Source organism: Taudactylus pleione, unplaced genomic scaffold, assembly GCF_031769625.1.
Source record: "Taudactylus pleione unplaced genomic scaffold, aTauple2 ptg000490l, whole genome shotgun sequence".
Lineage (NCBI taxonomy): Eukaryota > Metazoa > Chordata > Amphibia > Anura > Myobatrachidae > Taudactylus > Taudactylus pleione.
The window spans coordinates 283,957-428,135 of record NW_028284892.1 but is presented as its reverse complement, the minus strand read 5'-3'; the positions used below and the strand labels follow the sequence as shown (position 1 = coordinate 428,135).

The window sequence follows — 144,179 nt, the reverse complement described above, 5'->3', positions numbered from 1 at the left end:
CACTAACAAACCCCCATCCACTACTCCCAGCATCACTAACAACTCCCATCCACTACTCACAGCATCACTAACAACCCCCCCACCTCTCTAAGCATCAATAACAATCCCCCCTCCACTACTCCCAGCACCACTAACCCCCCCACACTACTCCCAGCACCACTAACCCCCCCCCACTACTCCCAGCACCACTAACAACCCCCCTCCACTACTCCTTGCATCACATACAAACCCCCAACTAGTCCCAGCAATATTAACAACCCCCCTCCACTACTCCCAGCACCACTAACAACCCCCCTCCACTACTCCTTGCATCACATACAAACCCCCAACTAGTACCAGCATTACTAACAACCCCCCTCCACTACTCCTTGCATCACATACATCCCGACTGTCTAATCCCGGCAAGTGGTGTCTAATGACCGGCATCGAAATCCCAACGCCTGCCATTAGACTTACACTGGGAGCCCGACACCCGATTTACCAATCGAAGGTAAGCCGGGCGCAGACACAGGGTGGGGGGGGGAGGGTTAGGGGCTCCCAGGGGGGACTTAGGGTTAGGCACACCCCCTGGAGGTTAGGCTAGGGGAAGGGAGGGTTAGAGTTAGGCACCCCCCCGGGAGACTTCAGGTTAGGCTGCGGGGAAGGGGGGGTTAGGTTTAGGCACTTAGAGTGGGGTTAGGCACTTGGGGGGGAGGTTAGGGTTAGGCAGCCATAAGTGAGGGTTAGGGTTAGGGGGGAGGTTAGGTTAGTAAATAGAAAAAATACTCACCTCTCGGGATCTTCACTGCCAGGCTACCGCTGTCGGGATTTAAACCATGCGGCCGGCGGTAAATCATACTGATTCCCCCTCCACTGCTCCCTGCATCACTATTAAGCCCCCCCACTATTCCCAGCACCACTAACAACCCCCCTCCACTACTTCCAGCATCACTAACAAACCCCCATATTGCTACCTGCATCACTAACAACCCCCTCTATACCCCCAGCATCACTAACAAACCCCCATCCACTACTCCCAGCATCACTAACAACTCCCATCCACTACTCCCAGCATCACTAACAACCCCCCCACCACTCCAAGCATCAATAACAACCCCCCATCCACTACTCCCAGCATCACTAACAACCCCCCACCACTCCAAGCATCAATAACAACCCCCCATCCACTACTCCCAGCATCACTAACAACCCCCCCCCACTACTCCCAGCCTCGCTAACAAACCTCCCACCCCCCACTACTCCCAGCATTACTATTAAGCCCCCCCACTATTCCCAGCACCACTAACAACCCCCCTCCACTACTCCCAGCATCACTAACAAACCCCCATATTGCTACCTGCATCACTAACAACCCCCTCTCTACCCCCAGCATCACTAACAAACCCCCAGCCACTACTCCCAGCATCACTAACAACCCCCATCCACTACTCCCAGCATCACTAACAACCCCCCCACCACTCCAAGCATCACTAACAATCCCCCATCCACTACTCCCAGCATCACTAACAACCCCCCACCACTCCAAGCATCAATAACAACCCCCCACCCACTACTCCCAGCATCACTAACAACCCCCCCACTACTCCCAGCCTCGCTAACAAACCTCCCACCCCCACTACTCCCAGCATTACTATTAAGCCCCCCCACTATTCCCAGCACCACTAACAACCCCTCCTCCACTACTCCCAGCATCACTAACAAACCCCCATATTGCTACCTGCATCACTAACAACCCCCTCTCTACCCCCAGCATCACTAACAAACCCCCATCCACTACTCCCAGCATCACTAACAAACCCCCATCCACTACTCCCAGCATCACTAACAACCCCCCATCCACTACTCCCAGCATCACTAACAAACCCCCATCCACTACTCCCAGAATCACTAACAACCCCCCCACCACACTCCAAGCATCAATAACAACCCCCATTCCACTACTCCCAGCATCACTAACAATCCCCCCCCACTACTCCCAGCATCACTAACAAACCCCCATATTGCTATCTGCATCACTAACAACCCCCTCTCTACCCCCACCATCACTAACAAACCCCCAGCCACTACTCCCAGCATCACTAACAACCCCCCATCCACTACTCCCAGCATCACTAACAACTCCCATCCACTACTCCCAGCATCACTAACAACCCCCCCACCACTCCAAGCATCAATAACAACCCCCCACCCACTACTCCCAGCCTCGCCAACAAACCTCCCCCCCCACTACTCCCAGCATTACTAAGCAGCCTCCGTTGCTGTCGCTCTATGTTTCTTTGAGGAGGAGGCAGGAGCCGAGAAGAGCCGGTGATAAATCCAGAAAGGGACGTCAGAAGTGCACACAGACTAAGCCCCCAGGCTCCTCTTTGAGCCAGTCGTGGGAGCGTGATGTGATGTCATGACGCCACCTTCACCTTCCTAGAAGCCCTGGAACAGCAGGAGCAGAAGCGCTGTCATACTACCGAGCACCATGGTCTTGCTCAACAGAGCAGTCTGGCAGCAATGGCTGCTAATGGCGGCTACAAAGTGAGCAGGTGGTATGGCGTATCGGCGGCCAAATTCTTAACACGAGCTTGGGACTTTTAAATATAAATATATCAAATATTATTGATACTGATGGCACTTTTTACCCCTTAACCCATCAGACAGTGCAAATGGACTCGTCACAATAGTAGAGTCCTTGAATCGCCAGAGGAGAGCCACCATCTACCCTACCAGGAGAGGAGAATCTCCTGGCAGATATTTTATCTCAGGGAAAGGGGTCTGGACACGGAGGTGTTCTGCATGATTCAGGAGAGGTGGAGAGCGGCAGAAACGAGCTGCATGGATACAGGGTCCAATGTGAAGACGCTGACATTCTGTCCCAGGCCTGCAGATTGGTCGCCTCTTCGATGGTCACTTTCTACAGTTAGCAGAAAGTCAGCTGTTTTTTTAACCTCAGGCTTTTATACCAAAGGGGAAAATCGGAGATCAAAAAAACACATCAACAAAACCTTGGTTTCCCCAGAATGTCCTGTTCAGGCTCCCTCAACTTTCCCATCTTAAAGGCACTGGTCCAGCATTCCACCACCATCCATCCAGACAAGCTGTAATGGCTTGGATCATGGACAATGTTGTTATAGGTCATTCTATGATAATTGGAAACACACTTATGACACCACATAAATCGTCTATGTCGGATGCCTATGTAGGAAAAGTGTTAGCTTGGGCATAGTCCTTCAACCCATGATATTGCTAACCATTTTCTCAATCCTATGCAGTGTCCTCCGATAGGCCTGGAAAAAGGGAATGAGCCCCAGCGTTATGAGCATGCAGATTTCTGCTTTGTCCCCTCTGCCTAAGCACACATGGGCAAAGGACCCACTGGTTATCTGGTTTCTACAGGTGCTGGAAAGGCAGAAGCCACCAGTGGCAGATAGTATGCCCCCTTGGCATCTTACCCAGGTTCTACAGTCTCTGTGAACACAGCATTTTAGACCTATATAATACATACTTAACGTAGAATACTGCATTGTTAATGGCTCTCTCTTCAGTCAGTGGGATTCGGGCACTGAGCCTTACATAATATTCTCTCCGAATAAGGTTACTCCCAGGTCCTATCAAATATTCCTGGTCTAATTAATATCCATTTTCATGCATCATACATTAATTACAGAAATTATATCACATTTTTTGAGTGGAAAAACAGGAAGACTAGTTACTTGGGGGCCGTAGTCTGCCTCCTGGACTTTCACAGCTAATACTGGGTATACAATGCAAGATATATAGATATATAATGCACATCTGCCTGTGTGTACGGGCGATAGACCCATACATTCTGGCCGCAGGAACCGGTGACCATGACATCACAACTAGGCAGGCAAATTTAAATGCCCGCCCAGTTGTGATGCCTGACTAGGTATATCGAGTGGCCGATTGGTAAGTGTATACATTTACCAAACTGGTTGCTTGGACGGTGGCACAATCGGCCAGCCGCTGCATCAGTCAGGTGTGTACCCCGCATAAGCTGTCTCTAGTTGCAGTAGTTTCCCTTTAACTTTTTTTTTTTAAATATTGCCTGTGGCCGGGGCCCTGGCTCATGTGGCCAAGATGGTGAGGTTAATCCCTTGTTCTGTGGCATGGACTATCAGCGCTAGGCGCCATGTAAATGTATATTTAATAATGTGGCTTTTATTTTTGTTCAAGTGTGCGCCAAGACAACAAACTAAGGGCCCGATTCAGCTTTGGGAATAGAGTAAGGGCCTGGCCACACATCAAAAGATTATCTGTCCAACCAGCCAACTAGTTGATTGGTTGGAATGAAAAGAGGTGTGTCCAAACTAGAATCTAAATTGCAGTGTAAAAATAAAGCTGTGCATCTTTTGTGGGCTACATGCAAAAGCAGCCAGTATTTATCCCACATGAAAAAATAAATGTATGTATTTGCACCCCTTGCATTGCAATATGGTTTGTCCAGGTTCACAATTACTTGCTATATCTTAACTCTATTCCCAAAGCTGAATCAGGCCCTAAATCCGGCAGCTGTGACTCATCTGGGGAATGTAAATGTATTAGCTGGGGGCAAGGTGCGTCACAACTGCTTAGTCCTAGGTTGCGGTGTAAGACTGTCCATTGGGGCACAGCATAGGCAATTCTGGGAGCTGGGGTAGTGTATTTAAAAGATGAAGGATTGTGTGTGTATATGTATTACACTATAAACCGATGCGTTTAAGTTCATGTGCAGCTCTGCAGCCAAGACTGCAGGGCTCTTTGGACCTCATTCAGAGCCGGACGCTATTTGCGCTCGCTCGTTCAGAAAAAAGGGGTGGCTATTCAAATGAACCGTTCGCTCTTTGCGGTCTGTTCACGCCTCTAGGTCTGAACGAGCGAACAAAACTTGCGGGCGTTTTTTGGAAAACTACGCCCCCTGGCTGCTTGCATCCTACGTCATGTCCGCTATTTATTAGATTAATCGAGTACATCGACCAGCGTATGAACTGCTCGCTATTCTTGTGGTTGGTTTTTCCTACCGCAATCTTGCGAGCAGTTCTGACTATAAAATAACCCAGTGACGTGGTCAATGACGCTGCTGTATTAATTATGCATACCCATAAAACGCCCATATTGACCTTTAAGCACACCTGCGTTCGGATCTCCACTCCCCGTTTTCAAGCACCCTCCCCTGTTACCACCCACATACGCCTCCTCCTGTCACTCAAAATAGCAGGCATTCGCTATTTAGCGAACAAACGATTTTCGGCCGCACTGACTGGTTCGCGCATGCGTATTACGATCCGTACGCATGCGCAGTTGTGCAAACATCGCTCAGAAAGAACGAGAGGCCGCTTACGAGCGGCTCTGAATCAGGCCCTTTGTTCGCAAAGTCCAGCAGATTGCAAATTAAAATGTTGTAATGTATTATATTTGATGTACTGTATGAAGTTATAGAATTGTAGGGAGGTATGTTAGTTTAAAGCACTTACCTTGAAATGTACACTGGGGGGAGGGGTGGTCTCCTGTGTGTTTCTGTGTAACATTTACAGCAGGTAATTTGGGGAAAAGCAGTTTACAGGGTTTTTTTTAAAATATTTCCTGTATATTTGAGGAAGACGTATGCTAATTCTATTACTGTTGAAACCACACAGATAAAATATTTCTGTGTGGCAAACAGATCATAAGAAATGAGTTGACCAGTTCCTGTGAGTTATATTTAACTTTGTGAGGCAGTTTCCTGATTTGTGTACTAATCTTATGGTGCATACACACGGTACGATCTGTACCACCAACGACATGAAAGATATCGTTCAGTGAAGTCATCCTGCCACATCTCTGAACAGGCAAAGTGACAATATCGTCCAAGTTGACCTCCATGCATGGACGATGGGATATCTTTATCGTCCATGCTAGAACGTGCATCGTTGGTCGTTGACAGGTTGGTAAGTACATAAAAATTAACGATATGAAAGATATCATTATTGTTCAGTTTTATCGCTCCGTATGTACACAAGTTTAGAGGTATATAGGCAATACCATAACCTGCTGTATTGTGTTCTCTTACTATGTAAAAGGGCTGACGTGGCTCTGTAAGTAGATATCCTCTATGGGGGGGAATTCAATTCAACGCGATGTTGAATAGACACGGGAGGGAGCTCCTGCAGCTATTCAATACACTGCGCTGTTTGGGCGCGCTAAGGATTTCTTCTCGCACCCCCCCTGGGGATGCGAGGAGAAATCTGACCAAAGTACCGGGCGTGCAGCTGTTTTTCGCATGCCCGGCACTTTGGTGAGAGAATGCCGGTTAATGCGCCTTAACACCCTTGTTAAGGCGAGATGACCGGCATTCTCCGACCACACAGCGCACTTAATTGAATAGCTCCAGGAGCTTGCTTCCGGCGCTATTCAATTCGCGTTGAATTGAATCGCCCCCTATGTTTGCTGTGGAATAACTATCTTTGTAAAGACATATCCTTCGAGTAATAAACACCCACTTACTTTCAGACATTTGCTTGTATCCTGTGACCACAACGCTACCCCGTTCTCCGGCTGTTCTGCGTTAAGCCCAGGGTATCCCAGCTCAAGCCCTCTGTTAGCTACCCCGTGCAGGTTGGAACGTGGTTCTTGCTGCAGGTGATAGAGCGAGTGAAACAAGCGGTAACAGGTGCCGGCGTAGGATCCTGGTGGTGGCAGCGAGTTACCCGGCAGGATCCTACACTGGCCCATGACACAGTGGGAGGAGTCAGCATCGGGTGGTAAGTGATGGTAGGAGGGAATTGCTACCAGTGGTGAAGTAAGCCCTATCAGGGTGCCTAATAAGGAGTAACCTCGTCTATCTGCAATGAAAATCTGTGACCGCCTGGAGGAGCAAGGTCATTCAGTCAAATGACCAATTTAACCAATGTTCCTCCAATGGGGCCAGATTCAATTAGTGGCGGAAAGCCGCGATCGTCGAAAAACATTCGCCGATGCGAGGATTTTGCCAAATACCCAAGTATCGCCCTATTCAATTCTAGGACGTTTTTAGCATGTGCAAAAACTCCATAGGCAAAAACAGGTGAAAAAGTTTCACCACCCAAAGGCAGGAGAAATGTTGTGTAAAATCCCTATTTTTGGCTAAAAATGTGAGGACTTGGGTCAGAACCCTTTGGACAATTCCCCCTCCCCCATCTAATGACTAATTAGGCAAAAAAAATGTAAACAATTATCTTAATTCACCCTAAAAAATACATAATTATTTGGGTGAAAATGTAAAAAGTGTTTGAAAATGGGTATAAAGTACTGGGACTGGTATTTTGGGGTGCTGTATGGATGGGACAGGTGTTTTTAGGATTGCAGGAGGCTGCAGCAGGTGTTTTTAGGATTGCAGGAGGCTGCAGCAGGTGCTTTTTGGATTGCAGGAGGCTGCAGCAGGTGTTTTTAGGATTGCAGGTGGCTGCAGCAGGTGGTTTTAGGATTGCAGGAGGCTGCAGCAGGTGTTTTTAGGATTGCAGGAGGCTGCAGCAGGTGTTTTTAGGATTGCAGGAGGCTGCAGCAGGTGTTTTTAGGATTGCAGGAGGCTGCAGCAGGTGCTTTTTGGATTGCAGGAGGCTGCAGCAGGTGTTTTTAGGATTGCAGGAGGCTGCAGCAGGTGGTTTTAGGATTGCAGGAGGCTGCAGCAGGTGGTTTTAGGATTGCAGGAGGCTGCAGCAGGTGTTTTTAGGATTGCAGGAGGCTGCAGCAGGTGTTTTTAGGATTGCAGGAGGCTGCAGCAGGTGTTTTTAGGATTGCAGGAGGCTGCAGCAGGTGCTTTTTGGATTGCAGGTGGCTGCAGCAGGTGCTTTTTGGATTGCAGGTGGCTGCAGCAGGTGCTTTTTGGATTGCAGGTGGCTGCAGCAGGTGGTTTTTTAACGTTTTTTATAATGCACTTTACAGACAAAAAAATAAACCAGTACCCATTTAAATTACCCCCCAATTTAACTACAGCAATTATTTTTCCCAAAAGAAATAGCTTTTTATCATTTTACCACACTTATGCAAAACTGCCACTAACAGCCCTTATAACCCAATTTTAGAACCTAAATGACTTTTATTAATACCCTTCTCTATTGATTTCCAGGGCTAGTTAGACTTTTTATGGGGTAGACTGATTTCCCCGAAATATGCTGTCCTTTTAGCTAGTTTCACAATTCGCAGCATTCACACATCTGCGTTTTCGCCTGTTTTGCAATTGAATAAGACGAAAAGCGGGAACGCGCATTGTGGAAGCACGCGATAACTTTGCGTACAAACAGGCGAAAGATTTCAATGGCGAATGCATTTTGCTGGCCGCAACTTTTTGCCTCTAATTAAATCCACCCCTAAGACAGAAAATCCTCCTTACAGTATGTAAACCCTTAGTCACAGTGTTACAGCGGCATTCCTTGTCTGTCCCTCCTTCCTATTCACAGCTTTGGATGCTCCCATTGTGACCACTCCCATGTACTGGCCCCGATGTTAGGATAACCTCTGACTCAGAGGTATCCGCAGCCGATTTTCCGTACGGCTGCATCATCCCACTTACTACCTTATGCCAATGAGAGCATCCTTCCTGTTTCTATTCAGCAATGATGTGTCATACACATATAAAATTGCTCTTGCATTAGTATACATATATTATACAATTATATAGTTTATATATATATATATATATATATATATATATATATATACACATATACATATAGTAGAAACTCCTAGAAAAAAGCGTATCCTACGCGTTTCGTGTATAAATCAGACTCCATCAAGGGATTCCCTTGATGAAGTCTGAGCTGTAGACGAAACGCGTAGGTCAGTGCTTCATACCTGACGCTATGTCATTGGACAGATAAGCCTTTTTATACTTCGTACATTTATCTGTGCATTTTAATATGTGTTGTAGTAATATACTACTTTAACACACTGGTAGACACTTGCTGATAATGGTGTCTTTAGTAATCTCTGCATTTTAAGATACTGGTTTTAAAAAATTTGCACAATGTTAATTTTATTTTTGTCTCCTGGTTTACATCAAACAATTATGGACCTAAGAATGGCCTGAAGACAAAGCAATTAAGATACTGTAAGCTATTCCATTAGTTGTTTTTATTGGTTTGTCTGTTTTTATTGTACCCTTTATGCATTTATCACTTTAAAAGCACTTTGTAGGCGCTGGTCACTTTCAATTCTTAATTATTTGTTTTTATGTTTATCTCACCATTACACTTATTAGTACCAAGCTGCCCCCCTTTTTGTATTTGGGGGAGTGCATATATGAACTAGAGCACATTATCACAATCAACACTTGAATAGGTATCTAGGTTGTGTATATTCAGGCGCCAGGTATACCTTCAATTTCTCAGGGTGTATGTATGTGTATATATATTATATACCCTATGTGCTGAGAATTATAGAAAACAATTTTCTTCTACGTTTGTCTGTATAATGCTTCAGCACTATAAATATATTTACTTTGCCTCAATACCTAAAGAAAGCCCCATCTGCCCCAGACAGCAATGTACTATTCATTAGTGTGCGCATGTTCAAGTAAAACTGGAGCTGATTGGTTGGTACTTTCTCTCTCCAAAGCTCAGTACATCTACTCCTTAAGCTGGGTACACATTTAACGATGTGTACCCAGCTGACCTATTGTGCAACAGGCCTTGGTGGGGGTCCTGGCCGATGTCAGGAACGACGGCGGCCCCCGTGCTGCATTCGGGGGTGGGCATCGACAGTGACATTGAAAGTACACACTAGAGTAGGGTTGGGCAAATTAGTGCCCCCCCCAGCCGTTGTAGAACTACACATCCCAGCATGCCCTGCTACAGTTTTACTATTTGGCCGTGCTAAAATTGTTGCAAGGCATGCTGGGATGTGTAGTTCAACAACAGCTGGAGGGCCGCTTACTGTCCACCCCCTAACTAGACAATGTTGCCAACATATCTGGCCGGATCAGGCGAAATATCGTCTAGTGTGTCCCCGGCTTTAGACTCATGCACTGTCATAAGAACATTGGCCAACTGCATAAAGATTAGCATAGCATACATCCAGGGCCGGCCCTAGCCCAAATTTTTTGGTAAGCGAGTATTTTTTTGCCCCCCCCCCCCTATGCATGCCCTTTTTACAGCACCCTCAGTAGTGGTCCCCCCAGTGCAGTGCCCCTTGTGCCCCCAGTAGTAAGCCCCTTATATAGTGCCCCAGTAGTACTCCCCCCCATGCAGTGCCCCCAGTAGTGGTACCCCCCTATGCAGTGCCCATATAGTTCCCCTAGTAATAGTCCCCCCTCTTGTAGTGCCCCCAGTAGTATTCCCCCTTGTAGTGGCCCCAGTATTATTCCCCCCCTTGTAGTGCCCCCAGTAGTATTCCCCCCCAGTAGTATTCCCCCCCTTGTAGTGCCCCCAGTAGTATTCCCCCCCTTGTAGTGCCCCCAGTAGTAGTCCCCCCCCTTGTAGTGCCCCCAGTAGTCCCCCCTTGTAGTGCCCCCAGTAGTATTCCCCCCCTTGTAGTGCCCCCAGTAGTGCTCCCAGTAGTTGCCCCATGTAGTGCTCCCAGTAGTCCCCCCCCTTGTAGTGCCCCCAGTAGTCCCCCCTTGTAGTGCCCCCAGTAGTATTCCCCCCCTTGTAGTGCTCCCAGTAGTTGCCCCATGTAGTGCTCCCAGTAGTCCCCCCCTTGTAGTGCCCCCAGTAGTATTCCCCCCTGTAGTGCTCCCAGTAGTCCCCCCCCTTGTAGTGCCCCCAGTAGTATTCCCCCCTTGTAGTGCCCCCAGTAGTATTCCCCCCTGTAGTGCTCCCAGTAGTCCCCCCCTTGTAGTGCCCCCAGTAGTATTCCCCCCCTGTAGTGTCCCCAGTAGTCCCCCCCTTGTAGTGCCCCAGTAGTATTCCCCCCTGTAGTGCTCCCAGTAGTCCCCCCCTTGTAGTGCCCCCAGTAGTATTCCCTCCTTGTAGTGCCCCCAGTAGTATACCCCCTGTAGTGCTCCCAGTAGTCCCCCCCTTGTAGTGCCCCCAGTAGTATTCCCCCCTGTAGTGCTCCCAGTAGTCCCCCCTTGTAGTGCCCCCAGTAGTCCCCCCCTTGTAGTGCCCCCAGTAGTATTCCCCCCCTTGTAGTGCCCCCAGTAGTATTCCCCCCTGTAGTGCTCCCAGTAGTCCCCCCCTTGTAGTGCCCCCAGTAGTATTCCCCCCCTGTAGTGTCCCCAGTAGTCCCCCCCTTGTAGTGCCCCAGTAGTATTCCCCCCTGTAGTGCTCCCAGTAGTCCCCCCCTTGTAGTGCCCCCAGTAGTCCCCCCCTTGTAGTGCCCCCAGTAGTATTCCCTCCTTGTAGTGCCCCCAGTAGTATTCCCCCCCTGTAGTGCTCCCAGTAGTCCCCCCCTTGTAGTGCCCCCAGTAGTATTCCCCCTGTAGTGCTCCCAGTAGTCCCCCCCCTTGTAGTGCCCCCAGTAGTATTCCCCCCTGTAGTGCTCCCAGTAGTCCCCCCCTTGTAGTGCCCCCAGTAGTATTCCCCCCTGTAGTGCTCCCAGTAGTCCCCCCCCTTGTAGTGCCCCCAGTAGTATTCCCCCCTGTAGTGCTCCCAGTAGTCCCCCCCTTGTAGTGCCCCCAGTAGTATTCCCCCCTGTAGTGCTCCCAGTAGTCCCCCCCCTTGTAGTGCCCCCAGTAGTATTCCCCCCCTTGTAGTGCCCTCAGTAGTAGTCCCCCCCCTTGTAGTGCCCCCAGTAGTCCCCCCTTGTAGTGCCCCCAGTAGTCCCCCCCCTTGTAGTGCCCCCAGTAGTAATCAACCTCCCCCCGCAGTAGAGACATAATACAAAAAAAAAACACTTACCTGACACCCGCTCCTGCTCCCGCCGCCGAGATCAGCTCCTCCGTCCGCCGCTTTGCATTATGGGAGTGACGTGTAATGGGAGTGACGCGTCACTCCCATTACCCACTGCAAATGGTATTTTATTCAGGAACAAATGCAAAACTAATATAATTTATTGTGGCTGTTTCAGGGGCAATCACTGTGTACGTTATGTATAAACGTATGACGATCAGAAGCAGCAGCATGGAAAGCAGCCATCATGTAGCCCAGAAGATCCTGCTGCTGTGCGGATGGCTGTCATGCGTAGGGACGATGATCCTTGCTCTAGTTCCGGTTTGTAAACATGTGAAATATCCTATACAGACTCCACAACGGCATCATACAATAAGAAACTCCCTGGCTGATTACTTCATACCTAACCTACTGGTTAAGGAGCCTTAAAATAGTATTTTTTATTGTTCTCACCACTAAATTCTTTTCCCCAATTCCATGGGGAACGCGGGAACAATGGGGTATTGCAGGCGGCACAAGGAACCTGGGCACTTCCGCATAAAACTGCTGCAGCTTAGGCTCCTCCCCCTCTATACCCCAATTGGCCAAAGCTAAACACATCTGTTAACTAACCAGTCCCAGAGTAAGAGTATAAGAAAGAGGAGGATCCACTGTCACACAACCAAACTAATGGAGCATACACACGGTCAGATTTGTCAGATGAACGATTGAACGATTTGACCAACGATTTGAACTATGAACGATTTTTGACGCATTAAAATGATTGGAATCGTCCAAATCTGACTGCAAACACATCAGATATCATTATCTGACCATCGGGAACGCGCATCGTTCATCGTTTAGACATGTCAGATTTTCCTTCAGATATGAACGATTGAACGATTTTTTAAATCGTTATCGTTCAGATCTGAAGAAAAATCTGACCGTGTGTATGCTCCATAAGAGATCAAAAACAAGAAGGCGTGGTCTGAACCAAGGTAACAGCAAATGCTGCGGCATTCTTACTGTACCTATGCTCCTGGAAGGTGCGGGAGACCCACGATTTTTTAGGCAGTCCTCCACACCCCCTGGAACAGTGGGTGGATCTCCCCATTTTAACCCCGCCTCCTCTCCACGGACCCGCAAATCGCAGTCGTCTGACATTGGCCCACAGAGTGGTCAGCTGCATCTCCTCTCCGGGATTCTCCCGGGGGAGGAGGGGGGGGTGGAGCACTTCAAAGTTAGCAAGAATGGACTGCGGTGGCTCGGATATAGGGGGCAGCTACCTGTGACGGTAGTGGCTGGGTCCCCCGGAGATGCTCGGTAACTGTGGTGACCGGAGACGCTGAGCAACTCCTAAGTCTGCCCAATATGTAACCCTAACCTGGAAACGGAAAAACGCGTCACAGATAAAAATAATAAGAGAAAAAATGGATAAGAAAAGTTACGAAAAGTAATAAAACTGATGGCACTGCAGTCCCACAAATTATCGCCCAGCTCTAATGGGCACTTACACACAACGGAGATTAGCTTTGGACAATCGGAAGTGCCCAGGCTACTCGCCCCGCCTGCAATGCCCCAGTGTTCCGGTATCCCCCATAGGAAGTAGGAGAAAACGTGTTTAATAAATGGACCACTGACAGTAGGTGCAGCAATGCGGCTATAGGTAGACTGAATGACAAGATGTAGTAATCAGGTAATATAGCCGCAGGGTTGAGTACATATGGAGGAAACGGAACTGAATTCATCACACGAGTTGCAGTATTTATCAGTTTTCCTGCCAGTTTCCCCACCAGCCGAAATATTGGCTGTCACAAGGGGACCGTCAATGTGCTGATAGGCCCGTGCATGCAATGTACATACGGTCATGGTTTTCTGGCTGGAAAGCTGTACTGTGGAGCTTCACTTCATAAACTGATCTGACGATGCTGTCCCCATAGCAGACTATGGGGACGGCTTTAAACAGTGAACAATAGGTAACAGTGCAGCTATCATTAATTTATCTTCACTGTTTATCTGTTAGTAATCAGGAGGAGCAGTAACAATCCATTTCTCCAGCCAAAAGGCAGGAGAAAGGGATTATTGGGGGTGGGGTGTACTACACATCGCATTATGGATGTGCTGCATCCTACCAATTATCACGTGCATAGCGGCATTAATAACGCCAGTATGCACGTAGAATTGTGATTAAAATTGCAAAGGACAGCTCTTCCGAAGAGAGCTGACCTTTGTGATGACAAGGACATCTGGGTCTATGACCCGGGGGTCCTATCTGCGCATGAGCGGCCGAAGCACAGGACACCTGGAGGGATCCGATTGGATCACTTTCGCAGAATGCAGAAAGAAGCACATAGACTTCTATTAGACAACGCCATCTATAGATAGCTTTGCCTAACGGGTTCAAGCTCCGGAAAGTATCACATTCCGGAGCTTGGTACATATGGGAAACGCAGCCAACACTCAGAAAACTGCAGATTTCGCACATTTTACAGCATTTTAGCCTTAGTGCATCTCGCCCTATGACTGCTTGGTAAATAGACCCCTGATAAGGTACAGAATATGTTACATATTAATAACTGTAGAAAATACCTGTACTGTAGCAGAACATAGGAATCTTTTTATTTTTATAGTTTTAAGTTAAATTGAAGATCACTATATCTTATGATGACCTAACGCTTTTCAGGATAATCCTATACAATCTTATACAATGGCTAGAGTACATTATAAGCTCACTTATATGGCATCTTTTTTTTCTGTCGAGAGTCCACAGAGGGTGGCATATGGGAGGTGCAGTAATAGTGATTGGTCTCGGCTCGATGTATAACATCTTCCAGGCCATCTGCCTCTACAACATCTCCAAGGGCAGCAAACATGTCAGTCGCCTTAGAGCAACGCTGTGTGTGGTGTCCTTATTAATGTTTCTTACATGTATCCTTTTCATGTGATAAGACTAAAGTGACACAATAAGGGTTCATCTAATGGAGCATACACACGGTCAGATTTGTCAGATCTGTCAGATGAACGATTGAACGATTTTTACCAAAGATTTGAATGATTTGAACGATTGATCGATTTTTGACTGCATTAAAATGAATGGAATCGTCCAAGTCTGACTGCAAACACATCAGATGTCAGATATCGTTATCTGACCATCGGGAACGCGCATCGTTCAAATCGTTCATCTGACAGATCTGTCAGATTTTCCTTCAGATATGAACGACTGAATGATTTTTAAATCGTTATCGTTCAGATCTGAAGGAAAAATCTGACCCTGTGTATGCACCATAATGTGTGATCAGAGTGTACCAGACATCTCCTACCTCCTCCTGGTGGGTAAAGAACAACTCTACGGAAAATGTTTCCATGGCCCCAATTAGTAATATCACAGGCTTGGGAGATATCTGCTGCTCTCCCCTCCATGTTACATATAACAAACTCAGCACAGAATTGATAATGTGCCATTCCCTGTCTACAGCTCCTGCAGCCCCTCTTAGGATTGGTGAGCAGCTCTCTGAGGGGTGTATTTACTATAGTGTGGGTTTTTAATATTGGAGATGTTGCCCATAGCATCCAATAAGCTTCTACTTATCATTTATCTAGTACTTTCTAATAGCTAGAATCTGATTCGTTGCTATGGGCAACATTTCCACTGCTAAAGACCCTGCACTTTAGTAAATATACCCCTGAGTCTCACCTCCTGCCCTTCGTGCTGACATGTCTGTATTAGATAGGGTCATTCATTAAAGGTTATATCCATTCAGAATCAATATTTCCACTTCCTCCCACACAAGCAAAGGATGAGATTACCTAATACATTGTTCAGAGGTTTTTCCACTACTTTTTAAATACTACTAGCAGCGATTTGTTACTGCAGATTGTGTGGTTATAACCATCTGCTGGGCATGATCTCATTTATACTGACAGGACATAGACAGGGACCAGCTCAATCTGGGTTCCCTGAACTAGAGGACGAGAGGTCTCTCGGTTCTTCACCATGAGGAAATACTTCCAACAGCATCATGGGAGCTATAGATGTTACTGCTCCAGCACACATTACTCAGATATGACACACTGAGCAGCTCAGATGGGGCCTAATTATCACACATAGGGGCCTAATTATCAAGAAAAATTTGCAGGATATTCTCCAAAAATAGTCAAAAATAGTTGTTTTCGGGAGGGGGGTACCCGCAAATATTAAGGATCCCCCCAGATGTACCTTGAAGGTATTGCAGCAAATATCTTGGATTTTCATCTGCAAGTGCAGTCCCCATAAGTTTTTATAGGGGGCGCTGTGCAACTGGTTTTCCCAAGCTCCGGAATGCTTCTTGGCCCAGATAGGATAAACGCCATCTCCAGATGGAGTTATCTTAAAGTATCCTATGGGCAACTATTTGGAGTTTTTTCTTACGGCGTGCGCGCCAAGCATCTGAACCAGGAAGCAGTGTGATAGCTTTACAATCATATAAAATACAGAACCAGGCAAATTTTGTATTTAACACAATTTCCCCTTAAAATTCAGTATCAGATCACGCGGTGGCTTTTAAAAGCGTCACATAGAATATTTACTCATAAAACTGTCAGGGGAGAACTACAGGGCTTGGGGAAAATTATACATCTATTAACCAAAAATTAAATATCTAACACTATGTAGCTTATTGCTTCTCACCTGTAATTGGCTTGGCGGGGCTTCTTTGTTTATCGTGACAAAGCATTTTAAATGTATAATAATGTTTTCCTTAATACATAAACCTCCCAGTGGTTACATGTAGGATTGTGTTTCTATATATAGGTGTAATGGACGCCACTGTAAAATGGTAGGTTTAATTCACTATTAATCCTTGAGAGATATTGCGGTGTACATGTATGTAACCAATGTGTACCAATTCCACATGTACAATGTAACACATTTCTGCCTGTACATTTACACTGACCTGTGCAGACTTTCTCCTAAGTGAAGGGGCATTTACATCCACTCAGTATGACCGCACAAGGTTCCAGACACATAGGCAAGTACCTGGTTCCTGCTCCTCTCCTCACTCCCTGCTCACAGACATACAGAAGCCTGCCTGCAGGCTGTGGCCCGGATTCAGGGATGGTTGGTAATGCAGCCGCGGTCACTGTAACTCTTGCAATAGCAGTTGCGGGAATATGCAAATGCTAATCTCAGCTGGAGTGCGCTAGTGGCAAGACGGCCGCTCAGCACACCAACGCAACATCAGTTGCATCATTGACATTTGCGGTAGCCTAGGGTCTACTCTACCTGTCCTAATCTAATCCGACTAAACATGGCCTCTGAAGCAGTGCACTTTCCTAGCACACCTATGAATCGGCTCCTTATTCGCGACCACAGTAGGTAATCTCTCAGTCTCCACCTGTAAACGCCTAGGGATCACATACCCTCCTTCTGTTACCGAATCGGTATGCAATTGCGAATGTCATTGCACACATTGGCTCGCGCGTGCGCAATAGAAAAACATTGCTCAACTGCGTCCGTCTCTGAATCAGAGACGCGGCACCATGTGACTGTATTGTCCATGCCCCTCCCCGTGTTCTGCGTGTGCACTGGGAAGTAGCCAGGGGAGGGGCACTGCCAACCCCTTTGCATGTGTGACCCAGCTGAGTGTAACTAGTATGCAGGAGACCTGTATCAGTGCATCTGGACATCCTGGCAAATTTAGTATCAGAGGTGAATAAAACTCAGTATTTAGTAACAGAATGAATAGAAGGTAATTTCTGACATGTTCTTCAATTTCTTTTAAGGCCAACATTATCTTTCCAGTAGGAGAGTGGATAATGACAACTACACTCATGCTCACCTTTCTAACGTATATACCAGATTGTCAGGTATGAAATCTTACATAGTTAATGTGATTTTGTTTTGTAATTATTTACACTTACAATGTTAGACAGGTGTAATAATAACTACTACGGTTATAAAGGCTGCAGGGTGCAATCCTTCTACTGTATTCTCCAGATGTTTTAAAATACCTTAGGTTTTTACTGACTTTTCCTTATTGAAGCCCGAGTGCAGTGACAAAACTGTGCTGGGGGCTTGGGTATTTAGACCGTCTCCAAAAGGACAAGGGCCCCGCTTCTCCCCTTGGCACCTCGAGCCAAAGGGCTCCTTGTTAATAAAGGAATCTTCAGTTTTGCAGAAGGTAGGGGGGGTCCTTGACATACCGACCCCCAGAGCCAAAGGGCCCCTTGGGAGGTAAGGGTCTTCAAGCTTCCCGCCGCCGCAAGGCTCAGTGATGTTGCCCTTTTCCCCCCAGGGTTCCCCAAAGATTCCCCTTCAGGAACGGATTCTCAGCGCTCTCCAGGAGAGTAAGGACCTCATTCAGAGTCGGTCGAAGCGGCCGCAGGGTCGTACGGGGCCGGATATGCAAATGATTCCCTCGCAAATTACGTCCCTACGTTCGGATCGGTAGCTGGCCGACCAAGGGGAGGAAGCAGCCGGAATTCAAAAAAATACGTCCCCTTCTCGTACGCATTGCACGTCATCTCCGGGCATATAAGGATTAATCGAGACCATCGGGAACCATCGGAACTGGTCGTAGAGCTTAAGGTTGACCATACCCTCTCTTAAGCTCTACGATCATGTCAGTGTAAAAACCTCCCATGTCACATGTGCCATGACGCTACTTTGTTAATTATGCACTCCCATAAACTGTATGCACTCCCATAAAACACCGTTCGCATAATTAGGCACGCCTGCGTTCGGATCTCCACTCCCCCGTTTTCAAGCACCTTCCCCTGTTACCACCCACAAACGCCTCAATCTGTCACTCAAACTACCGACCTGGCTGTGTTCAAGGAGAGAGAAATTTCTGATAGTAGCGGCTAGTTTGCGCAGCGCATTGCGAACTTTACGCATGCGCAGTATAGCGAACATCAGTGGTGTACGACCGTGTGGCCGCTTCGACCGACTCTGAATGAGGTCCTAAGTCTCAAAATGTGAAACACACAAATAAAATATAAAAAGTGTTGTGAAGGTGCAAAAAAGTAAATAGTGACATTAAGCCCTTTACTTATGGTGATATGGAGCCCACAAACGATTAGTTACGCCCCTGCCTTTCAGTCCGGAATATAAAAACTATCCATGCTCTGCCATGAGGCTATGGTCAAGGAAAAATGGTGATACCTGAGAAATAAAGTGCTCAGGGCCTGATTCAGCAGGGATCGCTGATGAGATCACGTACGCAGATGGCCGATTGTTACGTGCGTGAATGCCCCACTGTGGTCGGGACTGCGATCGCAGTGACTACACAGACCCATTGCAGAGTGATTGACAAGAAGTACCGTTTGGGGGTGGTGTTGGGGAGGGTGATCGGAGAAACGCAGACGTGCCAGTGCGTTTGACCGCTGTTGCAGGGATTCTCATTGCTTGTGTGCTCACTGCGTACCGGAAAGTTAGCAATTTACAACTGACGTCTGACCTGCTGTAAATGTGCGAGCGGCTCCGATGTACTTCGATGTTACCGATGTTCTGGCTGGATTGCAAGGTTTTAGGGATGTGCGAGAGGGGAAGTGGGCGTCTGCATGTTGTCAGTGCGAGTGCTTTGCGTTTGCACATATTAGCGTATTTTCCCAGCAGACCTACGTATGCGATTGCAGCCGCAAACACATCAACGAACATTGCTGAATCGGGCCCCAAGTGCGAAGGTGGGACTCCAGTTTTTGATGTACTTTAATCGCAATGTGTTCTTTTTCTCTCTCCTACTATAACAGCAGCATTTATGTATAAAACGTCCTAGCAAATTTTCTCAGGACTGTATACGCAAGAGAGAAATGGTACATGCTGGGCCGGAATGTCCATGACCTATCAGAGGTAACAAGCACTACACTAATAATGTATCTAGGTTGGTGATAATGGGATAGCTCATTTGCAGGACTATTTTTGGTGTTTGGGTTGGTTTTCTATGTCCACTTATAGTAGTTATAAAAAAAACCTCCTATTGTCCATGATTTAATAAGAAGATATCGCTGTGGCACCAGAGTGGTACTGAGTTGCCTGGCGATACTGACTGGCAGCTGTTGATTTAACACTTCACCAATCCGGACTTCAAGGTTATGTGCATGCTGTCGAAGCTGGTTAATTGGCTGAGACAAGATCAGTTTAAAATTGAATCGCGACGACGCCATCTTGCGACTGGCCGCAAGACGCCATCTTGGAAATGAAATCGCAAGACGCCATTTTGCAAATGGCCGCCCCAGCGCCATTTTAGATAAAATCACAATTAAGTATATATGGCGAGATTACTATTAGCACCATGCGGTTGCATCTTTCATCATTTCTCATATACACAGTAATATGCACAATTGCGCTGTTAACTAGTCGCATATTAGCGAATGCATAAGATTCTATATGAAAACACCGTTTAGTAGCTAAATGCGCACGCATCTGTCCCCAGTTAACTAGCGTCTTTATATCAAACCCCGCATACTCACACATTACATATTCACATACAAGGTTTTATAAGCTTTAAGGTATAAAATTTAAGTTTGTTCATTTAGTATAAATGCTATGAAATAAAGATTGTTTGGTAACTAAGGTTTTATACATGATAAGTAAGCCGTGTTTGGTTTTGTACTGATGCGTACTCTTTCCACAGTATTCCGGTATTATCGGTGGGGAGATCGCATCATGCATTCTCAACTTATGGACCGCAGAGACTTCAAGCAACAAAATGTATATGATATGAATAACTGTTAGGATGTTGCATGTGGTGGGAATCTAGGGACCCTCAGTTGTTGGAGGCTGGGTTGTGTCTATTTGAATCAGCCTGTTAAATGCTCTGTAACAGATGTATTCCCCCTGGGAACCAATAGCATCAGCAACAAACTTCCCTATTGTGTTGTCTATTCCTGGGGGGTATAAATATGTGTGCTCCAACACTGGGTTTTTAGTCTTCGTGCTGACTGCTGATAGACGAGGGGTTTCTTGCTGATGCCTAACATCTGGTCCGGAAGCGCTGCGTATGTATACTGTACTTGGGTCTGTATAATTCCTTTGCACCGAATTGTGTCTGGTCAATAGCGTGTAACTGACTGTACTTTTACTTGAATAATACTTGTGCTTTGGAACCACAGATTCCAGGTCTTAAGTCTTTATTTACTGTATGACTGCATATGCAAATTAGCGTCATCCTTAGAAGGTATAGGCAGGATATTAGAAGGTATAGGAAGGAGTGTATAGAGGTTCTGATCCAGTATAGTTAATGCATTACCAGAGCTGCTGGCTCACGCATGTGCAATGGAACTGGAAACCTTGACGTAGGCTTTGAAATCCACCTTTAAAAAAAATTGATCTTAACTAAAATATAATAATAATACTAATAATGATAGAAAAATTTAATCAGTTACACACATGGCTTAGCACAGGCTTTTATCAAAACTCAAGTTTATGTTGGAATCATCGTTATTCAGACTTTCACAAAAATTGTCCAGTTCTTCTTTAGTCCCATTCCAGGAGAACACAATATCATCTATAAAACGTTACCACTGTGACAGTCTGATCAATGATTCCAACATTAAACAGAGTTTTGATACAAGTAAAGGAAATGTGAACTTTCTGGATTTGGAAATCTAGGTGGAAAATTAACAACTGAAAACTAAATGTTACACCAAACCAGCTGATGGTAGAAATTACATTGCTACCACGAATGAACATCATAGGAACTAGTTAAACAGTGTACCTAAATCCAGGTACACACTGGAGCAATGTCGGGCCGATATGCCGTTTCGTAATTACATATCGCCTACATCGCTCCGTGTGTATGCTCCTGTGGTCGCTAGCAACGTTCGGCAGGTTTCATGTGCTGCACTTCAATCCTAGCAATACCGCTAGCGGCCAGTGCATTGTTATTGAATGATGTAACTGTGATCGTTACGTCGTTCATTAAAGTTGTCCAGTGTGGACGCACAATCACTGTTGACGGGCATTCTTTCCGATGTCGGAAAGAATGCCCGTCGCTCCTAGTTTAGGAGCCAATTCCTCAAATTGCAGCAAAATTGTAGTAAAGATGAAATATATAACATCAAATGAAACTCATGGAACAAAGATTTATTGAAAAGGGATACAACTCGGATAAACTGATGAGGACCAAAGAAGAAATTTTGGAAATGGACAAAAACACCCTACAAAACAAAGAAAGAAGCAACCAAATAAAATCAAATAAAGACCACCAGTTCTCCTCCATCACGGCATACATTGCAAAAAAGTTGAGTCGATCAATAAACAACACTGGCATTACTAAAAGGATCCAGTACTAAGAAACACAGAAAAGCCAACATTTATATACAGGAGAGCACCAAATCTAAAATTAAATTGACGAGGAGCGCACTCCCTGTAAATACATCTCATCTGGGGAGAACGAAGGGTTTCCACCGGTACGGATGTTGCCAAGTGTGTAAAGAAATCAGAGTATCCACCACAAAATATGCAGACCTTACAGTGAACGGCAAAACACACAAATTACATCAATTTACCACTTGCCATACACTAGATGTGATTATATCTTATAGAGTGAAGCTATAATTTATGTTGGAATGACAAGTAGAAGCCTTGAAAACACGTTTGAGTGAACATCTGCGGAACATTAAGAAGGGACTGACTCGCTCTCAAATCATTTTAAAATAAAATATAGTTCTTCCACAAAGGGAATAATAAAATTAATGGCAATACAAAATATAAAATACAGTTGGAGAGTTAGGAATGTTATGTAGAAGCTAATTTAGCAAAAGCCAAGATGCATTGGATCCATAAACTTAAATCCTTAGTTCCTAAAGGACTCAATCAAGATTTTTAATTAAAATGGTTTATGTAAATATCACCCCACATTCCTTCCAAGGAGTATAAAGTCCTCCTTGTCACCTACATATATTTACATAGTGTGATATAGAGAAATCTTTTTAAACTACTTTAAATTTATTTAACATTTTTTTTAAATGGTTCTTATTAGTGGTATTGATATTTTTTTACTAATTGTCATCATTTGCAGTGAACACTTTCTGAATATCCTCCAGCTGAGTTCCAAAAACAGCATGTGCGCATGAAGTTGATTTTCCGTATGGACACAATGGAATTAGAACACATAAAGCTCTATTGGTATAAGTACGGGTGAAACAACCAGCCACTGGGATGGAGAGAAGGAATGGACGTCACATCCAGTCCCATAGTCCTATGTGGTTGACCAGTGTTCTACCATCCAGACGCCACCAATCCGGTTTAATGCAGTTCACCTGTGTTCCACTGCCCGGATGTGGCCAATCTGGGGCTTTGTCAGGATAAAAGACTAAAGGAAAATAAAGTGGATGGTATTTTAGACCAACAACGGACCTTAAACATCTGCCTAGTTATATATAGGAGGGACGGCAGATCTAATACGGAAAGGTTGACAAGAAGATAATGGCTGACACTTCCGGTTTCGGAAAGTAGTATGTTATATTAATTTTATACTTCGTGAATTGAATTGATTGTTTTATAGCAGTGTTTCCCAAACTCATTCCTCGGGAGCAATAACTGCATGTTTTCCAGGTCGCCTCACACAATCACAAGTGTTATCTCCACCTGTGGACCTTATAAAATGTGTCAGCCAGTAATGAATACACCTGTGCACCACCTAGGAAAAATGGAAACCGTGCACTGTTAGTGCTCCCTGAGGAATGACTTTGGGAAACACTGTTTTATAGTAAAGTACAGTTAGATATATATTGATAGCTCAAATAGGAGAATAAGTGATGTATTAAGATTGGGTCGCTGTTTGACCCGGGAATAATAGGTCTCCATAGTTTATAATAGACCGCCAGTAAACTCCTGATCATACTGTATTGACAAAGAGTGTATACTCAAAACACATCGGTGGCTGATGTCAGGATCAATCGTTGTACTTACCAGCGGAGCCTGATCCAGATCTTTGTTGCATTGGAAGCCGGGATAAGAGGTTTTCTGAGCCTCCATCTTTGTTTACCTACATGCTTCACTGCCACAAACATCTGGTAAAGTCTCCATTTGTTATATTTGTGATGGAAATGATAGGTCATATTTGGGATACAGTCAAAATGCCGATGGCCTAGAGGCCGTCTGTCTAAATTCCAGCGTCGAAATACCGACATGGGATTAAAGACAGGTGCCGAAATCCCAGCGCCAAAATCTAGATGGATGGCTTCCCGAACGAAGGTAAGCCGAGCAGTGTTAGGTTTAGGGACCCCCAGGGGACTTGGGATAAGGCACCACCCCGGGAGGGTTAGGTTTAGGGTGCAGGGAGGGGGGCTAGGTTTAGGCAGGCCTGGGGGGAGGTTAGGGTTAGGCAAAACCAAGGAAGGGTTAGGTTTAGGGTGCGGGGAGGTTAAGTTTAGGCACCCCTGGGAGGTTAGGGTTAGGCACCAGTAAAGGAGGGTTAGGGTTAGAGGGGGGAGAGGGTAGGGTTAGGGTACTTACCAGCTCCAGTCGGGATTTTGAGCGTTCAGACTTGCAGCGTCGGGATTTATTCAGACGGCTTTTCGGGCGTCAGCATTTCATACCCAACCCGTCATATTCATATGATTTTATCTTGTATGGTGTTGTTTTAAGATTTCATTGTGAAACGTATTACAACATTGGGGAATCAATGTTTTCTATTTTTTTATATGTACATTAAGGATCATTTCTGATTTACCTCAAATGTGAAGCATTATGGAACATGGAATGATAACTACGATCGGGTGTTGAAGGGATGTGATCTTGTACTTGGTTTGTGTTTGTACCATCACTCACTTAACTAAAATCTATTCCCACCCACATGTTTAATGATTGTACCCAATCTAGTTCTGAACTCGTCCAGCACACACTTAGTATTTGCAGATCCAAATAGTAAGTAATTGGCTGCAGAGGCGTAAATAGTAAGTAATTGGCTGTGTTTTGTAGGTTTGTCACAAGAACTGACACTCCATGCCTTGCGGATGGTCACTCCGTACACTGTCCTGTTTATCAGTCTGCCTTAGCTCGCAACACAGGTAAGTCGCCACTTCACTAGATCATCCCTTGCCCCTCTTATGGGGCAGCACACAGGTTGTTGGTAATAGTATTACACTCAGGTTCTCTCATTTCTGACACAGTCTAACTCACTGAACAAGAGGACTCAACACAGCGTTGGGCTAGGTGCACTATTGATCCCAGCATATCTGCAAATGTAACTGACGCCTCTGCAGCTCTGCACAGCTCTCACACTCATAACTGTGCACTGCTGCTCTCTCTGTCTCTGTTAGTGCTCACTTCTTTGGTTGGGTACTGGGTAAATGCAGGTTAGTGGAAGGCCCAGAACAGGCTCCCTGGGTCCAAGGCACCTTTGGTTGGCAACTGGCTAAATGCAGGTTAGTGGAAGGCCCAGAACAGGGTCCCTGGGTCTCAGGCACCTTTGCTTGGCTACTGGGTAAATGCAAGGCAATGTGGAAGGATTTGAACTTTGGCCAAGCCCAATAGCTGCACATGCATCTAATGGCTTTAGAATACCAGTCACCGTATCAACTGAGCTGGTCTCCTAGGGATGAGACACCGGAGGAATACTCAGATGGTTGATGTTCACGTGAGTGATCTGATGGTTGTGTTCTGGGACGCAGTAGTGGGTCACATAAGCCGGTAGGAGGTGTCTATTTACACAAGACACCTCCTGCAAATGTTGCATATTGTAGCACAGGTGCTGCATACAAAGACACAAAGGCTGTGCTGCAGCGTACATCTCTGTATCAGGCCCATAGATCTGTATACTGAGGTATTTCTCTTGTCTTCTCTCCAAGATAGATTCCATTAGCAATGTGGCCTGAGGAAATGCTTATGATGTGGCGAGCCCTAAACGACAGACTACAAGACATAAAAAGAAAGGCCAGGTTTCCATTCCTTGGCTTGAAGTGAAGGAAAATAATTAGATTTTATCTATTTGTTTTTATTCTTATTTTTGACTATTTTTATTATTATTCCACCTCTCTATTCATTGTATAAATAACCACTGTTAGGTGCAAATTATATATTATTAATTCTACAACTGCTATAGGTCATTATTTGACAACCTTTCTATGATCTTATATATAAAAGTCATTGGTCTGTTTGTTTGTCTGTCCAGTTATGCATTTGGACACCACTGCACTAATTGGGATGAAACCAACGCAAGGTGGCACAGTTGGATACTGGCCAGGTTTTAGGGGGGTTAGGGTCCCTGTCGGATCTCCCGTTGATGTATGCTGGGCATAACTTTCACCTGTGGATGACTGGCAGAACTTTGACCCAGGGAGCCTGTTCTGGTCCTTCCACTGTATAGATTTGGATGAAAACTGCATAGAGGGGTGGAAATTGGTCTGGGATGCCTCATGGAGTGGTTGGTGTCTCGGTTGGACCTCACGGCGGAGTGCGCCGAGCAGACCCAGGGAGCCTGTTCTTTGCCACCCACTGGAAGGATTTGGATAACATCACATAATTTGGATGAAAACTTCACAGAGTGGTAACATTGTATCCCAGAAGACATACGAGGGGGTCCCGGTCAGACCTCCGTTGGTGTACTCTGGGCAGACCTTTGACCCGGGGAGCCTGTTCTGGGCCTTCCGCTGGAGGGATTTGGACGACATCACATAATAAAAAATTTTAACTTAATAACTTGAAGATTTAAACCTGGGCAATGGCAGGTACTTCAGCTAGTTAACCATAACACCATGTGCCATGAGCAATTTATATAGTAGGGAGCATTTTTGACACTTAGTCATTTTGACATTCCTATTGGACATAACAGGTAATATTCTCAAATCATCTTGACATCGGGATATTATACAAGTGTCCAGGGCTTGTTGTGAGCTGCTAGGAGGCGAGTGCTCCCACCAGTTTATACCATGTGATCTCCATATATGCTGATATCAGGTTCCACTGTATTGAACCTTTTCCATTTTTGGGAGCAACTACTGATCATTAGAAGACTCAGCAGGCTTTCATCTCAGCACCATTACCTTTGTGTGGAGACATCCACCATCGGGAAATGGTACATTGAGGTGTTCAAGGGCGCCAAGACACCCTCCCTTCAAGGGATTCAAATTAGCATGAGGAATAATCATTTGTGCACAGCTTGTGTCAGGTGTTCACCATGGCAACCAATCAGCTGCTAGCTATCACTTGTCTAGTTTTTATATATGAGGAAGGTTTAGTATCTCCAGTGCACCAGGGAGACCTCAGTATCTGCCAAGATAAATTGCCCACTGATTGATTTCAGTGAAATAGGTTTAAAATAGGGGTATGGTATTTAGGACCCTGACAGTGAGCGACGTTTACGCACCAATGAAGAGCTATATTATGTAACAACGTCCTAACTAGTCTCAGGCCCAAACTTTTATTGAAAATTCAATGGCATAAGATATTACCCATTTTTGGAATGACTTTAGTTATTCATAAATAACATGTATACTATACAATAACAGTTACAGTAAATAATATATGAGCCCCAATTTTTCCTAAAATATAAGAATACACGGTGAATACAAATAACATGGACATGTGTGACTACACCAGCAGAATTAGGATAGCTGGCAGACGTCTCTGCTTTCTCCTACCTGGCTCTGCAGCATCTGCTTCCTGTTGTGTATTAACCTCAGTTGCTGTTTTTCTGGATTCTCTAATGTTGAGTCTCTGTATTGGAAAAGGGGTAGGGATATTAAATATGAAAGGGAGCATGAGCAATGACTAAACACTCTAGGGGCTTTACATCGACTGCGAGTACAGTTTTACGTTTTCACTGCACACTCGCTGGGAAGCAAGCCGCCTCTTCATAAATATAGCCCTAGTCCTCCCTTCCCCCAACCAGGCTCACTAGTAAGTTAATAGCACCCCACTGCAAGCTGACCAGTCCTAAAATAAATAGCATTTAAAATGAATGAATACTTCTATTTTCGGTCCAGCAGTTCAGACATTATGGTATTTACATTTAATATATTCGCCCCCCCCTCCAACAGTCTGAACATTTATTACTACTCACATTTAATAAATAGCCTTCCTCCTGAAATTTTAAAGGATAAATTAATAGAACTCAAACCACCCCCCCAAAATGAAACAATCACATATGAGATCCTACTATTAATGTAACTAAGCCTACAAGTATATATTACCAGTTATTTGTATAGCGCACACATATTCCGCAGCGCTTTTTACAGAGAGAATATTTGGCCATTCACATCTGTCCCTGCCCCAGTGGAGCTTACACTCTATGGACCTGATTCAGAGCCGCTCGCAAGCGGCCCGATGGTCTGCAAACGCGCATGCGCACGCTTCGTTCTGCGCGTACATGAACTACTCTGTGCGATCGCAAACCGCTCGCTCGCCCAGCAAAGACAGCCCAGTGAAATGAGTGACAGGTGGTAACAGGGGCAGGACACTAATAACGGGGGAGTGGAGGTGCGAACGCAGGCGTGCCTGAGTGTTTCAATGCCGTTTCTAAGGCGTGCATAATTAACAGGCAGGGTCATAGTACACGTCACATGCATGTTTTTTACACTGAAGTCCTTGCAGTGCTTGCGGTAGGTTAAGGCAACCACAAACGCTGCGTTAGCTTCGTTGGTCCTCGATGTACCAATGTTTTAATACACTTCCTGGAGATGACGTGCGCTAGTGGGCGTCTCAACATACGCTAATGGGTGTCTGCATACACAGAGCGATCGCTCGCACAGCCAAAGTGGGCGTGTTTATGCCTTTCCGAGCGAGCGCCTGCCATGGCGTCACTTTGCCGAATTTGCATACGCTGGATGCGAGCGGCTCTGAATCAGGCCCAATATTCCCTATCACATGTATACACACACACTTGGGTATATTTTTGTTAGGAGTCAATGAACCTACATGTATATTTTTGGAATATGGGAGGAAACCGGAGTACCCAGAGGAAACCCACACAAGCACAGGGAGAATATACAAACTCCACACAGTTTGGGCCATGGTGGGAATTGAACCCATGACCTCCTTGCTGTGAGGCAGTAACGCTAACCATTACACCGTCTGTGGCAAAAAAATTACTACCTCCCATCCAATGGCTGTAATTACCTTGGGGGCCACAATCCATAAGAGTCTGTCTTTGGGGACTCCATAAGGTGCCATTAATACACTCTGCAGACCCCACTCAGGACAATAAATGGTCATTAAGAGAATATGGGGCTGTCAGTGCAGTTAGATAGACCCCGGAAGACCCCTGTGTGGCTGGCTGAATAAGTCTATATACCTGGAGGGGGTGCATAAAGTGGTCTCGTGGTAGCGTAATTTGACAACAGCGCAACTAGGAAATACTTCTGGATGTCTGGGACATTTTACATTCAAATCATCACAAGTAAAACCGTATGCTGGTGAATACGACGAACCGGTAATATATACTTAATTTTCGCACTGGAGTTCTAAACATCTATTGAACTTTGGGCCTGATTCAGACCCGGTCGCAAGCGCTGAGTGCTCACAACCGGGTCGATGGTGGCCCAGAGCGCATGCGCACGACAGAGCCGGCTCCGTCGTGCGCATGGGCGAGACCCGGATAGCGACGGCCAAACCGTCGCTCCGGGTGACAGCACGCCCCCTTTGGTGGGCGGGCCGGGGGGGGTGGCTGCCCAAACGGAGGCGTTCCCATGTGAATGCCTACCGTTTCGGGCCGGCCCCACTGACATCACAAGTGATGTCAGTGGAGAGATTCCGGCTGTTAGAGCTGAAAGCACTCTGGGGCTTGCGGCAACGAGACCCTACCACAAGGGTCTCGCCGCAAGCCCGATGGTCGCGATGCTCTTGACCATCGCGACCATCTTCCTGGCCGCTCACTATAGCTGTGGGTGGTCACCCACAGCTATGCGAGTGGCCAGGAGGCCGTTCTAAAAAAAAAAAAAAGACCGGCCCTGATTCAGAGCGAGCGCTTTGTCAGAGCGTCCGGCTCTAATTCAGGGCCTTTGTCTGGTGCACAACAGACTGTGCCTACAAAAGGGTGTCTTTTCTGCCTTAAGAGCTATTTATTGAGATATGCATGTCTGTCATTGAATATCATCTGTGCCTATATTCAATCATTTATATTGTCTAGAGGATTGTGCAATGTGCTTTAATTTGATTTGTATTATTAAATATGTTTTTACTTTCTCATCTCAACGCTGCTTTAGTTGTTTTTCATTAATCTTAAATGTGTGCATGCACAAGTCATGCCCAACACATGAACTTAGCTTGATTGGTAAAGGGACCAAGGGCAGACTTACCCCTTGTGGTATTATGTGTAAGAACAGGATAAATAACAACTGTACTTCTAAATAATATTTGTATGCTGTGGAGTAATTGCCTTTTTAAAGACATTTGAGCAATAAACAACTTGCCTTAAGACGCAACTGCTTGTATCCTGTGTAGCATTCCCGATAGGGTGTTTCAGCGGCATGCCGCGTCCTGCCCTATTTCTAAAGGGCAGAAAGCACCCCGCTGGAACTGCCTGTAGGTTCTGTGTCCTCCCGCGGGCCGCAGTGTCCTGCGGGTGGGGAAAACGGAAGTGCAGAGGTCACCACCGGTGAATGGATGCCGGGCGCATTTACAGTGACCACAGCGTTTGGGAGCTGCCCGGCATGTCCGTAAGTGCTGGGCACGCCCCCAAAAGTGACGAAAAGGGGACGCGTCATAAAGACACGCCCACTTTTCGGGCTCACGCAGAAGTGTCCTTTCTCTAGGTCTGGCACCCTGCCCAGTGCCGAACCTATAGTAAACATTGCTGTGTTCACCAGAATAGTGCAAAACGCTGTACATTCTCCGGCTGTTCTTGACTGAGCCCAGTGTCTCCAAGCTGAAACACTTTGCCAGCTACTTTACATAATGAAACATATAAGGGACCAGTGGGAATTAGCAGCGCCCACACATACTCAGAAGTAGGCAGTTCCAGGTGCCGATGTATGAGCCGGGTAGTGACAGCAATGACTTACTATGCAGCTGTCAAAACCCTTGCAGTTCCTCATTCCTGCCTGGAGTGTCGCTCTCTGCTTTGGTGCTTCTAGCACACTCAGCTGAGGCATTATACTGCCGAGATAAAGACCAGAGTGTGCTAGAAGCACCAGAGCAGAGAGCAACACCACAGGCAGGAAAGAGGAACTGCACGGGTAGAGACAGGTACAGGGTGCCAGAATGAACACTAAGTTCTGTGTGGTCCGCAGCCAGAAACGCCCATTTCACTGGAAGACTGGTCTATCAATGGGCAATCCGTTTGCACTTTCAATCTCCATCCCTGTGTAAGTACATCGTCCGGCGGATGCGCAGTCAGCGATTTCTTCAAGGCGGATGCCCGCAAGCTTCTTCCTCATTTCTACTTGCACCCAACTAAGAATCAGCACCATGATGTCCTCTGATGGTGCATCAGCATTAACCCATTGGTGGTCACTGCTATGCTACAGAACAAGAAGATTACGGTAAACCTGAAAACATTTTTCTTGTTTTATTTTCACTGAATGTAAGTGGACGGTGAACTAGTTTCTGAGCACCACACAATACAAAAACCTGGACATTTTAAACTCTGTCAAATTCAATTGTTTGTTTTAATTGCACGTCTGTTAGTGATGGGCGACCGACGGAGCAATTTAATTATTGCTCTGATAGGGGCTGCAGGTGCCCAGATATCTGCTGGCACCCTCCTGAGGTGGCGAGCAGAAATCCGCAAAAAGTCAGCCAAACTGCATTTTCGGCAGCACGCCCAATAGTTTAGACGGGTTTAGCTGCTCTACACATCTAACACGGTGCATTTGGGCGTGACATGCGCGAAAAGTAACGGGCACAGAAAGCAACTGAATATCGTCCCCAGATCTCCCGTCACTTTAAACAGGAGATCGGGCGTGAAAACACACTTGAATTCTCCCCAAAATGTCTTTTGAGAAGAAAATGTTCTTAAAATAAATATAAATAATTATCAACATCATTCTACATGGCAGATCAGAGAATGTGTCATAACTGAAAACCTCAGCTGCGCTGAGCAGTGTTTCCATGACGTGGGTAAATAAGTGTCAATTTTTCTGCTTAGTTCAGCTCCGTGTTATTGTGATGTTATGTGGCTGAGGCATAATTTCCTGCTCGCGAGCGTACAAGAACAATGTACACAGGCTCAGTCCGTGCAACCAACTGCTCACAGACAGTGGTCGGATACAGCTCTTCCCACTGACCCAGTGAGATGGCCTTTTACTACCGCCAAGGTAATGTACATTATATAATATAGTTTGTTTTGTATAACTTTTTATTTAGGAAGAAATCTGATGCAAAGCAAGTAACAAAAATGACAAAATGCTGTGTAGTATCAAATAGAGTGCAAAAAAGCAAATCACTATTCAGTGAATAATAGGATTGTACGTGAATTTAATAACCAGGCACTGTTAGCTTCAATTACTGTGGTACAAATTAGGAAGGTCTCCCTCTCCTCCAATTTCACGTCTGCCTCTGGAACCTATGCCTTTCCCCAGTGCTGAGGAGTGCCACGGTTTCTCAAATGGAGTTGGAGCCATAGATGGAAATTCAATTGTTTGCGCCAGCGGCTTTAACTACTGGGAGCCCTGCGGAGCAATTTAATTACTGCTCAATTCGGGCGTGACAGCCAGCAGCATTTCTGCTCGCACGCTACTGAGGTAGCAAGCAGAAATGTACGACAAATCCTGAATATGGGCGCCTAAATTGCTGATCGAGCGCCCTAACCAGGCCTAGACGGGTTTAGCCGCTACCCTGTTTCTTTGATCGCAATAAAGCATAGGCATCCAAAAGTGATTGAATATCGCACCCCGATCTCCCGTCACGTTAGAGGGGAGATCGGGTGCGATAAAACAATTGAATTTGATGAGACCCTATGAAATGTTGAAGTTGTAGGTACTCAAACGTTTGGTGTAAGGTCAGGGAATTTGGTAAATCAGCAAAGGAAAGGAGTGAGGTCCTGCCCAACAAACCATATTCCTGAGCTGAGCCAGGCCAAGAATGAACGAGGAAGGCCTGAAGGAAAACAGGTTTGTCCCAGACAGGCAGGAAAAAAGGGGCTATAGAAGGTAGTCATATACAGTATTAGTTATATTTTGAAAACTCTTCCAGCCTGCAGAAAACCATCCAGAACATTTGCCATTAAGCTTTTTTTGTTTTATTCCTGCAAATGCACACTGCAAATCCTCTTTTGTGGCTGTAGACGCCTACTTTTGTTCCAATGAATCCAACTGTATGGGGAAACGTGTGGATTTGCAGACCATGGTTATTACTACTTACTATTACAATTTTAGAGCACTTCATGGGAAGATTAAATATCAATAAGCAATCTGCATTTTTCCTGGTTGCAAGTTATATTGATAACCTAGCTAATATTTATCACATATAGAAATATGAGCACATTCTGCACAAAGCAGAAAAATACTGCCGCATTTCAAAAGGGTTTGAACAGTACATGAAATATTGCTGAGTGGTTTATGTGCTTTTCTTCTGCACTTGTCTGTCTAGTGGTCCTTGAATTGGGCTAGAATCATGCATGACTTCCATTATTTACATATATTTATGCTGAAAATATAGTAATTTTTCATTAGCCTGCAGTAGTTGACAAGTTGTAGAATATAGCATAGAACATAAAATACTGGTCAAATGCCAATTTGATAATAAACACAATACATAACATGCTATTTATATATAAGAGGTTACAAACTTCTGAAGATTTAATATAAAGAAGAAACTGGACCTTATTTTTATAAGAGATTTTATTTACAGGAGGTAAAACGGGGAGTGAATTTTATTATGAAGGGGCAATCCTGTTACAAGAAGCTTGCAATTTAAATGTTGATTGCCTGAACAGGGTCATTTGAGTGTTGTTTTTGTAGACATTTATATAATTTTGTGGTATTACCTTCTTTCTCGCAGAAGTCAAAGTTCAAGATGAATGGAATGAATTACCTCCTAATGTAAATTATAATGATATTATTGGTCAGTGACCACAGAGTTATGTGACCATAAGCAGGGGCAAGACCAAAGTGCTTTTACACAAATCACAGAGATTATTGGTATAATATCAAAACTCACCGCCTCATTCGCCTGTTCTCCAGGCGGAAAAGTATCGCGCGGGTGCCCGCTATTCCCCGTATTCGAAAGAAGGCGAAATCGGGAACCGGCGAAACTTAGATCGGCAAAAAAATATGTGAATTTTCGGGAATTGTAGGACTCCCTAAAGATGTCCAGACCTGGGGGATCACTATGGGTACCACCGTTTTTGCCTGCAGAAGAAAGTCGGGTTTTTAAATAGCCGCGGCAGGTGTTTTTTTCCTGACATTGAAGAAGTGATGCAGAAGAGGACTTAGCTTTCTTTTTTTCGTTTTTAAAAGTGGTCCCATCAAATTTGGTGTACATGCAACTGGGTACTAGCATATTTTTAAGTCCCTAAACTAATTTTTTTTAAATTCTGCAAAACTGCACCTGCCGCTAATAGCCTATTCTAGAGAACACCTGCCGCATACTTACAGAATACCCCTGAACCTATTTCGCTATTTTTAAACACTGTTCCCCTATTTTTTTTCTCCCCAAAATTTTAATTAATTTTTTTGGGGTGTCCCGGTTTTTTTTTTTGCTTTTTATTGCATATTTCGTTTTAAAGGGGTATTCCCAAGGGAGCAGGCTATTTTTTTTAAGCCTGCACCCCTAAACACCAGTTCTGCATTTTTTTTCACCTGCTAACGGCTGGCGAAAAATTATCCCCGTTTTTTTACATTGACTTGTCAATGTAATTGAATACGGGGATATTTCAAATAGGCGAAAATGACGTCATCGGTGACATTTCACCTCAAGTTGAATACGGGCATATGGGGGATATTCATTTAGCCGCGATAAGTCATCTTTCCCTGAAAACAAGCTTATCGTGCAAATTTGTACTTAACGTGCAATCCTATTAGCCGCGACTTTTCTCGAGTGCGAATTCTCCATATCATTTGCCATGAAAAGTTTTCACCACCTTCTTAGAAGGTAGAAAGTTGTGCAAAACCCATATTTTTCGCTAAAAATGTCGGGACTTGGTTCAGAACCACTGGGGCACCCTGCTTAGTGGCTAATTAGCCAAAGCAAAATTTTAATTAGCTTAATTTGGCCAATAATGACATGTCATTTTTGAGGTTGAAAAAGTACAAAGTGCAGGAAAATGGGTTAATTGATGTGGGACAGATATATGGGAATTTTAGAGTGGCGTATTTTGAAAATTAAGTGTATTTAAATGACACAAATATATACTTATATTTTAATGGCATTTTAATGCACCCCAAATTTAAGTAGAACATTTACTTTGTCAAAAACACTTGCTTTCCATCATTATTTCACTGTTTTAGAAACATGCATATAACAGCCATTTGACACATTTAAGAACCTCAGATACTTTATACACTCGTATATTGTTCTCCTATATCAGCTTGGCTTTTTTTGGGATACAGGCAGATTTTCTCATCTTTAACTATACTTGTCACGGCAAAATACATTAAAAATTATCGCGCGAATGCCGCTTTGTGATTTTGGTAATAGGATTGTGCGAAAACGCGGACAAGCATAGCCGAAAAACCCTGCGAGGAGTGTGATAACTGATAACATAACATGTGTTAAGTTATCGCATCTAACTGAATTCTCCCCTATGTTCTAAATTTACTATACAGCGGATTTCAAAGCCGCTGCGTCTTCAACACTTTCGGCTGCTGAATTTAAATGGCAATTACAATAAAAAGCCTGGTATGTTTTGTCTTTAATATAACTTACCCTTTAAATCCAGCATCCAAAACCGCTGGAGGCGAACCGACTTTAAAAATGCCGTCTAGTAAATTTTGCTCAATGACTAACGGTGATTACAGCCCTAAGGTTTATGGTTACATCTTTATAAGGACAGCTTATAATATAGATGGAAAAACATCTTCTCAAAAATGGTGACTTATACCCCTTTTCCACCAAAATTCCAGGTCTAACCCGGAGTTGGAACATGGTTCCCATCTGTATCAGACCCGGAATTTAGCCGGCGCCGACTCGGGATATTCCCGAGTCGGCGACGCTCACACCGCAGTCGGGTCTGCATAGACCCGGCTTTTCCGGCGTGAAAGTGGACGCTTGGAGATGACGTCATCTCCAAGCGCCACTGAAACCGGACAAATCGGCCGGCTTGCGGCGCACTGCAGATCATCAAAACCCGGAGTGCACAGTACACACAGCAGGGTTTCACGGGCTACGCTATCACTCGACCCGGCGATCCAACCCTCACCCCTTTTACACCAAGGAGCTGCCCGGGTTAACCCTGCAATAACCCGGGTTTCAGCTCCGGTGTAAAAGGGGTATAACTGAGATTACAGCCTGCATTTACTATTCATGTGTAATTATAGTATTTATATGTTTCGCATAATAGAATTTAGAAAGCAAAGATAGATTTCCTGTGGTATATGTCTCTTGCTATATGTAGTAAGCTATACTGACATAAGTTGGATGAAAAAGAGGAACCTAACCACACCACACCGCCCCCGATATAGGGTTCCCCAAAACATGAACAGTATTTTATACCGTGCTGTCTGTGGTGTTAAGTCTGTCTCCAGGGAGAGAGGGGCAGCCATGCAAGATGAAAATCAGAGGGGGGTCGCAGCAGATTAGTATTTTAGGCTAATTCAGGCACAATTGAGGGCTTGCAGGACCATTTATTTTCATTCTTGCTGCAGGAGCTAATATTTATAAAGTCTAGAAGTCACCAACAACTTATTTAGTAAATGTTTGTGACAATTTCACATTCATTTTCCAATGTTCAAAACATTTTTTAAACTTCAATTCTTATGTCACACCTGATTGATGGGCTGACTGAACCACACGATACGTGCATACACACTTACCAAGCGACTGCCCGATATGTCTGGCCACCGGAACCAGTTGTGACATCATTGTCGCTGGTTCCTGCATATCGGTATAAGGGCCAGTCGGTCTGCCGGCCGTTCACACATGCTAACGTGAACAATGTGTCTTTCAGATATATTGCATCTGCTGTGCAGCATGGTCAATGACATATACTGTATCTGTGAAAGACGTAGTGCACAAACGTATTGGGTGTACACACCGTCCTTTGGTTGGGGCGATATTACGTTCATCGGATGTACACACAGTATATCGGCCAATGTGTACCCAGCATTTCACCTGTGTACAAGCAGGGAATGTATCTTCCAGATATTACAATATACATTAAATTGGCTAACCATGCCAGAGTTCTCCTTGTTTTAGCCAGTCCCTATGAACAGCAATGTAATCAGTATTCACAATTCTTGAATTTGTACCTGTCTAGACACAGGTGGGGGGGTAAGGGAGGGGATTTTGGAATCCGGATGAAAGGTCAGCAATGAGAAGGTCGACAAATGTTTTTTTATGTTTTTTTCCATAATTTTGAAGGTTAGGGTATGGGCTAGGCTTAGGCACTTTGGGGAGGGGGAGGGGTTAGGGTTAGCCACTAGGGGGAGGGTTAGGCTACGGTTAAGTTTAGGCACCACAGGGAGGGTTAGGGTTAAAATACAACAGAAAAAATGTGTTGACCATATGTGTGTCAACCTTTTGTACCTGTCACTGTTCACGGGCATTTGTTTCGATGTCGGAACGAATGCCCGTCGCTCCAGTGTACCCAGCCTTACTTCATGTACTTTGTATGTTTAATCCAAAAAAAATTCCTTATAAATATTAGGTGGCTGAATAATAAAGTAGGAAGAGTAATTGTTGCATTTCAGCAGATTAGCATCCATTTCAAATATACTGTTGTAATCTGAGATATTCATGTCTTCTCTTCTGCAGATTTCCCTCCCGTCCACTTCAGTACTTTCAAACCTATTCCTCCGGAACAAGAACAAACAAAAAATGACACCCTCTGCCATGCAAGGCTCAGCGCCCCAGGAGAGACAAAGTCGGAGTCCATGGGCAAAAAAAAGGTTATAATCTCATACTTTATACCCCTATGTATATCTCCTATACAAGATGTTGTGGGAGTAGGGTCTGGCTTTGAGGGAAACGGGATGCCATGTATGAACTGGAGCATGCCTACTCTCACAAAGCAATGTGTGTCTATGCAGCTGGCAATCGCAGTCCCTGTTACTTGTAGATAGCGTTCCCGTTAGGCTGTTTTACGGGGCACCCTGTCCTCCTTCTGGAGGGCAAAAAGCGCCCTGCCCTCCTTCAGGAGGGGAAAAAGCGCCCTGCCCTCACAGCCTGCAGGTGCCGTCTTCACCCGCGGGTCGCAGTGTCCCGCAGGTGGGGAAATGTGCGGTGACCCGGTCACCGCCGCTGAATAGACGCCGGGGCGCATGCGCCCGGCATCTATTCTACCTGTCGGCAGCGCTTGGGGGCTGCCCGGCGTGTCCGTAAATGCCGGGCACGCCCCCAAGAGTGACAAAAAGGGTGACGCGTCTTATAGACACGCCCCCTTTTCAATGGCCACGCCGCGTGCGAGGAAGTGCCTTCTCTAGCTCCGGTGCCCTGCCTGGCGCCGGAGCTAGAGTGAAAGTGAACACTATGTAGATATATTGTTCGACTGAACGAGGAATGATATCAGTAGTGCATCGGCTCATGTGTACACCCAATATGTCTGCGGACGACACCGGCAACTGCATATGTGTACGGGCGACCTACCAAAACCCTGTACACTGGCCACAGGAATCGCAGACATCATGTCACTTCCGGTTTCTGTGGCCAGGCATGTCGGGCGGCGGATTGGTAAGTGTAAATGCACAAATCGTTTGTGCAGTCCACTTACCAAATCGATGGATTGGTTCATAGGGGGCGACCAGCCGATCCACTGCTCAGGTGTGTACCCAGCATAATGCTAGTTTATAGGCCTCCAAGGCCCAGCGTTAGGTATATAATTACCTCCCAAGCCAGGTGCCAGGGAATAATTACCTCACAGGCCCAACGTCAGGGATGTAGTTATCTCATATGCCAAGCGCCAGGGATTAATAATCTCAAAGGTCCAGCGCCAGAGATTAATTACCTCACAGGCCCAGCGCCAGGGCTGTAGTTACCTCACAGGCCCAGCGGCAGAGATTCATTACCTCACAGGCCCAGCGGCAGAGATTAATTACCTCACAGGCCCAGCGGCAGAGATTAATTACCTCACAGGCCCAGCGCCAGAGATGAATTACCATACAGGCCCAGCGCCAGGGATGTAGTTACCTCACAGAACCAGCCCCAGGGATGTAGTTACCTCACAGAACCAGTGGCAGGGATGTAGTTACCTCACAGAATGAGCTCCAGGGATGTAGTTACCTCACAGATCCAGCGCTAGGGATGTAGTTACCTCACAGAACCAGCGCCAGGGATGTAGTTACATCACAGAACCAGCGCCAGGGATGTAGTTACCTCACAGAACCAGCGCCAGGGATGTAGTTACCTCTAAGAACCAGCACCAGGGATGTAGTTACCTCACAGAACGAGCTCCAGGGATGTAGTTAGCTCACAGAACCAGCGCCAGGGATGTAGTTACCTCACAGAACCAGAGCCAGGGATGTCGTTACCTCAGAGGCACAGCGTCAGGGATGTAGTTACCTCACAGAACCAGAGCCAGGGATGTCGTTACCTCAGAGGCACAGCGTCAGGGATGTAGTTATCTCACAGAACCAGAGCCAGGGATGTCGTTACCTCAGAGGCCCAGCACCAAGGATGTAGTTACCTCACAGAACCAGCGCCAGGGATGTCGTTACCTCACAAAGCCAGCGCCAGGGATGTAGTTACCTCTAAGAACCAGCACCAGGGATGTAGTTACCTCACAAAACCAGCGCCAGGGATGTAGTTAGCTCACAGAACCAGAGCCAGGGATGTAGTTACCTCTCAGAACCAGCGCCAGGGATGTAGTTACCTCACAGAACCAGCGCCATGGATGTAGTTACCTCTCAGAACCAGCGCCAGGGATGTTGTTACCTCACAGAACCAGCGCCAGGGATGTAATTACCTCACAAAACCAGCGCCAAGGACGTAGTTACCTCTAAGAACCAGCACCAGGGATGTAGTTACCTCACAAAACCAGCGCCAGGGATGTAGTTACCTCACAGAACCAGCGCCAGGGATGTAGTTACCTCACAAAACCAGCGCCAGGTACGTAGTTACCTCTAAGAACCAGCACCAGGGATGTAGTTACCTCACAAAACCAGCGCCAGGGATGTAGTTACCTCTCAGAACCAGCGCCAGGGATGTAGTTACCTCACAGAACCAGCGCCAGGGATGTCGTTACCTCACAAAACCAGCGCCAGGGACGTAGTTACCTCAGAGAACCAGCACCAGGGATGTAGTTCTCACAAAACCAGCGCCAGGGATGTAGTTACCTCACAGAACCAGCGCCAGGGATGTAGTTACCTCAGAACTAGCGCCAGGGATATCGTTACCTCAGAGGCCCAGCGCCAGGGATGTCGTTGCCTCACAGAACCAGCGCCAGGGATGTTGTTGCCTCACAGAACCAGCGCCAGGGATGTAGTTACCTCACAGAACCAGCGCCAGGGATGTAGTTACCTCTCAGAACCAGCGCCAGGGATGTAGTTACCTCACAGAACCAGCGCCAGGGACGTAGTTACCTCTAAGAACCAGCACCAGGGATGTAGTTACCTCACAAAACCAGCGCCAGGGATGTAATTACCTCACAAAACCAGCGCCAGGGATGTAGTTACCTCACAGAACCAGCGCCAGGGATGTAGTTACCTCAGAACTAGCGCCAGGGATATCGTTACCTCAGAGGCCCAGCGCCAGGGATGTCGTTGCCTCACAGAACCAGCGCCAGGGATGTCGTTGCCTCACAGAACCAGCGCCAAGGATGTAGTTACCTCACAGAACCAGCGCCAGGGATGTAGTAACCTCACAGAACCAGCACCAGGGATGTCGTTACCTCAGAGGCCCAGCGCCAGGGATGTCGTTACCTCAGAGGCCCAGCGCCAGGGATGTAGTTACCCCAGAGGCCCAGCGCCAGTGTTGTCGTTACCTCAGAGGCCCAGCGGCAGAGAATAATTACCAGGGCTGAAGCAAGATATCAAAGACAAGCAGCGCTATATGTCAACTAGCAATTGATATTGAAAAAGCCTATAAGTGTATAAATATAACATCTAATTGTTCATAATAGGACCTATAGTAAAAAAAACCTCGTGCAATATAACACACACAAAAAAAATAAAAAAACATATTAAACGCACATATACCAATGAAATAAATGCACCACACTCCCTCAGGCTCTGCCTGCTCGCCGCCTTTTCCACTCACCGAACAACACAGCTTCATCAGAGTACCGCACCGCGCTCGCTGCCAGCCCCGCAGGAGAGGAGCAGGAGCCCCTGGAGACGAGCCGCAGAGGAAGACGGCCATGCTGCCTGGGAGTAGCCGCGGCTGAGGTGCAGCGTCAGTGACTCCCGCAGCCGCTGTGCGGGCCTGTAACTCCCCGGAGCAGCCTGGAAGGAGGTCAGCGTCTCACCCACCACTGTACCCGCCGGGCGGGAAGCAGAGGCAGCTCAGGGCCGCGGGAGCCTGTACAGATAATGTCACGTGTGAGGCACGTCACCACCGCGGCCAGAGAGAGGAATTTCGGGCCCTGGCACTTTAGGGGGCGTGGCCTAACACTTTAAGGGCGTGGCTTCAACGCACCGGCATGGCCACGCCCTCGGCTATATAATTATATCACACCTAATAGTGAGCGCTCACGTTTCCCTGTGGAGTCTTCATATACTTGGATTTACTTTACATTTATCATTTAATTTTTATCTGTATATCTGTGTTTACAATATATATATTTTTAGGTGTTTTATATGGCACAATCTTTTTTTACTATATGTCATATTAGGAACAAATTAATTTTATATGAATGCACTTGCTCAGTGCACATAGACCCTTTTGCAAAAGTCACTTCTCATTATTATTATTTTTTTTAATTCATACAGAGTTTCATTTCTGAGTAGAGGGGGGATGTCCACCCCCATTGTACTTTTTAAAACTTAACCTTCATTATTAATTAATAACATATTCAAATAACATTAACATTGGAGCAAAATATTATAGTATATTAAGTTAGAAATATGTGGCTCTAAAATTAAATTTAATAGGTTGTCCACCTGTGACACTTTATTTTATTTATTCCTCCAGTATAGGCGTACATTTTCTGAAATCACTGCGCCGTAGAGTATCAGCATATTTTTTTTATTGAGAAATTCTGCAAAATATATTAAATGAAGTAAATTGTACTTACCCATCATCCTAAAGCTGGCCACACATCTAAGGATTATCTGTCCAACCAGCCAACTAGTTGATTGGTTGGAATGAAAATCTGGTAACGTATGGGAGTAACTGATGATCAGCAATTTGCTCCTAAATGCCAGAAAACAGATGAAAATGGTCATCAGACAAGTTTGTTAAATGCTTAATCTAAACAATTTGTTCAAACAAAAGTTTTTGTCCATTTTCCGGCGTTTGGGAGCAAATTGCTGATTGTCATTTGCTTTCATACCTTACCAGATTTTCATTCCAACCAATCAACTAGTTGGACAGATAATCTTTAGATGTGTGGCCAGCTTTAGGGTCAGTTATTTGGTGGGGGACAGGTTTGCGCTTCTGTTTATCCCCAAATTTTATGACTGGTAGCCGCCAGCACTATTTTTGCGGCCTATTACATGGACCATAAATAAGTTGATTTTGACCTGGGCCACCAAACTGTGGCACCCCTGCAAGTGCCCACCCCAGGGTGCAACAGTACCCAGTTTGGGAATCACTGCTACAATAGATAAATATTATGAAATACTTATAATCTTGGTATGTGGATATGTAGTCACTTTAAATCTAGTAGATTGTTGAATTATTGGGCTACTCCCAGTTTTAGCAGGTTTATGTGCAATTTCAATACTATTCTGTGACTAGAACTGTCTGTTAATTTATGATGTTGCATTCACTTGTGTCTTTCTTATACTTTGTTACATGATTCATTTGGTTGAAGAGACTACATATCCACGTACATACATAAACGTTAGATATTTGTTGGAGTAATAAATGTCACAGGCGGACAACCTATTTAATTTGATTCATATATTTCTCTTATGTATTGTGTGCATCTGGGTGTGGTTTGGGCAGATTTAGGTTGCAAACTCTTTCATCCTATATATTCAGTGGGTTACGTTGGCAGGTATGTGATTGGTGGGGGCACCCTTTATCATGTCCAATCCCTGTCTTAGGATACGCCCCCATCTGACACCACCCCCGCCCACAAGGAAGCTAGGAGGAAACCCGGAGCCACGCTGAAAGAGCAGACCTATCAGTGGTTTGAGAGGACTCAGAGGAGTAAGCTGGTGAAGAAGGGTCACTTCCCAGACTGGTTCCACGGATTTCTCACACGGAAGTAAGTGGCCTCTTCCCAATGTAATCAAATAGACCACTGTTAATGATCTGTCAGGATCTGGGAACAGGGACTGATGTCAGTGAAAAGTAGGATGCTACAGCTGTTACCTGTTATTATCACTTATACATTATACCAAAACGCTTTAATGCACGGACCATATATCTCAAATAGGGGGAGTTGTATCAAGCCTTGGAGAGAGAAAAAGAGGAGACATTGGCCAAAGCAGCCAATCAGCTTCTGTCATTTTTCTAGCACAGTCTTTGAAATGACAGTCAGAAGCTGATTGGTTGCTTTTGGCAACCTCTCCACACTTTATCACTCTCCAAGGCTTGATACATCTCCCCCTGAGTGATGTACTGCCTTCCCTGACTCACCTACACTTGTCATCATGATACGAGTTCCCCATTCGCTACCTCTGCCGAGCGCCCTACCTAGTTCGTGGGTTGTTACTCGATATGTCACCTTGCAGTTCTGTACCATTGTTATCTCAGCTTCTATGTTACTAGTATTACCCTATGCGACGCTGCAGACACTATGTGAATTCGATGCAGGATCCTTAGAACAACTGCTACATGTACCTAGATGGATATATTAATAGTCTAAACCTATAAATAAATGGTGTGCTAGTCCCATATTATATGAAATAAAACATCCCATGCTAAATAATAAGGGTACTGGACAAAGGCAAAGGGCTGCAGCTGACTTGTGGCACGCAGCTGAGGGTGGCTGCCTTGTGGAACACAGCTGAGGGTGGCTGCCTTGTGGAACGCAGCTGAGGGTGGCTGCCTTGTGGAACGCAGCTGAGGGAGGCTGCCTTGTGGCACACAGCTGAAGCTGCCTTGTGGCACGCAGCTGGGGGTGACTGGCTTGTGGCACGCAGCTGGGGGTGGCTGCCTTGTGGCACGCAGCTTGGGGTGACTGGCTTGTGGTACGCAGCTGAGGGAGGCTGCCTTGTGGCACGCAGCTGAGGGAGGCTGTCTTGTGGCACGCAGGTGAGGGTGGCTGCCTTGTGGCACGCAGCTGAGTGAGGCTGCCTTGTGGAACACAGCTGAGGGAGTCTGCCTTGTGGAACACAGCTGAGGGAGGCTGCCTTGTGGAACACAGCTGAGGGAGTTGCCTTGTGGCACACAGCTGAGGGTGGCTACCTTGTGGCACACAGCTGAGGGAGGCTGCCTTGTGGAACACAGCTGAGGGAGGCTGCCTTGTGGCACACAGCTGAGGGAGGCTGCCTTGTGGAACGCAGCTGAGGGAGGCTGCCTTGTGGAACGCAGCTGAGGGAGGCTGCCTTGTGGCACACAGCTGAGGGAGGCTGCCTTGTGGAACACAGCTGAGGGAGGCTGCCTTGTGGAATACAGCTGAGGGAGTTGCCTTGTGGCACACAGCTGAGGGTGGCTGCCTTGTGGCACACAGCTGAGGGAGGCTGCCTTGCGGCACACAGCTGAGGGTGGCTGCCTTGTGGCACACAGCTGAGGGAGGCTGCCTTGTGGCACACAGCTGAGGGAGGCTGCCTTGTGGCACACAGCTGAGGGAGGCTGCCTTGTGGCACACAGCTGAGGGAGGCTGCCTTGTGGCACACAGCTGAGGGAGGCTGCCTTGTGGAATACAGCTGAGGGAGTTGCCTTGTGGCACACAGCTGAGGGTGGCTGCCTTGTGGAACACAGCTGAGGGAGGCTGCCTTGTGGCACACAGCTGAGGGAGGCTGCCTTGTGGCACACAGCTGAGGGAGTTGCCTTGTGGCACACAGCTGAGGAAGGCTGCCTTGTGGCACACAGCTGAGGGAGGCTGCCTTGTGGAACACAGCTGAGGGAGGCTGCCTTGTGGCACGCAGCTGAGGATGGCTGCCTTGTGGAACACAGCTGAGGGAGGCTGCCTTGTGGAACACAGCTGAGGATGGCTGCCTTGTGGAACACAGCTGAGGATGGTCTGCCCTTCCTGGCAATGCACTAAAGGCTGAAACCAGCTACTTCTCCGTTATAGCATGGAGGGATCGGAACTGGTAGGAAAGAGTGTGCATGGTCCTCCTTCTCCTCTGGGATCCTCACTCTATAGTTTCCAATGAATTAACAAAGGAGGGAAAAGCGACTCTTGAATTCAGTGATTATCAGTCATTAATCTGCACTGAAAATATCTTTCTTTGGACAATATTTTAGTCTGAAAATATACACAATTGGGGGTAAGTTTGGAATAGACGTAATATCCAGCTAAAATTGAATTTCTATCATTGTGACACTAAGGGACATTGGGCCTGATTCAGAGCCGGACGCTCTGACCAGAGCGCTCGCTCTGAATCAGGGCCCTCCTCCATTAAAATGGAGCGTCCTCCTGGACGCTCGTATAGCTGTGGGTGACCACCCACAGCATATACGAGCGTCCAAAAAGATGGTCGCAATGGTCTTGACCATCGCGACCATCGGACTTGCGACGGAAACCCTGCGGTAGGGTTTCCCAGCCACAAGCCCTGGAGTGATTTTGGCTCTATCTTTTTTGTGATCTTTTTAGCTACTTTAGTGAATGTGGCTGACAGTGTGTTACGTAGAATTTTTGGGTACTGTTTGATGCCAGTGCTTCTGCCCTTTGCCCACAAATTGAAGAGGGTACAGGTGTTAGTGACCGTGGAGTCACTTAGGTAAAAGGTGCCTATTTTTGTCTTCGAAACGGAATCGGAAGCAATTTGCATATCCTGGGAGCGCCCGCTGGGGCACAGGTGACACCTTCTATCTCACTCATCCTGTTAAAGATAACGTACGCTTTAACAGGATGTGACTGTGGTTTTGAAAGGTTTCTAAAAACAGCGTAGGCCTGGGTTACATTCGGATTTCTCATGTACCTTGTGATTGTCTAGGAAGCTGTGGTGACGATAGCAGCAGTATCAGTAAGTAGCTGCATATTCACCAAACGGAGGTGTTTAGGAACTCATTGTTTTTGAAGAGCAAAAGAAAAACCACTCATTTGTGTTTAAGGAAATTAAGTTCTGATTGTATCTATGGAATTCCGAGAGCAGCCCAGGGATCTCTTGGGGTCCGGTGCCAGGGTGCGTGTCCAAGTATGTGTGGGTGTGGCCATGCCCTACGGGGAATACCGGGACCTCTCTTTACTTTATGTATCACCTGTTGGACAGGACGTGGTTTGCCCTCAAACTATAACCTCAACATATTTTATATTAAATTGTGTCTAGCACTAGGCAAAACGAACATACTACATATAGGCCCTCATTCAGAGGCGGTCGCAAGAAGCGAGCACTCGCTCTGAATGAGGGCGGCGGCTTGCCTTTTCAAGTGCGGCCTCCTGGTCGCTAGCTAAGCTGTGGGTTACCACCCACAGCTTTAGCGAGCGACCAGGTTGATGGTCAAGACCATCACAACCATCGGGGCTTGCGACGAGACCCTAAGGTTGGGTCTCGGCAACCGCAAGCCCCAGGGAGCTTCCTGCTCTGATCGAGCAGGAAGCTCCCCACTGACATCACTACTGATGTCAGTGCGACCGCCCACAAAACGGCAGGCGTTTTTGTGAAACCACAATCCCCCTCCCACCCCACCCCCCCCGCCACTCCTACAAACTGGTCCGAGCTGTCGATCAACATCGACAGCCGGCCGTTTTGTAGTGAGCTCCGGAGTGAGAGAATTTCTCTCTCGCTCCGGGGCTTGCACACGCGCAGTGCGGCCGCTGCACGTGCGCAGGGCCTAAACATCGACCCGGTTGCGAGCGCTTACGACCGGGTCTGAATGAGGGACATAGTCTTATGTTGTTCATATGCAGCGTGCAGCCCATGAGAAAACTCAGAGGGTGGTGTCTACCATCTCATTGCAGCTTTCTGTCATAATTTCAACCCTAGTGTTATTTCTAGGTCCAGCGCCCTACCCAGCACCGGACTTAAAAAGGGCACTGGCGCGAGCACCAAAGGCGTGCCCGGAAAGAGGTCATGGCCACGAGAAAAGGGAGCGTATCCTTAATATGTGCCCCCTTTACATCACGTTTATGCTGGCCTGTCCCCAAGCTCTCCCCTCTCTGTGAATTGATGCCGTCAGGACACTGCAACCTGCACGTGGGGACGGCACCCTGTACACCTGGCAGGCTGTTTCAGCAGGACGCCGGCAGGTAGGGCATTTGCCGTTTTAGAATCGGGCAGGGCGTAGCGCCCTGCTAAAACAGCCTAGCGGGAAGACTAAGGGGCCTATGTATCAAGCTGATTTTTCAATAAAATGATGCAGAAAGTGCAGTTTATGTATAATTTTTTGAATCGTTCCTATGTACTAAGGGCACAATGCATTGCACTTCTGTGAAAGACTTCTCCAATTTGGCGAGGATATAACTCGCAGGGACATCGGTTGCTGCAACACAGCGGGGATAAAATTTCCCCGGCGACATGAATAGACAATAATCGCGGCTGGTCAGTGATTATTAGTACATAGACCCCCAAATCCTCTGTGAACTCGGCCTCACCTGCCACTGATATAAGATGGCCACTGACCATTGATGGTTAATAAATCAATGGTTTGACACTGATGGTCGGCGGTTTTGCCATCGATGGAGGAGATCTGATGGTGATGCGGTATAATTTTTTCCCTAGTCGCGCACCTACCATTGCACAACACTTTGCCTGGCCCTCCTTCTCTAATTGGCTGTCACATTCACATCCTCCCAGTTACTGATGCCCATAGATGGTTCAAACCACCAATGGTTCTCCCAGTGACTGTTTCCAGTCATGTTGTAAATACCAGTCGCACCATTGATGGCCATTCCTAGTGTATTGCATATCCCGCTCAACACTTATTACGCCTTGGTGATATCATGCATATCCCACCACAGCGATTTCACACATATACCTTGCTGCTAGACCATGCCCCTGAGCTGTTGTACTGTGAGAGGATTTTCACACCTGAATAATGCGGGCCATACACATGGCCCCAATTCCCCATTCTGCCGATCCCTGTGGCCATCGATGATAGGCGATATGTCTGCGGATCTAGGAAACTCAGCATGTTAAAAATCCCTGACTTGCCGATTCCGACCAGATCAGCGAATCGAAGTTGTTCAACATGTTGAATATCTGCGATTCCCTGACCCCAGCGTTGGCAGAATGGAGAATTGCTGCAATTAGTCTCAGATGTATGGGCCTCTTAAGATCATGATAAAAAGTATGGATATTGATAAAAAAAAATACAGGTTTGATGGTGCTTTAGAATGATCTAGGATTTCCGGTCAATTGAGTAATGCTTAGACCAAGACCTGGATTTATGGAAAGGTTGCAGGGGCTCAGGCACAGGGCAACAGGATTGAAGTCTGGCAGGCCACTCCCTGTCCCATCATCTTACCCCTAGGAGATGCGTAGGACAGCCTAGTCCAGAACACAGGGTCTGATTCCACACAGAACGCAGCTGCGAGATTATACTAATGCTTCCACAGCTTACCCGAGCATAGGGCCGCCCCCTGCTGCCTTCTCATATCCATCCGACGACGTGCAACAGTGTAATCATTGGTAATATTGATATACATTGGGTAGTCATGCAGCATTAGAAGTCAAGTCTGACCAGCTGCAAACACTACAGCTCTCCTGACACGCAGGGGAGCTCTCATGCTGCGACAGAGATCACAACGGCTAATTTATGCACGCCCTTTAAACAGCATTTAAATGATCAGACACGCCTGAGTTTTCTAACTTCCCCTGATTCCACATGCAAACGCCGACTACCTGTCACTCACTTTGCGAGTGGTTACTCGAACATACTTGCAATGCGATCACTCCACGTGCGCAGTGCGGGTTGCACATGCGCAAACAATCGCTCGATCTGTGAAAAAAAAAAAAAAATGCTGTTGTCTCCCCTGCTGAATCAGCCCCTTAGTGAAGTAACTTGTACACTTTGCATCATCACTCCGCGGTGGGTGGAATTGAGGAATCCAATGATGTCACTGAGCTGGGTTCCGCCCACTGCTTCTCGTGATTGGCTCAGCGCCAGGGAGATTACCAGACTTTCTCGGGAGACCACTCACTGTTTCAGGAGTGTCCCGGACATTGCGTTAAGAGTCGGCACGTATGCCCTTATTTTGTACTCTTATTTCTTTCACATGATGGAGAGATAACGACCATGAAGCTCTATGGTGATGGGAAGAGGAGGGGGGAAAATAATTGGTCTACTGGGGCAAAAAAAAAGGGTAAAGCCGGGCCTACTTATGCAAATGTGAGATGGTTAGTTCATAACAAGGTATCACTACTGTCTCCTACAGCCGGGCAGAAGATATGTTGCAAGATAAACCGCTGGGGTGTTTCCTCATTCGCTTCTGCGAGAGTCGAGTCGGCCTTGTCCTGTCTTACAGGTAAGGTGATAATAATAGTAATGCTTATTGCCATATACTGTGCTTACAGCAAAGGGTGAATCTATAGTGGGGTAACTGAGGCAGTTTTGGGGACATTGCCCACAGTTCCAACTAGCGTCAATAAGCTTTAATCCACAGCACTCAACTATCTGCGGTGCCTGAAGTATGTTACCATATAAATGATAAAAAAATCATACATGCTCTGCACTCACCTATTTACACTGCAAACTGTATTTCATTTAAATTCAGGGAATGTTTGTTCCAAAATATTGCAATAAATTATTATACCAGCTAACTTTGTCAAAGTCTTCCCTTCAGGCCAGTCCTTACACTATCCACATGCTTAGAGAAAGCAGAAGTGACTCCGCCAACTGTTAGTTGGGAATAAGAGTAAATACATCGTTAGAAAAGTAACGAAAATACACAACAGAACAAAAAAAAAATAAAATAGTTTGAACACAGATGTAAAATTATAGTTCATATAACTTTATTTTTGTCGTTTGTGTTTTAGCATTTAGCATTTTCCCATAGTATTACACTAATGCTTTATTGAAGACACATACAGTCAGGTGCATAAATATTGGGACATTGACAGAATTTTCATATTTTGGCCTCTATTCACCACCACAATGGCTTTGAAATGAAACAAACAAGATGTGCTTTAACTGCAGACTTTCAGATTTAATTTGAGGATAATTACATCCAAATCAGGTGAACGGTGTAGGAATTACAACGGTTTCTATATGTGCCTCCCACTTTTTAAGGGGCCAAAAGTAATGGGACAAACTAAACAATCCTAAATCTAACTTTCACTTTTTAATACTTTGTTGCAAATCCTTTGCAGGCAATTACAGCCTGGAACGCATAGACATCACCAGACGCTGGGTTTCATCCCTGGTGATGCTCTGCCAGGCCTCTACTGCAAATGTCTTCAGTTCCTGCTTGTTCTTGGGGCATTTTCCAGGGGTGTATCTATCCATTGGCCAGGATGGCACTCGCCAGGGGCGCCGGCCAAAGGGGGGTGGCGCTGTCCAGCAGTGCCACAAGCAGTCAATGGGTGGACTAAGCCACTAGTGCCCAGGGCCCCAAGTGTAGGGCAGACCGCAGTGAGAGCGGTCTGCCCTACACAGTTTACAAACACACAGCCGCCAGCGGCGGCTGTTTGTTATAGCAGCCAGCCAATGAGAGTCAGACAGAGTCTCATTGGCTGCTGCGTCCACGAAGGGAGCCGGCTGGAGCTCACTCATGAGCTCCGCCTTCTGGCTCTCCCCGCAGCGGATGATGGGAGAGACATCATGACCTCTCCCATCCCATAGTGCAGAGCGAGAGCAGGCCCGGAGGAGTGGACAGCGGCGGTCGCCGGCAGGAGCGGGGATCAGGTAAGTTGCTTTTTATTTCTGACACAGCACAGGGGGGGGGGGTGTGTGGCTACTAAGGGGCACTGTGTAGGGGGTGGCCGCTACTGGGGGCACGTTATGCGGGGGATGGATGCTACTGGGGGCACTGTATTGTGGGGACCGCTACTGGGGGCACGTTATGGGGGGGATGGCTGCTACTGTGGGCACTGTATAGGGGGGACTACTACTGGGGGCAATGCATAAGGGGGACTACTACTGGGGGCACTGCAAAGGGTGGACTACTACTGGGGGCACTGTATAGGAGAACTACTACTGGAGGCACTATATATGGGGGACTACTACTGGGGGCACTGTATAGGGGGATTACTACTGGGGGCACTGTATAGTGGGACTACTACTGGGGGCATTGTATAGGGGGACTACTACTGGGGGCACTGTATAGGGGGACTACTACTGGGGGCACTGTATAGGGGGATTACAACTGGGGGCACTGTATAGGGGGACTACTACTGGGGGCACTGCATAGAGGGGAGTACTACTGGGGGCACTGCATAGGGTGGACTACTATTGGGGGCACTGCATAGAGGGGACTACTATTGGGGACACTGCATAGAGGGGACTACTACTGGGGGCACTGCATGGGGGGACTACTACTGGGGGGCACTTCCTGAAATTATGGGGGGAGGGGGGCGCCAGTCCATTACCTTGCCAGGGGCGCTCGGATCCCTAGATACACCCCTGGCATTTTCCCTTCATCAAGTGAAATGCATGCTCAATGGGATTGAGGTCAGGGGATTGACTTGGCCATTAAATAACATTCCACTTTTTAGCCTTAAAAAACTCTTTGGTTGCTTTTGCAGTATGCTTTGGGTCATTGTCCATCTGCACTGTGAAACGCCGTCCAATGAGTTCTGAAGCATTTGACTGAATATCAGCATATCATTTTGCCCGAAACACTTCAGAATTCATTCTGCTGCTTTTGTCAGCAGTCACATCATCAATAAATACAAGGGAACCAGTTCCATTGGCAGCCATACATGCCCACGCCATGACACTCCCACCACCATGCTTCACTGATGAGGTATGTTTTGGATCATGAGCAGTTCCTTTCCTTCTCCATACTCGTCTCTTCCCATCACTCTGGTACAAGTTGATCTTTGTCTCATCTGTCCATAGGATGTTGTTCCATAACTGTAATGGCTTTTTTAGATGTTGTTTGGTCTTTCTGTTTTTGAGGCTCACCAATGGTTTACATCTTGTGGTGAACCCTCTATATTCACTCTTGTGAAGTCTTCTCTTGATTGTTGACTTTGACACATATACACCTACCTCCTGGAGAGTGTTCTTGATTTGGCCAACTGTTGTGAAGGGGTTTTTCTGCACCAGGGAAATAATTCTTCTGTTATCCACCACAGTTGTTTTCCGTGGTCTTCCGGGTCTTTTGGTGTTGCTGAGCTCTCCGGTGCGTTTTTTCTTTTTAAGAATGTTCCAAAAAGTTGATTTGGCCACACCTAATGTTTTTGCTATCTCTCTGATGGGTTTATTTTGATTTTTGAGCCTAATGATGACTTGCTTCACTGATAGTGACAGCTCTTTGGATCTCATATTGAGAGTCGACAGCAACTGATTCCAAATGCAAATGTCACACCTAGAATCAACTCCAGACCTTTTACCTGCTTAATTGATAATTAAACGAGGGAATAGCCCACACCTGTCCATGAAATAGCTTTTGAATTGATAGTCCCATTACTTTTAGCCCCTTAAAAAGTGGGAGGCACATATAGAAACCGTTGTAATTCCTACACCGTTCACCTGATTTGGATGTAGTTACCCTCAAATTAAATCTGAAAGTCTGCAGTTAAAGCACATCTTGTTTGTTTCATTTCAAAGCCATTGTGGTGGTGAATAGAGGCCAAAATATGAGAATTCTGTCAATGTCCCAATATTTATGCACCTGACTGTATATATCTTATAATATTCCTTCTGCATGGAATTTCATAGCACTTGCAACTATGGCCCGTATTCAATTAGAGGCGAACAGTCGGACAAGTTTCACCTGCCCGACTCTCCGCCTCCTTCACCTGTTTCAGTGGCGAAAACTGTTTGGGCGCGTCCCCGCTTTTCGCACCAATTCAATTCCTAAACAGGCGAAAACGGCGAATGCGGAACAGGCAGAAAGTACTGTCAGAAGTGGGGAAATCAGTCTGTACCCCAAAAAAAGATGCAGTAACATAGGGAATGAATGTAGATGTGTACTAACAGCCCTAATAACAGTGTTTGGGGTACTTAGTAGTTTAAATTGCTTCTTATTAGCGTCTTTGTAAAAGTGGTGAAGAATGGCATAAAGCTGTATTTTTGGGTGAAAATAAGTAGTCCTGTCAAATTTGGGGTACATGAAAAAGGGTGCTAGCATATTTTTATGTCTCTAAAGTGAACTTTTAAAACAACCTCAAAAACGCACCTGTTGCCTGCACCTGCAATCCTAAAATCACCTGACACATCCTTGCAGACCACAAAGAAGTTGATTTTGCTAGTTTTTATGCTTGTCCCCCCACTTTTTAATTTTTCGCTTTTTTACTTTTTTGAGGTGTTCTTAGGGGTGTTTTTTGCCAGATTTGTCCTTTGGGGGCTGTCCCAAGGGCTCTGGGTCGTTTCCCTACATTTGCACCCCAAAATAAAGGTTTTGCACTTCTGTTCACATGCTATACATTGGCAAAACTTTTTCGCCTATTACAGTGCATCGAGTTTCCGCTTAGGCGAATTCCGCCTGGAATTGAATTTGGAGATAAGTTCCGAACAGGCGAAAAGCGGCAATAGGCGAAACTTCTTCACCGATTACGGCTTTTCGCCTCTAGTTGAATACGGCTCTAAGTGGTAAAGCAAGGAACCACAGCACACTATACTTGCTTGTTAGACAGATTCTAAATAGCAAACAAACAGAATTTGTAGACATTCATTGACCAGTAAAAATAAATACAATATTAAATAGAGAATTGAGGATAACAATTACAGCAATATCACTCCGGACGGCCAAGACATCAGAAGGGCCACTGTGCTCGAGTGGGAGCTTGGCATGTTCTGCACATTGGGGTGTTGTTCCTCTACCCGGGCTCCTCCCCACCCCCACCCTCTACAAACCGTCCTGAGCCCAGGTAATCTGTACCATCCTCACCCCCCTCTCTCCACTCCTGGCTCAACTTTAGGAGCTGCAGAAACAGAGGTCTCACCTTGGAGTAGGACAACTGGAAGAGCGTTTTTGTGTACCTGTTATATACAGATAGTGTTTCTCAGTACTACAAAGTTCCTTGTTATTTTTTTTATGGCAAGTGCACAATTGAACAGACGTGGTAAAACTAATCTTTAATAACAGACAGTGAATAGTTTGCTGTAAAGCTGAGTTAGTGAGTGTAGGTGCCACGTCTCGGGCCAGTGTTAACGTTTTAGCATCTAGGTTTTATGGTCTTGTTTGCTTTCTAGGGGCGCTGAGCGCTGTCGCCATTTCATACTCAATCAGCTGGATGACGAGCAATATGTGATAGACGGGGAGGAGAGCACGCATCCACGGCTAGAAGACCTGATCAAGCACTACTGCATGTTTCCCGTGAAGCCATACAAAGAGATACTGACAACACCGTGTGGGAAGGTAATACAACAGAGTCCAGTCATAACTCTGCTGATTGATAGTATATAGCAGGGGTGAAGCGAGACTTTCTGTCACCTGGGAAAAAAGGCTAATCTCTGTGCCGTGCCCCCCCGCCTCCATTCGTAGATAGTAGTCATCCTCTAAATATATGTCTGCCATATAATACAGACAGCATCAGCTACCGCCATATAATACATACTGCATTCATGACCGCAATATAATACAGACAGCATTAGCTGCCGTCATATAATATAGATAGCATTAGCTGCTGCAATATACTCCAGACAGCATTAGTGACCGCCATTTACTACAGACAGAATCAGTGACAGCCGTATATACTACAGACAGCATCAGTGACCCCCATATACAACAAAGAACATCAGTGACCACCATATCCTACAGACAGCATTAGTGACCGTCATGTAATGTAGTCAGTATTAGTGACCGTGATATACTACAGACAGCATCAGTGACCTCCATGTAATACAAACAGCATTAGTGACTGCCATATACTACAGACAGCATTAGTGCCTGCCATATTCTACAGATAGCATTGGTGACCTCCATATACTACAGACAGCATTAGGGACCGCCATATAGTACAGACAGCATTAGCGACCTACATATACTACTGACAGCATTATGGACCGCCATATACTATAGATAGCATTAGTGTACTTCATATACTGTAGACCGCATTAGTGACCGCTTATTGCCATATACTATAGACAGCATTAGTGTACTACATATACTGTAGACAGCATTAGTGACCACTTATTGCCATATACTATAGACAGCATTAGTGTACTACATATACTGTAGACAGCATTAGTGACCGCTTATTGCTGCAGAGCACGGCCCCTGGGATGGGATAGTAGTAGGCTGACCACTGTAGCCCTGCTCTCCATGCTCTAACTCCAATATCTCAGCTGCAACTCAGGCTCCCCCACTGGCGCCCCCTCCCTGTCACCTGGGGCACATGCCCCCCAACCTCCTGCTGTGCCCCTTGTATATAGCAGTCATTCTTTGAATAATATCTTTGGGACAATGTTCAAATTAAATCAAAAATATGAATTGCTCTGCATTATGTGCAGAGCAAGCCAGCAAAGATCTTTAATTCAAACATATGAGCTGGACTTGTCATTTTGTGATCTACAGAATTCTATGACACACGACCCTTCCCCAGGTCTGCCAGACAACTCCCCTGATGCAGCCGCCGGTGAACAGATGTACGGCAGGATCGCCAAACACAGCAAAGCGCTGCTGGATACAGCCCCTCTATTATCCACTTCCCCCAAAGAAAAGGAAAAAGCATCATTTGAAGAAACCATACTGGTAAATTTCTATTAGTCATTTTTTGGCCCTGATGAATGCAAAGTACAGCACGTGTTGTCCATGTTTATGTGAAATGTTTTTGGACTTTTAATTGTTAGAATTTAAAGGTGTTCTCCAGTTTTGGACAACTCTGTTATTTACATATTACATCGTTCCCCATGTAGAACATTTAGGGATGGCCATCGACCATCAAAGGTTAACCACTGATGGCTGATGGTTTTGCCATCGATGGCGGGGATCCAATGGTTCTCTACCACCGATGGCACAGAACCCGGCAATGTTTTGTTTTTTTTTCTTCCCTGGCGCTGGGACACAGGGCTCGATTCAGACCCTCTCGCTAGATGCGTTCGCACACACATTTCGGCAGGGCAAGCGATCGTACGGCAAGGCATTAGCACGACTACTATATGTCTTAGCGTGCGATCGCATTGTGTATGCAGACGCCCACCAGTCTGTCTTAAGACGCCCACTTGCGTACGTCATCTCCGGGAAGTGTATGCAACCATCGGTACATCGAGTACCATCGGAAGTGAACGCAGCGCCTGTGGCTGACCATACCCTACCGCAAGTACTGCGGGTGCTTCAGTGTGTAATACAACCAAGTGACGTGTACTATGACCCTGCCTCTTAATTATGCACGACTCTGAAACGGCATTAAGACACTCAGACACGCCTGCGTTCGCACCTCCACTCCCCCGTTTCTAGTGTCCAGCCCCTGTCACCACCCTCAAACGGCTTCTCCTGTCAGTCAGGCGGGCAGTCTATGTGCAGCGAGCGTACGGTTCCCGATCGCTCGCAGTGCATGCACAGAATGCAAAAACCTGCTGGCTGCGTGCGAACGCACCCTAGCGAGCGAGTCTCAATCAGGCCCACAGAGCACAACTCCGTCCACGATCCTCGAAGCCCTGCCCCCAATTGTAATTGGTCTGTTGCTCCTTGAGTAAAAGAGCAGGGATGACCGTCGGTGGGAGAAAACTACTGATGGTTCCCTGTCGATGGTTTCATACCATGGATGTTCTTTTTTTTTTTTCCTTTAATGTATATCCCTCAGTGTATAAGGAAATCATTTGTAGATCACTTGGTGGAAATAAAGCACTTGATAATACTGTTTGTAATGTATCTGCAAGTGTAAAGGAGGCTCCAACCTTTTGTCACGTTAGGGTCTCTTGTAGACATGTGGTTGCTGATGCACAGTTCGCTCAGGTTGGGTATGAAATACCAGCGGGTGCCTAACCCTAACCCCCCCCCTCCCAGCAGCCTAACCTAACCCTAATTCCCTCCCCCGGGGTCCCTAAACCTCACACCCCCCACCCCCGGGCTAGCGCGCATACTTACACCAGATCCTTCGTTCGGGATTCCGGCGGTCAGGATGCCGACACCCGTATCCTGATTCCCTTCGGGATAGCGGCGTGGGCATTTTGACAGGCGGTGGGAGTACGGCGTCTGTATATCGATATATAGTAAAGACTGCTAAACTGGAGGAACAAAGGTTTTTGTGGTGGTCTTACACTGCCCTAGAGCTGAGCGATCCATAGATCACCGAGTGTATATTGAGTGGCCAGTACTTTCTGTGCGCTTGCAAAGCCGCTGCTTAATCCCATTGTGAACCAGTCCTTTATCAGCAGATAGACACAAGTGATCACAAGAAATAAACAATGGCTCACCAAAGCTCTCTCCCGCAGGTGGAATATGCTTCATCTTCATACGAAGAGGAAGACCCTCCGCCAAGTGCAGAAATCCATGAAGGTCCACCAAGTGCCTACACATCAGTTACTAAGCCCTCAAGAAATCATAAAGGGGGCAAGAATGAGGAGCCATCTCCAGAACCTACCTATACCCCACCAGAGCTCCATACGTACACAGAGCCAGAGCTGTGGACCGCACAAGTGGACAACGCCGACAATATACATGATCCCATAGCCTTTTATGCTGTGGGCCGCGGCTCCTGTTGTGAATCCATGGAGAACGTTTATAGTGAGGTGGACATAAATTCCATGTCACTTCACGGCTCCAGATCCCGCCAGCATCTCCAGGTTGGGTTTTCCACTATTTCTCATCCCTCACGCAAGGCTTTCCAGCATAAACCGTCAGCCTTTCACGCTTCACTGCGTTTGCACAAGCAGCCTGACATCCCACAGGAAGACCGGGGCAGGGGACAAGGGATATCCTCCAAACATTTCCCCAAATCAAAGGTAAGTGCTCTGTACAGTTTACCAACAAGGGCTCAGTACATGTATGATGTTGCATGAAATGATGGCGAACTAATACGACCCAGCAGGACAGGTACCACTGCTTCCAATAGGAAAACCCAGTTGGCACCATGAGTCACATTAAGTCAGTGAACTAGGACTTATTTGTTCGGTTCCACAATATTCAGGGAAAAGGGGAGAAAAGTGGGGAAATGAACAAACTGGCGACTAACACATAAATGTAACATTTTTGCACATAAAACACATTCAAGTTTAAAAAAATGTACTTATGTAATTAATACTTCAATATTCTCAACAAACAGAAAACAAGCTAAAAGAGAAGCAAAGTCATATATTCAGTTACAGTGGTACCCCTATATTTATCAAGTATCATTAAAGTAAATGTATGCATTTCTACTGTTTTATTGTTGAAATAAATGTCTTTATATTGAGGAGGTGCAGTTGTTATCGCAGCAGTTTTAAGCCGTGGATCCGCTTGTGTGCCTAGTTGACCCTCTAGCCCATTCCCCCGTCTTCCCCTAGTAAATCAATCTGCACCTAAAAATGCACTTTCCTGCAGAAGGACACTTGGAACATAAACTGCAACCCACTGGTTTAATGATGACATCCCACCTTCTGGATCAATGACACAGTAGAGAATTAAAGGCCTTTTACTGGGCTCTGTCTCTCCCAGTAAACATCTTCCCCTAAGTAGACATTTTGAGCAACATGGTGGAAAAAACATGGTTATAATTGTATAGGACAAAAGGCATTAAATGACCAAAACAGATCAAATTTGTTGAAAAATCTAATAAAATTTTATTCCCAAATATTTTACAGACCAAACCGCAGGCTCCTTTACAGTTTGATGACCCAGCGTATGGAAAGAGCACCACCCGTCATGCAAATCCACCTATCTTTCTCACACTAGACGATCAGGAAAACGTCTATGAGAAGATTCCCGAGAATTGTCCAATCCAGCCGAAAAAAAGCCATTCAGCAAGGAAGGAAAGCTGACGTGAGGCACCGCTAACTGGATCCACAAGAGGACATTATAGGACACCGGGCATGTTTCACCTACAGATGGAGGAGGCAGCCATTTTGTGGTCTGAAAACATTCATGGCAATGGAGTCTATTATTTCACTTGGAACAAGCTACCAGTTAGAAATCCAGTGACATTGGGGGAACAGTGAGGTTGGTGGGGGAAGGGATGCTCCAGACCAGGGGTAACCAACATTTTTCCTTACGGGTGCCAGGCATTCAACATTGTAGGCCATAAAAAATTCTGGAATGGAAGACCCGTTGCAACATTTACAAAATTAGTAGATGGGTAATAATAATGTCAGTGGCTTCCCTGTCCTTCCTCTTTTGAAGCTGGTAGGCTCAGGTTAGGATGGCAATTTGTACTATAGGGACAGAGAACTTATTTATCATTTTATATTATTATTTGTCTGTGAGCAGGCCCAAACGTGTCGGGGATCACTCACCAGAAGCCCAGGTTTCACCATGTATAAAGGCCATGCTTGGTTTCTATGGTTTGCAGTGGGTCTAGCGTCCCAAAAAGGTTTCCTCTGTGAGGGAAGGAGCAGCAAGTTCGCTAGTAGGAGCTGGACTGACCCCCCCCCAGGTGCTACTGAAAACAAACTGGAGCGGCATCTTGTGGCACTAGGTTGCCAAGCCCTTACTCCAGACAACTGTATACATTATATAAAATATATATTTATAATTATCGCTAGTAATTTACGTAGCTTAGCCAGCAACCATGGCATTCACAAGGGACCTCTGCAAGGAAATGATGAGATTCACCGCAGGGAATTCCCTGGGTACGACCGCCAGTATATGTGGACATATATGCTTAAGCACGCTCTCCTACGTTATTAGATGGGCATAAATCGCTCTCCTACGTTACTAAATGGGCATAATTCACTCTCCTACCTTACTAGATGGGCATAATTAAAGGCACCTACAAAAGAAGCGACAATCCGAGTGCAAATGACGGCATTGTCGTTCTTTAACTCCAGCCGGAAGCCAGAGTCGCTGACTAGAGAGGAGCATCAGAGGATCAGATCTTGTCCTGAGCTCATTGTTACACCAGTGACCTCTGACTCCCATCCACAAATCAAAGCATCTCTTGAGTCAAGCCCAATATGCGGACATGGGTCTTACTGGCACTTTCTAACTTCAATACTACTATAACTTAATATATGCTATTTTCTAGTTTGCTCATTTGTTTATGTACTTTGTGAGGTGCTGCCGAACCCTTGTGGCACCATATAAATAAAGAATAATAATTTACTCAATAAAGGGCTATCGATGCCGACTGTAGCATTCGTTTGCACCGGGTGACCTGCCCCGATGTCTCTGCATCCAGGCACTTCCATGGGGATTACTCCAAAAGGTGCCAGAGGCCAATTATTTGCTGTTTAGGTGACTGGTTACCTGGGCTCCTGGCTCTATCCAGCCCTCATCATCGTCTATATGTAAGGTACCAATAAATATATGCATCTTTGTCACACCCACACTTATCCATTACACTGTATGACAATATACCAGCTCTAGGGGTCTATGCATTCTAAAATGAAGATTTGAGGAATGACACCATGCTTCTGGATGCGGCGGAGGAACGACATATCGGGCGGTCGTACACCAGATCGTGCAGTGTGCACAGACCGCACGATATATCGTACCGTCGCTGGGTACACACATCGTCTATTGTGTACCCGGCTTTAATCTTGAAACTGAAACATACAGTAGGCTTATTAATATTACTGTATAACTAGCGACTCGCCCCGGCTTGCAACGGAAGCAATTTTGAATTTACGGCGATAGTCATTTATTTAACCAAGGCCATAAGATTGCCTTGTAGACTACATTAGATTAACACGAAAAGATTTAAATTGATGTGACCAGCCAAAGGGCCACGTAACAGTCTCCATTTAAATCAACTCCAGCCACGTTAAGGGTCTGTCCCTGTGGTTTATTTATTGATATGCCAAAGCAGGGTCTTCCCGGGAATTGGCCTCGTTTTAAATTAAAGATTAGTTTTTCACAAACGAAATAGGAACGGTAAAAATCGTGAAAAACTAATATTTAGTATCAGTAAACAGGGCGTACATCAATTTTACTAGAGAAAGCGGATAATACGTATCAATCTCTACATGGTATAATATAAAGTCCATCACTGTGATATATCTGTAACGGTTTAGGCAGCGTCAGCCAAGGAAACACTCGGACGTCCGTTTTTTTATGGAGTTTATACTGTGAAAAAATTTCTCTCTACAAAAGGTGCGAAAATAAATAGCGCAGTGGCCGCACCCCAGCGATGAGCGAGACTGCTGAGTTGCGGCAAGATGTGAGCAGTAAGACGGCTGCGTGCAGGTGTGAGATGCTGAGCCACCATTAGAGGTGAAGCCGAGAATGACAGCGATCAGAGGGTGCGCACTGAGACGCCAGGGTGCATTAGTGCAGCCGTTTTGCTAATGCTCGCAATCATTCCACCTTCAAAGTCCATCAAATTGTGTTGTTTACCTATTATTTCATGAGTGGTTCACTTAATTAGTTTCTGCATTCCTTCGCCTTTCCGTTCTTATACAGATTCAGACATCCTGATTCATGTCCTGATTCATTACGGATCGCTATTGCGGCTGCAATTACGCAAGTAGGTCTGCTGCGAAAATATGCTAATGACTGCAATCGCAAAGCCGTCGCACAGCCAGCATAGAGACGCCCACTACATCCGTAATACCTTGCAATCCTGCGTATACATCGGGAACATGGAGTAACATCGGCCCCTCACGCACAATTACAACAGGTCTGACCTTACTCAGAAATTGCTAACCTCGTTGCACGCAGTGAGTACTCAAGCTGCGTATGCTGTCACAGTGGCTAATTTATGCACGCCCAAGCAACAGCGTTTAAACGGACAGGCACGCCTGCGTTACTCCGACCACTCCCGTCACCACCAACAAACGCTGACTACCTGTCACTCACTCTGCGATTACTTTTTTCTGCATAGGCGATCGCAATGCTAACGCACGCACACAGTACACACCATCGACCGATCTGCGTACACTGTTACAGTTGCGATCTGTGATGAATCAGGCCCTATGTGCGGAATAGCTTCTTTGCAGAAAACCGCCTAGTAGTCATAATAATTTGGCCACTCAGTGTCTCTCTCTGTCTCTATATATAATCTTATTACAAAGCAGGTCCTCAAGTAAATTCATAAAACACATTAAGGTGGTCTGTAAATATATTGAATTGCATCCATAATTTAATATTTAATACAGTGATTTTCCATTTATTTAGAGTGTAAAAGTGGTTCTTGATATTATTGTACTCTATTTAATCTTTATTGCAATTCATCCAAACCAGTAGAATGGACCCAAGTAGCCCAATGCAGCCTCTTTGGGTTGCAATAAATAAATGTAATTAATCTTGTTGCCTAACATTTGTCTGGATCTGGTTGGGGAACCCTTGTATCTCTGCTGCGGGGTGGTGTAGTTGGTCTAAGAAAGCAAGCCACCAAGCAGGCAACTCCAGGATTGCATCTGCTCCTCACGATCTCACACATCAGCAAGGGGTATGCTGGTGCCTAATAGGTGAAGGTTATGTATAAATAAGGTTGTTTCTACTGTGAATAAAATCTGCATGTGTCAGTGACATCTAAGCAATATTCTAGCATGTTCACATATGCTCTAACAATAGGGGCAGAGGGTCTGTCTACCCAGGGGCTTCCCCTCACCTAAGGACACCCCACTGGCAATGTCACCCAGCTATCCATGAGGGGTCTGTGCAGGAACGGCTGGGAGACATTTCTTATGGTTCCCTATCATTACTCAGAGAGTCGTCAGTTACAGCTAGATTCCTACAAGAACGACCCTTGCAGCAGCGCATTGCCTAATATACAACCAGGGGTAATTGTACAGTCAAGGGAGCACAGGATAATTATACAGTCAGGGGAGCAGGGGGTAATTATACAGTCAGGGGAGCACAGGATAATTATACAGTCAGGGGAGCAGGGGGTAATTATACAGTCAGGAGAGCAGAGGGTAACTGTACAGTCAGGGGAGCAGAGGGTAACTATACAGTCGGGAGCAGAGGGTAACTGTACAGTTAGGGGAGCAGGGGGTAATTATACAGTCAGGGGAGCAGAGGGTAACTGTACGATCAGGGGAGCAGAGAGTAACTGTACAGTCAGGGGAGCAGGGGGTAACTGTACGGTCAGGGGAGCAGAGGGTAACTGTACAGTCAGGGGAGCAGAGGGTAACTGTACAGTCAGGGGAGCAGAGGGTAACTGTACAGTCAGGGGAGCAGGGGGTAATTCTACAATCAGGGGAGCAGAGGGTAATTATACAGTCAGGAGAGCAGAGGGTAACTGTACAGTCAGGAGAGCAGAGGGTAACTGTATGGTCAGAGGAGCAGAGGGTAACTGTACGGTCAGAGGAGCGGAGGGTAATTGTACAGTCAGGGGAGCAGAGGGTAACTGTACGGTCAGGGGAGCAGAGGGTAACTACGGTCAGGGGAGCAGAGGGTAACTGTACGGTCAGGGGAGCAGAGGGTAACTGTACGGTCAGGGGAGCAGAGGGTAACTGTACGATCAGGAGAGCAGAGGGTAACTGTACAGTCAGGAGAGCAGAGGGTAACTGTGCAGTCAGAGGAGCAGGGGGTAAGTGTACAGTCAGGGGAGCAGGGGGTAAGTGTACAGTCAGGGGAGCAGGGGATAAGTGTACGGTTAGGGGAGCAGGGGGTAACTGTACGGTCAGGGGAGCATAGGATAATTGTACGCTCGGTAGCAGGGGGTAACTGTACGGTCAGGGGAGCATAGGGTAACTGTACGGTCGGTAGCAGGGGGTAACTGTACGGTCAGGGGAGCAGGGGGTAACTACGGTCAGGAGAGCAGGGGGTAATTGTACGGTCGGGGGAGCAGGGGGTAATTATACAGTAAGGGGAACAGGGAATAAGGAACACTAATAAATAATGATATCCCTCTACTTTTCAAAATACTGCAGAGCATTACACATGCCTCAGTGGCGGCGCAGTAAGGAGTAATGATCATATCATCGCTCCATAACTACAATGCTGATCTGTGTCACCTGTTCTCAGCTATGTTGGCAAGGAAACGAAAAAAGACAGTACAGTAAATGAACATTTCTGCACCAATTTGAATGTGAAAATCTAGTATTGCAATGTAATGTATACGAAAAGAACATAGACTTTCTGCTTAATGTACATCTTATTTGAAAGTGAACAAAGGAAGGATGTCAAGTAATATCAACTATAATCATCCGAGTTACTTCCAACCGGGACTCCGGAGCCAGGACAAGTCCTACATCAAGGACGTCATTTGTTCAAGAAGTGAATCCCAAAATTCCTCATTACCAGCAGCTGAAGATCCTTTCTCCTCTGTAAGATCCATGGCTGCCATCAGCAATAGTCCAGGGTCCATCAATACCAAAAGGATTTCCTGTGTCGCCTGGTCTCTACAATGCCCATTTTTTCCATGATCTCCTCTTGAAAGAGTTTAAGTGAAGGGACATAGGTCCTCTCCAGGGCGTCGTCCACAGAGGTGTCCTTGGGACAATCTGAGACAACAGGGAGACAGTGACATGTGCATATAACAGGAGGAACGTATCTGACAGAGCTGCCAGCACACACATTATTATATAGTAACAAGCAGTATGGGAGCAGGCACGTTATCCCTACAAGGATGGCTTCTGGCGTAGTGACGGGAAGGCACACATACATGGGTGTATAGTTATGGTTGATAAGGAGTGTGGTGAGGATCAGGGGTCTAAAACTAAAATAGCACTAAAAATAAAGGTTTTGCCCACAGGACAACCCCTAATTGCCGGCTTGGGTAATAATGTGTGTACTATTAATGGGGTTACACCAATGTTTATACATCATAATATATTGTACTTATTCCTACATGGCACCACGGCTATTGCAATGGTCATTTGTTCTGTAAGAGAGGAGTCTACTTAGAGCCAGGTGTCGGGCATCCTGCCACCTGGCTCTAAGTAGGCATACAGATCAGATGCGGCAAACACGACAAGTAAGGGCTGGGGGGGTCCCAGGGAAAAACCGGGGCAGTGAACCACTGCAAAGCCGGGAAGCAGCCTCAGTGCTGAAGTGTGTTGGCTGCTGGGTGAAACCTGGTACCAAAAGGGTGCCCATGGTACCAAAGTCTGCCCCCATAAAATCCACAGAGCTGTGTGCTCTTTCCTGGTGGCTCGGCCTGACTTTCAGAGGAACCAGAGGGGCGTCAAAACAATGGTGCAGACGGGGAGGGTGTGGGGTGGGCATTAAATGGTAGAACTAATTTATCCATGTAGTCGGCCAGATTCTCACCTTTCCACTGCTCAGGGATGATGCCGTCGCGTCTCTGGAACACGGGTTTGGTAATGATGCGCCCGGTTCTCACAGACACTCTCACCCGCTCACCCTCCTCTGTGTATCGCCATTCCACCTCTGTGGGCTTCCTGAGAAAAACATCACAGCGTTAGATATGAGAAAATATTACACAACAAGCAGGCATTAATGGTTTTATTACTAACGGTGTTCAAATATCAAACGCCTGCTACAATGGTCTGACTAATTAAACGAAACAACAACAAAAAACTCACACACAAAAACAAAATAAAAATAACACATTTGTGTAACTACTGGTCATACATTTGAATAAATTCTGCAAACTTTGTGTTATCCCGACGCATTTCTAGATGAATGCTCAATACATGGTTCACCCCCACCATAAGAACATTCTACACCTACATCTGTAATCCTCTATTTATAGCTGAAATCAATAAGGAGAGTGATGAGACCTTGTGACGGTCTTTATTACATAAGAGTCATTATGCTGATTTGAAGATGTTATTCCATTTTTCTATGGAAGTACAAGTAAAAACTTCTGTGCAAATTTTATTTTTTTGGCTTCAAAGAAAGAACACATACAGATATAACAAGATCATGACGGCAATGCACAGGCCATTGGTTACCTAGCAACAAACAACTAGCAAAAGATCAAAAAGACCTGCTGGAATAAACATGTGAAGAGTGAATGTTAAGAAGAGATAGGATTAAGTGGGGATGTCAGCCAATCAGGCTACATCATCCTTGATAAAAGCGGTGGAGGACACTGGGGTCCTCAGTTGCATGCTAAAGGCTAACACACAGAGAATTACGTGTTGTACTTCCAACATTGCCTGTGGGGGTAGCAGTAAGATAGGACTTGTAAAAGCTAGAACCCTTAACGTCAAGCCAACAGGTCAACGTACACCAGAAGGTGATATAGGCATCGAAAGGAAATGAAGCCAAATCATCCATGTCCATGAAAAAGTTAATCTTGGCAAACTGGTCAGATATCGTTGGAGAGTAGAGTCGCTCGACGGACTGGTATAACCAACTTGGCAGCTTTGCTCAAGAGCTTCAGAATGGCCTTATTGGAACTCAAACTGTGAGTTGTGGAAATATGCAAAAGCTAAAAAGTAGGGATAAATGGAGACTTCCGTCGCCCGGATCTCTTCCGATAAGGTAATTCTAGCCTCCCAAAAGGGTCTAGTCTGAGGACACTTCCACCAGATGTGAAACGGAGAGCGAATGCAAGGGAAGAGTTCATCAAAGTCCCAATTGTTATATAAAGGAAATTTCCAGGACCCTGAAGGTGGTGGAGGGTTCATAGCCTCTTTTAGATGCATACAACTGTCTCCTTATTGGTGCAGTTGTGTGCCAAGCACATACACTGAACAAGAGACACCATCGATCCCAGGGCTGCCCATAGTGGAAGACATAGGTGACACATGTCATGGGCCCAAAAGTTTAGAGGGGGGCCCAGCCGGGACTACTGATGACCATGGCCGATGCTGCCTAGGTAGTAAGCCTCCGGAACTCCCCAAATATGCATTGGGACACTGATGTGTGGCATAATTTATTAGAGGCACAGCTGTGAGGCATGTAAGTCATTTGGGACAGATGTGTGGCGTAACGTATTGGGGGCACAGCTGTGTGGCATATAAAGTATTTGGAGGACTGATGTGTGGCATATAAAGAATTTGGGACAGATGTGTGTGGGAGCACAGCTGTGTGGCATATTATGAATGGGGGGTAGAAATGTGTGGCATGTGTATTGGAGTTATTGACGTGTAGCATAATTATGAATTGGGAATACAGCTGTGTGGCATATAATGAATTTGTGGCATAGATGTGTGGTATATTATGAATTGGGGTGTTATGGGGTGCATTATGATTTTGGGGTTCCTCACACCACCTGCTACAAATATCTGCACTCATGCACAGGGCCGCCATTAAAAATGTCAGGGCCCCAGAATGAATGGGGTGTGGTCACACACTGTTGTGGGTGTGGCTGTGCCTCTACGTGAGGCATGGGCTCCTCCCAGGCCTGCAAACCTGTGCTGAGCCTATATTGGCACTTTCTGTGAAGGTCACAGTCCAACATAGAACTACCGATCCAAACGGCCTCAGAACCATATAGACAACTGGAATGTATCTGCAATGTCCTTAGCAATGAAGGTCTTAATAGGCGAAAGCAGAAAGAGAACAATTATTTGTTATTAGCTATTTATTTATTAACAGTTTCTTATATAGCACAGCATATTCCGTTGCACTTTACAATTGTAAACATTAATAGAACAAAACTGGGTAATAACAGACAGATATATAGGTAGGAAGGCCCTGCTCGCAAGCTTACAATCTATAGGATAATTAGCTCATTAAGGATGACATACAGAACTATTAGATTAGCAAAAGAGCCGCAGTTAGCAACTCACCTGTCTGTAGGATCAACCAAAGACACCTGGTTTCCTAGGAGGGGAGCCTCGCTGGGAACATACTGCCCCATATAATCAGCCGATTTACCAACATAACGGTAATGCTGCAGGTATAAGAAAATAAAAAACGAATGATTTCCAGCATTCTGCATCATGTCATTTCCTTACACAAACCTCACAGAGGGCCTGTGTACAGTCTTACTGACCCTTTCATCCTTTTTTTTTTTTTTGGCATAAAACAAATACAGATGAAGAAAGGCATAGAAGGCTATCCGAGGAGGACAGTAATAATGCTGAACACCGGCTGTTTGATTTCATTTTTGTCTCTCTTCCATCCAAATGTAAAAAAGCCACTTTCTGCAGTTAGCTATATATTTTTTCTCTTCTGTGCAGTCAATCCTGGCGAACTGTAAATTTAAGAGGCTGTGCCCACTCCTATTTTGTAAATATGGGGCGTGGCTACACCTCATTGGCAGGCACAATGCCCCTCCCCCTTCTTTCAGAACCCTTGAAAATAGGGGCCTGATTCAGAGCCGCTCGCTCTGAATCAGGGCCGGGCTTTTTTTTTTTTTTAGAACGGCCTCCTGGCCGCTCGCATAGCTGTGGGTGACCACCCACAGGTATTGCGAGCAGCCATGATGATGGTCGCGATGGTTAAGACCATCGGGCTTGCGATTAGACCCTTGTGGTAGGGTCTCGTGGCCGCAAGCCCCAGAGAGATTTCGGCTCTAACAGAAACTCATGAGAACGCCTCCGTTTGGGCAGTCACCCCCCCGGCCTGCCCACCAAAGGGGGCGAGCCGTCACTCAACATCGACAGCACGCCCCCTTTGGTGCGAGACCCGGAGCGACGGATTGCCCGTCGCTATCCGGATCTCGCGCATGCGCACGACGGAGCCGGCTCCGTCGTGCGCATGCGCTCTGGGCCACCATCGACCCGGTTGCGAGCGCACAGTGCTTGCGACCGGGTCTGAATCAGGCCCTATGTCCTAATGCCTACCACCGTACCCACTGAACTTACATACCTTGTGCCCATCCTCGCCATTTTTCCAATGCTTTCTGCAGAAATATGTTTTTTGTGCCACTTGCACGCGCCGCCACGAGAAGCGATTTATACCTTTTTCCTAAATTTAGTGTCTTATTCGCACAGTGGCCACATACAATGTTGCTTATAGTGTAGTAGGCAATTAGGATGAGTGTTTTTGTTGCACAAAGTCGCAGATTAAGCACAAGGATCGGGTGCGTGAAGTCGCAGATTAGGCATTGTGCTTAATCTGCGACTTCACGCCACGCATCGTCGTGGCCCGGCTCACTGGTATTGGACTTCCGTCCTTTGCCTTTTTACACAGGTTGGCGTTGGAGAAGCGCACCACAGCTGTATGCCATGCCAGTGTCCCGTGCATTGTGATTTTGTTGCATTAGTGATGCCACTAAAGTGTCGATGGTTCATTATAAACCTGACCGGTCTTCAGGATAACGGAGACAACACTAATCGCCCAAAGACCTCTTAGTGGCTTAGTGCAATGTTCACGCAGTTAATAGTTTTTTTTTTTTTTGCAAATGTGCTTCCACGAAAATTCCTACAAAATGTACACACATAGGCGCTCCCGTGAAAGGGTGGGTAGGGGCCGCCAGTGCATTGCTTTGCCCAGGGCCCACACTGCTGTTAAGACAACCCTGCGTCAGGCCAAATGTAGGCTCTTAAGAGGGCAAAATCCAAGGTGATGTTTGGTGGCAGTCAGATCATACTGGCATCTGACACAGATTGTATGATGAAGATGTGTTTATTTCTGCCAGCAGCCTCCTCAGGGTCTTACCGTATTCAGATTCTCCACCACAACCCAGTTCCGAGCCCGGATAACCTGCGTCACCTTCCCCTGCTTTCCGGTATCTTTGCCGCTGAGAACTTCAACCTTGAAAACAAAACCACAGAACAGAGGAGCAATTACCCAGCGCTGAACACTTAGGGAAAACAAATATTATCGCAGCAGTATAAGAAGAGGTATTTGCCAACTTCACACAAACATACCACTGTTTTTATTTAACTATCTTTGACAATGTGTCGTCTAATTTAACTACTTGTGATTAGAAGCTCATTTGTATGTTTCTATTTGATTTAGAAATTGAAACAACTATTTATATAATGTTATAAATGATACGACTACCTACATGTCTTATTTGAATATTTATATGTCATTAATAAAATACATTTTTTTATTATATATACGTGTTTCTGATATTTTGACAGAGATATTTTCAGTGCAGTAAATTGATGTTTTTTTTCTGGTTGAAAACAAAACCAGACAAAACGGAATTTAACAAACAGCAACAGGCAAAAGAAGCAGAAAGCAGAGAAAGCGGTAAGTTTTCTGATAAACATTAAATAGAAATATGGTTTTGTTGCCAGGGATCCGTATTTGGTGACAAAAATGTGCGACTCAGCATGGAAAGGGTTAAACTTTTCAACATGGGGCCAATATTTTTGCAAAGGCTGATGCTATGCGCCATTTCTATATGGTGTCCTGGCCTATGAAGAAATCACACGATAAGCATGAGGAAACGCATCAGGAATTATTTTCCCTGGGCTTCTCAAATGTCTGACTGGCTTATACTCACCTGTATTCCTTGCACAATGGTCACAGCACTTGCTGCTTTCAATGATGGCACTGAAATTAAACTTTGCCCAGCAAACAATCCCACAGTGGCCAATTGGAGCAGCTTCTTTTAAGATTATTTCACCAAGTCTGATATGAATTGGCAAATACAGTTGCATCTTCACAGTAGAGCAGCAGTGGCAGCTCCTTTCCATGTCAGAACCTCAAATCTTACTACCCGTATCTCTAATTGGCGTTCATCGAGGACAGCGGCTCCATACATGAAAATTCTTCTCAACACCATCAGAGGTCGCCAACATTTGGTTTACGTATCAGAAGCTGCACAATAACATTTATACGTTGACATTAAATTCCGCTTCGCACGTTATACATCTTTTGACTTCCCTATTGAGAAGCTGGACTGTAGGAGATATATATATATATATATATATATATATTTATATTTATATATATTTGAGCCTAGATATTGCACCTTAATTAAGTGGGTTTGCTGAATTATTTGATAAATGCAGTATTGCTAATATATGTGTTTTTAATTATATGTGAAAATTGTATTGTTTTATATTAATGTGTGCAATAATTAATGTCTTTTTTTTTAGTTTTTTTTACATACCTGACTCATCTTTTTACCATCTAGTGCTAGCCTGTTTTTTTCTTTAAATTATGTGTTTACCATATTTATTGTTATAAACTGAATTCAAATGTTGGCCAATATATTAATGTAGATATTCTCAACTGCGGTTCTCCAGTACCAATAACAGACCATGTTTTGAGGATTTCTCCAATCACGCACAGGTGTGTAAGGCCGGGTACACACCTACACGATATCGGCCCGTTTTGTCCAAATCGGAACAAATCGGGTATATCGTGCAGTGTGTGCCCGATTTGCGCGCTCCCGTGGTTGCATGTGATATCGTGTGATTGGCCGTGCTGCACGGCCAATCGCACGATATCGCATGCAAGGCTGTACATGTTAATGAAGGATAGAACAGTGATCGTTCTGTCGTCCATTAAATCTTTTAAGTGTGTACCGGCAATTATGCCATGTCCAGGGTGAAGGCAAATCGCCCTGAACATCGGCACGATTGCCGGTCGTTCAGGGGTGTACCCACCCTTAGTCTATTTTGCTGGTGCAGTAATTATCCCACCTGCTACCGCAGAAAGAAAACCTCAACACATGACTTGTTTAAATGTCAAAGTCATTTAAAAAAAAAAATTGGGTGACACTGCTGAGCCAGAACAGGCTCAGCAGTGTCATATCGTCCCGGTACACATCATCCAGTGTGTACTCAGCTTTAGGGAGCAAATGAACACGCTTTTCTTGAAGTTGATGTGTTGGAAGCAGGAAAAATGGGTAAGCGTAGGGATCTAAATGACTTTGATAATGGCCAAATTGTGATGGCTAGGGGACTGGGTCAGACCATCTCCAAAACAGCAGGTCTTGTGGGGGTATTCCCGGTATGTAGGTTGGTACCTACCAAATTTGGTCCAAGGAAGGAGAACTGATGAAAAAGCGACAAGGTCAGGGGCGCACAAGGCTCATTCATACGTGTGGGGAGCGAAGGTTAGCAGCTTGCTGCGTAGCCACAGACCGGTCAGAGTGTCCATGCTGACACCTGTCCACCTCCTACATTGGGCATGTGAGAGTCAGAACCAGACTATGGAACAATGGAAGAAGGTGACCTGGGCTAAAAATCTAATTTTCTTTGGATGGCTGGGTGCGTGTGCGTTGTTTACCTGGAGAAGAGATGGTCCCAGGATACACTATGGGAAGACGACAAGCCGGCGGAGGCAGCAGTGTGATGCTCTGGGCAATGTTCTGCTGGTCAACCATTGGTCCTGGCATTCATGTGGATGTAACTTTGACACGTACCATCTAGCTAAACACTGTTGCAGACAGAGTACACTGCTTCGTTGCAACGGTATTCTCTAATGGCAGTGGCTTCTTTCAGCAAAATAATGCACCCTGCAAATATTGTTGAGGAACGGTTTAGGGAACATGACAACGAGTTCAAGGTGTTGAGCTGGCCACCAAATTCCCCAGATCTCAGTCCAATCGAGCATCTGTGGGATGCGCTGGGAAAACAAGTCTGAGCCATGGAGGCCGCATCTCACAACTTACAGGATTTAAAGGATCTGCTGCTAACGTCTGGGTGCCAGATACCACAGGACACCTTCAGAGATCTTGTGAGGTCCATGTCTCAACGGGTCAGAGCTGTTTTGTGGGCACGAGCGGGACCTACACAATTAGGTGGTTTTAATGTTATGGCTGATGGGTGTTTTCCTGTATTCTGGAGTTTCCAGTTTCGCTTTAAATCAAAATTCAGGTTTATATCCTAATATTCCAAATCTGAAGTCAATATTGCTGTCAACTGAGTTTAATTCAGCTTTGGAAGGCACCACTTCTTGATGCTACATATTAAATATTAATATTCAGCAGAGCAAGCCCATCTGGCTGCAAGGTATAGTGACGTAGGTGACAAAGTGACCCCATCCGGTCACAGGCTGTAAATGGGCGTCCAGCTCAGTGGCTTGGAGATCCTATGTCAAAGCAAGAAGCATCTAATTAGCCTCTAGATATAGGGGTGGGCAATAAGCTGTTGTAGAACTACACATCCCAGTATACCTTGCCACAGTTACGCTATTTGGCCATGCTAAAACTGCTGCAAGGCATGCTGGGATGTGTAGTTCAACAACAGCTGCCCACCCCAAAGAGATCTCACAAACTACTTACTATATCGCCACGGAAATATTTCCATTGATCACTTTTGATGGGCTCTACGAATATTTTGGCCCTTTTCTTGCCAGGAGGATTTTTCTTCTGAGCAGCTACAGTAGATGGCCGGCTTGTGCCAAACCGATAACCAGGAGGCAACTTGATCACCTTGGAGGCCATGGCGACAAATGCTGTCAGACGCATGTCTGTAATAAAGACAGAAAAAATATGTCATCAATATATCCCAGATGAGATTTTCTTTATCTTAGTTTAAATAAATAACATACCTGAAATAACAATAGTGTTTATACATAATTATATCATCTCCGCATGCCTACTGTCCCATTCCTTTGCAGACAGCAAAAAAAATTGTAAAAGGTCTATTAAAAGTAAATCACAAGCCGGATAGAAGCATATCTGCCTTCTCTGCCCAAATGTTTGGTAGACTCATGAATTTCAGGTAGGTACAGAGGAGATTCGAAGAAAAATTACTTCACAGAAAGTGGAATAGTCTCCCATCAGAGGTGGTAAAGGCTAAAACAGTAGAGCAATTTAGACATGTTTGGGATAGGAAAAGGAATATCCTTACAAATAACTAAAAATTACATGGGGTTGAGGTTACCAAACTGTTAAAATGCAAAAAAGGAGCAGACTAGTTGGGCCGAGTGGTATTTACCTGCTGTCAAATTCTGTGTCTATGTACATAGGAAGGGAATTCAATTGTTTTTGGGTGTCCGTAACTCCCATCTAAAGCGATGGGAGCAATTCAACTCACAGCCTGTGGGGTGCAAGCAGAAATCCAGCCAAAGTACGGTTTTTGGGCACCTTCACCGCATTGCGACTAGCTTTTGAACCCTTTAACTGTCTATTTAGATGGGATTAGCCACTTTACGCAGCCAATCCCCTGCATATTGGCCGCCACATCTGTGATAGGACTGGGCGCCGAACAACAACTGAATAGCCTCCGTCCTTGATATAACACTTAAACCCCCCCCCCATATAGACAGGAAAGTGCAATTCTAAAGGGAAAAAAGTAATGAAACCTAGCATTCAAATTATTTTCAATACACCTTTAATTTCATAATCCACAGTTATGTTCTATGATAGATTTTGTAGTATTTGGCACATCAGCTATGGTGGAACTACAAGATCCAGCATGCCTTGTTTAGGGAAATTAGATTGCAAGCTCCCCTGGGGCAAGGTAGTGTATAGATGCCCTGCACCGAGCGAACCCTGACGTCATCAGCTACTGTCCAACGAGAGGGGGAATAATATGAGATATGGTAAGAACTTACCCTTGTTATCTCTATTTCTACGAAGTCCATAGGGTTCCACAGGATACCTTGGGGTATAGGTGTGACGTCAGTCGCAGGGCACCAAAGAGTTAAGCTTTCAGCCTCCCAGGATGCACTAGGTCCCCCTCCTATACCCCGCCCCCGGGCCAAGGCACCTCAGTTAGTTACCAAGCCATAGGCCGGAGGAGGAGAAGGAAGAGAGAGAACAAAGATCTGGACACATACAAGAATCACATTCTCACCAGAGGGAGACGGAAAACCGGTGACCAGAGCAAAGCCCATCTGCAGCACAGGTGCGACAGGGCGGGAGTCCTGTGGAACCCTATGGACTTCGTAGAAATAGAGATAACAAGGGTAAGTTCTTACCATATCTCATATTTTCTACTTCAGGGTCCATAGGGTATCCACAGGATACCTTGGGGATGTCCCAAAGCAGTATCCTTTAAGGGTGGGGACGCTCCTGTGCAGAAAGGAGAATCCGCCGCCCGAAGGAAGCATCCTGAGAGGCGAAGGTGTCAAACCTGTAATACCTCACGAAGGTATGGACAGAAGACCACGTAGCAGCCTTGCAGATCTGAACTGCCGAGGCACCACGTCGAGCTGCCCACGAAGGACCCACAGACCTAGTGGAATGAGCCTTCAGAGAAGGAGGGACCGGTAGGCCTTCATGAAGATAAGCTTCAGAAATAGCCATACGGATCCAGGCTGCCAAAGTTTGCTTTGAAGCAGGCCAACCCTTTTTACAGAAGCCATAGAGGACAACAAAGCGTCCGACTTCCTAAACAAAGAAGTGCGGTCAACATAAGTCCTTAAGGCCCGCACAACATCCAAAGAGGCCTCACCCACGGAAAGACCCGGTGAGTTAAAGGCCGGAACAACTATTTCCTCGTTAACATGAAACTGGGAAACAACTTTGGGAAGAAACTCGGGCCGAGTGCGGAGCACTGCCCTGTTCCCATGAAAAACCAAGAAAGGGGGTCTACAAGAAAGAGCCCCTAACTCAGAAACACGTCTGGCTGAAGCAACGGCCAGAAGGAAAACAGTCTTAGCTGTTAGCCATTTAATATCCACTGAGCCCAGTGGTTCAAACGGCGGTCCTTGGAGAGCCCTCAGGACCACAGCCAAATCCCAAGGCGCCACAGGTGGAACAAAGGGCGGCTGAATACGGAGAACACCTTGCATAAAGGTGCGCACATCCGGGATTGTAGCAATCCTACGGTGAAACCAGACAGATAGGGCCGAAACCTGTACCTTCAAAGAAGCAAGGCGAAGCCCATGATCTAGTCCCGCTTGCAGGAAGGCGAGAATCCGAGACAGACGAAACTCCCGCGGTGCATAACCTCTCGGTCGACACCACTGGAAGAACGTATGCCACACGCGATGGTATATCCTCGCGGAAGACGGTTTCCGAGCTCGTAACATGGTACGCACCACAGAGCTGGAAAACCCCCAGGACCTCAGCATGGCCGTCTCAACAGCCACGCCGCCAAAGACAGCCGAGTCAGGTCCGGGTGAAGACAAGGACCCTGAGACAGAAGGTCCGGTCGTAGCGGCAACCGCAGAGGACTGTCCACGGACAGACCCTGAAGGTCTGAGAACCAGTGCCGTCTGGGCCACGCGGGAGCTATCAACAGGAGCGTCCCTCCTTCCTGTTTGAATTTCCGGATTACCCGTGGAAGAAGGGAGACCGGAGGGAACAGGTATGCGAACCTGAACGTCCACCGGACGGACAGAGCATCCACCAGAGACGCCCCTTCGTCTCTTGTGCGAGACCCGTACACCGGCAACTTGTTGTTGTGCCGGGACGCCATGAGGTCGATTTCTGGAAGACCCCACCTGTCCACCAGTAGTTGAAAAACGTCCGGGTGCAGGGACCATTCCCCTGGATGAACGTCCTGGCGACTTAGAAAGTCCGCCTCCCAATTTAGCACTCCCGGGATGAAGACCGCTGATATGGCCGGAAGATTGCGCTCCGCCCAAACCAGGATCCGAGAGACCTCTACGAGAGCCGCCCGACTGCGAGTTCCTCCTTGCCTGTTTATGTAGGCCACGGTGGTAGCATTGTCCGACTGGACCTGCACCGGGTGACCCTGGAGAAACCGCTGTGCCTGCAGGAGAGCATTGAAGACCGCACGGAGTTCCAAGATATTTATTGGAAGCTCCGCTTCTGTCGGTGTCCACCTGCCCTGGAACAAGTGTGGACCCGAAACTGCTCCCCAGCCCCGAAGACTGGCGTCCGTTGTCAACAGGACCCAATTTGGAACCCAGAACGGACGTCCCTTGTTGAGGTGGGTCGTCTTTAACCACCACGCAAGGGACAGGCGAACCTCCGGGGTGAGCACAATCGTCTGGAACTTCAGAGACTGAGGCAGCCCGTTCCACTTGGACAGGATCAGGTGCTGCAGAGGTCTGGAGTGAAACTGGGCGTATTCCACCATGTCGAACACCGACACCATGGAGCCCAGTAACCTCATCGCCGAGTGTAAGGACACCCGGCGGCTGTGCAGACAACTGCGCACCCTTGACTGTAAAGCAGAGATCTTGTCCTCCGTCACGAAGATCCTTTGCTGTCCCGAGTCCAATAAGGCTCCAAGATGCAGAATCCTCCGAGACGGGATTAGAGTGGACTTCTGCCAGTTGATTAGCCAGCCGTGCCGTTGCAGCAGTGCAATGGTTAGGTCCAAGTGGTGTAACAGGAGCTCTGGAGATCCTGCCACCAATAACAGGTCGTCCAAGTACGGCAACATGCGGACTCCTTGCAGCCGCAGAGAAGCCGCCATGACCGCCATAGCGTCCTGTATGTCCAATGACACCATGTAGTCCCCAGGTTCCAGCGCCAGAATGATGGACCGTAGGGTCTCCATCCGAAACTTCGGGACCCGCAAAGACTTGTTGAGTGCTTTGAGGTTGAGAATCGGACGATATGACCCATTGGGTTTCTGTACCAAAAATAGATTTGAATAGAAACCCTGGCCCCTCTGGGAGAATGGAACAGGCACTATAACTCCAGCCTGGAGCATAGTGTGCAATACCTTCCGCAGCTCCGTAGCCTTGTTCCGGTCTGATGGTAGACCCGTGGTGAAGAATCGAGCCGGGGGTCTGTGCCGGAAGGAGAGGGCGTACCCGTGAGAGACCACCTCCAGAACCCAAGTGTCTGTCGTAGTGAACGACCAACACCGGGAGAACTGCAGCAGGCGGCCTCCCACCCTGGGATCCCCCAAGGGGAGACCCGGACCGTCAGGCCGCAGGCTTGTCATCTGGCTTGGGGGCCGGACGTCTGGTACTCCATGCCTGTTTCCGGGGCTTGACCGATTTCTTAGGGCCAGCCTGTCGAGGAAACGACTGTGGTTTGGGCCTGCCCTGGGCCCTAGATGACCGAAAGGACGATGGTCCAGAACCAGAAGGAGCAGCGGCCGACGGGAGACAAGCAGATTTGGCTGCCGCCAGCGTGGCCACAATCTTATCCAGATCCGGACCGAAGAGAACTTCTCCGGTAAACGGCAACGCTTCCAGACCTTTCTTGGATCTGCGTCCGCCTTCCAGGATCGCAGCCACAAGGTGCGACGAGCAGCTACCGCTGCTGAAGAAATTCTAGACACCAGAGTACTAATGTCTAGAGCCGCCTCGTTGATGTAGGTGGCCGAATCACGGAGATTGCCAATCAACTCCGCCTGTTCGGCCGGACAGTCGGATTCAAAAGAAGCCTCTAATGAATCCGCCCAGCGCTCCATCGCTCTGGCAACCCAGCAAATGGCCATAGCCGGCCGTGCTGCCCCCCCTGCAAGGGAATAAGCAGACTTCAGGCAGATTTCTACCTTGCGGTCCGTAGCATCCTTAAGGGAGGACATGGATGGCATCGGCAATGTGGCACTACGGACAAGACGGGTCACGTGAGAATCCACCTGTGGAGGGGATTCACACTTAGCAAAATAATTATCCGCGAACGGATAAGCCACCGCCAGGCGTCTCTGCGGCTGGTATCTTTTGCCAGGTTGTTTCCACGCCTCCTCTAAATGGTCCACCAACTGACCCGAAAGAGGAAAGACTGTGGCATCGCCCTTCACATTTTTGAAAAAGGCATACTTAGATTTAGCCGCTGGGGGAACTTCGTCCTCAATCACCAAGGCTGTGCGGACCGCCCGAATAAGTCCAGGAATATATACTTTGGACTTAGCATCAGCGTCCTTAGTATGGAGAGGTTCCTGATCGTAAGGATCCAGAATCTCCCCATCATCAGACGTCCCTTCGTCATCCTCATAAGGAGCGGACAGAGACGCCACCGGCCTTTTATGAGGCCGCATCACAGACTCCCCTTGCAACACATCCGACAAGTGCTGTACAGAACTCGTCAGGGAGTTAACCCACGCTGGCCCCTGAGAACCCGGGAGCGGGGAAATAGGGAGACTGTGGGGTACCACCAATTGTCGTGGGAACCCCTGCATGGGTGACGACACCACAGACTGCTGGGACAAACCCATCGGAGTAAACGCGGGCTGCGGAGCTAACTGGCCCACTAAAGCTGTTAACGCCTGAGCGAAACAAGCCCAGGGCGGCTCCTGTACCGGTGCTGTAACCGTAATAGGCCGCGCCATGGACAAACACTGCCGGCAAAGGCCCTCCGCGCTACCCTCCCCCTCCGCTAACGGTACTTTGCACGTGGTACACTGTAGCCGGAGGGGAAAATCACTTTCAGACATTATGGCACCACGTATGTGACCTCTCTCACCAATTAAGTATTAAATAGGCGAGAGACCACCCTGCAGCACCGCACCGCAAGGGCTTTAGCAGAAAGAACAGGGACAGTAATAAAGCTGACAGTTTAGAGAAGAAAAGTTACAGGCAGCGCTAGCACAGTCACATACAATGCAGAGAAATAACAATTCCTGCACTAACAGCGCTGATCACTCAACTACACAGACACAGGGCCTGGTAGGACACAGCGCTGCATACACAGACCTGAGCCACAGCGGAGGAGAGGTATGCGGGGGGACCCAGACCACGATGCTTCCTTCCAGACTTCCAGCAGCGTTCACCATGCGTTGCAGAGAAGATGGCCGCCGAGGAGCAGAGAGAAGCTGGCCTGGGGGAGGAGCGCTGACACAGGACCAGTCAGCACAGTGCAGAGAGGGCTGTGTGCAGCGGGGGAGGCGCCGGCTGTGAGACAGGGAAGGCACGCTCCCCTGGCATGCATTTAACCCCTGGGACGCCGCAGCGCTACCGCTCTGCTGCGGTCCGCTGTCCCAGGGGGTAGTGGAAGCGCAGGTTGGTCGCCTGGCTCCACGCTGCAGCCAGTCCCCAGGGAGCCCCCTGCCTGGGGACTTAGGACCATGTGATCAGCGGGGACCCACCGCGGGACCCCGCTGCTTACCTCTGTCCCCCTTGAATCCGGCCATGGTCCGGAGCATCTGGGGTCACCGCTAGCTGTGACCCCAGACGCCCACCAGCATCCCAGGATCAGTACCGGCGTTCTGGTACCGGCGGGGTGTAGGGAAGACAGCATGGACGTCAGGACTGACTGTCCATGCTGTTCATCCAGATGTGCAGCCACAGCTGCATGAAGAAAAAGCTTCAGGGGCTCTTCTAGCCCCCACTCCAACAGGTGCACCCGACTCCGGCCGGGCACCAAACTAAACTGAGGTGCCTTGGCCCGGGGGCGGGGTATAGGAGGGGGACCTAGTGCATCCTGGGAGGCTGAAAGCTTAACTCTTTGGTGCCCTGCGACTGACGTCACACCTATACCCCAAGGTATCCTGTGGATACCCTATGGACCCTGAAGTAGAAATAAACTTGTGGCAAGCGAAGCGAGCCACCGAGTCCGAAGTGTGCGAGCGAAGCATTGCGAGCCCGCGAGGGGACAAATTTCTTCTTTTGGTGGCCTTTATGGGCATGGATCCGAACTTATGCCCTCACTCACATCACTTCCAGGTCCTTGGATGAAGGGGAAATAGGTTCAACACTGGGGCAAGTCCTACATAATTATTCAGCGCTATATTTATTATTGTATTTATTAACAGTTTCTTATATAGCGCAACATATACTGTTGCGCCTCACAATTGGAAACATTAATAGAACAAAACTGGGTAATAACAGACATAAAGGTAGGAAGGCCCTGCTTGCAAGCTTTCAACCTATAGGAGTATATAAAGGATACCAACAAATAGCCCACAAACAATAAATATAGTTATATCCTGCTCTGGTAAAGTTGCAGACACTAATCAGCATGTGCGTAATACAGATCCCTGCATGCGCCAATCGGCCATTAGAATGGTACTCCTCACTGAATGAGGCCCACAGAAGTATGTATTGCTGCTCGTATTACACTAACCCACCCAGCACACATATATCCCTCATCATATACATCACCCACCCTCTGAAATACCTCTTACATGGCAATCAGTGCACTTAGCCACTACTTACACACAGACAGTATCCCTCTTTTTGCTAAAGGCACCCAGGGGTCAATTCAATTTGTCGCAAATAGCTGCCGCCGCTGTAGTGCGATGGCACATCAACTCTCCCCAAACATGTGGGGCTGCAAATAACTTGTGGGGTGATTAGGCTCGAGGCTAATTGAATCGACTAGTTAAGTGCGGGAAGATATTAACTGGATAACACTTAACCTTTATGCAGTGAACTAGAGCCCCTGGGTACCCCTTACAGCAGGGGTAGGGAACTTTTTTTCTGCCGAGGGTCATTTTGATATATTTAAAATTATCACGGGGCCGATGCAGGCCACGCTATCTACGTGTGACGTCACACTTGGGCAGGGCCACAATCGCCAGTGATTTCAGCAATGCTTGGAGCATCCTCAGGATGCTCCGGGGAGCTGTAAGGGTGGTGGTCTGACTGTCTGAAGCGTCCTAAGGACGCTCCAGGCGGCACTGCTGCATGGATTCTGGATGCAGGGTGCCATTCTAGGCACCCTCCTAGCCAGATGAGGCTAGCAGAAAAAAGCTCAGGAGGGCCAGACCAAATGATTCCGGGGGCCTGGCCTGAGGTTCTCCATCCCTGCCTTACAGGTTCCGTGCAGTGCGTAACCCTCGGTTACGGCTAGAACCCCTTCAGTTAATGTACCCTGACGTCATTATTTGCTATCACGTGGAAGCATTCGGTATGATTTATCGCCAGCAAATCCCGGCAACGGCAGCCCGACAGAGGAGGAAATCCCGATCGTCCTAAAGGAGAGTATAAACTAATCTAATTCTAACCCTAACCCCCCCCTTCCCCGCCGCCTAAACCCAAGTCCCCTGGGGGAGTGCCTAACCCTCCCTCCCCCTAACCCAACCCTAGGAAAGTATAAACTAATTCTAACCCCCCCCTTCCCCGCCGCCTAAACCCAAGTCCCCTGGGGGAGTGCCTAAACCTCCCTCCCCCTAACCCAACCCTAGGAAAGTATAAACTAATTCTAACCCCCCCCTTCCCCGCCGCCTAAATCCAAGTCCCCTGGGTGAGTGCCTAACCCTCCCTCCCCCTAACCTCCCGGGGGGGGGGTGCCTAACCCTAAGTCCCCCTGAGAGCCCCTATCCTAACCTAACGCCCCCCCCCCCCGCGGCTGTCCACGCACCGTATCACTTCGATCAGGATGCCGGGCGCCGGTGAAATAACAGGCGCCTAGATTTAGACGCCTGTCATTTAAACCTCATCGGGATTAGGTAGCTTGCATAGCCATCTGTCGGCATTGCGAAGGCCAGCTTCCTGAACGTATACCCATGTGGACATCTAATGGGTATAGTAACATGTGGCGAGGGAAGCGAGCGCGTGAGGGTACAAGTTTCTACAGTTCGTGGCCAGATTCTACATTTGGGACAAAACAGCAGCGTTTTAAAGACATGGAACCGCACTTCCGCCCTAACTCGACATCATGTACCAGAAGGGGATGTCATTACCTGATTACAACCGTAACCCTTCTTATAAAATTTGCAGACGCCACCATCTTTCTGGTGATATCTTCAAAAATATGGCGCCACACAGTTATAACAGAGACTGTGCCACTGAGAATAAGGGGTATATTTACTAAAGGTGCGGGTTTATAGAAGTGGAGCTGCTGCCCATAGCAACCAATCAGATTCTACTTATCACTTATCTAGTACTTCCTAGAAGATAATAGCTAAATTCGGACTGGTTGCTATGGCCACTTTTAAAAAGTTCTACCTTCACTTCTGAAAACCAGCACCTTAGTAATTATACCCATAAGAGTTAGTAGCATATTAGCGCGTACTTAGTGCAAGATCTGTTCATTGCAAAGACAAGTCTGCAAATAGCTCCTATCAGCAGCACATGGTCAATATAAAGGCAGCTTATGGCCAGCACAAGGCAGCATTCATTGCTGGGAGTCACAACACGCGATTTATCCCGGCGGCGGCAGTATATAAAGGGACACACATGCAGCAAGGGCATTACCAGCAAATCTCCCGGCTGTAAGATGTCTGCAATGCTTCCTGGCTGCCAGCGTGTAACCTGCTAAACTGTTCTACTGGAAACAAAGCAGACTAATAAAGGTTCCTGCTTGCAACTAAGGGAAATTTTGTTCTGCACGAAGTAATGTGTGTCTGCTAGCTGGGCTGGGATTAGCCCTGGTTCCACGTCACACCAGTCCGACTCTGAATGGAACTTAAAGCCTAGTTTTAGAGTTTTGTTTCCATTTGCACAAAAATACATATAAAATGAAGAGTATGTAAACACTCTCTCGGGCCTGATTCAGAAGTGAACGCAAAACACCTACCCTCCAACATGACCCATTCTATTAGGTACACAATGCTCTGCTCCTGGACTTCCCACCTAATGTATGATTGCAGTCACCTGTGTTGAGCTAAGTAATAGATGAGACCAGGGGCGTATCTATAATGGATGCAGGGTGTGCGGGGAACACGGGCCCCTGGGTCCAGGGGGGCCTCACACCGCACACCCTGCACCCATAATTTACTTACCACTCCGGAGTCCCACATCGGCGTGGGGGTCCGGCGCTGTAAAACGACTGGAAAATGGCCGCGGCGGCCATTTTCCCGTTGTTTGCGCATGCGCAGTACAGGGAAAATGGCCGCAGCACCCATTTTCCTGGTGACCTGTACATACGCTATAGACTCTGGGCACACTCTAGTGCCCAGAGTCTATAACTCCGGTGCTGGCCGCGCACAGCTCAGTGCGCTGCCGGGCGGAGAGGAGTCCCCCTCCTCTCTAGAAATGCCTCTGGATGAGACAGGTGTCACCACAGGTGGCTGCAAATCATACATTAAGAGGGAAGTCCAGAACTAGAGCATTGTGTACCTAATGGAACGAATCATGTTGGAGGGTCTGAATACATGTTTGCGGGGTTGAACGATTATGTTCCTACTGCACACATGGGCTTCGGAAGAAGGCGTCGGCTCACCCCCCCCCCCCAAAAAAAAAATCTAAAAGGTGTGGCGACTGCAGACGGTCAGGGGCTGTGTTTTGTAGTGCTGTAATGTGCGGTCTTTAAGTTATAACACCGTACATTACACCTCCTCTTCCTACGTGCATTGTAGGGGCCGTGCAGTCTGTTGCTATAAAGCACAGGTAATGAATGGCTGCGGCCACCGTCCAGGTAAGAGAGAGGGGGCGGGCGCCGAAAGTATTTCATCTTGCCTCCTCCCCGCCAAAAAAAATATATAAAATCGTTCCAACGCTCCTGACTGCACATACCTCCGAGGCGCACTGCGCAGTGAGGATTTGGACACAGAGTGATTGACAGTCATTGAGCAATGTTTGTGGGAGGTGGTGGGGTAACCCGGTGGGCACAGTAGGGGGCTAGGCAGCACAATTGTATCATCGTAGCACCGTCGTTGCTATACAGTACCGAGATCACAGGCATGGTACAGCATGGATCATGTCATCCCTCCCCCTGACTGCCCAGCTCTGGGAGACTTGCCCATTCTTCCAGCTGGTCAGGAGCACCCCCCCCCAATTTTCGGGAGCCTCCTGGTCATTCCAGGAGAGTAGGCGAGTATAATGCAAAGGGCTATCTCACTGCTTGTGCTGGAGATTTTCTTACAAATTAATATTTTATTTATTTTTTTAAAAGGAGTTTTTAAAAGGTGCATTATATGTGAAATTCCATAAACTAGAGATGATGGTGATCTCGGGACATTATCATATATGATAAGCTTTGTACATGCCCTTATGCATACATCCCAATATTCGAGAGAGGAGAGTCAGGATTTCGTGCACGTGCTTAGGGCGATCTCCAGCTGCGCACCTCTATGAAGTACAAGAAGACTTAGCAAATATACTGGTTGGAGCTGCCTTCATCCAGTTCAACCCTTTAGGCTACGCACTACTTTATTTTAATGCTTGGTTAAAACACAAATAAAAACACATTTAATTATTACCACTTTGAATCTATTGGCCAAATCACTGATATACAGTATTGTGGCTGCCTGCAACTTGCAGGTTATTACATTTACTCAATAATTAAGTATTGTGTTTAATATCTGTTTGATACACAGAGGTGCATTCCAAGTGTGTTCAATTTGTGTTTATTAACTATCTCTGTGACAAAACAGGAAGTTATCTTGTTTAATAAAGATTACAGTGGAAGCGCTTCTTAAGGCATACATCCACTAGACAGGCAAAAGACTGCACGATTACGACATTGTAATTGTGCAGTCGTTTGTCTGTCTGTGATGAGCCTGCACTGAACGAGCAGTCGTTCAGTGAAGGCACATCAATCATCTACTAACATGTTGAACCTGACGATATAGTCACGTTGTACAACATAAATGTACGATGACAGATGTCTAAACGACCAGCGGGAGCGCACATCACTGGTCGTTCGACATTTTTCTTAACGATTTTCAAACGAGTGAACGATAGCGTTACAGTTCAATCGCTCAATTTAATCATCTAGTGCACAGGTTCTCAAACTCGGTCCTCGGGACCCCAAACAGTGCATATTTTCCAGTTCTCCTCACAGAATCGCAAGTGAAACAATTAGCTCCACCTGTGGATCTTCTAAAATGTGTCAGTGACTAATGACTACACCTTTGCACCTGCTGGGTGACCTGGAAAATGTGAACTGTGTGGGGTTCTGAGGACTGCGTTTGAGAACTACTGGTCTAGAGGATGTGTGCCTTTAATTGTACCTCAATTCAATGCACTCCCATACAGATGAAAGTTTAAACTGAATCAATGTATGTCTGACACAATTAAATGAATTAAAATAAAAAATAAAATGCACTGCAGCAAATTGAAAGCACATAAAAATGCAAAACTGTACATATGGTCCTGCTTGGTGCAGTGGTTTTCAGTTGCAGGTACATGCACTTGTGTTGGGAATGGGCCTTAAATCAGTCGAAAACACTCCACAGTAATGGGTTATGTTGTTGTTGTGGGGGGGTGTAATATCCTGACTGAAAACTGCTTGTGCGCGGTGCATGCTACACAGGGTGTACGCACAAAGCTACTGTTGTGATTGAGACAAACCATATCAGGGGGATGTAGTCAGGATCCTGGAGGTGACATTCCCCATGGTAAGTGTTAGGGTTAGACTGTGGTAGCAGTGGTTTAAGGTTAGAATACTTACTGAAATTTGGCGGGATTTTGCCTGACAGGATTCCGCTGCCAGTATTGTGACCGTCGGGATATCATACCCAATCCGTACCAGAAAGGTCTTCATTCCTGGGAGGTGGACAAACCTTAATGGACATGGTCCATCGTATAAGCATCATGCGAGTGTCACTTATGTGTTTCAGTCACTAACTGCCTCTTGTGGTATGTGTACCTGTAATGTACAGGCCTACGCCGTATCTCTTACGCCAGTGATGTACAGGCTGACGCCAAGATTATGTCTGCGCGCGCACACAAATCATCATAAATCATCCTGCAATTTTATTGATGGTTTTGCATATCTCCTTCCACCTCTGTTATACAGATCACAATTGTAAGACGTTTCTTTAACTGTCGGACTGATCCGAGATTCTAACTATGCACTATTCATCGGGCGCGATGACTGGAGCTCCTGTAGCAGGTGATGCTCGGCTATCCCAGCATTCTGTAGTGGTAATAACAACGGTTGCCCTTGCCTGGGGGGGTAGAATAAATCATTATTTATAACAGACAATTCACATAGCATACATTTGTTATTTAATGTGATCGCCTACACAGCCCATTTAAGAGATAGAATCAATACTTTTAGGGATTATTCCTTTAGGACAAACTTGGCCCCTATTATCACTGACGCCTTGTCATTGCGTGAATCAGAAGATGGCTTCCGCAGCTATCTGTAGGTCATGTTGGCATTTTTCATATTATAATAGTGCAATATTAAATTTAAATTCACAATTGCCTATGTATTTGGCATTTATTTTAGAACACATCACTAGATGAGAACATCCCTACTCAGGACAAATCTATAATGGGTGCAGTGCATACGATCCCGTAGGTCTAGGGCAGTGATTCCCAACCTCGGTCCTCAAGGCACACTAACAGTCCTGGTTTTAGTGATATCCATGGTTGATCACAGATGGTTAAATCAAAATAACTGAGGTACTAATTAAGTCACCTGTGCTCAAGTATGGTTATCCTTAAAACCTGGACTGTTAGTGTGCCTTGAGGACCGTGGTTGGGAACCCCTGGTCTAGGGACTCCCCCTGCATAAAGCATAGACCCCAGCATGCCTGCAGTGGATCACACCTTATTTAAGGTGCCAACAGACCCATATTCCAGGTGATTGATCGCTTCAGAAAGGTGGCTCAGGCAATGGCTTTGTTACTTCTTTTGTGCAAGCTCCATCATCACGAATATCACATGGACGATGGTGCCGCAGGCAGAACACGTGTGAGTGTGATAGTGTTTTTTTTTTGGGGGGGGGGGCGGGGGGGGGGGGGGTTTAGCTGCATACAGGTTCCTCTGGTCCTTCAGGGCTAGATTTTACATTTCAAATGAAGCTTCCATAGAATAAGTTAATTCCCCACGATACAAGGCTTTTGAATGCAGCTTACACCCCCCCCCCCCCCCCCCAAAAAAAAAATAATCACCATTTATGTAGACTTGAGGGGTCTGCCTACCACCCTGAGCCCAATTGGGCCACAGCCCTACATGGGCCCGGCCCTTCATGTGCATGTGGCGTTACTCACACTTCATCCAACTTAGGGCGTTTGAGAAGATGGGATGCAAGAAGCAGTAATGCACCAATAATGAAAATCTACCTTTTGTTCTTTTGTATGCAATTAACTTTCTTCTGCGTCTCATTTTACGTGGGCGCTGGTTCCTGGGAGCCATATGGATGTACGTGATCTCAGTTCAGCTCTTGGGAGACCTGTAGTCGGGAAATCACAGCAACGAAGCTGTCCCCACTGCCATTGTGACATCATGAGATGGTCATCATTTCATTGGTCAGGTGATTATAGGCTGATGTAGTAGTCAATTATCCAAAAGGTGCTTTTCATCTTTAGATTAGTTCATTGGAGAGGTTCCCAATCGCTGTCCTCAAGGCACTCCAACAGTTCAGGTTTTAGAGATATCCATGGATGAGCACAGGTGGTTATATCAAATTGACTGAGGTAATAATTAAGGAACTTGTGGTCAAGCATGGATATCATTAAAACCTGGACTGTTAGGGTGTCTTGGGGACTGAGCTTGGGGACCTCTGGTCTATACTGGCCTCAATGAAACCTTTACTAGGCTGTACATGGGAGGTGTTTTGGACAAATGGGCACAGTGAGGGTCTGATCAGAACGTTTCTATTCTAAGAGCATATGGGGGAAATGTTTGGAGAGAGATAAAATTAGAGCAGTTACTGAAAGCAACCAATCAGCTTCTAACTAGCATTTTTCTAGTATAATCTGTAAAATGAGTTAGAAGCGGATTGGTTGTTACTTTCTCTCCCCAAAGTTTGATAAACCTCCTCCCATGGCGTCCGTTTCTTAGTTTAAATCTGTGATAACCAAACCAAGGCACCCTGATAGACCAGGTTTTAAGGCTATCCATGGTTGAGCAGAGATGATTAAAATGACTGGAGGTACTTAATTCATCTGTGGTCCATTCTGCTCTGTGAAAGTATTTTTATATTTCTTTTTTGAGAGGAAGGTGGGGTTTGGGGAGTCTATTGGCCAAATTATGCCATTTGAACCCCTCAAAGAGCATGATTATTCATTGGGAGGGGTGTAAAGATTTTCACTGCGACCCGACATTTATACCTTAAAATAAAGATTTTCACCTACACAGGGGGGGTGCGCACAACCCCCCCCCCTGCAATTGCTTCTGGAATATCAATTAAGAGTTTGCAGTTGGGTTGCAAAATAAATTTTCAGTATGAGTTCACCATAAGAGCAGCTCGCAGGACCCAACTCGCCCGAAGACTAGCCAGTGTTACCGTGGGATAAAAATACCTAGGGAAACCATAACCTTGACACTTGCAGGGGGTGCCTCAGGACACTTGCAGGGGGTGCCTCAGGACACTTGCAGGGGGTGCCTCAGGACACTTGCAGGGGGTGCCTCAGGACACTTGCAGGGGGTGCCTCAGGACACTTGCAGGGGGTGCCTCAGGACACTTGCAGGGGGTGCCTCAGGACACTTGCAGGGGGTGCCTCAGGACACTTGCAGGGGGTGCCTCAGGACACTTGCAGGGGGTGCCTCAGGACGGTGGTCCAGCACCAAATTATTAATGGTCAATGTAATGTAAATATATGTGGACAAACAGAAGCTCAACCATGTCCACCACCATCACATAACTGAACCTAAGGATGACAGGTAGCGCAATTTACTTAATTTTACCACATAATTATCTGAATTTCTCAGAAAAAACAAACAAAAAACTTTCAGCTGAGGGGTGCCATTAAAACAAAGCTGATACTCTAGGGTGCCGTGACTCAAAGAAGTTTGGCAACCTCTACCATAACCCGATTGCTCACCTCAAAGTCCACCCTATACCGATTTGATTTTTACATGACAAAGTGAAATACGCTTAGATCCTCCTTCCCAGAATAAAATACGTACCAGGTGGTCCTTAAACACACAAGACAGCACAAAATGATACCAGAGACAGAATTTTTTTTTTTTTTTTTATAATAATTTGTTTATTTGTCCAAAAGACCTGCAGTCTACAGTTTTTAGAACTATACCAAAAGCTAAAATTTAAACAATTGCTTTCATCACAGCCGCAAGAACGAAAAATAAATCTGCAATGGCATGTAGGTCTCTGCATATGTTACAAGGTTAATGGTCTCGCGTAGCAAGATGTGGGAGAGAGAAGACAACAGGCCAAAAGAAAAATATATATAAAAAAAAAAAACTACCTATAAAATGATGCTTCAGGTAGGTCATTTCTTTTTTTTTGCCACTTTTTATTTTTATTAAAAATATTAGCTACAAAATTTGTAATTCGGTTGATGTCCACTTGTTATAGGAGCAGGTAGCAGAGCGAAATCTCCGTTTTGAGCTGCAACCCTTCGTTCGCGTGTGGATGTGGCAACAGGTTGCCGTTGAACGCATTGCAAAGGCGAGTGCTGCAGGCTGCCCACAAGACACACAGCAATGAGCGTCCTTCAACCGCACACCGAAGACTTCACCGCCATTTCCCGCTAATGCACGACAGATCGGTAATATAAGACAACATAGTCCACCGTCAAACACAGCACAGGCAACCTGTGGTGCTAGCTGTCATAGGGTCCAAGTATGCTCTACCAGTCTCTGGTATGCTGGCACTTGTAGTGCCACAACAGCTGGAGCGACGCCAGTTTCCCCCCTCCCCCAAATCTCCTCAATCTGGTCTTAATCTAGCTCTGAAGTCACAATGAACGTGGTTGGATTATAAGGGGAGATGTATAAAACCTTCTGAATAGGACACGTAGAGAAGCCGCCATAAGGACCAGCTTCTAGCTATCATTTATCAGGTAGAAGCTGATTGGTTTCTATGGGCAACTCCAACTTCTTTAGAATGTTTGACTCCCTCCCTCCAGGCTTTAATAAAGATCACACTTTACAGATCTCAGACTGCATGCTGTAATGTAGTATATAATGCACAGCATGGATTCTTGCCACTTTTAAGTGATAGGCTGCAGGCATTTAACTAGTATCCAACACACACTGGTCATTGGTCAAAAGTAATGGTGAGGCGCTTAAGTGGTAAAATACTAAAATGTAAAGCACAAGCCACTTTTAGAGTGGAGAGGGCCCGCATCAAACCAGGTACTCTCTACCTGTGAATGCAGGAATAGTGAACACATCATAATCTCCCCCTTATCTGTGCTTCACACACACTAGCAATAGAGGAGGGCAGTGAATCCACATGACAGCAGCCACTAGAGGTAAAGCCGCCTCCTGACCATCTATGGTCATTAGACTAAAGCTCTGGCAGGGTACATGTAGGCTACAGGATAGCCTATTTTCTAAAGTTATCAAGCAGCAGCAGCCAAAGAGAAAAATGAATATAAGGCCTTATCCAAACAAGTACAGCACTAACGTGCCAGCAGAACTAGTCTTAAGGTGCATACACAATGATTTTTTCAACGATTATCGTTAACGGTATCGTTTATTGTTCAAAAAAATCATTCACTTTCTACGTTAAAACGATGAACGATTATCGTTCATGCGCGTACGTTTGTAGTTCAGTTGGGCTGACCAACTCAACAATTTTCATTAAGGGAATATGCAAAAATCGTTTGTAGTAAAAAAAAAAAAAAAAAAAAATCGTTCATTACATTTAGTAAATGAACGATTTTAGTAAACAATTTTCGTTCATTTTTCCCTTGAAAAAATGACCGAAAATAGTTTACTAAAATCATTCATTTACAAAAATCGGTGTGTGTATGCAGCTTAATTGGTTTTCTACTAAATTGGCCACCTTAACACCTCAGGGGAATCTTACAAGAGGGTTGATTTTTATTTTTAGTTAGTGTTTAATGCTTTACTAGTGCAACAGCTATTGCTTTGAAAGCACCGACAAAATAAAAAGCAAAAATATATATATGTACACATTATACCCTATTGCCGTTTTTACAAGCCAAACATAATTCCAGAGAAGTTTGCTTCTGTTTTGCCATAAACGAAAAGAGTTGCAGCAGAAATTGAAGACTTCGCTTCCAGCAACTTATCGGGGGTAAAATAATAACATTTTACAAAGCCAAGGCAGAGGCCACAGGTATCCAGTTTGAGAGTTTAGACAATTTTTAGAGAATAAAAATACATTATAGGTTAATTGCATTCTCTTTATACATTATCTTAAGGAAAAAAATGCACACGTTATTAAACAAAGCATTTGCTAGACTTTAAAGACAAAATAAAAACACCCCCACAAGATCTTTAGTGGTACTGCCCACCCTGTATATAAAATACTTATAACCAGATGGAAATGCTAGCTAGCTGCAGGAAGCCACTGCAGAGGGAGATTAAACATCTTTGGTGCGGCAAGGGGAGAGCCAAACCACCACTCGTACATCTGACAGAGGCCAGTTTAAAATGTTCCTGTAAATTGGATCAGAAGGTGAAACACCAAGATCCTAATTCAGGTAAGAGAAGCAGCTATTGAAAATATTGCGCCTCTGGGTCTTCAAGTGTTAACTTAAAACCATGATCTGACCGGTCAAGGTCACGCGCTTTCGGCGATAACTTCCTGCTGATCTGCATTTTTATTGTTCAAAAGCAGAGGATAAGAATTAAAAAACTTAGGGGTCTATTTACTAAGCAGTGTTAGGAGACAGAGTGAAAAGTGATAAGGAGCAAACCAATCAGCTCCTAACTGCCATGTCACAGGCAGTGTTTGAAAAATGACAGTTGGGAGCTGATTGGCTGGCACCTTATCACTTTTCACTGTCTCTTAACACGGCTTAGTAAATAGACCCCTAAGTGTCAAAAAGAAAAAAGTTTTCATGATAAAAGCACAGCAAGAGGCATAAAAAATAAAAGCAGGAAAGAAGCATTAGATCGGGAAGCTTAGTACAGATAGTCAAAACGTCCTGGAAACAAAACCTCCAGAATTTAAACCATTTTGCTGGTTGGCACTGGCTGAGAAGGCACCAGTACGCTATAAACATCACAATTATTAGTGACCTAAGATGTTGCTAAGCCCGTGATCCTGTGTCGAAGTTGCCATTTCGGAACGATGACATTTGCTAGATTGGGTTGCAGGCGGAACAAAAGTGGATGGAGACGATGAAAATGTTTTGTTCCCTCTTTTCATTTTTTTTTTTTCCCCAAAGTATTTTTCTTTAAAAAGCACCTACGTCTCCCAGTAATGCAAAAGGTCGGGATTCTGCCCAGTCACGGTGGAGAAACTCATCTTAGCTACAGGAGAGGGGACAAGAAGACAGAACAAAGAATTAAAATGTTTCTAAAACGGAATGCATTTAAAATATATTTAAAAAAAAAAAAAAAAAAAAAATTTTTTTAAAAACACTACAACTAAAAGGACAATTGCAAACTATACCACAGAGCGGCAGACGCAGAAGTGGTCCCGCAGGCCACTTCAGACATTTGTTACTGAAGGACGGAGGTATCAGGATGGCTTCACTGTTAGTAAGGAGGATGGGGTGCTTCAGGCACAGTAGCGGTAAAGGGTGTAGAAGACACGACTATTACTACTTAGGGCCGTATTCAATTTGAGGCGAAAAGTCAGTTTCAGCGTGTTTTTGGCGGAAACTTTTCGCCGATGACGTCATTTTTTCCTGTTTGACTTTTACCCCGTATAGTCAATGCAATGTACTAGGCGGTAAAGTATCGCCTATGAATGGGAGGCGGAAAAAAGTGCAGAATTGGAGTTTTGGGGTGCAAAGCTGCTGGAACCCCCGTGCAGCCTTCAGACAGCCCCCCAAAAGGTAAACTGTCAAAGAATTTGAACACTTAAGGACACCGCCAAAAAAAAATAAAAAAATGTTGGGGTACAAACTTAAAAACTAGCGAACTTGACTCTGGGGGGGTCCACAAGTATGCCCCAGGTGTTTTTTTTGCTTGCGACAGTTGGATTTTTCACGATTTTTTCAACTTAACTTTAGCAACTTTTGAATATGCTGACCCCCATTTTCAAGTACCCCAAATTTGCTGGGATAACTTAATTTCTTGAAAAAATACTCCTAAATACTATTCTACATCACGTATAGAAAAACGCTATTTAGCAGCTATTGAGCCCGTTTAAAAACACCAAATACCTTCAGCAAGCCAAATTGGGGGGTACAATAGCTAACCCCCATGTCAGAGCATCTTTTGGGGGGTGTCAACCTGACAGTATTTTCCGCCTGTTTGTTTCGCCGGGTCCCGTTTTCGCATACTTCCATATTGAATACGGGGTAAAGCAGGGACGGCCGCGATACTTTTCCGCCTGCAGAACAGGCAAAGTAGGCAGAAAGCCCGGGACACGATAAAGTACCGCGGCTCGGCTCATATTGAATACGGCTTATTGTTAAATCCATGTATCTAAATCCACCTGGGGGACACTGACACCATGGAGTTGTATTAGAGATGCCGGAGATGTCACTTAGGTTTGGTTTCAATGTATAAAGCTGACTGAGTTAACGCACAAAGTTTCCAAAGATTGGGTGACAAAACAGACACTCAAAAGTAGGGATATTCTGAGGGACACCACGTTCCCTCCCTTACAGAGTTAGCAAAATGATTGCAACACTAAGGGGGGAATTCAATCGTTTTTAGGGGCCCAACCAAGCAGTTTAATTGCTGCCCCGAAGGGTCACGAGTGCCACGGGTGCCCAGATTTCTGCTCGCACCCTTTGCTGTGGTGAGCACAAATTCACAAAAAGTTGGTCCCTAACCAGGACTGAATGGGTTTATCCACTTTACGTGGCTAAACCCAGTGTACTTGGGTGTGACAAGTAACGCAATCGCGCCAGAATAGCAAAACAATTGATTGCTCCGTCGGGCGCCCTTTACTTATCTCTGCCCAAAAAAAACTAAGTGCCAAAAATCCCAAGTACTCCTTCCTCCATCTGAGGGGACACTGGCACCATGGAGAATTTCCAAAGTAATCCTAAGGGGAGGGTATGTTCATACTTATTTTGGCTCTAATCCATTTGATTATAGTCTTCTTAGAGGGTGGCAAACTCCTGCTGTGCATCATACAGGATTATCAAACTGTCTTCCTTAGATTAGCTGTTCAACCCATTTCCTGTTTAAAATGGGAACGCTGTATGTTCCAAATTACCCCGAGCGCCAACACCTTGGCAAGCTGAAGATGCTGGGCGACTGTCCCCTAACATTAAAGATTTGCATCTGTAGTGATCACAAATGGGAACTATTATCAGACATACTTGAAATAAAAATAAGGAAAAAGACGACGACCAGATATCCTGGGTTCCAGTCCTCTGATTACCTCCTCCTTCCATCAAAACACAACCTTCAACCCCAGCATGGGGGAGTCTGCGTCACCTCCCCGTGTCCTGCAACACTCCCCACTCTGTGCCCGGCTGGAGCTTTATTTCAGACAGATCGAAGACCTCTAATTCCTTTACAAACACTTCAAAAACTGAGGGGGCTGCGGGGCGGCGCTTTATACTGCATCCTAACAGTCTATGGCGTCAGTGTCCCCCAGATGGAGGAAGGAGAAATTGGTCAGCCATAAAAAGTTACACAATTACAGGGGTATTCAATGTGGGAGCGATAACATCGTTTTTGCATTAATATCGCACTTGTGACGTCATTATTGCAGGTTTTAGTTTTACACCGTATTCAATTTCAAAGACTTTTCGCAGTTTTGACAAGTCTGATAAAAAACGGGGATAACTTTTCACCATTGAATAGGTGTCGAAAAAAGTGCAGAATTGGGGTTTAGGGGTGCAGGGTTAAAAAAAATAGCCTGCACCCCTGAGAATGACATTTAAATAAGAACTGTGTCAAAAAAAGTTTAAAAAAAAATAGGGACACCACAAAAAATTAATTTAAAAATTGGGGTGGAAAAAAAAAAAAAAATGGGGAAAAAATTATTAACAATAGGGAAATAGGTTCAGGGCTATTCTGCAAGTATGCGGCAGGTGTTTTCTAGAATAGAATTATAGCGGCAGGTGCACAAATGCAGAATTTTTAAAAACTTACTTTAGGGACATCAAAATATGCTAGTACCCATTTTCATGTACCCCAAATTTGATGGGACCACTTAAAAAAAACGAAAAAAAAAAACCTAAGTGCTCTTCTGCATCACTTCTTCAATGTCGGGAAAAAACACCAGCTGCGGCTATTTAAATCCCCGACTTTCATTTAAAGGCTAAAACGGGGGTACCCATAGTGATCCCCCATGTTTTTACAACTTTAGGGGGGGGGGGGGGGGTCTTACAATTTTTTTTAAGGAAAAATTTGTAACTTTACACAAATCCAACTTCGGAGGCTCCCGTTTTCGTTAATTTTATATTGAATACGGGGATAAGCAGGTGCGCGCCCGATACTTTAACGCAGGTAAAAACGCAGATATGAAACGTTAACTTCGACAGTGAAGTTAACGTTTCAAATTGATTACCCCTCTTAGTGTTTAGCGGCCCTTTAAAGCAAAACAATTTAACAATGTAGCGGTGTGGAAAATAACCTCTCCCTGCATAAGCCTGGCATTGTGCTATAACGCAAGGATTGTTACGAGCACTGTCTTTTCAAAGAAAACGTCCGACAATTCAAAACCGCAATTCTATTAAATACAAAAACAGATATGTAGTGCACTTAAAAACAATGATGTTTTTAATTGTGCAAACAAAAAAGCTGATGACGTTTAATAAATCAACCCCACAAGCCTACATAATTAGGCTACAGAAGTCTCCTTCCTTCCTGCGTGCCAGGTTGCCTACCTCTCCTCCTTATCACTGGTTTCTTCTAGGACTGGTTTCTCCTCTGCCTTATCCTCCACTGTTCGCCCTTTTGTACCAGCGGGTTTGTCATCTTTGCTCGCCTCCGGCGTCTGCTCGGCGGCTTCTATGGCGGGTTCCTTATTTTCAGTTTTTTCGGCTTCCTGATCGCTCTCCCCCTTAGCTCTCTTTGGGGAACTCTGCAGAGAAAACAGGGTACCTGTAACCATGACTGCCCCAATGTTTCTTGCATTTCAGGAATATAACCATTTATATATATTTTTCTTTTTTGAAAGAACAGCACTGTGCTACTGTACCAGAGATGGTTTCTCATAAGGACCTTTATGCACGCTGCAGTGACATTTGTACACACCACGGGACCAAGAACCAAACAATATAATTTGGAGACAAGGTAACAGACTGTCCCTCCACCTTTAGAATATTTATGAACATAATGCACTGGGTAAAATGGTAATCCCCACTGCAAAGCAATAAAACAATGCATCTGTATCAACAAGGTAAATAAGATACAGGTTGAGTCTCCCCATATCCAAATATTCCGTAATACGGAATATCCCGTAATAAGGAATTATTTTGGGATGACAGATAATGAAACCTTTGGTTTTTGATGGTTCAATGTACACAAACTTTGTCTAAGGCACAAATTAAAAATATTGTATAAAATTACCTTCAGGCTGTGTGTATAAGGTGTAAATGAAACATCAATAAATATAATTTCTGTACACAAATTTTGCTTGAGCCACAAAATCATTGAAAATATAGTATAAAATGACCTGCAGGCTGTGTGTATAAGGTGTATATAACAAATGTATTCTGCGTGTATATTTGGGTCAGATTCCCAAGATCTCATTATGATATGCAAATATTCCATAATACGGAATATTCCGTTATCCAAAATACCCCTGGTCCCAAGCATTTTGGATATGGGAGACTGAACCTGTACCTGAAATAACCGGTTATTCTTAAAGGGGTCTATGTACTAAGCCCTTGAGAGAAAGGCTTGAGATAAAGTATGGCATCTTTTCACAACAGTTGGACGACTGTTGCCACCTTTGAAAACGCTGGTTGGGAGAGCAGAGGCCCTGCTGTGCGTAACTCTAGGGTACTGCAGATAAAGGATAACCCCCCCACGTGTGTCCATTATCGGCACTCATATACCACACCCGAGGAGCAGGAAAGGGGAAGATGTAGGGAAAAGGTGGGATCAGACAATGTTTCCTGGTACCAGTCCTCTCAATGGTCCCCAAGTGTGTGACATACTAGCTTTCTCTTTACCCAAAGATTTGCAGGCTGAAACGGAGCATCCCATAGACAACAGTCATTTGCCCGAAGAGAAGTGTCCCGTAGATTTACCTCCACAGTCTCCTCTGCTTTCCGCTTGGCTGCTGCCTTTTCCCCTTTCTCCTTAGACTGTTCATCAATCACTAGCTTCCCCTCTTCGTCGCTGCTGCCATCGGTGCCCCCCTTCTTCTCACCGTCAGCCTCAGACTTCTCGTCGTCTTCTTCATCCTCGTCCTCAGCGTTTTCCTCCGCCTCTGAGCTTTTCTTAGCGGTTGCCTGAGAAAAAGAGAGAACATTACTCTTACCGTCTGGGTGCATTACAAAGCTTTATGGTCCACACCTCATAAGCCTCCTGGGTTTAGCAATGTTTCTGCCAATTATTAGATGCCTCAACATTATACCAAGGAGACCGATAAAATGATATTCATGGGTCAAACTAAGAACTGCAGTTACCCACAATTACATTTTGCCAATACGGATAATCGTAGTCTGTGAACGTACCTTTTTCCCATCTTTAGTTCCATTGCCAGCACGGCCAGCAGCTTTGGGGGTAGAACTTTTCTTCCGAGAAGGCTGGGTAAGCAAAGACGGATAAGAGTTATGGTCACCTCTCCAGGCACAGGAGCAGTAAGCTGCACCAGGGACTAACTGGACTGTGTCATCAAAACACACACACACACACACACACGTCTACATGCAACTGGTGCCCATTACATAGGAACAAGGGTAGCAAAAAAGGAGGAGAGACTTTAGGGTACCTGGTATCCAGATGCTTTCACTTGCGGGTTATTCTCAATCTCCCAGAGACCCTCGCTGAATCCTTTCCTCTTGCTAGCTTTTCCAAACTTCTCTTTGGTCTCTTCGTAAGGAAAGATGTCCTTGGGACCAAGATATGCTCTGAAAACAGAGAACCGTGATCTTGTATAAATGCAAGGTCGCCACTTAGGAAGGATTGGTAATGAACACTTCAGATATCAGTAAATACACCAATGTAAGAAATAACCTGCAGTGGCATAAGCAGAGTTCCATCTGTATTCCAGGCTCTGGTGTCAGACCTTTATACAGGCACACAATGCTGCCAGTCGCTATTACACCACTGCAGTCTCAGTGTTTATAGCACCCTACATCCTCCCATTTATACTTACGTTTCGTGGGTCCCAAAGAAGAACACTTGGTACTTATTGGATGAGGACTTAGCAGCTGGTTCCGGGACTTCATCAATCTGAAAAGAACAAAAGGAGTTATCCAACAAGCTAATGAATAGTGCAAATCATAAAAACATACATATACACACAGTACAAAAGTGTAAAAGTTGCCTTAGTGCTCAGCTTCTTACTATGGTAGTTTCTTTACACTAAGACAAAGCAGGACAAAGTGATGCTGAAATAGATTTAGGAGCTTTTGAAAACATAAAACCCATTAATCTCTGTAGCAGCGACTCCCAGAAGTGAGGCAACATTAGGCGGCGTTCTGCGGTGCCAGCTACCTGGCTCCTGGGACTTGTCCATGCTTGTACTAAGACAGGGAGCAGAGATTACACCAGACTCAGGAGGGAGGCTGGAACCTGTCCTTGTAGGTGTCTATAGAGCGCAGCACTTGCAGTGATTATACGGGACTCATCCAGGCACCTGTTCTAAACCAAATTTGGCACCAAGGCTGCATGTGTAGGGCGAGAGTTACCAGATAATTACACATTCAGTCTTGAAAATGCAGTCGGGCTGGTAAATACTGGTGCCTCGTGTCTCAGTGAGGTCATTATTACCTAGAACATAGGTTGAATATGGTGCAAACATGTACTGCCCCTGCTGTATGCAGTAACAGGTCAGCATTATGGCTGCCATGCTTTTATACGGCATCTCCTCTGGGACAACATGTGCAGGGTCTTTAGGGGGGCGGGATGTTTAGACTCGTGCCTGGCTTTTGGGACTCAAAACTATTAGCCACAGCTAATCCCATGCATTTTGGGAGGCTACATCCGCGATAAGTGAAGGACACCTGCAGCACAAACTAATGAATCCCCCCCTTAAGCCGGGTAAACGTCATATCCGACAGATCGGACAACATATCGTCCACATCGGGCAGTGTGTACTAGTTATGTCACTGACTATGAGCACTACCGTGCGTCGGCAGTGACATCACCTGTCGGACCTGCATGATGGTTCGACGGCCGATCTAGTCAACGGCTGTCGCTCTCGGCATCAGCAAGTGTGTACGCAATTGCTGATGTGGGCACCCCGCCGGGTTCTTGTCGCTAACTAGGTCGGTACACATTAGACATCGTCTAGTGTGTGCCGCCGTTGAGACCAGCTCTGGCAGGAGCCCCGCAGATTTTTTTCTGAATACAGAAGTCATCTGTATGTGGCCGGGATCTGGCCAGAGAAAGCCCTTTCTAATAATCTCTGCGCAAACCTTATGGACCCCCTGACTACGCAAATCTGTGCTTTAGGCATGCTTTTCTCAACACATGAATTGCCGGCACCAGCAGCTAATCGCGTCCAACAGGAGCAACAAGTGAATAGCTCTGCCAGGCGCGATGGGGGGGGGGTTTCAAACAATTGAATTCCACCCATTAACAACCTTTAGCTGTGAATGATCCTTTAAAAATACAATTTTACACCCAGCACAATGCAGCATTATTATGGATTGCCGAACCCATTTCATTACCAATTAAATATAAAAACATACGTAAATAAGTGCTACAAGGGGGCTTTAAGGAGGCATATAACAGGTCACGGCCTTTTTCTGCTCATTACAGCCGCAAGGCCTGAGGACACAGCTCTCCCTATGAAACACAAAACACAAAGCTCTTTATGAGAGACTTGGCCACGGCACGTGGGTGCATGTCATTTAGGGCACGTGTGTCATTCCCCACCCACAGGCTAAATATTAATAGACCAAGGAACCACTCGCTGGCATGCAGCCAATGCATATACAAGATAAGGGCTGGCTGGGCCTGTCATTTCTGTGATCAGGAAAGGCAGAGACAAAGTAACTGAAAGACCCCATAATTACATGCAGTTAAAGAGGATTTGGTTTTCTATTCGTTTTACAAAACCAAAAAGTACAGGCTGGACACAGGCTAAAATGTTGATGTGCTGGACTTGGTGGCCAGTGGGGAGCAGTGCACTGCCCATTGCCAGCACACAGGAATGCAGGAAGCCCCCCGTCTGAGGGTACAGAAAAGTTTGCTGGGCCAGGAGCTTCCTGACACGCTGCCTAATGTCTTACTATGCTGTGAGGAGACACTTTAGCTGCACAGGAGACACAACAAACATCTGCATTACTAAAACACAACTTTTTAGATATTACAAAATGACAGAAGCACGTTGCACATGCTGAGCCGTGTCGATGGTGCCTACAGATATAAGCATCTCCTGTTGCAGCAATCAATTGTACCATTGTGGGTTGAACCCAGAGCAATTAGGGCTGTGTCACAAACTCATGTCCATTTTCCAGCGTTGACATGTTAAAGGGTGTTAAACTCTTAAGCTGCTTGCTGCCGGCAGCCTGGCAATAATCTTGTCGTGCTAGCAGTGCAAGTCTCTGGTGTGCAGAAGGGTGGGGGAGGGGTGGGGGTGTGCTTTTATAGATCTGCCTTTGATATAGATACTAGGTTTTGGCTGCTGCAAGAGGCAAGGCTGAACGTCACCCCTGTGTAGTACATCTTATGCAACGAGCGCTGTGACCATCATAGGGCACCCAGTAGTGATGGAGGTCTTGGAATCAGCCAATTCAGCTCCAGACATGCAGCCTGCTCTACTCCCCAGCAATAAAAAAAATATATACATATATATATATTATAAAAAAATATATACATATACACACATCTACACAGGTTGTTTTGTTTTGTTTTTATAGCTACTCCACGTCTCTGAAAAATCCCCAGGACTAGGCCCCCATAATGAGAAAATTAGGAAATCCTTGTGTGCCCTGCGATGACCCCTGCGCCTCCAGATATCAGCGGGGCAGGACGCCGTTTTCTTTTGACCGCCAGGTGAAGACTACAGTGCATATAATACTTTCACACCTGTGACGTTCATGTTACAACAGTGCAACTTTCACAGATCAAATGCGGCAGGTCTGGGGGGCACAAACAATCCAGTCTCTCCCTTGTAAATACTATATATGTAGGAGACACAGGGATTAATTCAATGAGGTTTGAGCATGGCAAAGTGACATGGAAACATCGGTAACGGCTCATTATCTCACCTTAGCCCTATGGGACTGCAAACAAAACTCAGTTCAGGGCTACCAGAAGTGACGCATATGCACACTTACTAGTGGGTGAACCTAATCGAGCCTACCCCAATATGACATTTTAGTAAGACTGATTCCTCGAGCACCAGCCTGCAGCAGGGGACGCGATAACTGAAGACTGGGTATAGGTGGTGCTTAGACATCAGTGTTTCCCGTGTCTCAGCCTGTAACGAGGGAGGCGCTGCAGTCTCTGCCAACCGTTCAGCTGCTGGGTATTCCTAGCCATTTGGCAGCAGTACCCAATATATGCTGCAAGCCTGTGACCAAGCACTTTTCTGCTGAGAGGAGGGAGGGGGCGGCGTGTCAGGCTGGAGATGGGAAACTTGTGTAGACTAAGTTTGACATTAAGGAAAGCCACACAAAACAGTGGCGAATATTAATCTTTTTGCGTAATGTCCCAATAAGTCGGTGAAATACTCTATGACCCTTATTTGGATGTGGTATCAATGATCAGCTTCAAATGCACTAATGAGGCTGCTTAAATAAAGTCAAAGCTTCTTGCTTTGTGTCATTAAACAAAGCACACGTAATTTAAATCTGTTCTAACCCTCTGCACGTCAAAGAGGTAATAAAAGTTCCCCAGACCCATGAGCACTGGAGCGTACTTTGCCGTGGCGTGTCTTCCCTGCGGAGCCAATACACTGAAGGAACAAGTCATCACAGAGTGATGCAAGGTTGTATACCCTTACGCAGTAGGAGGAGTTAAATTAGCTCTACAGTTATTCACTTAAGCCGTGTACACACTAGTCAATATGCCATCTGATCCGACGGGTCAGACGACATACCGGCCACATCAGCCAATGTGTAACGCGCGACGTCAGCAACATCGCCCCCCATATTGTCAACGGGGGCCATGCTGCCGAATATACATGCACTATATAATTAATTCCATCATTTCACCTACTGTCTGACAATTTGTATTAGTCTGTGCATATCCTTTTGCAACTTGCACAGGTTTATATTGTAGCTTTTCTAAGCCATTGTGCAAAATGTCTTATAATTTCTAAAGCTCTTGAGCTCGTGTATGATATTCAGAATGACAAGAGTGGCCCATAAATACACAGCTTTGCACTGAATTCAGGTGAGCAGAGACAGCCGGGATTGCTGGTATAAGGGCTCACTGCCATCAGCATTACTTGACTCATTAGATCATTATTACGAGTGGTCAGGACATGTCTGCTTTCCCAGACTCAGGCCCCAGCCAATAGAGGAACGGTTATGCTTCCACAGAGATAAGGGATAACTGTCCCTAACAGCAGATAATCCATGTTATTCTGACACACTGCACACAAACCATGGTGAGCAGTCAGCCTGGGGACACACAGAGAACAGCACTGGGGACTAAGCTAAACTCTGCATTCTTGGGAATCCTGCGGGGCCTTTACATATACAACATACCCAGCCAGGCCGAGATGGTGACCTGATGTATAGCAGACTCAGGGACTGTTCCCCATCAGTACCAGCAGCCATATGGAGAATTCAAAGTGTAAAATCACATATAAAGTCTACTTTTCACCCAACACAGTGGAGGCAGCCCCGTTACAGGCCTCATGCCAGAGAAATACCCACTAGTTCTTAAGCTGCATACACACACACAACGATTTTAGTAAACGATTTTCATTTACTTTTTTCAAGGGAAAAATGAACGAAAATAGTTTACTAAAATCGTTCATTTACAAAACGTAAAGAATGATTTTTTTGAACTACAAACGATTTTTGTAACTTTCCCTTAATTAAAATCGTTAAGTTGTTCAGTCAGAATGGGCGATGAACTACAAACGTGACCGCGCATGAACGATCATCGTTCAGGCTAAAAAATACGATTCTTTTTAAATGATTGAACGATAACGACGTCGTTATACTTAGATCGTTCAAAAAATCGTGTACGCACCTTTAGAGATTGGATAATGCTACATTTCCAAGTGTCTGCCTGCACCGTGCGTAGGCGATTTTTTATTTTATTATTTATTTTTTAAAGTGGAACAAAGGCGGCCTCCATCAAGCAGTATTATTAACAGACAACTGTTCTGTAGATGAGTAAAAGGGGAATGAGAATAAAAGATTCAGTCATGGAGTAGTACCCGGTATACATTCTGGCGGAGGATTACGGCCCTCAGATCTCATAATCTTGCATTCATTGAGAAGGCCAAACAAACAGGGTCTGAGCAGAAGAGGCAGCTAAGAGAGAGGATGAGTGAAGTACAGAGTTTAGAGAGAAGAAGTGAAGAGAGACTCAGACCGCTGATTGTCAGCCTTGTTCCCTCCAAGCGCGATACCTGATCATCACCGGGCCAATCCAGAATTTGCCTGCTGTGAGGAGCTCCTACCAAACCTCCTACCCAAATATGCCTGCTATGAGGTGCCCCTACCAAACCTGTGGGGATTAACATATGGCAAAAGCACTGACCACCATCGGTCTAAGAATCACTCCATCCCCCAACAGAGAGGGCCAGCTGCCCAGGGGGAGAGCACGGTGCTCCTACCTAGCGATGTACACACCAGCTAATTCATGTATTGTACGCACCTCAGTGACATACGGCCTTTCATACATAGGGAAGTTAGTTTTTCTACTTCTAAAACATGTCTGCAGCAACTAGGTCCTACACAGGAAGCATTTCATACCATTCACACTGTAAGCCCAACGCGGGTAACAGCAAAGATCACACCATAAAATGCTGTAATTTACACTGGTCGCACATACAACCGTCACTGGCCCAACACGGATGCTCTTAGACAATAAAAGTTGGACTACTTTCAGGTGTGGCAGATTGCTGCCTTCTGCCCAGGCCTGCAGACATCTGTTGACTGCACCAAAAGCCTCCCCCAAAGCCTGGGGATCAGCCAGGTCTGGTAGTTTGTCAGTAATACAGGCTTGTACTGACACAACCAGGACACACAATCGAGGCAGGACAAATCGTAGTAGCCAGCTACCTAATGCACTATAACGCCATCTGGATCTAGCCATACACATCTATAAAAATAAAAAGATAAAGCCAAACTTTTATTTTAAACAGGTACCAATGAATGCAAATAATGCTTGGTTCATTAAAAGATCAAGCTTGCTCTGAGATTTGACTCCCAGAATTTTATTTCTAAATGCAGATGTGTCACGGAGCAATGCAATTTGCCAGCTTGAAGCCAGTACAATAGCAAATCAAGCTCTTTTTTTTTTTTTCAAACTAAAATAAAAACTTTGTTAAAAGTAAAAAAGGGGATACAAGTGCAAATCACAGTAACGGCTGTTCTTCCGACTACAATAACAGTTATCCATAATGCCACAGAGAAATGCACAAGCCTAAACACAACACTTGTGGCTGCACAGGAATAGATTAAGCATGCAGGAAATTCTCACGTCTCAGTGGGTTTTCATTTCACAGCTACAAAGCCAAAAAGGCGACATGTTTAGTGGTCCAATCTAAGTCATTTCTCAAAGGAGTTATGTATAAATTTCAGGAAGGGGCATGTCTGGGAGATTGTCCAAGTCCCTTGTTCAAGTTTGGAAGCATGCCTCGTAACCTGTAGATTAGTGCCACACCACCCGGCACTGCCCTGTTTTACTACAGCCAGCCGCTTGCTCATTGAATTTTACTAAACACAGCAGACATCCCAGGGTGGAACTTTGTACCTCACCACGAGGACGGAAAAACACCAAGAGTGCGGCTCCTTGAATAAAGTCGCCCCTGAACGGTAAAGAGGCCAACTGTGTAGTTTGTGATTAAAAAGGTTGAAAAGTGATTTTAAAAAAAGTATAATTAAATATAAAATGGCAACTTGGAATAATAGTCCAACAGCTGAAATACTGTGGTCCGCTCAGGACCAAAAATAAGGCAACAGTCCGTAAAAGACATTAATAGGTGTCAATGGTGTGTGTTTAACATGTAAGGGCAGAGTACACTGGTCTGAGACACAGAACAATACTGTACCAACATGCGCTTGCTCATTAATTAAATGCCATATTCACAATGCAATTGTACTGCAATCACCACGTTCCCGGTTAGTATTTAGCCTATACGAAAAACAGCCCTTTCATTAATGAGATGCTGTGGGAAGTAAACAAAGGTCCTTTGGTTGTGAAATGCAGATCCTTTGGCCTCATTGTCATGAACATAAGCCCTCACACATGCAAACAGAGGACATAGCACTGCAGCTTGTTTTCTATACTGGTGAGTGAGGTCGTCCCACTATGGTAAATGCTTTTACATGACAATCCCAGTGGGAACACAACAATGCAAGTTGTGTCATCAAAACAAGATGCTTATATGACAAAGGAAAAAAATATCCCATGCCGCTATCTTCTTGCTACACGTTTCATTGGATTGGGTACACATTGTTTCTATAGTGTGTTCTATTTTAACATAATAGTGGTTAAAAAACAACAACAAAGAAACCAATAAGTAACTTGTTTGATGCACAGACCAAAATTTGCTCCCACAATAAATGAAATGCCCCCTTGTAACTATAAAAACTGTATTGTTGTGTCACCTGTGGAAGCGATTGTTAATAGATATAAGGGCAACTTCTCTTGAATAAGTGTCTCAGCATGCAGCACGTGTAATCTAAACACCATGTGCTGCGTTTCTGCTATAAGGAGAATGCGATCTGGTCCCTCCCTCTAAGCCAGGGTTTCCCAACCACGGTCCTCAAGGCACACTAAAGCTGGCCACACATCTAAAGATTATCTGTCCAACCAGCCAACTAGTAGATTGGTTGGAATGAAAATCTGGTAAGGAATACAATCAGCAACTTGCTCCCAGACGCTGAAAAATGGACCAAAACTGTTGTATGAACAAATAGTTTAGATCAAACATTTAACAAACTTGTCTGAAAGACCATTTTCATCTGTTTTCTGGCATTTAGGAGTAAATTGCTGATCATCAGTTACTCTCATACGTTACCAGATTTTCATTCCAACCAATCAACAAGTTGGCTGGTTGGATGTAAGTTGTTCTAGTGTGTGGCCAGCTTTACAGTCCTGGTTTTAAGGATAGCCATACTTAAGCACAGGTGACTTAATTAGTATCTCAGTTAATTTGATTTAACCATCTGTGCTGCAGCATGGCTATCACTAAAACCAGGACTGTTAGTGTGCCTTGTGGACCGAGGTTGGGAATGACTGCTCTAAGCACTTAGTAAAAACTGTAGGATTGCAAAAAACTTAGGAGAGGCAGGGTTATCAATCACTCACCAGTGTGTGCACAACACAAATATCACTAGACGCATTGATCACACAAAAGGCGTGCTAGAAGCTGCTTTAAGGTGAAAACAGGTATCTACCAACAGCGCAAAACAACAAAAATGGAGGCAAATATAAAAATTTAACAACCTGTGTTTAAAATTAACTTGTTTGCAGGGTATGTTGCCCCCGGGTTAAGTGCCCAGAGCTATTCAATTTCTCCTGGCGTAAGACCGCAACTAGTGGACTTCTACTAGTACACTCCTGAGGGTGTGAGTAGAAATGCGCCTTAACTATAGCCTTGGGGGCTTGCCGCAAGCTTACCGTGCGCAGTAACTGCATTGCACCAGACACTTACACTGGAGTGTAGTTTATCGTGACTAAGGGGGAGATTTATGACAGCATGGAGAGAGAGATAAAGTACCAAGTAATTAGCATCTGTTATTTTCCAAACAGCCTGTAAAATTACAGTTAAGGAGCATACACACTACAATATCGCTCATGGAGCGAATCATTAAGGTTTTGCCAGGCTCAATGTCGTTAACACCATTGAGCCGATACACTGAACGATATCGTTAAAGATATCATTTTGTGACGTCACCAACAGCAACCCTGAACATACAGGCCAACCTGATGATATCGTCAGGTTGTGCATGTTCAGGCAATAAAAAGATATCGTTAACAATATCTTGCATACACACTGGCCGATATTGTGAACGATTACAATATCATGATCGTTCACAATATCGGCCAGTGTGTACGTGGCATTAGAAGCGGATTAGATGGTACTTTAGCTCTCTCCAAGGTTTGATACATCTTCCAGGTTACGTACCGGACGCAACGAGGTCAACAAAAATAGCTCTGGGCACTTAACGCAAAAAGCTACATCCCCGCAATGCTGACTGAATTGTCTCCACAGAAGTAGTCAGAGGATATTTAACAAAAATAAAGTTTCAAACAAGTAACATAGTACCACTTACAAAACAAAAGGCCTATACCAATGCTGCTTTTTCAAGCTAGACACTTAACGCCCCCATGCTCTGTGATATGCACCTTGCGACACTACAGCCGACATATCAGGCGGTTCCCACACACAGAGCAATTTGCTGCCTAACTGCCCGATATGCCGAGACCCCCCTCCAACCCCCCCGCATAGCACTGCATGGGCTTGTACATCGCATCACCAGATCTTATATGTGCAGCATGTAAGATCTGGAGGAGCGATGTACGTTCACTGGACGATAGCACACCCACAAACAGTACGATATAGCAGCGATATCGTACCAATCAGTCGAATTGGCTGCTATATCGTATATATGTATGGGGGCGATTCATCTAAGGATGACACTAATTTGCAGCTGACGGAGCAATTCAATTGTTGCTCTGTTCAAGCGCAAATAGCTGCGGGAGCGCACATTTCTGCTTGCACCCTTCTGAGATGGCAGGCAGAAATGTACAATAAAGGGGCCTATCCATTTAACGACATGAAAGTCTGAACGTCCAGCGTTCAGACTTTCATGTCGCTGAGGTGCGGGCACTGCACTGATAGACGTTCACTGAAGGTCTTCAGTGCAGAAGCCCGACCTCCCTATCTATCAATAGCGTTCCCTCTAGGCTGTTTTAGTGGGGCGCGGCGCCCTGCCCTCCTCCTGGAGGACAAAAAGCGCCCTGCCCTCACAGCTTGCGGGTGCCGTCTTCACCGGCGGGACGCAGTGTCCCGCGGGTGGAGAAATGTGAGGTGACGCCACATGTGCCCGGCATCTATTCTCCCTGTCTGCAGCGCTTGTGGGGCTGCCCGGCGTGTCCGTAAGTGCCGGGCACGCCCCCAAGTATGACGAAAAAGGGGACGCGTCTTATAGACACGGCCCTTTTATGGCCACGCCCTGTTAGGGGGCGCGCGCACAAAGTTGCCCTCTATAGCTCCGGCGCCCTGCCTGCCGCCGGAGCTAGAGTGAACACTATTAACATGCCGTCAGGTTGACAGGCATGTTCAATAGATAGTCGGGGTCGGCAAGTGCCCAGTGTGCACGCGCATCGCTGGTCCTTGCTGGCTTATCCACATGCAGACTTTCTGCATGTTCCGACCAAAACCTCCTGCTTTTGGTCGCATCGTGCAGAAAGCCGGCAAATGGATAGGCCCCTTAAGTCCATGGTTTGGGCACGCTAACAAGGACTTGACAGGTTCAGCTGTTTTACCTCGCCAAATCTGGTGAGGGTGGTTGGGTGTGACATGTGCTACAAGGCATGGGTGCCCAAAACAACTGGTTATCGCACTCAGATATGTCACTTTAGATGGGAGATCGGGAGCAATAAAACTACTGAGTTTCCCCCCTTACTGTGGATAGTTTGACGATAGTGATCCCCTAACCTCTAGAACAGAGGCAAAAGTGCACTCCATTAACAGGGTGCACTACTACCCTGTAACATTATTTTTACTAAAGATCAGAGTAATTGACTTGACAGCCTATAATGCAGGCCATTCAGGGACCAGGTTACAAAGGTTGCTCTAGCAGCCACGAGCTACAACTAGGATGGGAACCATAGTACAAATATTGAACAAAATATCAACCAACACAAATGGGCTGACAATTATTTGTGATGTGCTGTCGGCCAGACCTCACTACTACACCAGCGCCCACCAATACGGCCAGACCTCACTACTACACCAGCGCCCACCAATACGGCCAGACCTCACTACTACACCAACACCCACTGTAACACCCAAGCCTCACTACTACTACTACACCCACTGTAACACCCAAGCCTCACTACTACACCCACTGTAACACCCAGGCCTCACTACTACACCCACTGTAACACCCAGGCCTCACTACTACACCCACTGTAACACCCAGGCCTCACTACTACACCCACTGTAACACCCAGGCCTCACTACTACACCCACTGTAACACCCAAGCCTCACTACTACACCCACTGTAACACCCAAGCCTCACTACTACACCCACTGTAACACCCAGGCCTCACTACTACACCCACTGTAACACCCAGGCCTCACTACTACACCCACTGTAACACCCAGGCCTCACTACTACACCCACTGTAACACCCAGGCCTCACTACTACACCCACTGTAACACCCAGGCCTCACTACTACACCCACTGTAACACCCAGGCCTCACTACTACACCCACTGTAACACCCAGGCCTCACTACTACACCCACTGTAACACCCAGGCCTCACTACTACTACACCCACTGTAACACCCAGGCCTCACTACTACTACACCCACTGTAACACCCAGGCCTCACTACTACTACACCCACTGTAACACCCAGGCCTCACTACTACTACACCCACTGTAACACCCAGGCCTCACTACTACTACACCCACTGTAACACCCAGGCCTCACTACTACTACTACTACACCCACTGTAACACCCAGGCCTCACTACTACTACTACTACACCCACTGTAACACCCAGGCCTCACTACTACTACTACTACACCCACTGTAACACCCAGGCCTCACTACTACTACTACTACACCCACTGTAACACCCAGGCCTCACTACTACTACTACTACACCCACTGTAACACCCAGGCCTCACTACTACTACTACTACACCCACTGTAACACCCAGGCCTCACTACTACTACTACTACACCCACTGTAACACCCAGGCCTCACTACTACTACTACTACACCCACTGTAACACCCAGGCCTCACTACTACTACTACTACACCCACTGTAACACCCAGGCCTCACTACTACTACTACTACACCCACTGTAACACCCAGGCCTCACTACTACTACTACTACACCCACTGTAACACCCAGGCCTCACTACTACTACTACTACACCCACTGTAACACCCAGGCCTCACTACTACTACTACTACACCCACTGTAACACCCAGGCCTCACTACTACTACTACTACACCCACTGTAACACCCAGGCCTCACTACTACTACTACTACACCCACTGTAACACCCAGGCCTCACTACTACTACTACTACACCCACTGTAACACCCAGGCCTCACTACTACTACTACTACACCCACTGTAACACCCAGGCCTCACTACTACTACTACTACACCCACTGTAACACCCAGGCCTCACTACTACTACTACTACACCCACTGTAACACCCAGGCCTCACTACTACTACTACTACACCCACTGTAACACCCAGGCCTCACTACTACTACTACTACACCCACTGTAACACCCAGGCCTCACTACTACACCCACTGTAACACCCAGGCCTCACTACTACACCCACTGTAACACCCAGGCCTCACTACTACACCCACTGTAACACCCAGGCCTCACTACTACTACTACACCCACTGTAACACCCAGGCCTCACTACTACTACTACACCCACTGTAACACCCAGGCCTCACTACTACTACTACACCCACTGTAACACCCAGGCCTCACTACTACTACTACACCCACTGTAACACCCAGGCCTCACTACTACTACTACACCCACTGTAACACCCAGGCCTCACTACTACTACTACACCCACTGTAACACCCAGGCCTCACTACTACTACACCCACTGTAACACCCAGGCCTCACTACTACTACTACACCCACTGTGACTAGGAGGAAGAGGAAGACTCACCCGGGCCGGCCAGTGCGGGTAGCCCTTCATCTTGGCGAAAACCAAGTCCCCGCACTTGTACTCCTTCTGCCTGTTGGAGCGGGACATGCTGGCGCTTCGGGCCGCGGCGAGGTCTCGGTGAAAGAGCGGGAAAGGCGGAGACAGCGGACAGCCTGGGGGGGCCGGTGGATGCGACTAGGCGAGGAGGCGGCTTGCGGCTGGCGCTGGGCGGGGGAGCGGGTGTCCGGCGAGGGGAAGGTGCCCATCCAGTTGTTTGTGTTTGAATCTCTCCTCGCTGGCGATGATTTGCTCTCTCCTCCCTCCTCACTCTCCGCCTCTTTCTTTCCCCCTCAATGCTCGGCAATCCGCCGGCCACGCCTGGCGCTTTTGAAAAATCCGGGATTGGTGCCTGGTTCCCGCCTCCTAGTGACGTCAGCAACAGGTGTCCACGGAGAGCGCCGAGAGAATAGAGCGTTGCCCTGGCAACGCAAGGCGCGAAACAGCAGCACCTAAAGCGCCGGCGGCGCGAAGACGAAATCTCGCGAGGTTTTCAGATTGGGCCGAAACAGTTTTCGACTGTTCGACGTTATTTATATGTCGCTGCTGAACCGGTGCGGCGGTGCCTCTCAGCCCAGCGTGTGTAATGCGGCCTGTAGGTCAGGGATAGGCACGCCAGGTAGCTGCTGTGGAACTACACGTCCCAGCATGCCCCTGTTAGTTTTAGCATGACCTAACAGTAAAACTGTGGCAAGGCATGATGGGATGTGTAGTTTTACAGCAGCTAAAGTGCCACACGTTGCCCTTACTAGTCTAGGGGACTCGTGGTGCACTATAATCCCCAGCATGACCTTACAGGACTTCATTCCATTGTTATTGTACATACGATCCTTCAATAAAATGTCAGCCGATAAATCCCAGATAATAAGCATGGACCGCGTTGCACTTGTTTCATTGTACAAAACCAGACGGACGCTCCGTCGCTACGGGTCTCGCACCGAAGGGGGCGAGCTGTCGATGTTGATTGACAGCTTGCCCCGTTTGGGAGGCGGGCAGGGGGGGTGGCCGGCCAAACGGAGGCGTTCCCGACTGAACGCTTGCCGTTTGTGGGCGGCCGCACTGACATCAGCAGTGATGTCAGTGGGGAGCTTCCTGCTTGATCAGAGCAGGGAGCTCCCTGGGGCTTGCGCTTGCTGAGACCCAACCTTAGGGTCTCGTCGCAAGCCGCGATGGTCTTGACCATCGCGACCATCACCCTGGTCAGTCGCTAAGCTGTGGGCGGTAACCCACAGCTTAGCTAGCGACCAGGAGGCCGCACTTCAAGATGCAAGCGGCCGCCCTCATTCAGAGCGACCGCTTGCATCTTAAGACCGACTCTGAATGAGGGTCTGTATCTCGAAACTAGTAATGTTGGCTCTACCATAAGAGCCTGATAGGTGCGAAGCAGGACATTGCAGAGATGCCTGCGGCACATCGCTTCAAATTGAATTCTCTTTGTAAACTTTAAGGTGCATGGGGAGACTACCATAAATGCACGCCTATGCTGCACTTACAGCAAGACAGAAATGGCATAGGCAAACGCAGGGGGGTTTCCGGTTGCCTGTAAACCCCCCTCTCCAACCCACACCACTACCACAATAGAAATAGTAATATAAATAGAATTTTACTAGTGCTGCATGTTCTTCTCAGTATCACACATGAAATAATTAGCACCACCTGTTGATCTTTTAAAATGTGTCAGCCAGTAATAAATACACCTATGCACCAACTAGATCTGGAAAACATGCACTGTTAGATGTGCACTGCTATAGACCATCTATAGGCTTAATTATTAATACTGTATAATAATACACTATCCAGTGCATAACGAGACCAATATGTACATATATGCCCAGGGCAGTGCTAGGATCTTCTGCTGCTCCCCAAAACTCCCAGACTTGCTCCAATGTTCAGGAATGGTGCCCACATCTGACATAAGAACATTCAGCTCAGGCAGGATGGCCCTACTGCTGCATCTAATGTCTTATTGTGATCGCTGGTCCTGTAGATGCTGGAATTATGACACACAATACACTTTGTATGACGCAAAGCTGGATAAGTTGCAAAGCTGGATAACTGCTTATTATGCCCTCTTTATGGACTGGCCACACTCACTCTAAAATCAAGCATTTGGAAACCCCCCTCAAGAAATCCTGCGTTTGCCACTGAATGGCATATTTTAATACACCCCCTATTGGGCTGCAAATTGGGAGCGTTGTAGTGTGCCATTTTTAGCGTCTAAACACTGTTGCAACGGCACATTGCGAGCATTGCCAGCAATATGCCGGTAACCCCATGGTATGATAAATACTATGGGGCTGAATTCTGAGTCTCACAGACCTCTCTTCACGGACACAAATGGTGAGTTTTACGCATTTGTGCACATCTCCGTCTTATTCTAAATCAGACACAACTTGGCTTGGATCTGTCTTTCTGTGAAATCAACTGGGCATTGGCAAAGTGATGGTACGGACCTGCCCTGACGTACGAGTGTCGTGGGCGTGTATGTAAAGCTCCATGCGATTCTGAGCCGTGTGTACGGAGAAGGGAAGCCTATTGCTGACGGACCTCTTGCACCTAGCATGGGGCTGTGTGCACGTACCGATACTAATGATGACGACTGCTGCTGCAAGCGTAAAAGTGGCGGTGCGGCTCTCCACTTGCACACGCAGGAACCCCCGCAATAGTTGAGAGGATACTCGAATTAGCGTAAAGTAGTAAGATACACTTCTGCAGATGCCCGTAACTACAGCCACTTTGCGTGCGATTTAGAATAAGCCCCTATGTACGGATGCATCGATTGCTTGAGCTTTCTCCATGTGCCCTCACACCCCTCCGTTTAGGATATATACCCAATGGTTAGATATGCCCCTAAATGTTATAAGTAGGGGTTCTGATTTTCAGTGATATCTGTCGTTTTTTTTTTTTTTTTCACAAAATGCCTCCATATAACAATTACCCATGGGAGGTAATGAGGGTGGCAGTACAAGATACCAGTGAGGAGGATTTTTTTTTATCTGTCTTTGTTTTTTTTTTATCCCTACGCTGACCCAAGTACAGGTTCAGTTTTTATTGAAATTTAAGCAATTCAAGTCCTGTGAATAATCTGAAATAGTACAAAGGTAGCCGGAAGCTGCTAGAGAATTATATAGATTCTTTATTTGCACTTAAAATATTTTTGTGCATATTATTGTATTTTTATTTATGTCTTTAGTATAATAAAGGAAATAATTTATTATATGTTTATAAAGATTTTATTCATTTGTTATTACTCCTTATATCTGGAGATGTGTCTATATTTGAAATGCATTTGTTTTTTTTATTATAATGATCAGGGCCGGCTCTAGGGGTGTTCGACCTGTGCGTTCGCACAGGGGCGCCACCCATAGATGGCGCACCCCTCCCCAACATCCCGATTTCAGTGGGACAGTACTGTCCCGCTGTTCCACCCATGTGCCGAAATGGTCAAATTGGTGCCAGGCCCCGGAGACTCTGAATGGATGCCACTGGGTGCACAATTTTATTAATATGATTTTTGTTTTTGTATTGTAATATTATATTTCGCGGACTACTTATAATACTTTTTTATCAATAGTACTAATAAAAGTTACATTTTAAAATTGCATGACAATTCCTCAATTCAATTAATATTATTACTATCAAGTGCCGCTAACTCCAAGCCGCTGCTAATTATAAGCCGTCATCTTGGACACGTTCCAGCCTTTTCGTGGGGGAAGGAGCCGGACTAGTCCTATACGAGAGTTCTGCACGTGTGCCCCGTTGCCACCCTCCACCCGCAGAGAGACGAGGACGGGGATCGAGGTCTGCACAGCATAATATCCCAGCGGCTCCCTCAACAACTTAATGGAGGTTGAGATGAACATCTGTCTGGCTATATTGAAGAACCCCTAATCCCCTGAGCAGATAACGAGTGCCATTCATGCAGAGTCCGGCATTTCCAACAATATACTGCTTTCTAGCAGTTTAATTGTCAATTACAAACAAACGGCATTGCATATCAGTAAATGTTGAAGTTTTGTAACTACTTCTAATAACAAAGTAACTATTTTGGCTTAATTCGCAACTCAATTTGCAACTTATACAAAGAACAACTGATTATTGTCTCCATTCTTTAAGACAGGGATGGGGATAAGATCATCTCATCAGGCCTGGCCGGCTGTGGCTCTCTCCCCCTCAGCGGCAGTGGGCATCCCCTTCAGCGGCAGCAAAGACAGCGCAGCGGGCGTCCCCTTCAGCGGCAGCAGAGACAGTGCAGCGGGCGTCCCCTTCAGTGGCAGCGTCCCCGTCAGCAGCAGGTATAGGAACCTGCGGGGTGGTACGCGCAAGGCAGTCACCCAGTCTTTGAGCCCCGGCTGCTGTCACAGTCTGGCCGGCTGGATCGGGGAGGCACCGGCCAAAAGCGGTCTCTATTCAGGGCACACCGGCACCCTCAGCAGCGGCAGGCGGAACAGCAGGGACTGCAGTCAGACCAGGTGAAGGGGTGAGTGATCTCTGCGTGCGATGGTAGGAAATAGGCTGCTCCTATGAGTCAGTACACACTATTACTGTACTGTTTGTGTGACATACCAGAGCTGCATGCAGTCACCCATTAGCACATCCTGTAACGGGCTGTTGGGTATTTGTGGGGGGGCACCTGTCAACCTGTGCATGTGTGTCCCTTAAGCTGGGTACAGTCGATTCGCCGGCACAGCGGCCGGTATGGCCCCCGACTGATTTTATAAATATCCAAATGGCTCTTGGCAGAAAAAAGGTTCCCCACCCCTGCTTTAAGAGGATGCATTTTTATTACTAAACACCAGACTAATGGCGGCCATACATGGTGCAACGCGATGGGAGATCCGGCGTCCGACATATCGGGCGGTCCTCACACATGGTGCAATTGGGTGGCCGACCGCCTGATATGCCGGCTCCCCCCTCTTCCTCCCGCCCAGCGCTGCATGAGATCGCACATCGCATCCCCTGATCGACTGAGCCTGCAGTAAGATTAGGGGGTGTGATGTACGACCCCATGGGTGCGCACTCGGTCTGACATCAGGCCCATACACGGTGCAATATAGCAGCCAAATCGTACCAATCGGTCGGATCGGCTGCTTTATCGCACCGTGTATGGGGGCCTTTACAGTGGTGTACTTTCGATTCACAGTGCATGATTGACACTGGCTGCTACAGTATAAATTGAGTAAATCGTGTTTTATATATATATATATATATATATATATATATATATATTTAAATTATTTTCAACATAGTAGATTAATACTGAAGACATCAAAACTATGAAAGAACACATAGGGGAATTATGTTGTAAACAAAAAAGTGTTAAACAAATCAAAATATGTTTTATATTTTAAATTCTTCAAAGTAGCCCCCTTTTGCTTGGATGACAGCTTTGTACACTCTTGGCATTCTCTCAGTCAGCACCATGAGGTATCTCCTGGAATGGTTTTCCAACAGTCTTGAATTAATTCCCAGAGGTGCTGGGCACTTGTTGGCTGCTTTCCCTTCACGCTGCGGTCCAACTCATCCCAAACCAGCTCAATTGGGTTTAGGTCGAGTGATTGTGGAGGCCAGGTTATCTGACGCAGCACTCCATCACTTTCCTTCTTGGTCAAGTAGCCCTTACATAGCCTGGAGGTGTGTTTGGGGTTATTGTCTTGTTGAAAAACAAATGATGGTCCCAGTAAACGCAAACCAGATGGGATGGCATGGCACTGCGGAATGCTGTGGTAGCCATGCTGGTTAAGTGTGCCTTGAATTTTTAATAAATCACCAACAGTGTCACCAGCAAAGCACCCCCACGCCATCACACCACCTGCTTCACAGAGGGAACCACACATGCAGAAACCATCCGCTCACCTTCTCTGTGTCTCACAAAGACACGGCGGTCTCAAATCTCAAATTTGGACTCATCAGACCAAAGTACAGATTTCCACTGGTATAATGTCCATTCCTTGTGTTTCTTGGCCGAACAATTCTCTTCTTCTTGTTGTTCATTCTCAGTAGTGGATTCTACGACCATGAAGGCCTGATTCACACAGTCTCCTCTGAACAGTTGATGTTGAGATTTGTCTGCTACTTGAACTCTGTAAAGACTTTATGTGGTCTCTAATCTGAGGTGCTGTTAAGTAGCGGTTTCTGAGTCTGGTAGCTCTAATGAACTTATCCTCTGCAGCAGAGGTAACTCTTGGTCTTCCTTTCCTGGGGCAGTCCTCATGAGAGCCAGTTTCATCATAGCGTTTGATGTTTTTTGCAACTGCACTTGAGGATACATTCAAAGTTCTTGAAATTTTCCGTTATACTGACTGTCATGTCTTACAGGGGTATTCAATTTGGAGCGAAAATTTCGGAATCGCCGATTTCAATTATCCCCGTATTCAATTTGAAAGACTTTTCGCAGGTTCGAAAAGCCTTTGAAAAAAAACGGGGATATCTTTTCACTACTGAATAGGTGGCGAAAAAAAGTGCAGAATTGGGATTTAGGGGTGCAGGCAAAAAAAAAAATAGCCTGAACCCCTGGGAATGACATTTAAAAAATAACTGCGTCAAAAAGAGTTTAAAAAAAAATAGGTACACCCCAAAAAATTATTAAAAAAATTTGGGGTGAAAAAAAAAAAGGAAAAAAAAGTGTTTAAAAATGGTGAAATAGGTTCAGGGGTATTCTGTAAGTATGCGGCAGGTGTTTTCTAGAATAGATTATTAGCGGCAGGTGCATTTTTGCAGAATTTTTAACAAAACACTTTAGGGACTTAAAAATATGCTAGTACCCATTTTCATGTACCCCAAATTTGATGGGACCACTTAAAAAAAACGAAAAAAATAACCTAAGTGCACTTCTGCATTACTTCTTCAATGTCAGGATAAAAACACCTGCCGCAGCTATTTAAAATCCCGACTTTCATTTGCAAGCTAAAACGGGGTTACCCATAGTGATCCCCCATGTTTTGACAGCTTTAGGGTGGTCCTACAATTTATTCCAGGTAAATCCCGTTTATTTTCGCCGATCCTATTGCGCCGGCTCCTGTTTTCGTAGCTTTTTAATTGAATACGGGGATAAAGCGGCGCACGCCCGATACTTTATCTCAGCAAAATCTCTGACGTGGAGCGAAAAGTCCAGCACGGACTTTTCGCTCCCATATTGAATACTCCTCATAAAGTAATGATGGACTGTCGTTTCTCTTTACTGAGTTGAGTGGTTGGTGCCATAATATGGATTACAACAGTAGTCAAATAGTGGTGTCCACTGTGTACTACTAACCCTACCTCTGCACAACACAACTGATGGTCTCAAACACATTAAGAAGACAAGTAATTCCACATATTGACTCTTGACAAGGCACACCTGTTAATTCAAAACCATTCCAGGAGGCTACCTCATGAAGCTGATTGAGAGAATGCCAAGAGTGTGCAAAGCTGTAATTAAAGCAAAAGGGGGCTACTTTGAGGAATCTAAAATATGAAACATATTTTGATTTGTTTAACACTTTTTTGTTTACAACATAATTCCATATGTGTTCTTTTATAGCTTTTTTATGTCTTCAGTATTAAACTACTATGTTGAAAATAATTTAAATAAACAAAAACCATTGAATGAGAAGGTGTGTCCAAACTTTTGACTGGTACTGTATATATGTATATATATATATATATATATATATATATATATATATATCTATCTATCTATCTATATATATATATATATATATACATACATACACACACACACCTATAAAAACCTTCGGAATGATTTTTTCAACGCTGTTGCTGTGGCCATCTTATTTTATTTTTTACTTATTCATTTTTATTGTTATAACCTATGTAGAATTTGCATATAGATCATGTTCACTAACAGATATATTGCATATATTTATACTTTTAAAAACCAGAAGTGTAAGAATATAATTATATGTATAATAAATGTTATTTGTTTTATACATATGGGCATATTTCCAGGTCACTCATGATCTTTATTTTCTATTTCTTATCTCACCAGCGCTGTTCATTCATCTAGTTTATTTGGAAACTGCTAGGCCTATTTGGTCATGCATTTATCATACAGCAAGGTAATAATGCAAAAATACCTCCAGGTTATGTAAGAGCTACCTCAGAGGAAAAGAACACGATGGGAAGGTTCAGAGTACAGAATGGTCTCACAGTATATATACTAAGCCTTGGATGGAGATAAAGTACCAGCCAACCACCTCCTGTTATTTTTTCAAACACAGCCTGTGACATGGCAGTTAGGAGCTGATTGGTTGGAACTTTATCTCCATCCAAGGCTTAGTAAATAGACCCCTTAAACTCCATCAAGCTGGTTTGTGATTAACTGGACGTAAGGGCACAAGCAAATTTGTGGGATCTTTAACAGTGTAGGGAAGGACTTCCCGAACCATCAGTGATTTCCATTGTAGAAAGAATTCCCCAAGTGTGTTTAGCACTTATGGGCCATATTCAATTAGAGGTGAAAAGTCCGAGCTTGGACTTTTCACCATCATCTGAGTTTTTTTCTGGGATAAAGTATCGGGCGCATATCCCTGTATTCAAATAGTATCCGGCGAAAATGGGACCTGGTGGAAAGGTAAGTATGGAAATGTCCTGTCAATTTTCGGGGAAATCATCCTGGCACCCCCTAAAGATGGTGGATCACTATGGGTTTTTAAATAGCCATGGCAGGTGCATAAATGCGCCTGTAAAGAAGTGGTGAAGAATAGCATTTATCTTTTTTGGGGGGGAAAAATAACTATTCCCATCAAATTTGGGGTACATGAAAATGGGTGTAAACATTTTTAAGTCCCTAAAGTTAATGTTTTAAATTGTTAAAAAATGCACCTGCTGCAACCACCCGCATTCTAGATAACACCTGCTGCATACATGGGGACCCCCCCTGAGTCTATTTCGCTAGTTTAAAACTTTGTTCCCCAATATTTTTTTTTTTCGCCCCCAAAATGAAAGTACATTTTTTTTGGGGTGTCCTGAGGACTTTAAAAAAAAAAAAATTGACACAGAATACTTTTAGGGGACACTCCCAGGGTGCAGACTATTTTTTTTGTTACATGGAGAAAAGTTATTCCCATTTTATAACAAAGACTTTTCGCACCGGCAAAAAGTCTTTGAAATCGAATATGGGAATAATTGAAATTGGCGAAAATGACGTCATCGATGGACTTTTCGCCACATATTGAATTTGGCCATGTATCTGCAACAGGTGGTTACTTAAGGAATCAAATATTTACATTCAATTTTGTTAAACAAATTGATTCTATTGTACTACTTCTTTCATCTCCAATTGATTATTTGTTCTTTGTTTAATTTCAGAGACAATAAACTGCATACATTTCAATAAAAAAAATTGAAAAATGGGGGTTTTCTAAAACTTTTGACTGGTACTGTGTATATGGATTTTTATATATATATATAGAGAGAGAGAGAGAGAGAGAGAGAGAGAGACAAATATATATAGGGTAGATAGATAGATATTGTATTAATAAGCTTGGTGATTAGTGATGCGCAACCTGATACACTTCAGGGTCTGCATGTGCCATCAACCTTCAAATAGACCGGCACATCTCCTACATTTCAGTAATGAAAAAAAAAGCCCCAAAACTACCTTGGCACTTCCTCATCCCAAAATGCCACCACATATACACATAGACTCCCCCCCACTGAGAGCTCCCGACATGCCCCCACTCTAGTAACCTTGCAGGGAGAGACGTAAGGCAGAATACTGTATTCCTCCACCACTGGTGTTTTGCTGAATCTCTCTGCATTGTGGAGAGAAAATGACTTGAGACTTATGCTCAGCTTTAGGCCATAAAGGAGAGAATAGTTAGACTGGTGAATTGGAGATGAGGGCCAGAGGGGAAAAGAAAAAAATCACTAGGCCTCCTGTTGCTCATCAGTGGGACAACACGTCTGGGGTCTGCCCTCAGCATTCAGTATCTTCCACACTCATTCCTGACAGTGTAGCAATGTTCAAATCTCACCCTGACTCCCCACGGGATGGGTATGATATAGCGATAGTTGAGATGCCGGCTGTCAATAGACTAACAGTGGCATCCCGATGCCTACAATCCCAACAGGGGAACGGTAAGTTCTGTTCCCCTGTCCTATTCACCCCCTAACCCTCCTTTCCTGCACCCTAATACTAACCTGCCTACCCCGCACCCTAACCCTCCCGGTAAGTGCCTAAACCTAACCCTCCCCCATAGTGCCTAACCCGACCCCCCCTCTCTGGAGCCTAACCCTAACTGTAAGTCCCCCCGTGGTGCCTAAACCTAACCATCCCCCCCCCCACCCTAACACCTACCTGGCCCAGGTATACTTATGATCAGGATGCCGGCTGTCGGGATTCCGGCGTCGGCATCACCAGCCATGTCGGGATACCGGCGCCGGTCTTCTCACGCTGTTCTGAATTCCGACACCAGGATTTCGGCAGCCGGCACCCCGGCCGACGGTAAAGTAACCGCATCCCCTCCCCACACCCACTTCTCTATTGTAGGAGATGCACCTCATGTTTCATTATCGCCAGTAAATGGAATTGTACCAGAGCTTAGGGGGGAAGCCCTTGACATTTTTAGAACAACCCTTATATGGAAGGCTGATCGCAGTGTACCTTTATGAACTCCTTTGGTCTTTTGCTGGAAATGAGCTTAAGGACTAAGGAACTCATTCAGAGTCGGTCGTAAGCGTCCGCTTGGTCGTACCCAGCGATATTTGCAAAACTGCGCATGCGTAAGTTTCGCAATGCGCGTGCGCAAACTAGCTGTTGCAATTGGAAATTTCTCTCTCCTTCAACTTGGCCAGGTCGTTAGTTTGAGTGACAGGATGAGCAGTTTGTGGGTGGTAACAGGGGAAGGTGCTTGTGAACGGGGGAGTGGAAACCCGAACGCAGGCGTGCCTGACTATGCTAACGGCGTTTTATGGGAGTGCATAATTAACTAAGTAGTGTCATGGCACATGTGACATGGGAGGTTTTTACACTGACTTGATCGTAGTGCTTAAGAGAGGGTATGGTCAACCTTAAGCTCTAAGACCAGCTCCGATGGTTCCCGATGGTCTCGATTAATCCTTATATGCCCGGAGATAACGTGTATTGCGAATGAGAAGGGGGCGTGTTTTTAGTCTTACGGCCGCATCCTCCCCTCGCTCGTCCAGCTAACGATCTCATCTTAATTACGCAACTTGCGAGCGCTTCATTTGCATAACCGGCCCCTTTTCCCTTACGACCGAGCGGCCACAACGACCGACTTGTAATGAGGTCCTAAGTGTAATAGGCCGTGATTTGCGGAATAAATAAATTAAATTGCGGAAGCCCGAGCGATTCCAGTGAGATTGTCATTAGATTTAAAGTGGCAAGATGAACTTGGTTTTAACTTTAAACTAATTGCCGCTCTAAATCTAATGACTATCGCATTGAAATACTGTAGCTCCACAAATTGTGGCCTATTACATTTGGCCCAGTGTGCAAGACTGATGTATGCACTGTCCAAGTCCATCCCACTCTATGGTTGGCCATCGACCATCATTGGATAGCAACCATCAATGGTTTTCCACCAATGGTAGATGGTCTTACTATTGATGTGGGGCCTTGATGGTTCACAATTCATTTTCTTCTTGTGTGCGCATACATGACCTCACACTCCAGCCCACTATGTATGCAATGTACTGTATGTGTGCTGAGACCCCTTTCAGACTGTCCAACTAATGCCGGGTCGATGAAGTCATCGGCATCACGTGATGAACCTGCACTTGGAGATGATCTCATCTCCCGCGTTGCATTGACCCGGATTTACCGCTCACACTCTATTATGAGCCTTCTCGTGACCAGGGTTGAAATGCTCGACCCAGATTATTTCAACCTGGCCCTTTCACACGCAGAGTGATCCGGGTTGCTGTGCATTCATATGCAATTACTCGGGTTATTGCATCAAGTGTGAATGGGGGTAATATTCTAATGTGGTCACTGTCCAATGTTATTTACAACCCTCACTAATTTTAGTGGCCTCACTTCACTGATGTCAGGGTGAGAAAACCTATGACCAGGAGTGACCCTAACCTGGGACTCATGATCCCGCATTCAACTAGGCCCACAATTACCAATACATGGTCTGGTGCCAAGCCAAAGCAGCAACAGCTGTCACTAGTAGCAAGTAGGGTCAAATCCAAGTATATTATGCCTTATATGTACTAGTAATTGCTTGTTTGCTGTGCCATCTGTCATTTATTGGTTGTTCCAAGCTAACACATCTCAATGTTGAAGCGCCTTTATTCTTATTGTGTAAAACTGTACTGTTTTCGTGTTGTGGGTTTTGTACTGTACACTCCTCTTGTACAACATGTAGTAACCTCTGAGTAAACCTTTATACTGTAGTGTGCAGAGATGTAAGTAGACTTTTTTGGTGCACTGTGCCGGCAACAGAAATCTTGGGGCCCGATACACTGATGTCTCTGGGGCCTCCACCTCCTCACCACCACTCCCAACCCCACCCACCCACACATCCCTCCCCAGCATGTGTGATATGTGATGCATGATAATGTTAATTGACAGATATGACAGCCTTTAAATAAAGTAAAATGACATTATGACTTACCACATTGCATCTCTGTCACTGATGATGCAGGCTGTAGTTGTTGTCTGACGTCTCTTCCAAGGTCTTCTTGTTGACGGTGATGTGGAAGCCTCAGGGGTAGGAGGGAAAGTGTCTGTAGCCAGCCATCCTCGGTTCTCCCCCAATCACCTTTCTTAGCCCTCAGCCTCTCATCACATCCTCAGCCCCCTCAGTCCCCAGACTCTCATCACCATCCTATGATGTCACGCCACCGCGTCGCCGACTGCAAGTTCACGCCTGCCCGGGTCGCATCTGACCAACCTGTCCGGGCCAGGCTACAAGAGAAATGCGCAGCGGTGGGTATGGGTCCCGGCGGCCACCGCTCTGCACCGTCTGGATCAGTGAGTCCACAACCCCAATTTGTGACCCTGTGGACCTAGGGGTCCTTCTGGACCTCGGGGGGCCCCTCTGCCAGAGAGAGCATTGGCACCCCCTCAGCATTTTTTTAAATAGGGACATAAGATAGTGCACCTGAAATAGGGATATGGCCTCATTGGGAAGGGCCACGGAGGAGATAGGGGAGGCTAGGAGATGCTGGGGATAAAAGAAGAGGAAGATACAAGTGAGAATGATAATAAACAGGAAAATTGACAGGCACAAACTGTGCCCCCTGCCCTGCGGAGCCCTGTGCCATGGCACAGGTCGCACTCCCCTAGTTACAGCCCTGGTAGTGTGCTTCCGGGATTGATGAAGCTATGTTTATAATCTCCTCTGTATATAGATAATCCTGTTTTTCAAAACAGATTATCAATGCAAAGGGTTAAGCCTTTCTTGTTTGATTAGCACCAAATGATCTACACCAGGCATGTCAAACTCAAAATACCAACCGGGCCGAATATTCAAGGTCTAATGGTGCGTACACACGGACTGATTTTAAAGATCTTTATCGTTCAAATCGCTCATTAAAATTGACCCTACCAACTTACCATCGGTCAGCGATGCGCGGCCACGTATGGACAATAGCAGTATCGTCCATCGGCTCTGCATGCCGGTCAACTTGTTCGATATCGAGCAAGTTACTATACGGACCCGCGATCGTATGTATGTGCTGGATGATCGATATCAATCACCCAGCACACCAGGGAGGGTGCATAGCGATCTGCCAGCGAGATCGCTACGTGTGTACGCACCATAAGAGTGTGTGGGCCGCAACAAAAAAGTCTTATATGCAATTTTGAAAGGTTTATTATTAATAAAAACCAATGCCAAACCCCCTGTAGTAGTGCTCCTTATACAATTCCACCCTGTATTAGAGCCCCTTATGCAATGCCCCCTGAAGTTGTGCCCATTATGCAATGCCCCCAGTAGTGCCCATTATGGAGTGCCCCAAGTAATATCCCTAGTAGTACCCCTTATGTTATGCCCCCAGTAGTGCCCCTTATGCAGAGCCCCCAGTAGTTCCCCTTATGTAGTGCCCCAGTAATGTCCCTAGTAGTACCCCTTATGTTGTGCCCCCAGTAATACCCCTAGTAGTGCCCCTTATGTTGTGCCTCCAGTAATGCCCCTTATACAGTGCACCTAGTAGTGCACCTTATGTTGTGCCCCCAGTAATGCCTCTCCCAGTATAGAACAGGCCCCATTCACCTGTGCAGTACTTACCTTTCTTCAACGCTCCAGTCCACGGTCAGAAACAGAAATCTTCGGGCCCGTTACACAGATATTTCTGCCCCCCCCCTCAACCCCTTGCCGATGCCAGCAGTGACAGCTCCCATATTATGCCCCCAGTAGTAGGGCCCCTGTAGTGCCCCCATATTATGCACCCAGTAGTAAGGCACTTGTAATGCCCCCTGTAGTGGCCCCATATTATACCCCCAGTTGTAATGCCCCCTGTAGTGATCCCATATTATGCCCCCAGTAGTAACCCCCCGACATACACATGCAAAAAATAAAAATACTTACCTTAAACCTCGCTCCAGTGTCTGCTGCCGTCCGTCTCCAGCGCCCGCTCCTTGGAACTATGGAAGTGATGTCATGACGTCACTCCCATAGTGCACCGTGGAACCCGGACCTCAGGAGTGAGCGCCGTCCTCCAGCTGCCGCTGTGGGGCGATGAAGCTGGGCGCCCGCTGGTAACGGCAAATGGAGGGTGCAAGGGGTGCTACCGCTAGGCCGGCATGCCCTTTAAGCCGCCAGGCCCCATAGCAAGCGCACCCCCTGCACCCTCCGTAGTTACGCCACTGCCGTGAGCCCTCGGGGCCCCTCAGAACCTCGGGGCCCAGCAAAGGTGTGCCCCTAGTACCCCCCTTGTCGAGCCTATCCACGCCATCATCATTCCCTCCATGCCGCGTAGACCCTACTGGATCTAATTAGATCCAGAGCGGCAGGCACAGGCTCCTCTCATCGCAGGAGACTCAGGTGACGTCATTACCTCACCCGCGCGTTGAATCACTGGGAACACTGGCCTCTGAAGCGATCAGAGGCTTCTTTAGTCTCTGATCGCTTCAGAGACCAGCATTGCCAGTTTTAAACAAAGTAAACCCTGCCTGATCAAAGCTGAGCTCCGATCGTGACAGGGGTGTGGGCCGCATATTATATATATTTGAGCCCACACTATCGGGCCTCATAACATGTTTATTCAGGCCGCTTGTTTGACATGCCTGATCTACACAGTGGGCCTAATTCAGACCCGGTCGCAAGCGCTGAGCGCTCGCAACCAGGTTGATGGTGGCCCACAGCGCATGCGCACGACGGAGCCGGCTCCGTCGTGCGCTCTATCGCGAGACCCGGCTAGAGACGGGCAATCCGTCGCTCCGGGTCTCCCAACAAAAGGGGCGAGCTGTCGATGTTGAGTGACAGCTCGCCTCCTTTGGTGGGCGGGCCGGGGGGGGGGGGGGGGCTGCCCAAACGGAGGCTTTCCCATAAGAACGTCTGTCGAGTGATGTCAGTGGAGAGATTCCGGCTGTTAGAGCCGAAATCTCTCAGAGGCTTGCGGACTACCGCAAGGGTCTCGTCGCAAGCCCGATGGTCGCGATGGTCTTGACCATCGCGACCATCATGGCCGCTCGCTATAGCTGTGGGTGGTCACCCACAGCTATGCGAGTGGCCAGGAGGCCGTTCTTAAAAAAAAAACCCGGCCCTGATTCAGAGCGAGCGCTCTGTCAGAGCGACCGGGTCTGAATCAGGGCCAGTATTTTATAAAGAATCTTCAAAAAACGTTATGGCATTACATGAATTGGTTCAAGCTTTGGCAGACTGGACATTGACCTAATTTGTTGTGCAGCCTAATGTTTCCAGGTTGTCAAGAGTCAAGCCGCGTATCCACTATGCGATGTCACTGAGCGATTGCACGATTACATCGTAATTGTGCAATCGCTCAGTAATCGTGCACTATTATGTCGGAGACGACCTGCGATGCGCACTCCCGCTGGTCGTTTCCGACATAAATTACCTACTGAAAATGTTGGTTAATCTGCCAATAACGACAGATTGCTCATGTTCAGAGATGATTGACGTAACGACAGTAAATGATCGGTGTAAACACTGCAGGGAGAAGGGGAATGACGGTACGATTACGATGTCGTAATTGTACTGTCGTGTTGATATCTGCTAGTGGATACGCGGCTCTAGGACCCAGATGCAACAGTTTCACTATACCAAATAAGTTGCAAAGCTGTAAGTCAATTAACCCATTGTGCTTCAGAGTTGGGGCCAGGGCAGTGACCTGTCCACTCCACTCAGGTCTGCAGAGAGGTCTGTTGGGCCCTACTACTAGTAGGTATGGCCACATTTCCAATTTTAAAAACCGCACTTTAGTAAATATACCCCGCAGGGACTGCAGTGCAAATGCGAGTTTTCGTGTTTTAAGCGCCACCACCAACTAGCTAGCTGACAGATCGCGCAGAGGCGGCTGGGAGTTGTAGTGCAGTCTCTGCTCTGTCAGGTAGAAACGTCTCCATACACTACAACTCCCAGAATGCCCCGCGGCCGCCATGCCGTCCAGGGGACCTGTGTGGCGCCGCGAGGGGTGCCGGGAGTTGTTGTGCCAGCCGCCGCCATTACGGTTACTGGCCTGTGCCTGGGAGAGTGAGCAGGAGAATTGGAAGCACGGCCGAGAGCGTGGCGTCGGTGGACGGGGAACTCCTCCGAACGTGAGCCGAGGCCCGAAGAGGCCCCATCCTCCCGCTTCCAGGCCGCAGCCATGTCCCTGGTGGCCTATGCCAGCAGCGAGGAGAGCGACTCCGACTCGGAGGTGGCCACGGAGTCGCAGCAGTCGAAGCCTGCGGGGGATCTCTTCCCCAGCCCGCCTCCACGGCCGGACCTCCCGCCGCCACCGGCAGCACAGGCCGACGCCGCGGCCTATCCTACGCAGTACGCCCGCCAGAGCCCGGGGGAGCAGGAGCAGCACAGTACGGGCTACTTTGGGCCCCCAGGGGTGTACGGGCTTGGCTACCCGCTGGGCTATGGCCCCCCGCCGCCAAACTACGGCCCCTCATCCTATAGGGCACCCAGCTATCCTGCCAACACGGCGCCCCCGGGGTATGGAGGCTACGGCCATAACAACCAGGGGGCCTCCAGTTACTCCAACCTAGCCTACAGCCACCAGGGGCCGAACCAGACCAACTACCCTCCCCCTGGCCTTAATATGCCACCCCAACAGCGGGGGCATGGTATGAACCTTCCACCCCCACAAGGTGGGCCTGGCATGAGCTTGCCTCCCCCTCAGGGTGGCCATAACATGAATCAGCCACCCCCTCAAGGTGGACCCAACATCAATCACCCACCTCCTCAGGGTGGCCCAGGCATGAGTCTCCCACCCCCTCAGGGTGGCCCCAACATGAATCATGCTGCCATGCAAGGGAGCGCCAACATGAATCACCCATCCCCGCAAGGTGGCCCTAACATGAATCACCCATCCCCGCAAGGTGGCCCCAACATGAATCACCCACCCCCTCAAGGTGGCCCCAACATGAATCACCCACCCCCTCAAGGTGGCCCCAACATGAATCACCCATCCCCTCATGGTGGCCCCAACATGAATCACCCATCCCCTCAAGGTGGCCCCAACATGAATCACCCATCCCCTCAAGGTAGCCCCAATATGAATCACCCATCCCCTCAAGGTGGCCCCAACATGAATCTCCCACCCCTGCAAGGTGTTCCCAACATGAAACACCCACAAGGTGGCCCAAACATGAATCACCCACACCCACAAGGTGGCCCAAATATGAATCTTCCTCCCCCTCCAGGTAGCCCAAATATGAATCTTCCTCCCCCTCCAGGTAGCCCAAATATGAATCTTCCTCCTCCTCCAGGTAGCCCAAATATGAATCTTCCTCCTCCTACAGGTAGCCCAAACATGAATCTTCCTCCCCCTCAGGTTGGCATAAGCATGAATCTTCCTCCCCCTCAAGGTGGCTCAAACATAAATCATCCTCACCCTCGAGGTGGCACAAGCATGGGCCTTCCTTCCTCGCATGGTAGCCAAGGAATACATTTGCCTCCCCCTCAAAGTGGCCCAGGACTGAATCTGCCTCCCCCTCAAAGTGGCCCAGGACTGAATCTGCCTCCCCCTCAAAGTGGCCCAGGAATGAATTTGCCCCCACCTCAAAGTGGTCCAGGAATGAATTTGCCCCCACCTCAAAGTAGCCCAGGAATTAACTTGCCTCCCCCTCAGAGTGGTGCAAGAATGAATTTACCTCCCCCACAGAGTGGCCCAGGAATGAATATACCTCATCTTCAAGGTGGTCTTGGACTACACATGCCCCCTCCCCAAAGTACACATGGCTTGAATCTGCCACCTCCACAAGGCAATCACATTTTAAACTTGCCTTCCCCTCAGAACAGCACTGGCTTAAACCTAACCCCTCAGTCTGGCCCTGGACTCAATATACCTTCCCCAATGGGTGGACATGCAGTGAACCTTCCACCACCACAAGTCAGCCCTGGGCTTAGCTTGCCACCACCCATGAGCAGTCAAGGACATCACATTCCCCCTCCACAGCTGAGTCCTGCATCCTCTGTTGGCGTGGATCCGCAGACACTTCCTCCCAAAGTATCTGGTCATGGTATAGCCCTTACTCCTCTGGATAATGATAATTTGGGAAATTCCAGACCGAAGAAGAGAGCTGAACCTGTAAAGATTAGTATTCCTGAACTGCACACTGGAGATGTAAGTGTTCTTTTTGAATACATGTATATGTGGTTCTAATGTACTAAGCTGCTTGAGACTATTTGGCGTTAAACGTTATTTTTGCTTCATGTTACGTTAAAGTGTAACTATAACCTACTCCCAAGTGAAGGGAGCCTAGGGAACCATTGTTTAGGAACAGTCCTGTACTAAAGGTGCGTATCCTCTAGATGAGAAAAATGAGCGATTACAATTTTGTTATCGTTTATTAATCGTGCAGTAAAATGCCGGCAACGACCAGCGATGCGCGTTCCCGCTGGTCGTTGGCATTTGCCATCGCCTGAACATACAGGCCAACCTGATGAGATCGTCAAGTTGTGCATGTTCGGGATGAGGGAGGGTGCCTGCACTGAACGACATATCGTTCACTGTGGGCACATTATCCACTGCACAGGATGATGAGCGATTGCACGATTACAATGTAATCGTACAGTCATTCCGCTCTCGTGTAGGGGGATACGCACCTTTAGTCTTCAAACAGCTAAGAGCCCAAAGAGTAGTGTCAGAAACATTTTAACGGAATTTAAATGCCAATAATATATAGTATCAGTTTGTGAACATCCACTTTACTAAGTACACATGTCTGTTGACTTATTGCAGGTACATTTTATAGCTGGGTATACACAGAAAAATGTAATTCACAGCAACCAGACATAAGCTTTACTTTGTGAACAATATTCCGATTGCTTGCTTCCCCTAAGCACCCGATTTCCCCACTTACACCCCCTTCACTGAATATCATGACTGGTTTCCAATAACTAAAAACAATAAAGTTTTAAGAAAGTTTTTTTTTTTTCTTCTTAAACACAGCTTAACGCATTTCGATGGTATTTAAAGGAGGTGATTTAATTCAATACGATGTGAATAGCGCAGGGCGTTCCCGGAGCCATTCAATTGACCACACTGTTATGTCCGACTAGAGGATTTCTGCTCGCACACTCCTTAGGTGCGAGCAGAAATCCGACTTAAGTGCCAGCTGCGATGCCGTTTTCTGGCTTGGCGCGGCGCTAACAGCATCGCGGCCGGCTCTTTAGTCGGAGAAGGCCGGTTACTGCGACTAAACAGGCGCGGTAACCAGCATCTCTCAACTTAGTGCAGGGTGTGATGGATACAATTAAATTGCTCCTTCCCGGTGCTATTTGCATTGGCGTTTAATTGAATCACCCCCAAAAACTATTTGAATGGAGCCTTGAGGTGCTTTATTGGACTCTTGCACCTGTGATGATCTAAATTTATCTTTGCTGCTTTACCGAACTTCCAGCTCATCTCTTAATCCCTCCCTTTGGTTGTTGGTGTGAAACCCATAGATTGAGATCCCAAATGGAAATCCCGTTTGTAGTTTCACCTGTCTATAGAATATTTAAAAAAAAATAATTGAGAACTATCCGTTTTGGCATCCCGAATAATAGCATTTAGGGTCCCAGCTTTCACCAAACTCGTAATAAATTAATTTGCCACCTTTTCAAAAATTAAAAAGAAATTTGCACTTTGCAAAGCATGTTCTAATCACCTGCGTCTAATTATTTTGTGCATGCATTAAAATAAATAGATTCTGAATGAGCTGGGCCACATTTAGTTCTTCTGCCCCCGTGCATCTTACTTAATAAGTAGTTAGTAATGGACAAAACGGGATGTAGTTGGCACCTCGGCGGTCGGAATCCCGGCTCCAGGAAACCGACCACTGACATTCCGATAGTAAGTGTTAGGCATTAGGGGGAGGGTTAGGCTGTGGGAAGGGGGGGTGGGGTTTAGGCTGCGGGAAGGGGGGGGGGTTTAGGCTGCGGTAAAGGTGGGTTAGGGTACTTACCTGCATGCGTCGAGATTCTGACTGTCGGGATACCACTGTCAGTATTCTGACCCCCGGCATTCCCGACAGCTGGGATCCCTTACCCAGCTCGACAGTACCCTGGAAAAGTTCGGGTGGATTTACTTCTTTTCGCAAATTTTTGTCCAGCCCACACAATGGCTGCCTACATTGTGTATATACAACAAGTGTAAGTAAATAGTGTCCCTTTGAATAATAATTATAATTTTTTCCAGTCTGATTCTGAGGAAGATGAACCAACCAGGAAAAAAAGTGCCACTCAGGTAAGTGTGAGGTCAGAAGGTCCTTGTAACTAATCTAGCATTATTGATCCCTTGTCTAATATATATTTATGGTGTGTACAGGCTTCCAAGGAAGGGTACGGGTTGTCCTCCCTACTCCCTCAACCGAAAAATGCCCTCGGCGGAGATTCGAAACGTCAGCTCCTTCCCTACAGCTTCACAAAGAAGAAATCCGACACTCCCAGCGAGCCGAAGCTTCCCAAGATGACTGCAATGTCCAAACCCAAGCTCACCCCCAATCCCGAAGTATCGCACACTCCATCTCCGTCTGCCATCAAAGCGGCAGCGAAAAATGCAGCCTTGCAGGTCACCAAGCAGATCACACAGGAAGAGGACGATGAAAGCGACGAAGAGTTCCAGCAGGGCAACTTCTTCTCATTGTCGGAGAGCAACAACGTTCCTGCCGCTACCACAGAAAGTTTCACTTACCCACTCGCCATCGTGAACGATGACGGACCCCCTGGAGTCGATCCCATTGAGCCGCAAAATGATGCAGCAAATGCACCGTTAGATTTTAAGACTGCAACGGGTGCAAGCCCCAACCAGCAATGGTCGGGATCATCCAAAGAAGACTACAGCGGCCAGCCGTACAGCCAGTATCCTGAGTACACCGACACCAGTGGAGCTTCTTACTATCAGGTAAAATATGAATGAAAAAAAAAAAAAATAGTTTCAGACCTTTGCTCCTGGAAATAGCCCCCTTGACTGTCCTGAGGGTTCACTCTAGGATTTGGTTGGGCAGGGTGCTGAATCCTGAGGACACATTTAAATTTTGAAGCTCAAAGATTTAGACCCAACGCATCGCTAAAGCTGTTACAGTATATATATGCGAACTCAAGATATATAGTCAATGTATAATATATGTAATATAATGTGCCCAAATCGTATTATGCCACACAATAGTGCCCCCAGATCATTATGCCACACAGTAGTGCCAATTCTGAAATCTCTACTCTACTTCGTATGTGTATGGAGTTTTGCAGTAGACCAAATTAAAATGAAGTAAATTATGCCATGAGTTATCCGTGCTGCGATATTCAAAAGCTGCCAAAGTTCATTTAACTATAAGTGCCCAAAACAGCATAGCAAGATACATATATCACTATAAATTATGAATAAGCCCTAAACATAGTAAAAATCTAAATATATATACAAACACAATTTTTCAAAGGAACACTATAGTGACAGTCATGTGTATCACACATAGTAACACACTATAGTCACTATATACATCGCACACTGTAACAGAACGGACCCTGCTCCCGGACATCCCATGTCCTGTGTAAGACGGGTACGTGTTGCCCCCCACCATGATGGCTGTACGCTGAAAGAGCTGCTGCTATTGACCACTAGGACCCATATAATGGGTCTGATCATCCTGCAATAAATTCTGGGAGCTGTCACCTTAGGGTTCTCTCTCCGCTGCCATGTGTCCGAGCACAGCACATGCTTCCAGCAGTACAGGCAGACCTCGCCCTCCTCCACTGTCACCAGCACCTTAGCGCTGTACTGCCGCTGCCAGCCTGCCTCCATTACAGCTAGGACATTACAGCTTGGCTTCCCCTGCCCGCCTATACCTCGTGGGCTCCTGTGTCCCCTCTGACACCTTCTCTGGAGTGACAGAGTGTGCGTCCTGTAACACTGAACTGGACGCCAAGGGGGCAGTGCTGGAAAAACCTCCTCCTATAAACCGTCTATGCCAGCTCTTGGCTGACTCTGAAGCTAGAGTCACCACTTTGCCCTCTGTATTCATAATGGGCTTTCTCCATCCTCTTAGTGGGGGATGTTTCCTCTTGTGCTTTTTGCTGGTAACATGTCGTCTGCTTGACCTTTTCATTGTCGCTTGTATTGTTGCTTACAGCAGGATTATTATAGCAGCGGTTATTACCCAGAATCCGAGCAGCCGTCCGCCGCCCTGCGAGAACTCTCAGCAGGCGACTCTTTCATGGATGACGAAGCGGTAAGTCTTGCAGTCCTTAGATGGAGCAGAACAGATGACTATGCCGCGGGTCACTTTGCTTTTCTTCCCCTGGTCCCGCTTGATGGCGGACGCCTCTCCTACAAAGCTACGCCTGCAGTAGTTAACATAGTAATACATCTTTGTATCTTTTCGGCATTTTAAATTGAGTAATGGCATACAGGTGGCATTGGTTCTAATGGTGGACATACACTATACAATTATCTGGGTGTTTGTACTGTATGTGTGTGTGACACCAATCTGGCAATATCAAACGATCGGGCGTGCTGAATCGCCCAGCATCTCTGTCCGATGTGATAATGTACAAGTTGGCCTCATCAGGCAGTGTAAGTTCTGCAGCTCCCACCCAAGGACTTTTCCCCTGTTTTTTTCACAGGGGAAATGTCTCATCCCAAGGAAAAGAAGCCAGATATCATGACTATATACACTGTAAAGTATCTCGCAGTGTATGGCCATGATATCTGCTGGGTGTCGGGCTGACAGATAAAGGGGGTGTTTAAATTCAGCTGAAATAGAACAGCACCGGGGAGGAGCGATGTTTACTCCGTCGGGAAGCAGTTAAGTCAGAGAATGCCGATTCTCACATCCTAACCTGGGTGTTTAGTCGCGAGAACCGCCATTCTCCAACTAAAGTGCCAGCCGCGGCTGCCACTTTAGTCGGATTTCTCCTTGCACCCCCAGGAGGGTGCTAGAAGAAATCATTAGTCGGACTAAACACCGCTCTGAATTGAATAGCTCCTTGCGCTGTTCAATTCACGTTGAATTGAATCGCCCCCAAAGTGTTGTTTGGTCTGATACAGGTTTTGTCTGTCAGTGTATGCCCAGCATAAGGGAAATTTAAAGTCTGTTGCAAACATACTGACAGTGCTTTCATAACTTGGAAATAACATTCTTACCAGGCTTCCAACAGCAAATCATACGATGTGATGGCTACATCGGGAACCATTAGATGGTATAACCATCGATGGTTATACTATGCGCAGAAGCACAGCTTGCACACACTAGCAGCTGGAAAAAAAGTTAGTCATCCGATGTTCCATCCGATAGGGAACATCAATGGTTGCTAACCATCGGCTTCCGATGTCCATCCCTAATAAGCTCTGTGTAGTTAGAATACCTTCCGCCGAGACTCATTAATAGTGAGTAAGCAATGACCACTGATAAACAGCTTGCTTACCGCCCAAGAAATGTTGCAGTCACGGAAACGGCTCCTGTAAAGATTGGACCAGCTGTAAATGCATGCTGGGGCGAGTAGTTCTTCTGAATAAATATTGCCAGAGCAGACTTGCAGTAAGCAAATATGCGGATTGCGTTCATTCTTTTTCTTTCTTTTACCATGATAGTTCAAACGCTTGCAGGGGAAGCGCAACCGCGGGAGGGAAGAAATCAACTTTGTGGAGATTAAAGGCGACGACCAACTCAGTGGTAACCAGCAGTGGCTGACCAAGGCCCTGACGGAAGAGAAGAACATGAAGTCTTTCAGCAAGGTAAAGTCCCCTACGTCACTTTTGTAGGAGAACGTATAGGACTTATGTATTTAAAAAGAAAGTTCCACAGATTACTTATATTTCAGCTTCATATTATGCTAGAGTACTGCGGCTGCCCCTTGGTATCGCCTCCATTATTAGCTTGTCATGGGCCGATAATACAGTGTCACCTATTACCAGTGGTGCTGCAAGCTTGGCCAATGGCGGAGCATTGAGAGACTTTGGCTGTCTTAATACTAAAATCCTGTTACTCCTTTAGGTTCTGGAAAATGTTAAGTCAGTAACCACTCTGGCTGGGGAAACAGTGACAGGGTCCTGAGAGTGTCCATTGATGCCTAGAGACTGCCCCAAAAATAATAAAATAGCTTAAAAGGTGGACTGTTAAATCCAATCTGACTCTTAAATCAAGATAATTAACTTCCATCCTTTAATTGTAGCCTAATTTGCTGTCCTTTGTCTCTAATCAAGTAGAATTCCAGGATGGGAAAAGGGCCACGTTCAGTAAATGCCGTGTGCTTTCTGTAGTCACCCCTCACCATCGGTTAGCTCCAGAAATGGGCAGTATAGGTTTGGTCTGTATATCTAGCTCAGCGAGACAGGGCAGACAGGTGAATAAAAAACTTTGTACCCCTAACATTAAAATCGTTTCAGTTGTGACCTTTTAAAAAAAAAATATATATATATATTTTTTTATTTTCTGTGATACTGTAACGTCTTTTAATGTGTAAAGTGCCACATTGCACCAAAGGCGAGAGACAGCGCCCTGCGGCTGCTGAAGGTGACCCTTTGATATGATATTTTCTGCTCTAAGGGTCTCGTTGAGAGGCTTCCCCCAGACCTAGGAAATCTGTGAGGTTTTATTCTTATGTAAAATAAGCAAATTTTATTTTTTTTCCAATATATTTATATATTATTATTTTTTTTAACATTCAGAAAAAAGGAGAACAGCCAACAGGACAGCAACGACGAAAGCATCAAATCACCTATCTGATCCACCAGGTTAGTGCTTGAAGTCCGCAGTCTGGTAGTCCTCCGTGACTTGGTGGCAACTAGTGCTTCTCACCCTGAATAAATGTCTGTTTTATATCTTACTGCCACAATTTAAACTTTATTCGCCTTTGTTTGGTTGCCGTCACTTCCTTATGGCACTTGCGTCATCTGCTGGGATAGTCAGAAAAACAATGGCGATCTCATTGATTGCTGTAGAAGGGTCATGGTCTTGTAAGTCTCAGATCACCTCTCTGTCAGCGCTGCTCTCACTGACATCTATGCTTATGGTGTCGGTGTGGGAGGGTAGAAGTGTGGAGGGGGGGGTATACTGCACCCTCTCCACTCACCCAATCACACCACAGAGTGCTATCAGACGGGATGTAGTCAGCCAACGGTCTAAATACCGGCTCCAGTATCCTGGCCGTAGGCATCCTGAAGGTAAGTATCAGGGGTTAGGCACTAAGGGGGAGGGTTAGCTATACGCACTATGGGGGAAGGTTAGAGTTAGGCACCGGGGAGGGAGGGTTAGGGTTAGTGCTAGTATACTTACCTACCGCTGCCGAGATTTTCACTGTCGGGATGCCTCTGTCGGTATTCTGACCAGCGGCATCCCGACCGCCGGGAACTCATACCCAACCCCTATCAGACTCCCATCATTGTCCCTGGACTACTGTCAGATGCACCAGCCTATGATGAGGAGGGGAGCGGTTTCCTGCATGGGAGTCTCAGCATCCTGCGCTGTAAAGCAGAGGCTGCATCTGTGGAGGCAGAACCACTGAAAGTGAGGGTACTCCGAGGTAGTGCAGGGCAGCATTAGATCTTACTCCACCTTTTATTCCTTCTTTTCTAAGGAGCTATTACTCAGCAGTCTTCCACACATTCTTGTTTGCCGTCCACAGGACCAAACTCTCCAGGGAAGTCTGCACCAGAAGTTTGTTCCTTCTCTCTGATATCCACTCGCACCTTCTTCTTTTTTTTTTTTTACCTTTCTCGCTCCCTTCCCTTATTCAGGCAAGTGGTAGCCTGTTGGGGATCTGACTCTTTCTTTGCACCCTACCCTTTGGCACGCTGCATGATTGTCAGATGAAACTACCCGTGTGACAGCCAGGCCAGCCTTCCACACCTTGAGCTCTCAGTAGATGCTGGCTGCACTCCATCCCATTGGCCTGGAGCCGTAGGTGACGTCACCATAACCCTCAAGCATTGTGTGTCTAAGAATTACAATCTTTTCCATTGGTCTTTCCCATTGGATGGAGGGTTTATAAATTTAGTCTCCTTTAAGTGGGTCGAGCAGCTCGAAGTGTCATTTGATATCCAGGAAACCACCTCCTCTGTGGAGGATGCCACCTTGGATTTTGCAGGATTAGCGGGGAGGACCTCAACAAATACAATTGTGGATCCTCATTTGTTCTTTTTGCCACTCGTCTGGGACTAGCACTCTAAGCCCAGTCAAGTACGTCGGGGACAGCAACCTAAGATGGTAGCCTTCCATAAAACGAACGCGGCGATCATAAACCCACAGACATGAAGACTGAATGACTTGACAAAGTCCCCTTTGTGCTAAGTTAAAATTTGGTGCTCCCACGACCGGCTCTTCATCAGATATTGGAGTCCGATCAACAGATTCTATTTTGAGCTAGGGATGTGGAATGTATTTTTTATTTTTTTTTCTCCGGTTCGGGGTCACCAGAAACCCAGAAGCTGGCCTTTCAGTGTAAAAGTAAAATACTCGCCCTATGTATGCATAGGTCTACTCCCAAGGCACCTCCGAGTTTTTCTACAATCTATTTCTTGTGCCCAAGTGGGGGTGAGTCTTTCTAACCCTTGCTCAGTCAAGTCCATGACTATGAAGTTCCTCTCACAAGAGAGTATGAAAATGTAGGAGCTCTGGTCCATAATTCAGGCAAAGAACCATTCCCTTCACTTTCGGGAGGACCACCAATGATTTCTATGATCTGCCTTCCAGAGGTTTAGTTCCAGTTTCTGGTGCTCTTTTCTAGCCTAGAATCGGCCCCATCGGTCTTCACCAAGGACATGGCAACCCTTCTGTGCAGCCTGTGTGGCGTGATCATGCTGTACCTGGATTATTTTGAAGGCTAGATCCATGATAGTCTAATGCAGTGGTGTCAACTCGGGCTCCTCCAGCTGCAGTGGAACTACACATCCCAGCATGCAGTGCCACAGTTTTGCTATTAGGGCAAGCTAAAACTGGCAGGGCATGCTGGGATATGTAGTCCCACAAAAGCTGAAGGGCCAGAGTTTGACACCACTGGTCTAAAGCAAGGTATCCAGAACCTTCTCCATTATAAATTGACAACGAAGAGAGCGAAACCAACCAAACAAAAGTTGGGCTCCATCAGGAACCTTTTGAGGCACGTTTACTCCTGTATCTAAAAACCCTAAAGCAACCTACTCTAAATACCCAAATAAAAAGAAAGTTCAATTGTTTATCTCTATTAACATAAGCAATGTATTAAAAGTGGAACATTACCAGTAGCTACCAATAAGTGAACAGGGGTGTGATACAAAAGCTCAACAATAATTTGGTCGCCACCAAGAGCTCGACATGACAAAGACAGTGCTGAAGGCCGATCGGTACAAAAGGTTGACACATTTATTTTTCCCTAACTGCCCCTCCTAGTGCCTAACCCTAATGTCGGGGTAAGTGTCTAACCGTCGCTCCTAGTGCCTAAGCCTAACCGTTCGGTTGGTCCCTAACCTTAAGAATACAAAAAAAAAACATGTCGACCATTTCGGCGTTGACAATTTGTGTTGTCAATTTCTGCGGCAATCTTTTGCACCTGTCGACCAAATCATTGTCGACCATTTGTATGGAACCCGTGGCCAGGCACCCTTAATATAATATAAATATACATAAAGCAGTACATTGTATATAACATGATAGTGCTAAGATAATAGTAAAAACCTCCAGAGACCAATAATGTTTTGTGTCTACGCATCGCCAATAAAAGCTAGAAGCTAACCATTCACACCTATCCCATGCATAATACACTGAAGAAGATCGCGAAGACCTACAAGTGGTACAGCTCGTATGTAAGCTCTGTTCACATGGCTTAAGCCTTTTCAATTTATTCTCCGCAGGCTAAAGAGCGGGAGCTGGAACTGAAGAACACCTGGTCAGACAACAAGATGAGCCGACGTCAGACACAAGCAAAATACGGGTTTTGATACCTCAACCCAGCAGAGGGCGATGCAGTTAAGCATCGTGAATCGGCCACCATTGCACATCCCATCTTCATATTGCCAAGCGGACAGGGAAAGGCGAACAGCTGGACTGGCCATTGCCGCCTTGTGTTATTTAAGGACTTTTAACTACAGAAAAGCTCTGACCTGTATTAATGTGATTTAACTTGGACTCTGTTTATGCCAGATTTGCTGTTTTTTTTGGGTGGGTGGGGTTTTGTAAGACTGGTAATGAAAGGGTTTACCTGGTAAAACACGTGACGGAAAAGGCATAGCCTGGACGTTTAAAGGACTGCTACACATACATTTCTGTATAGGCTGTAGTTTACGTGTTGTGTGGATCTTATGCCTGCTCAGCAGTGCAGCCCGCTAGTCCCTAGGATTGAGTGTAGTCCAGCCCTCGCAATGGCTCCTCCACTGTGTGTAGGTGATCGATGCGCTATAAAGATACATACCCACTATTACAGCCAATCTGCAGTGGCATAAATGTCTGCTTCCCTCCCACAATCCCCACCACCATTTGACTATCTCAGCTTTGTCATAGATGAAGTCGTGACGATGACTAAAGCCTTTATCTCTGCAGTCCACAGCGCCATCGCGACACTGGAAAATGTGCGCAAGCAACGACACTAGGAAGCTGTAGATGTTCCACAAAAAAAGAAATGAGGAAAAAATATAAAATTGAGCATTTTTAATGAAAAACATTAAACTAGGTTTAAAATCCGTTTTACAAATATACTTAAATACTTTTGGTTTTTGTTATAAGCAGCGAGGGGCTAGTCTGCGACCCTTTCTAAGGCCGTGTGCAACCTACTGATGGACGAATGTCTGATGTAAAATAGGGCAAGTGAATCATTTCTCATTGGACTGTACAGTAAGTCTGGAGGATTGTCGAGCAGGGACTAAGGGGTCCTCGTCTAACCCCACATGCTCGACAGGTGAACAGTGACTGTATTCTCAAAATGTTATTTCTACAAAGCCCAGAAATCCGTTGCAAGATGGCGGGCTTGGGGATTATAGAGCTGCCGCGTCTGGTCGATATGCGGTGCGGCTGAATGACGATGATGGGTGATTGCTCTGTGAAGTCACGAAGGAGCTTACAGAACGCACAGCTGTGATCAATTTTGTTTTGTGATCTCTTGTATATAATGTAAACTGTATATATATATTTTGAGTTGAAATTGATTTTTCTTTTTTTCTTTTAGCTTTACTCTAATACATAGAGTTAAATCCCTGAAACTTGCTTTGCTTTCAACATTTGCAAATCTGGGTTATAGGGAGGATGATCTGAGAATAATGTTCTAATTCAGTGGTTCCCAAACTCGGCCCTCAAGGCACCCCTAACTGTCCAGGTTTTCAGGATGTCCATACTCGAGCACAGATGACTAAATTAGTACCTGTCAGTTTGTTTATAACATCTATGCACAAGCATGGATATCCTTAAAACCTGGACCGTTAGGGTGCCTTGAGAACCGAATTTGGGAACCCCTGTACTAATTATTAGATGCTGCTGTTAAATTGTATGGAGAATTATTAGTGACGTGATGGAAAATTGGAGTATAGAAAACAAAAGGGAGAGGACGGGGGGAAATAGCAGTAAAAGAACTTCTCTTCTGAGTACCTCAGTAATGTAAGTACATACGTAAGAGCAACATACAGTGATTCCACACTCCCAGTCCAGACATCAACACCACAGCTTACTCCCAGTAGGGGGGTGCAATGTGCGGCCCCTCAGCTGTTATAAAACTACACATCCCAGCATGCCTTGCCACTGTTTTGCTATTTGGCCATGCTAAAACTGTTCAAAGGCATGATGGGAAGTGTAGTTCAACCACAGTTGGAGGGCTGTTTATGGCCCACCCTCAAAGCCATATAGATTATCCTTGCCGTGGATGTATTTCCCTTTCAGGTAGAGAAGTATCAATCAGATAGGAAGGATATTGAAAATTAAATGTATAAAACAAAGGGGGATGCTATCCATTTATGGTAGATATAGTCTAGCTCAGGCTGGGCATGCTGGTATGTGTAGTTCCACAGCAGCTGAAGGGGACGCATTTCGAATACACCTGGTATAGCCATTATAAGTTGGATAGGAGAGTTGCCACTACACTTTTTACTGTTCATTTTTTCAGGTGTCCTAGCTGCGGCAGGACTAATTCCTGGGAGTGCGCCATCCTTGGTCTTCAGCTGTTCTGTTGCACCCCTAGTATGTGTCCCAAAAGGTACTTCTCTTCCCTAGTAAACGTTGGGGGGCAGTAAATGACGTAAAATGATCACTGGGGTGAGATGTTCTCTAGCCTTGAACACAATTTCTATCTCTATCCAAAGAGCAGACATTTTTGGGCAAGACTGACCAATGTGGTAGAGGTAACCTGCCCGCTTGCACTCTCTCCAGCAAAGTGTGTGATACTTGCCGATATTCGGTGAAAAGCTGTCTTCATCATGTCTGCTTTATAGCACTTTGACCCCGGTTCGTGCATTTTCACACTTGCATAAACCAATTGGTTTACATTAGCAGCTCCCTCTTTGTCGAGGCAGACATTGAGGTCCATCTCTAGAGAATGACTTCGGTGTAAAGGCACTGAATTGTAGCCATAAGGATATTATACTTGTTTGTGATTATTCTTTTAGGTGGAAACTATACAGAACCAATAAAGAGCGGGGGGGGTGAGTCAGGGTATATGGCAAGCATGTGATGAATTAATGAGTTGGTGAATTGGAAAGTGCTTTTTTGCTGTTTTTGGGATGAGAAAGTTTAGTTCGTAGGATGGAGAAGCTATATACATCAGGACCCTCTAAGACAGGGATGGGGAACCTCAGGCCCGTGGGCCGTATGAGGCCCGCGGTATCATTTGGTCTGGGCCTCGGAGCTATTTTTCTGCTAGCCTCATCTGGCTAGGAGGGTGCATAGAATGGCAGCCTGCAGCAAGAATTTATACTGCAGTGCCGCCTTAGGATGCTTCATGTGGTCACACCGCTGCCCTTACAGCTCCCCGGAGCATCCTCATCCTGTAATCACTGGCGATTGTGGCCTTACCCCGTGTGACGTCACATGGAGGGGGTCGTGGCCTGCACTGGGCCCACGAATAATGTTATATATATCAAAATGGCCCTCGGCAGAAAAAAAGTTCCCCACCTCTGCTATGAGATCAGCAAACATCCAAATGCCAGCTAATCCCAAGTTTTTAAAGTGAAGATTTGGTATTTTGTTTGATTTAAAAAAAAAAAGTATTGGGAGGGGGCAAGGAGGAATACATTACATGCATGCAATGAAAGAAGGGATTCATCACTTTGTATGAGGATGCCAGGACTGTCTGGGTAAGATAAGGGCACATTTAAGACCTCGTTTATAGTTTTATCATTCACAAAGAGTGATAAACATTGATAATAGTGTCCCAGCCAATCAGCTCCAAACTGTCATCTGTTTGAAGAATGACAGTTGGGAGCTGATTGGCTGGAGCACCATTTATCATACGCAACGAGTTTTATTACTCGTGAATGATAAAACTCGTTGATAAATGAGGCCCTTAGTGACCTTCCTCCGTCCCCTGGCCTTTCATAGTTTTTCTGGGGGTAGTGGCCGGGTACAGGCGGAGCTTAATGACCTCATAACACATAAGGCTCCACCTCTTCTCTGACCCTCACTGACTGTAACTACAGGTGGGGGGGACATGTAAGTAGGATTTTTCCTATTAGAACGCCTCAAAAAAGCAAGAAATAGTTTTCACTGCACTGGTATAAGTGTAAGTACAATAGTGTCTGTGTTTTATAACATCGATAAAACAAGGAGGCTTCCTGTTTAAAATGACCAATATTTATCGTATGGTAACAAATCAAACCTCAAGTTACGAATCACATATCAGACAAATAAAATGATCAACTGCAGTAATGTAGACGCTTGAGAAGTTCCTGGCATCGGCAATGAAACGCATCGACTTTGCACTTTGACCATTGATATTTCTATTTGGATCCTGCACATTTCTGCCTAGAAAGTACCAATGCAACAACCATCTATTTTTCAAGCCTGGATGAACCTTTTGTTGAGGTACCTGTTTTCTAGTCCATCTACTGTGCCCTGTATCACAGGACTTTGGCACGCGGCAGCGGACACCTATCGGGAGCGTCGCACAGGTAAATTATCGTTACTGTTAATAATCTGATAAATCGTAATTTTAGGAAGTCAAACCTACTTTTTTTTGTTAGAGGCACAAATGAGATCTCACTATTATGTAAAGTGCAACAAAATATGCTG

General features: G+C 46.3%; 4 protein-coding genes across 5 annotated transcripts; 2 read left to right on the top strand and 2 right to left on the bottom strand.

Annotated features, from left to right (window-relative positions):
- Positions 1-31,881: 31,881 nt before the first annotated feature.
- SH2D2A (SH2 domain containing 2A) lies at positions 31,882-59,602 on the top strand. The gene is made up of 8 exons (XM_088449622.1): positions 31,882-31,928; positions 37,525-37,658; positions 42,915-43,078; positions 49,301-49,390; positions 54,226-54,391; positions 55,550-55,726; positions 57,409-57,918; positions 58,756-59,602. Exons 1-8 carry the CDS (start codon positions 31,907-31,909, stop codon positions 58,930-58,932), a joined length of 1,440 nt encoding a protein of 479 aa, XP_088305748.1. The 5' UTR covers positions 31,882-31,906; the 3' UTR covers positions 58,933-59,602.
- Positions 59,603-64,281: 4,679 nt separating this feature from the next.
- Positions 64,282-82,847, bottom strand: MRPL24 (mitochondrial ribosomal protein L24). Its single transcript, XM_088449623.1, has 6 exons — positions 82,730-82,847; positions 73,053-73,240; positions 69,521-69,616; positions 67,705-67,808; positions 65,270-65,400; positions 64,282-64,500 (listed from the first exon to the last, which is right to left on the bottom strand). Exons 2-6 carry the CDS (start codon positions 73,236-73,238, stop codon positions 64,364-64,366), a joined length of 654 nt encoding a protein of 217 aa, XP_088305749.1. The 5' UTR covers positions 73,239-73,240; positions 82,730-82,847; the 3' UTR covers positions 64,282-64,363.
- A 9,251-nt stretch (positions 82,848-92,098) lies between these two features.
- HDGF (heparin binding growth factor) lies at positions 92,099-111,724 on the bottom strand. The gene is made up of 7 exons (XM_088449608.1): positions 111,395-111,724; positions 98,502-98,578; positions 98,115-98,253; positions 97,858-97,929; positions 97,429-97,632; positions 96,058-96,254; positions 92,099-92,566 (listed from the first exon to the last, which is right to left on the bottom strand). Exons 1-7 carry the CDS (start codon positions 111,479-111,481, stop codon positions 92,563-92,565), a joined length of 780 nt encoding a protein of 259 aa, XP_088305734.1. The 5' UTR covers positions 111,482-111,724; the 3' UTR covers positions 92,099-92,562.
- A 15,987-nt stretch (positions 111,725-127,711) lies between these two features.
- On the top strand, positions 127,712-141,166 carry PRCC (proline rich mitotic checkpoint control factor). Of its 2 annotated transcripts, none has more exons than XM_088449621.1 (7): positions 127,712-130,144; positions 132,203-132,250; positions 132,332-132,907; positions 134,133-134,228; positions 135,590-135,733; positions 136,667-136,732; positions 139,826-141,166. In XM_088449621.1, the coding sequence occupies exons 1-7, from the start codon at positions 128,174-128,176 to the stop codon at positions 139,910-139,912; spliced, it is 2,988 nt and encodes a 995-aa protein (XP_088305747.1). In that variant the 5' UTR covers positions 127,712-128,173; the 3' UTR covers positions 139,913-141,166. The 2 variants fall into 2 exon arrangements, with proteins under 2 accessions (XP_088305747.1, XP_088305746.1); XM_088449620.1 differs by having other exon boundaries at positions 127,713-130,144; positions 134,130-134,228.
- Positions 141,167-144,179: the final 3,013 nt, after the last annotated feature.

Bases quoted from the DNA above. Each gene is read 5' to 3' on its own strand.
- SH2D2A (XM_088449622.1), top strand. From the start codon at position 31,907: ATGGCCTTTTACTACCGCCAAG. The intron at 37,659-42,914 runs GTTATAATCTCA...TCCCTGTCTTAG, and splicing joins AGTCCATGGGCAAAAAAAAG to GATACGCCCCCATCTGACAC. The intron at 57,919-58,755 runs GTAAGTGCTCTG...AATATTTTACAG, and splicing joins AACATTTCCCCAAATCAAAG to ACCAAACCGCAGGCTCCTTT.
- MRPL24 (XM_088449623.1), bottom strand. From the start codon at position 73,238: ATGCGTCTGACAGCATTTGTCGCCATGGCCTCCAAGGTGATCAAGTTG. The intron at 65,401-67,704 runs GTGAGTTGCTAA...TGTTTTTCTCAG, and splicing joins TTGGTTGATCCTACAGACAG to GAAGCCCACAGAGGTGGAAT. The intron at 64,501-65,269 runs GTGAGAATCTGG...CTGTTGTCTCAG, and splicing joins CATCCCTGAGCAGTGGAAAG to ATTGTCCCAAGGACACCTCT.
- HDGF (XM_088449608.1), bottom strand. From the start codon at position 111,481: ATGTCCCGCTCCAACAGGCAGAAGGAGTACAAGTGCGGGGACTTGGTT. The intron at 98,579-111,394 runs GTGAGTCTTCCT...TGTTCTTTTCAG, and splicing joins ACCCGCACTGGCCGGCCCGG to ATTGATGAAGTCCCGGAACC. The intron at 96,255-97,428 runs GTAAATCTACGG...TTTTCTCTGCAG, and splicing joins AAGCAGAGGAGACTGTGGAG to AGTTCCCCAAAGAGAGCTAA.
- PRCC (XM_088449620.1), top strand. From the start codon at position 128,174: ATGTCCCTGGTGGCCTATGCCAGCAGCGAGGAGAGCGACTCCGACTCG. The intron at 130,145-132,202 runs GTAAGTGTTCTT...AATTTTTTCCAG, and splicing joins CTGAACTGCACACTGGAGAT to TCTGATTCTGAGGAAGATGA. The intron at 132,251-132,331 runs GTAAGTGTGAGG...TGGTGTGTACAG, and splicing joins GGAAAAAAAGTGCCACTCAG to GCTTCCAAGGAAGGGTACGG.